The 138,203-nt window shown below is 40.6% G+C and overlaps 2 protein-coding genes, 1 long non-coding RNA gene and 1 pseudogene across 3 annotated transcripts in view; 3 read left to right on the forward strand and 1 right to left on the reverse strand.

Moving 5' to 3' along the window:
* MEX3C (mex-3 RNA binding family member C) overlaps positions 1-14,691 on the forward strand; it is a 19,769-nt gene extending 5,078 nt beyond the window's left edge. Inside the window, exon 2 of the mRNA XM_090285487.1 lies at positions 11,669-14,691. Within this exon, the coding sequence (XP_090141613.1) occupies positions 11,669-12,891 (1,223 nt within the window). The 3' untranslated portion in view covers positions 12,892-14,691. The remainder of the gene's footprint in view (positions 1-11,668) is intronic.
* Positions 14,692-26,402: 11,711 nt separating this feature from the next.
* On the forward strand, positions 26,403-28,799 carry LOC150002547 (uncharacterized). Its single transcript, XR_016512624.1, has 3 exons — positions 26,403-26,929; positions 27,285-27,465; positions 28,781-28,799. It is a non-coding gene; the product is annotated as an uncharacterized LOC150002547 (long non-coding RNA).
* Positions 28,800-61,115: 32,316 nt separating this feature from the next.
* On the reverse strand, positions 61,116-113,529 carry SMAD4 (SMAD family member 4). The gene is made up of 12 exons (XM_090285488.1): positions 113,135-113,529; positions 94,585-94,952; positions 93,269-93,443; positions 92,808-92,837; positions 88,262-88,474; positions 85,254-85,373; positions 85,043-85,159; positions 83,574-83,624; positions 71,670-71,853; positions 69,624-69,792; positions 64,199-64,337; positions 61,116-62,748 (listed from the first exon to the last, which is right to left on the reverse strand). Exons 2-12 carry the CDS (start codon positions 94,831-94,833, stop codon positions 62,537-62,539), a joined length of 1,659 nt encoding a protein of 552 aa, XP_090141614.1. The 5' UTR covers positions 94,834-94,952; positions 113,135-113,529; the 3' UTR covers positions 61,116-62,536.
* On the forward strand, positions 113,148-113,850 carry LOC150002549 (uncharacterized; annotated as a pseudogene).
* Positions 113,851-138,203: the final 24,353 nt, after the last annotated feature.

The raw sequence follows: 138,203 nt of genomic DNA on the forward strand, positions 1-138,203 counted from the left end.
AATCCTCCATCAGGGCATATGCCTGGGTTTGGGTTCTGTCCTAGTCAGATGCATGCAGGAGGCAGCCAACTGAGGTTTCTTTCCCTGTTTCCCTTGCTTCCCTTCTTTCTGGAATCAATAAAAGAAAAAAAACTTTTTTAATAAAAGGGTAACGCTAAAGCACAATTTTCTTTTGTGGAGGTGGAGGAAGGGGGATTGTTGACCTCTCTATGCCAGGTATGTTAAATGTTTTACTGGTGCCATTTAACCCTGCTGGGCAGCAATCTCCCATTTTGCAAATGGAAAAACTGAAGTCCTGAAAGGTAACTTGCTCAAATGATGGTACTTGGATTTGACCAGTGTGTTCGACATCAGAGATAAAGGTCTCACTCAGCAATGCTGCCTCAGTACTGAAGCATCTTACTCCAAAAGATCGATAATATTTTGGGTCAATTTCTGACATAATCATGAGTTGGTGATACTATATATTTAGTATGCATAACTTAAAATATCACTATCCAAATTAATAAAATTTTGATACCTCTACTAAGAAGGCAGAGTTATTCTAATATTCTAGATCTGTGTCTAAAAATTGACTCTTTATAGTTCAAAAAGTTGATTCGTGTGTATATACACACTAGCTTTAAAAATTAAATATTATAACATTCTAGGCTTTTAAATTTAGCTCCATTGGGAAAGATTCAATTATAATTGTTTTTGCAATAATTGTGGGGAGTCTATTGCCTTAATAGACTGGTTAATCAAGGGTGTATTACATACCTCCAGTTACCAACAACCTAAAAATGATCCAGGGAGTCAAGTATTTGAGAACTGTTACTGTTAGAGATTTATATTTAGAAAAATTTTCAACAATATTTATGGGTTGGAGTTCTAGATAGTTCTTTTTACATCTGAAGTTTTCAAAGAAAGGTAGCATTTACTTATAGCATGGTGCTTAATATTTTGTGGATTTGGTTTTGTATGAATTTGATATTTCTACAAATTAAAGAATTTAATAAACAATACAAAAACATTTTAGAATGTATGTTTTAATGTAAAAATACATATTGTGTAAACTACTCCAAATTGCCCTTAACAGTCTACTCAGCTGTGGTATTTTGGAAAGAGCCAGAAATCAGAAGTTAAAATTCCTAAATTCTGATTACTCTGTGCAAATAACTCACTTGTGATCTCTGGGACAAGTCACTTAAACTCTGCAGGCTTCAGATTCCTCTTCTTTAGATGGGTATAATCAAGAGACTGAATGATACACAAATTAATTGATATATGTGAAACTGTAAGTGGATAAGCACCTATTACTTTTGTTAAGTTAAATCTGAAATTAATTTGAACCTCTCTGTTCACCCTTTTGTGGCTTGCTTAGCAGTTTCACCCATTTTATTCTTCTCATGTGATAGAACTAGAACCAACTGGTGTCTGGATGCCTGTTAGATAGATTATACTTCTGTCCAGATAGGCTTAAATTATGCTGTTATAACAAAGAACCCTAACATCTCAATATTAAGACAACAACGGTTTATTTCTTTTCTTTTTTTTTTTTTCTTTTTGAAGATTGTATTTATTTATTTTGGAGGGGGAGAGGGAGGGAAAAAGAGAGGGAGAGAAACATCCGTCAGTTGCCTCTTGCACACCCCCAGCCGAGGGACCTGGCTGGCAACCCAGGCAAGTGTCCTGACCTGGAATTGAGCCAGTGACCTTTCCGCTTTGCGGGAGGATGCCCAACCCGCTGAGCCACACCAGTCAGAGCAACAAAGGTTTGTTTCTTATTCACAAAGGCTCTGCTCATTTTAGTCATTCAGGGACACAGGACAATGGAGCAACCATCATCTCAAGTGTTGGCTGGTCTTCCCCTATGCCAGAGGGATAAAAGACAGTAGCATAGGACATACAGATCTTTAAATGTTAGCTCTGGCAGTATTAATTATCTAATGTGCTCATATTTCATTAATGAGAGCAAGTCATCTGGCCCCCACACCTAAATTCAAGTGGTCAAGAAGTGCATTACAACCATGTGCCCACAGGAGAGCCAGAATATTGGTGAACAGCTTTAATGACTACCACAGTATTTAATCTGTGAGATTGCTACAGGATTTTTTGAAATGTAATTTATGCCACATAGAATTTGTAATTTAAAATTAAACTCAAGATGACCCTGTCGGAGTAGTTCAGTTGGTTAGAACATCATCCTGATACACCAAGGCTTGCAGGCTCAGTCTCCAGTCAGGACACACATAAGAATCAACCAATGAATGCATAAATAAATGGAACAACAAATGTGGCTCTTTCTTCCTTCTCCCCCCCTGCCTCCTTCCCTCCCCCTGCTCTCAAATCAATAAATAAAATAATTTATTTAAAAAACTAAACTCTTAAGTAGAAAAAACAGATAATGTTCAACAGATATTAAAATAGGAAAGCTTAAAAACTTTGTAGTTTAAAAACTCCTTTAGGAAACTAAACAGATTATGGATAATTGATTTTAGATCCCCATGGATGTTTAGGTTAATCCTAAAGCGATGTTTTTACTAAACTGCTTCTTGATGCTTCCTAAATGGTTTATGTATCATAATTTCTGGGTTTACTTTTAACTTTTTCCCATGTTACCATTAGGTATCATATAGGCATTTATAGAGATTAAATCTTGATGTTTAAGCCTTTATAATAACTTTCTAATGTTGTATTACCAAACCCAGCTGTGAGATTGGATTATAAGCAGCCTGATGCTGTTTGAATAACATTTCAAGTTCAAGTCTTTATTTCATGACTGATTTTGAGAATTTTAAGTTAAACACCATAACTAGCACCTCTTTCATACCAGTGTTTGCTATTTTAAGAACACTTTATGTTGGCATGATTTTGTTACCTTTGTTCAGTAAGCAAAAACCATTACTTATTGTATGCAGGAAAGCCTGATTTGACTATAAGTTAAGTTGTATCATGAAATAATAAGATGAGGCCTTAAAATAATAAGATTCTTTTAATGAAAACTGCTGGTGTAGTTGAAGATAAGCAGAAAGTGGTTAGTATTGAGCATGGTTAGTTAGAGGAGAGTAGTGAGGGAATTGTTGCAAACAATTAGAAAATGTCCCCAAAAGGTTACCAGTTAGAAGTATCTGCGCTTTGGACTGACCTTATTACCTTCCCCCTTTCTGTACCACTCTTCCCTCCCCTTTCGCTTATTTCTTGCCTGTCCACCTGTACCATGTAATATACTGCAGGAAAGGACATTGAACTTGGGAGTTAGAAAACTTGGAGACCTGGTTTCAACCATTTGTTGCCTATGACCTTGAACAAATCACTTAACCTTGCTGATTCTCAGTTCTCCCTCTTGTGGGAAAAAAAAAAATCTGTTCCTTCTGCTTACTTTCCCTGGCCCCTCCCTCGCCCCCGCATTTGTTGTGAGGATCAAGTTTGAGAAGACATTGTGATCACTATACAATTATATGTGAGGTGTGAGGTAAGATTTATAATTTGTTTTTCTACTAGATTTGTACTCTGAGCAGATGCTAGTTGAAACCAAAAATTGTCATTCAGTAAGTTTTTCCCCTGGTATACCACTAAATAAATGGCGTACATTATATTTTTTAAAGTTTACAATGTCTTCAAATTTATTTAAAATTATCTTTTGAAATGTAAATGATAAAGAGCTAAACTAGTCTGGAAGAGAATTACTTTGCAAGTGAATTTGATGCATTATATGGTACTCAAACAGGTGTTTTCTAAAGTTTCTATTAACACCCCCTAAAAGGCATAAACCTAATTTTAAAGCCCCCAGTTAGGAAAATTGTTCTGCCTTTCATCTCTAATTTATACCCTCTTCTGGTTGTTGCAGCTTTAGTGAAAGGCAAAATATGAACTTTTTAAAAAAAGAAACTATTTCAAGATGCTTGTCTAAACTAAAGAGGTGAAATAAAGGGGATTTTACATTTAGTTTAACCTCTATTTTAAAAAATACTTTGTACATACAAGTAATTCTCCACTCATAGTCAACTAGGTAAATAAGACAGGTTGAGAGAATGGTATATTTAGGAGTCATTAGTTAATAACTTTAGGCAATTCTGAGTTTCAGTTTTCTCTCATCTATAAAATGAGATTAAACTAGATTATCCCTTATAGTTCTTATATTTGTCCACAAAGAGTTCCTAAAATCCTGCAGAAGTATCAGGTTTTAAATTACCATTAACTGACTTCAACATATCTCCTCCCAATTCTGTAAGGTTTATGATGTCTTACATGCTTTTCACAATATAAATGTTTTATCTTTAGGAGCTATATTCTTTAAATGTTTTTAACTTCCTATAGAAAGAGGAGGTGACTTGATCAAAAAATATAAGCATTGGGAAGGACCTTAAGATTGAATGACCTAACATTGAAACCATGAGTAACTGGTGATAGATTTGAACCCAGTCCTGCAGATAATCAGTTTTGTACTCCTTACATTGTTTTCTTTAAACTGGACCTTGGAAGATTCATATGTGGTAGTGTGGCAATAAAAGTCATTCCTATGTTTGATTATTTGAGAGTTCACACATGCAGTCTCATCTTTTCCAAATGGCCATGTTGTTACTCAGATGTGAGGGGGTGGGGACTGGTAGGAAGGTGTTCCAGGTTATGTAGGAAAATATCTGAGCAGAGATAGGAGAGGAGGAGGGCATGTGCAGAGGATGGGACAGTCTGGGAGAAGGTAGGTTATGGCCACTTAATGGGAAGAAGGGAGGTGGGGATTAATATTAGGCCAAGGAGTTTCACTCGCCCTCCTCATTTATAATAACATGTGTGTGTACACTGATTTCCTAATAGGATTCTTTCCCCTTCAAAACAAAACTGCTTGAGGGGAATCTTTTAAGAAAGGTATACCCCCAAGGATGACCCAAAGTGAAAATGCATAAGACATTTTTGGTGTTTGTTTTGTAAGAGTTTTCGCTTTCTTCAATCCCTTTTATACCAGATGTGGCAAAAGTGGTTTTATAGTAGTGAGTACACAAAACACAGTTTATTCTCATATTATTATTTAGTAATTATTGTATTATTTTCCATACAAACAACTAAACCCACTTTGCCCCATCATGTAATAATATATATAGCTAATTTATGAAATGAAGGAAAAATTCAATGAATTTAACTTCTGGAAAACGATACTCTGTCAAAAATCAGCAACACTTCATACAACATTTGGGACTTCTTTCTTTAAAAAAATAAATTCTATGCACCTACAAGATAGACTTGAAACCCTTGTCTGACATTGAAAATGTTCACCTCCCCACTGAACCTTTTACCCTCCAGTCACTTGAAGCTCCCGTAATACCGAGCCAGGGTAGGTCCTAACTGCCATCTTGTATTTTTGATTCCCTGCTTTGGCTCTTGAAGCTCCTTTTGCTTCTTCCCACCTTTCTTCAAGCCTAAGTTCAAATGCCTTTGTAACCTTCCATTTACTGTAAGCAATAAAGTCATCTTTTCTAAGCTTCCAGTCTACTTTCTTTAAAACAATTATATCAGTGTTGCTTATGTAACTGTTTCCTCCTGATTATGAGCGTATCACTTTGAATTAGCACCTGCACCTTCCTAGGGAATTGAATATTTGAATAGGTAAGCTTAAGCAGTAGGCTGCTTCATGCACACCCCCACTGGGGACCCGGCCGGCAACCCAGGCATGGGCCCTTATTGGGACGGATCCATTTTCTCACAATTAGTGAATGTTCTTGGACTGGAGAAGGAGTTGTTTGGCTAGGAACACCTAGGTAGAGCCCTTAGGACAAGCAGAGGCCAGTTTTTACTGACTAGTGCACCTCCTACCAAGTTTTTACTCAACTCTCGACATAATCTATCTTTGTCAACATGATGACGTATGTATTTCTTTTCTACCTATATCTTGATTTTTAGCTCCATCCCATCACCCTATTCCAATGTCTATAATCCCCAAACTTTTTCTGACCCCGTACGTCTCGCCGCTGCCCCGGGTTAGGGTTTAAATCTCATGAGCTGAATACATGGAAGAAAGGGAAAAAAATAACTGAAGGGAAAGGAAAATGGTAATGTAGTAGGCAGAACAAATCCCCTTCTCCCAAAGATGCCAACTACCTAGTCCTCCAGAAACAGAATGTTTATGTGGAGTATGGACCTTGAGATCCGGAGGACATTTGAGATCATCTGGGTGGGCCCGGTGTAATTACATGACTTGAAAAGCAGAAACCCTTTCCCAACGGAGTCAGAGATGTGAGAAGAGGAGAGATTGGAGCATGAGAGCCTCTATTGCTGGCTCTGAAGATTGGGGGGGTGGGGCACAAGTCAAGGAATGCGGGTGGCCTCTAGAAGCTGGAAATGGCCCTCAGCTGACAGCGGAGAAGTGGGGGTTCAGTCCTATAACTGTAAAGAACTAAATTCTGCCAATCACCTGAAGGAGCAAGAAAATAGGTCTCCTGACGCTTCCAGCAAAAAAGGAGCACAGCCCTGCTAACACCTTGATTTTTAGCCTTGTTGTGCCCATGTCAGACTTCTAACCTACAGAATTGTAAACTAAAAAATTTGGTATGTTAAAGCCACTGTGTATGGTAATTTGTTTAGGCAGCATGAGAAAACTAAAGCAGGTTATGAGCAAAATTAAAGAACAGGAAAAGATTCTGGATTGAAGACTCCATTTTCCATCTAGCTCTCAGCTCCTAGTGGCCACCTGCAGTTCCAGTCCCGGCTGTGAACATAGGCAGTTCACCACATGGACTGTTGCTTTCTTCTAGGCTAGCCAGCTAGACTGCTGAGACCAGCTGGAGCAAACCTTAAAGGACTCATGGTTAGGTCAGGCCCACCCGGGCAATCTGGGCAATCTTCCTATTTTAAGGAGAATTGATTTAGACTGTAATTACATCTACATTGCAGACTGTAATTCTATATCTGGTTCCTGTGTTATAAGTACATTGTTCCACATGCTAAATGGATTTAAAAAGTGGCCTTAAAGATGATATAGAGCAATGGTTTTAAACATTCCTAATGCCGCAACCCTTTAATACAGTTCCTCACGTTGTGGTGACCCCCAACCATAAAATTATTTTCGTTACTACTTCATAACTGTAATTTTGCTACTCTTATGAATCGTAATGTAAATATCTGATATGCAGGATGTATTTTCGTTGGAAATTGAACATAGTTAAAGCATAGTGATTAATCACAAAAACAATATGTAATTATATATGTGTTTTCCGGTGGTCTTACGCAACCCCTGTGAAAGGGTCGTTCGACCCCCAAAGTGGTCACAACTCACAGGTTGAGAACCGCTGATACAGAGTTTTACACTTTTCTCATTGTGACCCCCCCATCCCCAATCAAAAGAACATTTTACATTGAAGCCCATTGTACATATATTTTACTGAAATGTTTGTAACACGTTGAGTTCTCGTTTTGGGTTTTTTTGTTTTTTAATGCTGATTTCAACCCATTAAGTTGATATTGCAAACCCACCATAGTGTGAAAAACACCAAAGATACCATCCTTTCAATTCTTCCTTTCAACTCCTCTCCCAGCAACTGAGGACCTCTCCTCTTAATTGCTGAGGCAGCTGGTGGAAGAGCCTCTTTACACTGGAGAAGCTGTTCCAGGGAGTGAGAGGACCAGAATTCTGGCTGCAGCTAAAGGGTTGTAACGTGAAACACAGCCTTAGCCACAGAGATCTAGAAAGGAGAAATGGGTAAATTGGAGACTTTATTTGGGGAATTTACTTCCAAATCAAAATAAAATTACAACTCTGAAAGCTGATGCCATTCTGGTTCTTAACCTCTACACAGGCTGGTATACATTTTGCCATATGTTTGTTTTATTTGTAGTTGTAAGAAAATAATTGTTAGTCCTTACATCTTAAGAAATAAAAAGCCTTGTTCAGCTTTGAGGATATGAAATCATTTACACTGCTGTTTATACAACTTAACCTCAGTACTAGCCAAAAGTCTTGTTGATAATGCTAAGTCTAAAAAAAGTAACATTTCTTAGTATTTAATTTTTTTAATTGGTCTAATTTAACCATATTTCTTTGAAAAACAGATGCATTTGTATGGCTCAAAGTTTTTCAAAAAATAGTATACTCGGAAAATTTTCTCCCCTCTTACCCTGTCGCATAAGTCATCCAGTTTTATGACTTACATATTCCATTTATGTAGCTGTACAGCCTCACACTGCTGTAAACCATAAAGGAGGGACATAACGCAAAGGTCATTTTGTACCTGTGCAAGTATTTCTACAGAATCAATTCTTACAAGTGGAATTATAGGGGCGAAAGGATACCTGGAGTTGTAATTTTGATCGTGCAGCTAAATATGAGGTTTTTTTTTACCCCTTCCTTCCTAGCACTGTTTTTGATATTTGACAGTGTTACAGGTGAAAAACAGTACCTCAGTTCACATGAAAATTGGAATTTTTATGTTCAGAGCCATTTATATATTTTTCTGTGAGCTGTTTCTTTTACCTGTTTTTCTATTGGGTTTTGGTGTTTTCATATGTAGGGTGGAGTATGTGTAAAGGCAGTCTAATTTTATCAATACTTTTCTAGCTTCTGAGTGTTGTACCATTGTGAGATTAGATATTGTTTTATGATTTTTCTAGTATCCTTGAATTTTCAAATACAAACTCAATCTAAAGTACCCAAAAGCTTTTTATCTTCACCTGAAACTTAATAAAACATTTTTTCTCCTGTCATTTGTGTCACTTATTTAGAACTCTGCCTATTCAAATTGTCCCCAACTTTAGAATGCACATATATTCCAGAAATCATGTGCTGGATGTTTGGAACTTAGAATACATATGTTCCTGTAGAAACAATATTATGATTAATGAGGTTTTCTTATAGTCTTAAACTGAGTTTAGGGTGTCATGTTGAAACTGTCTTATAATATTTAGGAGAGAGAATAAATAGTTCTGATTTTGTTCCCAGTAGCTTTTAAAAGGAGTTATTTGCTATCTTCCTGTTACCACTTTACCCTGATCTGCAAAACCTAAGCACATGTCCCTTATGGGTAGTGTAAGGCCTGTCTTACTCCTCCATCTCAAAAGTAGTCCACGGTCAAAACGTTTGTTGAGTGTATGATGTGAACTGTTATCAGCTACACGTTCACATCACCCCTTTCAGAATTTCTTGGACATCTTTCCATCAGTCACATGTTGGCTAATGGAAAGTGGTCTCAGTGCCTGGCCCCAAGCATCACCTACTGTACTGAGATAAGTAGATACGGAAATTTTATTGCTCTGGTCTTCCAATTGACTTGATACAGTGTTTTCTTATACTCAAAAGTAGCGTTATCAATTTAATCTTCTGGTAGTTCATTATAGATGTAAACTTATAGCAGTACTCTTTATTTATAAAAACAAAAAACAAAAAAAAAAAAAACCACCTTCTGTTTTACAGTAGCATATATTTGACGGATTGTAGTCATTTCTTCATAGCCTCCAGATTACCCCCTCCCCTTGGCTCTTGTAACCTCATCCAGGTACTGCAGTAAGTGCTTTCCTTGCAGTTTTGGTTTTGGCCATTTTCCCTCTGTAGTCTTTTCAAATGAATATAGCCTTCAGGTTAGAATAAACCTGACTCTCTAAAAGTGTTTTCATGATAGGTACCTAGCATCCAGCAGTGAGAAAGCAGCCATTTATAAGTTCTACAGTTTGTTGGAAAGAGGAACAGGATCTTCATTTGTGGTTGAGATCTAAAAGTCCCATGGTGGGTTGAATATGCTCTAATTGAAGGCAGAATAATAAACTCCTTTTGAAAAAGTTGGATTAGCAGTATGGGGCCAGAATATGAAAGTCTTGAAAAGCCCAGCAAAAAATGCTTAGCTACAAAGCAGTATTTATAAGAAAGACCCGATATTGTTATATTGAAAAACAGTGATCTTTGTTTCAACAAATGTTGTATGGCCACCCCATGACATATACCTAGAGTCAAACCACTCAGTGCTTTGGGAATGCCTTGGAAGGGCAGACAAACCACTCTGAAGGGAGAGGAAGCCGCTTAGAGGATGAGGCATCTAAACTAAAATCTTAAGGGCTAACAGGAGTTAAGCAGTCAGAACTGGGAAGTAAAGAGGCAAGGACAGAGGAACATTCCAGTCATGGAAGCAAGGGAGCATGGATAGGAGTTTAATAAGAGGGTGCACACTGCAGAGTTTAAGAAGTGAAGAATGGGAAAAAAGATAAAGCCAGAGAGAGGTACTCAGGTACCAGGTAAAGAGGGGCTTTGTGTGCCATATTTACCTTAAGGTAAAGGGGAGCCATTAAAGCATGCAAAGAAGTGATCATGTAATCTGCTTAGAGAAAGCATCATTTGACTAAAGGGAACAGAGACTGGATTTAAGTGAGGCTAGACTGGAGGCGAGGAGACCTGTTGGGGAAGAACTATTGCAAGTTAGAAATGATGTATATAAAGACTTAGCTTTAGTACATTATCAATATTTTGGGGTGGCGGAAGAAGGGAGAGTTTAAGAAGAAAGACCTGCTCAGATTGTGATGAGCATCTTCAACATCTAACTTCTTTATTTGGAGGAACACGGAATAGCATGATATATTCATGAGAATAAGCTATCCTGGTAAGCTTTATATTAGGATCTTTGAAAACTATATGCTGTGGCGGTATATTTGACATTTTAGGTTATAGTCTGAAGCCCTCTACTCTTACACAGTTGGCACTGGTATGGGTGATTACTCCAAAAAAAGTATTAGAGAATCATATGTAGTTAGGTATATTGTCTTAGATGCTTTATTTTAACTTAAATATACTTAAGAGTTGTCCATCTTCAGTAAAACCACATCCAGTGCCCGTATACCATACAATTTCCAGTGTTTCTTTTGAATTTAGCCAGAATTTTACAGTGAGTGCAAAGTCTTTCTGTGTTGCTTTCTTTTACCCTGGGCTTTTACAGTTGTCTCACCTATGCGTAGTTTAGCGGCATCGTTTTTTCCCTTTCAGATACTCATCTTTGTTGAAATTTTACAAAATAATCAACTTAATTTTCATCCAAATATAATGTTTTGTATTCATATTTCGCTGATTCATGTAAAAGCTCGTTTAGTTCACACAAGAGTACTATTAGCATAAATAGATGAGGATAAACACAGCTGGTTCTTAGTGAGCTTAAAATTCAACTGATGGGAGCGCCAGACATGAGCACTTTGCTGTGGTCATCAGTTGAATTTTACAAGGAAAGAGCAGTGTTAAAATTATAAGACAGTTAAGTGGAAGTTAGTTAAAGAACATCGATCATATGGTGTAGTTGTGTGAAGTTTTGAGGTTCTTAGACTAACAAAAAGGTGGTAGATTTTTAAGTCAGTAGGTTTAACCCTGGCTGTGCCACTTACTAGCTGTGAGAACTTGAACAAGTTATACAATTTTCCTGCACTTAGTTTTCCTTTGCAGTAAAAGGAATATAATAGTCTAGTTCTTAAGGTTATTGTGTAGATTAAATGAGACAATCATATTAAATGTCTGGCTTGTACATTAATGGTTTTTTTTTTTGCTACCAGTACCCTGCAGGGTAGTAAATTACTTAAGTTTTGAAGGTCAGACCACTCGTGGTGTAGCCTGCCTGTATAGCGTACTCTAGCTGCCCAGAAGCAGAGGTTTAAAAGGAACACTTTGTGATTTGTCTTTATCAATATTGTTGAAGCAGATGTTGATTCTTATGACGTATTTTCTTTCTAACAGGCTGTAAAATTAAAGCACTGAGAGCCAAGACAAACACGTACATCAAGACACCTGTTCGTGGTGAAGAGCCCATTTTTGTCGTCACTGGACGGAAGGAAGATGTCGCCATGGCCAAAAGAGAAATCCTCTCAGCTGCAGAGCACTTCTCCATGATTCGTGCATCTCGAAACAAAAACGGCCCTGCCCTGGGTGGGTTGTCAAGTCCTAATCTGCCCGGCCAGACCACCGTTCAAGTGAGGGTCCCATATCGTGTGGTAGGATTAGTAGTTGGACCTAAAGGAGCAACTATTAAAAGAATTCAGCAGCAGACCCACACATACATAGTAACTCCAAGCAGAGATAAGGAGCCTGTCTTTGAAGTGACAGGGATGCCTGAAAATGTTGACCGAGCACGAGAAGAAATAGAAATGCATATTGCCATGCGCACAGGAAACTATATCGAGCTCAATGAAGAGAATGATTTCCATTACAACGGTACTGATGTGAGCTTTGAAAGTGGCACTCTTAGCTCTGCGTGGCTCTCCTCCAACCCAGTTCCTCCTAGCCGTGCGAGAATGATATCCAATTATCGAAATGATAGTTCCAGTTCTCTGGGAAGTGGTTCCACAGATTCCTACTTCGGAAGCAATAGGCTGGCTGATTTTAGCCCAACAAGCCCATTTAGCACAGGAAACTTTTGGTTTGGAGATACACTACCATCTGTAGGCTCAGATGATCTTGCAGTTGATTCTCCTGCCTTTGACTCGTTACCAACATCCGCGCAAACTATCTGGACTCCATTTGAACCAGTTAACCCACTCTCTGGCTTTGGGAGTGACCCTTCTGGTAACATGAAGACTCAGCGCAGAGGAAGTCAGCCATCTACTCCTCGTCTGTCTCCTACATTTCCTGAGAGCATTGAACACCCACTTGCTCGGAGAGTTAGGAGCGACCCACCTAGTACAGGCAACCACGTTGGCCTTCCAATATACATCCCTGCTTTTTCTAATGGTACCAATAGTTACTCCTCTTCCAATGGTGGTTCCACCTCTAGCTCACCGCCAGAATCAAGACGAAAGCATGACTGTGTGATTTGCTTTGAGAATGAAGTTATTGCTGCCCTAGTTCCATGTGGCCACAACCTCTTCTGCATGGAATGTGCCAACAAGATCTGTGAAAAAAGAACGCCATCATGTCCAGTTTGCCAGACAGCTGTTACTCAGGCAATCCAGATTCACTCTTAACTATATATATATACATAAATACTATATCTCTATATGGACACGTAAAGGCATGGGTATAAAGGTACCCCCAGTAAACTTCCTAATGAATTCTTATGACTGTTATCAGGCTATATTGGGATTAGGCTAAAGTTGTTTAGTAAACTTATAAAAGGCTGCTATGGTAACACTAAACCTAAGTGGTCTCTTGTGTATTAGTTTGGTTTGAATTATTAATATTATCCTGTAGACCCAGAGACATAGCTTGTATAAGAATTGCAGAAGTTGAAGTTGAACTCAATTGAGTGAAGATAATCATAGGTTGTGTGAGCCTATGAGAAAAGCGTGTACATCTAAGATTTCAAAACAATGGGTCCCAAAGCCTAACCACATTAAGAGTTTATGGAGGGTACTTGGCATTACAGATGATTCAGACACTTCCAGGGCTGCCTTCTTTTACACTGCCAGTTTTGACAAAACAGGTTTGTTTGTTTTTTATTTTACAACAATTTATGCCTAATTCTGCAGGATTACAAGTAACTTTTTAATGCATTGTGAATTACTGGTAATAATAGGGCTGATGGCAGTTTACTCAATCACTGGTTATAATTTGGGACAAAAACTGCTACATTGACCTTCATCTCGCCCAGCTGGTATGATCAGTGGATCAGGAATGCAATTGTGTCGATTGTGAATTCCTACCCATTGCCTCCCTCAGTGAAATGTGGAAAAGGCCATCTGGGTTTTCCCATTTCGGAAGGGCTTTGGGATTCACCTATATTGGCTCATAATTGAAGATGTGAACATTCCAGTCATTAGTCTGATCAAGCTATTGATTACTTTTTAGACTAGATCAAAATGTGAAACATTTTATGTTCAATCCATATTTGTCTTGCACATTATAAATATATTTTTATTTTTTAGTAACTTAGGGAAAGGGGAGGGAGAGAGGGATACTAATGCCCTTAGCATAATTCACAAAAGCAGCTGTGATGACCTCCAATCAGTTTACTTCATTTCAAAACTATTTCCAATCACAAGGAAAGATTTAAGATACACTTTTACATTTCACTTGTGGATGTCTATGACTTCATCCTCAGTATGTTCCCAAATCTATGCTGGCATTGACAGGACAAAACATTATACTGGTGGGTTTTTCTACTAATTATTTTTTGAAAAGTTATTTTCCCAATACAAAAGAGCTTTTTTTCCTCAGTATAACAAAAATTGAAATCCTATGTGTATTGAATAGTAAATAGACAAATTTTATTTTTTATTTCCACTTGAAGAGTTACATTTCGTATAAAAGTTTACAAATAACGGTTTTTATTTTGATTTTTTTCAGTATAAAAAATTGCCTTGATGGCATATTATGATGTAATGCTAATTGCTTGTAGGATAGTTAAATGTCAGTATTGAAACCTAATCTGTAGCTGCCGTCGTGTAGATATGAACGAAGGTTCACCAAGCATGTATTTTGTATCTTGTTGCATTGTACACTGCAACTAATAAGCCAAGGAATTGACATATATATTAGGTGCGTGTACTGTTTCTAAAACCACAAACTAAGAATGATAAATTATCAATACAGTTTAGTATTTGCTAATTTTACTACACTCTTTTGTTATGTATATGTAGGGAAGTCATAGGGATTATAAATTCAATTTGAGTAAAGTTTAAAACCATATATTTTATGATAAAGGGCCTTTAACTTAAGATGGCCAAAGCACTGATATTATATATTTGCTGTAAAGAGAATTATAAGAGTTTTATTTTTCTGATATTAAAAGTTACTTAATAAAGACTTGTTTCCATTAACTTAAATGTATTCTCATTGGTGTTTTTCATGTAATGATTAGTTTTAAACTGGAAGGTACCTATATCCAGAATTGAATCTTTCCTTTTATTTTCTTCTACAAAGTTCCCCCTTTAGCTACCTGTGTTCTTGTGAGTTTTTTTTAGTGAGTTGTTAGTGTTCAATGTGTCACTTACGTTCCTATGCAGATTTAGCCTCTTCTTTAAATGGTGTTACGTTATATAGTAAAATTAGAGATTTAGCTAGTTCTAGACTTTTTATTTGCACGTTTGTGTAGTTGACCACAAATAATCACTATTCATTATAAAGAAAATAGAAAATGACTTTACATATACAGGTTATGTTAACTAAAACCCTGAATTCAACTTAGACTCTAGTCTCTTTCCTTTGTTGAAATTTTTTGTCTTAACAAATATATAAAAAAATTTTTTCTAATAAGAAGGTACATGTACAGGGTGGGCTAGAGTAGGATTAAAGTTGTCAACATGGAAAAATAGAGGGGTGAGCAAAATTAGGTTTACGGTTCGTATGGAAAAAAACATGCAGGTTATGATTATTGCAATAGCTTTATTAACTGTTTCATGTACTCACAACTGTAAACCTACTTTTGCCACTCCTGTATTTAATTTGCTCTAAGTATCATCTAAAAGGTTTTATTGTTGACAAAAATAATACTCCATTGATGGAATTGATTTGATGAAGCTAGTTGGAGTAAATTGTTGCTATTTGTTAACAAGCAAGAATAAAGATATTTCTAAAATTGTTCTAAAGAAACGGAAATTCTACTCATTCTTAATACTTAGAGGTATTTATTACACACCCATAGTAGGTCTTTTTATTGTTGTTTTGGATAGATTCTTAGGCTGTGCTAGAAGACTGGAGTATATAGATTTGATTATGGGCAAGATTATTGCCTTAGAATTATTCTGCTAATTTAGGATTAGCCTCCAAAAGTATGAAAGTTAAATTATTTGGGTGTGTTACAGTATTTATACAATTCCAGCATAAATGACCAATAAATATGTGAATTTCTTAACTTTTACCCAATATAAGGTCAAGATCTTCCAGAGGACCTTGAAACTACTTTGAAGGCTTTCTTTGTTAGAGGAAGCCAAAACTTCATCTAACACTAATATTAGCCAAGATAAGCACTTAGCAAATTCTAAGTCTGGATCTGCCTTTCCTCTTGTGCCTGAGTTAATTTTCTTGCTTATGGAAGTATTTAAGGGAGATGGGCTCCAGGAGCCCTGTGGACCTGCGTATCCAGGGAATCAAAGCCCCACACTGGATAATCTGCAATGTGAATAATCAAAAATTAGGCAAACCTATTGAGTTGACAATATTCCATTTTTACAACCTTGAAGAATAGACACTAACCTGAAAACATTTGGTTTGGCTAGCAGCTTAATTGTGATATGTAATGATACTAATTCTTTCTATAAAAGATTTTAACAGAGGAATCCCTTGGCAAAATTAAGTTTTTAGAAAGTAAAGAAGGCTAGATAGAATAATTAGGGTTAGGAAATTGGTACAGGTATGTTATTACACTTCAAATTATTATTAATGAATCTGTAAAACACTGGTTCTCAATCTGCTACCTATTCCCCCACCCCCCCTCAAATTTCTACTTGTCTCATTCCAAAACTATAAATAGTGAGGGTTAGGAATGTTTATGATATATCATGAACATTTCTTTCATGTTAGTATACTTCCATAACATAATTTAGTGGTTGCAATAATTCTGTTTTATAGCTATTTCACACCTTAACCATTTTCTATTAGTGATTTAAGTAACTGGGGTCTACTAGCACTGATGAAATAGGGAGGGACATTGAGAAACCTTATAAGGAGATTCCATTTAATAAAGATTAGGAATAGCTGTTCTCTTTCAACAGTTACACCTTCCTACTTGAGTATCTTGGAGCAATTATTTCCATTGTCTTCAACTGACTGTGAAGTACAGCACATACTGTAATTGAAAATTAGGAAAAGATGTTACATTGTCCTGCCATTTGGGATAGTCTGTGCTGCCTCTGTATTAGTGTATATCTGCTTTAACATTTTGAAGGTGGCACTTGCACACCAGTGTAAGAGAACTCCTTCCCAGGGAGGAGGTGGGTTAGATACTTGACATAGTCAACGGCTCATTGGCCAACTCATTGCTGGGGATTGGAAGGCAAAGAGGCAAACGGCTGAAGAGGAACTGGGCCCTCCAGGTATTTTTTGGAAGTCTGGGAGGGGGTGGAGGGAGGAGAAGTTTGTAACCTGATTCCCAAATGGGTTCCTGCTGCTTCAGTATTTAAAATTATAAATATGCAATCTGTAAGAGTGTGCTTAAGTACCTTTTAAAATTTGCAATCTTTGTGAGAGTGCACTTAAGTACTTTATGTCTTAAAAAGGAGCTGTGATATACACCACAAACTGAAAAGAACTGGCTTAGTAGTAAGGTGGTTAGTTTAAGAAGACAGTGAGGACCAAGATGATATAAATCTTAGTTCAGAGCCTATCAGCATTCCAACGTTGACCCAAAGCCTCTAGCACTTTATGTATAATTTACTGCACATATTAATATTGAACATCAAAATGGGAAAAGTCAGTGTCACCATCTTAAGGGCTATACAAAAAAACCCTCAAAGTATAGAGACAACCTACCTATGCCCCAGAGACAGATGGAGGTTCTGTTAAATTACAATGGTCTTGGATAACAATAGCCTCTATTCAAAATGAAAATTGGGGGAGGTGGAGTTAAAAATGTGATCCTAGAACTATAAGAATGCATTATTTAAAACTGGAAAATAAATTGTAGGTATTTCTATTTTAAATCACCAAGGCTTGTATGTATTCCCTGACATTTCCCAAGATTAAAAGCAAACAATGGAACTTTTGACATCTATTCCTGCAATTTCAGGGGAGTTACCAAGCCTTATAACAGGAGACTTGAATGGAGTAGTGGTTTCAAATCTTCTTGAGTCATAGATGTAAACTACTGAAGTATGGAAACTAGGTATTGTCCTTTAAAGATAAATCTGAAACTATAGAGCTAAGACTTCAAAAAGGATTGAGGGAGTGCTAAACATTTGTCAATTACCTAGATTTAAAGTATTTGAGGTTCACTATTAGGTGACATTGAAAAGAATATGATAATAGAATTAACAAATAGCTGCACCTGCTATTGTTAAGAAATTATTATTAAGTGCTGTTTGTTAAATAAAATTTCCTGAAAAGAGGACCAAAACCACAGGAAAACAAGGGATTGGCTAGTTAATTTCTTCCACGTTTCTGGAATTTACAAGAACTTAATGGAAATAAAAAAATATTGTGTATGTGTGAAAATAATTGCGTATCTAAAAGCAGCTCTTAAACAGTCTACTACAGTTAAGGACTCCCCCCCCCCCACACACACCCGTATCTAGTGATTGACAAAAACCAAGGATGGACTATAAATGGCTCTTGGTTGTGTTTGGATTAAATAAGCAATTTTCCTTTGTTCTGTACATTAAAGAATTTTTACATGGGAACTTTGCTCATTTTTAAAGTCAACCTATGATACTGCTCGCGATGTTTCATTTTGATTCCAGACACTCATTTATAGGCCAAATTTGTCTTTTCTGTACATGGATGAAGGTTCTCAGAACTCATATTCTGAGAAGCCACCATCTCATGTTTTCTCCTCTCAAGCAGGTAATTCCTATGACTTTTTTTTCTTTTTCCAAAAATAATCTTCATTTCAAAGATAGTATTTGTGGTCAAGGATTACAGAAATGGTTTTTTTTTTACTTTCTTTACTAGTAGACAAGCATTCCCTTGACCTATTCCATTTCCTCAACCTTGTTCATGAACTTCCCCTACCTTTTTAAAACTTTCCCCAGGAATACCATCCTGCTTTTTCTACCACCACCCTTAGGTAATAAATCCTTCCCAGTAAAGATGGAATCAGTTGAACTTCAAATCTGTATCTCAGGTCTTTAAAGTCAAGTAGAGCACTGAAGAGGAAGTGAGTGTGTCATCTTTAACAGTACATCTGACTTTCCTGTTATTTCCCATGCTTTTCCTGGTCAGTTCTGCGAAGTGCTCCTGGCCTAGGCCTAGAAAGTTTATTTTCCAGCTTTGGATTCTTATTTCAATTCAAGTTCCTTTCATTTCTGGCTTCAATAGAGGGCATCTAATCCTATATTTTGCAGATTATGTACCTTGAGTCTTACTTTCCTTATCTGTAAAATGGAAATAAAACCTGTGAGGACTACATGACAGTCAAGTAAGATTGAGACCTAAAGATGCTGTGAAATAAATAACTTGCTTTCCTAGGTAGCGTCCCTCTTGTTCTGGTTCTTTTTTAAAACCCAGCATGACCCTAAGAAACTTACTGAAGTACTACTGAAGAGCAATGTGAAGTAAAAAGCCTTTGGGTTTTAGAATGCATCTCTAGTTGGGTGGCCCAGTTAGTACAAAGTGAACTCAGGTGCATAATCTTATTTAATCTTGACCACAGCCCTGGGAGTGTAGGGACTCTTATGTCCATTTTGCTGAGGGTGGGTGGGGGGGCAGTTTTAAGAGTTTAAGTAACTGACTTAAGGTAACAGTAAAAATCCCAAAATCTAAAAGCATTTTTGGGACGATTCATAGACTATGTCTCATTAGTTGCTTACAACTGAGATGTGGGTATTTTTCATTTAACTCTGTGGTTCTGGAATTCCTGGGCATGTCCATCAAAAGATGTCTGTAGCACTTCTTAATACAATAGGGTTAATTGTATTTTCAAACTATCATTTAAAAACAACTGTCATAACCAGGAAGGACTTGGGCTAGATTAAGGAACCAGTTCGTGTTTAAAAATTGACTTGTGGACTCACACTGAGCTCTGAAGTGCCTGGCCAAGCAAATGAAATGTCAAAATTGGCCAAAACTGATCAAATCAGGATTTTTAGGGGTTATGTTTTTCACCTTTGAGGCCATAGCATGAGCAGATAAGATACTGGCCCATCCAGTTAACTCTGTTGACTTTCTGAGGAATAAGTCTTTCCAGAATCATGGAACTTCCCTTTACTTAATGGTTATAATCTTCTAGTGTATAGTTTGCCTTATTACTAGAAAGAAAATAATAAATGGGAGATGTCATCTATTTCACTGGACCACATTTCAGTCTCCAGCCACTTTCCTATCCTGAATCTCTAATTTATACTGTTTTCACATCTTCCCCCCAAAAGCTGTTTAAATCAGTGCACTGACCTATGAAGTCTTGGCATTCTGAGGTCACAGTTCCAACGTGTGCTGTGCTGGGGGTGAGGAGTTCCTACACCACCAACTAGCAATTCTCGGACATAAGCAGGGTGTCCAAAAGTTCACCTCAATTCCGACACTACTGTTAAAACAACTTAAATTCCATGGCTGAAAGTCGTAAAGGAAAGGGTTTATTGGATCATGGCTGGGGGGCGGGGTAGACCGAGTCCTGGGCATGAAGTCTAAACCACCAACAGCAGTGCCAAGTGGTAAAGTCAACATGCCCGCTGTCCTGGAGGTGGCAAGCATTTTTACACATCAAGTAGGGGGCGCAGGACGGAAGTTCTGCATGAATTCCCATTAGCTGTAGACAAAGGGAGACGACGAAGCAGGCCCATAATTCTGGGAAAGGGGCCGACTCCCTAAGAAGTCTGCTCTTTTGGATCGGTGGTGGACAGCAGTCTGGAAAACTCGTGTATAAACAAAAAGTGGAGGTTCCTGGGGTCTGATGGCACCTAGCTATTAGATAGTTGGAGAAATAGCCACCTGGAAATTAATTCAAAGTTCCAACATATGCTCAGGAATGTGAGCAGCCTTGTTAGCTCGCCCGCAGCAGTTTATTATTTAACAGGCTGACTGTTCTGTCTCACGCTTCAGCCCACTGTAATTTAATTTAGAGCATCTCAGAAATTTTCTCTGGTTACTCTGTGCCTGGTGACAGCATCAGATCCCGCAGGTTAAGGGCTCAGTCCTCCTGCCCCCTCTCCCACCCTAGGTGCCGGTTGCAAGCCCACATTCACCTGGCTGTAAACCAGGTTCCCATGCCCTCCGCCGCAGGTTGGGTTAATTTGCTAGAGTGGCTCACAGAACTCAGGAAACATTTTACTTACCAGATCAGTGCCTTATTACAAAAGGATGTAACAGGAACAGACAGATGGAAGAGGTGCATGGGGCAAGGTGTCGGGGAGGGCACACAGCGTCCCTGCCCTCTCCATGCACATCACTCCCATCTCCCGTGTCCACCAGCCGGAAGCCCTGCACCCTGTCCTCTTGGGTTTTACGGAGGCTTCATTACATGGTCACGATTCATTAAATACCTGGCCGTTGGAGATTGATTCAAGCTCCAGTGCCCATTCTTAGGTGAGGTCCAAAAGTCACGTCATTAACCAAACAAGAGACACCTTTGTCACTTAACACTTAGGAATCGGATGCCCAGGCTCCTCACCCCTGCCCTTGAGCACTTACATTTTAATCGAGATGCCAATCAGGATTCCTGAATCTGAGGCCCCCTTCTTTACAAAGCTGTCTCTTGCACTTGCCGGGGACTCTAGAGATCTCTCTTCCGCCAAACCCCAGACCACTGCGCCCCAGGGGATGGCTTGGTAGCTCACCAGGCCTCCAGCTGCTGCACTAGCCACCTGGGAATGTACTTGGTGAAAGGTACTGTGTTTGTAGAACAATAAAGAACTAACCTGCCTAAGAACTCATGTTCTGGGTGCTGAGATTGTATTTGAGGACGGCACCTTTCTGGAAAGTCTCGTTTTTCAGTGGTTCTCCCATTTGACCTTAGTTTCCTGAAGGAACCAGAGACCTTCAGAAGCGTCACCTCCAGGCCTCAGGGGAAGTTGAGGAATGCTGTCTTACTTTACAGGGCTTTGAAAGACCTCCCTTGGTCCTCTTCCAGGTGTGTCCACACTGTGCAGCGCCAAAGCCATTGGGGGCTACCCCTGGTGGACTTCATCCTCCAGGGCTTGATGTTAGCACTGGCTTGGTCCAGCAAAGCTCCAGGTGGGTTTGTCACTCTGTCACTCAGATCTTGAGGAATGTCGTCTACAAGGGGACCACAACCCACATAAGACCTTTCCACCTCCTACTGTGAGTTTTGAAGAACAAACACCCTTGAGCCAGAGCTGCTTGATCTTGCCCGAACATTCAAAACACCTGGGAGCAACTTTGGACGTGCTGGTGCTGGATCTCCCCTTTTGGGAGGAGGTGCAGGTGAGGGTGTTAAGCTCTTCAAAGCCAGGCTTGTAGTTAGCTAAGCTGCAAATTTCTTTAAAGCCTGTGTTTCAGTTTGATCAGTGAACATTTTGCATTTTCTGAGCAACATCTTTACTTGATATTGAGATATCTTAAACAACTTGAGTCCCTGTATAACCTTCTAAGAGTAAAACCAATGCTCCTGGAAGGTGTTTATCATGTCACGTACCCCTGGTGTGATTGCTTCTGTCTGAGGCAGGTGGAAGCCATATCTTGAGAAACCCTTCCAGCTCTCACCATGTGTGAAGCTTTGTCGTAAGAGGAAATCCTCCAACTTACGACAGTTGATGATTTTCCCTGGGCTTCTGGGAACCCCTTTCTCATTTGAATTGGTGCGTGTATTTCCCCAGGGTCAGGTTCAAGGGCTTCATAGGCTGCGTAGTTGCATTTGCTTCTAAACACAAGTAAAAGATACAAAAAGCTCTGTGCTTGGGTGACATTCTATTTTGACCAGGAAAGAGGGCGCAGATGGGCTGGGGGTGGGGGAGGGGACCTTGACAGTACATCAGAGGATACTGAGGCCCAAGACGGGGAGAATATCCTCCTCCACCCTCCAGGGTCCTCAGACTTTTGGGGCCTCTGGCACTGTCACTAAGTGCCCCACTTTCTTGTTATTCCTTCATTCCCAGAAGAGCTCCTTATATTATTGTATTTGACCAGTCCCGTGAGACAAAGCAGTTACCCAGTTCTGCAGATGAGGTGGGAAATGAGGTTGCCAGGACTGGACTCGAGGAGGCTCTGATGGCAGGATAAGGGCTGGGGAGCTGAGCCTGCTCGGCCACTCAGTTGCAACAGCCTCCCAGTGCCAACCTGCTTAAAGCTCTCTGAGCTCACAGCTTTTATTGCCTGTGGTAAAGTCAAGTCCCTTGGGTGTGAAATATTTCATTCATAAATACTACCTGTCTGTCCCGTGGTGTTCACAGTAATCAGACTCGTTTACGTATTTTACACACCGTCCTACTATCTGCAAGGCCAGCCTGGTTCACTTAGCAGGTATGGAGCAGCGTGGGGCCTCTCTGATGGTGGACCTGATCCCACATCTCTGCCTCCCCTGCCCCTGTCCCCACAGCACACCCTGGAGGCCTTATGAGGAGCCTCATCCTGACTGATAAATCAGCATGATTCTTCCGAATGGCATCATTCAGAACTGGGATGCAGGCCAGCAGAGTATCCAGCTTCCAAACTGAAGCCATGCAGGGCGCTGGGCCTGTGGAGGTGTCATCACGCAGAGCATCAGCAAGAGTTTAGAGTGGGGTCCATGTGCCGTTGCAGGAAGGGGAGGGGACTGGGAGAGGAACAAATGTACAAATTCTGAGACTGACCAGGGGGAGACAGCAGAGATAAGGGTGACCTTCTGCCCAGCAGGCCAGCTCCTTGACTGGAGGACCAATAAAGAGGCAGCATGGCTCCAAAAGATTTCCGGCCCGGGATGGGGGTTCTGGTAAAGGGCAAGGTGATGACCAGTCCCAGCTGCAGCCCTTTCGGCCAGGGACAGTTGGACCTGGCCAGGCAGAGGGATGGGGCTCCGGGGTGGCAGCTGAAAACTCAGCCAGGATGAATCCTCTGGAAGCGCCTCCAGCCCCTGCTGTTGCCAGGCCTGTCCTGCTACCCAGCCACCCTTTTTTGGTCCCTCCCACTAACGTTTGTCAGCTGGGCCCAGCCTTCAGCCTGGGGAAACCCACACATAAAAAGGACTCTGTCCTCATCTAGCAGGGCCCTCCTTCGCACTCAGATCTCCCCTAGTGTTTAGGAAACAGGACTTCAGTGTGTCCTTCTAATGCTGATTGAATTCCTTCCATTTGGGCAGCTTCGTGTGCCCGTGGCACAAATGACAAAAGGAACAGGGAGGGTTTAAAATAGCACACAACTGGCCAATTTGCACTGCCAGCAGGGCTAGCTATTATAAACAAAAAAATCCAGGTGATGCAATTTGTTGCAAGTGTCTTTGGCACAGGCTGGGGTGTGGCTTTGCACTTTTAAGAGCACATGTTGGGTTAGTGGAATGGAAATAAACACCAAGTGAGAGTTCAGTTGCAGGCTCCGGGACCATTGCAGGGTGGGGTTGCAATTCAGACTGCTCTGCTTTGATGTCCAAATAAAATGCGGTTGTCATCCATCCATGGCCTCAGGCCCCCGCAGGTGACCTGTGGTCATCAGCTGCTGTTGAAATCAGCTATTTCTAGGAACCGGAAATGGAGGCTGCCGTAAAAGGAAGCCGCTTCTTGGGGTTGCTCTTGAAAGCATGTATGTTAGTGCCCAGGAATGACTGCTACAGGCCAATCTCCTGCTTGCAAATAAATACTTTACAGAGACTTTTGAGAGAGCTGACGTCGTGAATACAGAGCATTTATTTACAGAGGAAGTTTTAATCACTGTATTAGTTCCTACACCTGTTACAACAAACTGAGCACAGCCAGCTGTCCTGGGACAAGGATTCTGTGTTGTCTACTAGTTTTACTCAGTAGCCTGTGAGTAACTCAGCGTTGTGCCTCAGCAGAATGACAGATGCACCACTCAGGGGTGACTTGGGAATGACTAAAATGTCACAGAAATGCCAAGGATCTTGACCTGGGGTGAGAATAGGGTCACTACCCCTACAGACACCTTTGTTTTCCTTGCTGTGAAAGGAAGAAATGGGCTTTATCGGGACGCTCTAGACTTGGCTCACTTTTGCATTTAAGACCCTTTAGCTCTTAAGGCATTTCACACTGTCTTCCTGTTGAAGGTCAGGAGGTAAGGAAAGCACCAGGACTTAAAAAAGCCTTTTTGCTCTAAGTCACATAATTATTAGTTAGTTGAAGCTGGAATTAGAAACGCCAATCTTCTGTTTTGCGTCCTGCTACTTCCTTGTTACCTGGCTCTAATATTCCCCACACCCTTCTCCCTGGAAAGTTAGGGCCCTAGGAAGCCATCTGTCATCGAATGATACCTAAATTCCACCATTAGAGCTTCCTCTCTTTTGCTTAAGACATGAGTGTGAATTAAAGTGTAAATTCTCCTAGAAGGAAGGCTTCTCGAAGCCAGGGGTCAGCAAACTTTCTGCAAAGGGCCAGGTAACGGCTGAGGTTTTGCAGGCACACCCGATCGGTACCGCAACCGCGCCGCTGCGGATGTAGCACGAGAGCAGCTGAAGACCACGTAACAAGTGAACAAACTACTATTCTTGGGCACTGACATTTAAATTTCATGTGACTTTCACGTCACCAAATATTATGCCTCTTTTGAGAGGAATTTCACACCATTTAGAAGTGTGAAACTCGTTCTAGCTCGGGTCACACAGAAACAAGGGCCAGGCCTTTGCTGTAAAGTGTCCTCCATCGGTGACTGTGCTTTGGGGGTAACGGCTCTGATGAAAGGATTCAGTGGGGAACCTGGGTGAGCAGAAGACCACCCAGGGCCCACGCAGGGAGGTGGGGGATGCAGACAGCCGCGGCCATCTGCCGTGTGGCCCCTGCTGTCACGGCACAGTCCCCTAGATGCCACTGGATTGTGTGTGCAGCCGCTGCCTCTGGGGCACCTGCTGGAGCTGTACAGACCTTACAGGAGCTGTGGCTTTGACCCTGGCGTCCCCCAGCTGCGGGGGAGCCAGCTGTCTCCTGTCTGGCTCACAGCTGCACCAATACTCAGCTCCTTTTCCTCTCCCCACATCCAGCCGTGGGGATCCTTGTCTCACCAAGGAGGCTGGAAGGTCAGATGGCTCCATGTTGCTGTTACATTTGAGGGATTTCATTAGGGCTTCCTTGTTTTTAAGATGTGAAAGCCTGTTAGAGGAGGTGGCCACCCTTTAGCTGCCCCTTTGATCTGCCACGTGGTAGACATTGGGTATAAGATGCTGTGGACCTGATGAAAGCACTTCCTCTTATTGTCTCATTTGGTTTTCCTGAGCAGGGGGAATAAGGAGATGTAATTATCACCATTTTGCAGATGGAAAAACTGAGGCTCAGAGCACGAAAATGACTTTCCCAAGGCACAGAAGGGGAACAGGGCTTGTATCCAGTTCTGTCTCCAAAGGCCTGACTCTGAAGCTTTCAGCACACCAGGAGGACTCAGGGGATAGATGTGCGCAGAAGAAAGGGCCTCTGCCGGACCAAGCAATCTGCTCTCCCCCTGCCCCCCGAGAGAGAAGGAGGGCTGGGCCCGCCCCTCCAGCTCAGCCTCCCTTCTGTCTCACTGTGGGCCCTTAGGCCTGGCAGCAACTCTGACTCCTCTGCTGCTTTGTCTGGGGTGGAAATAGGCTTCGATCCACTGGCAGTGCCAGCTGCCTGCCCCCTCTCCCCATGCCTAGCAGCACAGTCCCTAGGGAGGCCCACCAGAGAACCCCAAGGCCCTTCTGCTTGAAGGCTTTTATCTCTATTTGTTCTCAGATATTCATTAGCTTATTGTCTGACATGCAGTCAGCCCTCAATATTTGTTGCACGGAGGAATGAGTGAGTTCTCTTATCTGCAGACGCCCCAGGAGCGCCTGGACAAGATTCTCCAAGTTTAGCTTCAGCGGAGGAACCCACAGGCGGTTTTGGAATTTTGTCAAATTGGATCGGCATGCAGTAAGACTACCCGGGACCGTGCAGTGGGCACTTGGCTCATGTTCGCTTCATTCTCATGACCGGGCACAGTCAGCTCCTCGTCACCCCAGTTTACAGAACAAGGAACTGAGATAAGTGGTGGGGCCAGGATTTGGACCCATCTCAGACTCCATAGCCCTTTCTGGGCTCTTAGTCATGGCGGTGAGGGAGGCACCGTAACTGTAAAGACAAAGCTTGAGCCCAGTAGCAGGAGTGCTGAGGAAGGAGGGAGTCCAGGCCCCCCACGCCTGCCCCGCCCGGTCCGCCCCAGACACAGGCTGCACTGGGGGCCAGGCAGGGACTGCTCACAACTCCTTCCCCTCTCCCACCAGCCGCTGGCCACCCTGGGGCTGGAATCCCATTTGTCACTGGGAGCTGACGGAGACAGGTGCAGAAAACCGAGCCTGCAGTAGGTCTTCCCTCAGAAGTAAGCGGCCTGCATGTACAGGCATGTGATTGGGGTGCGATAGAAGGACCCCTGACTTTCTACTGCTCGGCCTGTGCTGGAGATCCCATTGAAACTTACATCCCTTGAGGTGTCACAACGTCTGACTTTCAAGTGTCCATAATCATGCATTTAAAAAAAGAAAAAAAGTGGATGTGAATATTGCAGGAGGGAGCTGCAGAGCAGAGGGGCCCCCATTCTGTGCTGACCTGAGACCTCTGTATTGGGCCTTTGCCACCAGATGTGAGGTGCTGGACTCAGCCTCCCGTCCCGGCCCTAGATGATGATGTGCAGGGGACAGAGGAGCAGTGTGTGACCCATTCCCCACTGTTCACAGCTTCCTCCTTGCAGGACACTTCAGCTCCTCCAGGCTTACGTACCCGCCACTTCACTGAGCCCAGCTGCTGAGACCCGCCTTCTGAGAAGGCAGCAAGACCATGAGAAATGCACGTTTTCTTTCCTGTGACATGCGATTTCCTGCTGCACTTGTGCTATTGAAGATACGAGGTCTACAGCGGGTGAGTGTCTACACAGGGAATCCATCGGGTCTCTCTGCCCCCAAAGCCTGAGCTTCCCAGTCCTGTGTCCGCAGGGAGGGCCCGTAGGGGGACCAAAAGCCCCTCCTCCTCCCAGCCACCCCTGCCCCATTCCTTAGCATTCTTTCTTATTCCTCCCTTCCTAGAGGTGATTGCAAAGCCAGGCCTAAGACTCAGGAATCCAGCTCTGAAGGGCAACTTCCAGGCAATGTGGCAGGCTGGGTCCCAGGTGTCCTTGGTCTTCAGGGGACCCTTGTCTTCACTGAGATGGAGGTGGAGACAGCAGCCTGCTTCCCCTTGAGCTGTGGTCATTTCTATAGAATGGCAGTCTGGTCCCCCATCCAGCAGTGTCATCCGGGAACCTGTGAGAAGTGCCAGTTGTCACATCCCATCCCAGACCTCCTGAAACAGAAACCTTGGGTCTGGGTCCAGTGACCTGTGTGTTAACACAACCCTCGGTGATCCCGAGGCATCTGAGTTTGAGAACCCACCACCCCACGCCCCCCCGTACTCAAGTTTCTGCGTTGCCCACCCCGACCAGGCTGTTCACACAGCCACACACAGTCAGCTATTTATTTTATTTTATAAAGTATATCTATATACTATTATTATACTATGTACAATGTAAAACACCCAAAAAAGATTTAAAAGGACGAGGTTGACCATATTTTTTAATGTCTCGTTACCCTTTTGTAGCACAATACACCCTTCAGCATGAGTGATTACAGATGTGAAGTCGGATTTTATTTAGCCTTCTGGATCATTTCCATTTTGGCCACTCTTGGTCAGATCTTTATTTTTAATTTTTAAAATTTATTTATTTTTAATTGCTGTTCGTATATATATTTTAAGCACTGCTGCTTCCACCGCGTAGGGTGGCTGACCACGGGCCCACGCCAGGCACGGAGCAGCGGCCAAGCAGCGAGCGGTGTGCATGTTAGCGTTACCTCTGACCCAAGTTTCCCCACCCACAGTGTTTTAAAGCCACGCCTTCTTTTTGTGACCCTTTACTTAAAAAAAAAAAAAAGAAAGTAATAGAATCTGTCGGTTCCCTCCAGTGGGTACCCGTCCGCCCTCAGGCCGCCCTCCCGCGCGACAGTCTAGGGTGCTGAGTGTGTCAGCGGTCACCACGAATAATGGTGTGCGGCTCTCGCCCTCATTTTTGAAGTAAGACATTAAATAGATGGACTGTTATTTCCTTTCCTCGGCCCCATGGATCGCCCCCACCCTCTGGGGTGTGCGTACCCCACTTTGGAGACCCCTGCCAGGCTGAACGCAGTTTTCCTCCTCCCGAAAGCTCCATGGAGACCCCTAAAAGAGCAGCCGTCAAGAGGATCTGCCAGGAGCTGCGCGGTCCATCGGAGGAAGACTCAGCATGGATGGGTCTCGGGGACCAGCACGGGCCCCTTCCCGCTGGGACAGGCCCTCCCTGAGGTTCACACTCGGGAGTGCGGAGCCTCTCAGAGGCCAGTCTGGCAGGCCCAGCGGCTGGACAGCACCAGCCCCAGCGTCCCAGGGCAGGCCTCGGGGCGGGGGTTTCCTGGGGCGCGGGCCCAGCTGACAGCCAAAAGCAGGGGCAAGGCAGGGAGGGGCTGCTGCTTCACCAGCTTCATTGTGGCATTTCTGAAATCTCATTTCCTGTCACAACTCCGAGAGGCAGGTGTTTCTGTTTTTAAACGTCTGCCGTTGCTATTCCGGTCGTGTGAGTCGCTAGTTTTTTCCAAGGACTGAACTATTTTTTCCTCTGCTGGAGGCACAGTTAGCAGCTAGTCCACCCCAGCCAGGATCAGCTGGGTGGCAGAGGCCCCTCCCACGGGCAGCCCGGCCCAGAGACTGGGGACACTCCCCAGACAGCTGGGGCCCTGGGGGAGCAGGGAGCGTTCTCTCGGGCAGTTAAACAGTCTCTGTGTTTTGGTTGCATTGCACAAGTAAAGTGCACCTGGCCCCACCCAGGAAAAGCAAAACAACCAGGCAGGTCCCTGCACCCTCAGTGGGACCTTGGCCCACAGGGCAATAAGAGAAACTGGAGGTAAATTTGGGGCAGGGAGAGCTTCTCACGTGAAAGCCAGAACCTCAAATCCAGGAATCCTAAAACTGGGGTAACCAAACACCCTGAGAAGCACCAAATTCAAGGGTTCTGTGACCCCTCTATGAGAATTTTAATCTTCACTTGAACAAAAATCTCGGAAGTTTATTTAAACATGTTCCACATCATATAGATCATTTCATAACTGTTTCTAGAGATTTCAGCACTAATAGTGTTAATTTTTCAAAGAAATGGAGGAGAAGCTTTTCTTCATGGGCCTCATGGTGTTCTTCACACGTGGAATGCTGGCAGTTTTTCCAGTGGAGGAAAGTCGTGGAAGACACGTGTCATTGCGCCTCACCAGGCGGTGTCAAGGAGCGTGTTATTCCGTGTGGGGCTTCAGAAAAACAGCGTGCAGGTCACATTAAAGTAAGTGTCAGATTTTTATTTTTTAAGTCACTGTTTAAATAAATAAACTTACACAATGTTATATGTCAATCATATCTCAGTTTTTAAAAATCATTGTTAAATGTGCTAACTTGAGTTTCAGTGTTTTGCAGGGACTTTTTGTATTTTATTTGTACACTGGTTTCAGTTTTAGACTTCTGTAAACACTATTAAGAATAAACAGTTTAAATCATTTTGTTTTCCTACTTATTTAAGTAATAAGATAAGCAAAATAATTTAAGTCAGCCCTGGGGGATCATAAAATTTTGGGATTCTTTTCTAAAAATCATCACTTTGGTGTTTGAATCAGATATCTAGAAAGATCTAGAATGAGGGTTTCTGCTGGGAGAATTATGGAACAGTCTTTCAGGGTTTAGGGCCAGCAAAGAGAAAGTGTTTATCACTTGACACTTACCAGGAGCTAAGTTAAAGCAGATTGTTTATTCCCGACATCATTACTTGTGCCTGAAATCTTAGTTTCTAGCACTTTGTGGTAAGCAAAAAATGAACTTCATGTATGTGCTGTTGCCTGCTGAACCAAGTGAAATGTCAGTCTCCCAGGGAGCAGCTGCAGGCAGGTGAGGTCATTGCCATGCTGCAGGGGGTCTGGTGGGGGGGCAGCGCCTCGCCTGCTCCCGCCTCCTCTCTGGGTGACTGAAACTCTGAGCACTCAGTGGCCTCCCTCACGGGGGTGGGGGGGGTGTTGTCATGGCGGGCAGGACAAGGGCCACAGCTGGGTCTGGGTTGTTTCTGAGACTTTCCAAGAGCCCCACTGTCTACAGGAGCAAAACAAGAAACACAGCCGTGAAAGAGGCTTAGAGTTGGAAATGGTGAGTGCATGCCAGTCATGAGCAAGCCTATGACGTGGCAAGGTGTCCCCGCTCCCTGCAGTGTGGGGACGCCACCCAGGAGCAGCTGTTCAACAGCCCTTCCAGTGCTTCCAGCAGAGCGGGGAACTCTGGGACAGAAACCCCAGAGATCTGGGCTCTCTGCCTTTTGAGACAGAAAACGTGTTATAATCCTCTCATTTGGAAGGGGTTGTTTGTTAAAGGAAGATAAAATAAGGGTGGTTCACAGGCCCGGACACAAATGGAGCAAACGGAGCACTGGGAAATCATTTTCCGAAGCCAGGTGCCTCAGGACCAGGTGGAGTAATGGGGTAGAGAGAGGGTGGGGGTCAGGGAGGGCGGTTCTTACCATCACCTCCATGCCAGTTCACAGGATTTGACCCCCCACCCCCACGCCAAGTCCATATGTTTGCTAGGCTAGCAAAAATAAAGTCTACAGACTTGGGGACTTAAACAACAGGAATTTATTTTCTCACAGTTTTGGAGGCTAGAGGTCCAAGTTCGAAGTGGCTTGTTTCTCCTGAGGCCTCTCTCCTTAATTTGCAGGGGGCTGTATTCTTGTTTTGCCCTCAAATAGCCTTTTCTCTGTGCATATGGATCTCTGGTCTCTCTCTCCTCTTATAAGGACTCCAATCCTATTAGATTAGGGACCAGCCAGATGACCTCATTTAATCTTAATTACCTCTTTAAAGACCTTGTCTTCAATACAGTCATATTCTGAGGGGGATGTTAGGGATTAGAACTTCAACATATGAATTTTAGGGGGACACAATTCAGTCCCTAACACCAAGAATATAGCATTGTGCGGGTGTGGGAGGTCCAGACCCAAGCTGTGTCCTGGCCAATGAAGGTCATGCAGAGCCCCCACCTGCCATGCCAGCTTCATTCACATTCACAGGACCAGGAAGCAACCCCGGGAATGGCCGGTGCATCACCTTTGTTTCGGCCTCAGGCAAGGATGGGCTGACTCTGACCGCTGGCCCAGACTCTTGTCTTTGAACTACAGGCTGTTGAACCAGCACTGAGCACTTGCTGTATTCATCTCTGGGAATGGGGAACAAAGAAGCTATTTTTGTATTGACTGTAGAGGCCAGGTAGGCCCCAGTGACACTGGGTCCCAGGCACTGATCCAGTATCTGCTCAGGACAACACGGGTCACCTCAGGTGTCCTTTTGGATTATGTTTACTCAGACAGCTAAGCAATATGTGCAACTCCCAGGACTGGCTGACACATACCCCCGCCCCCGGTACAACATCACATGCTGGGCCTGTGAGTCAGCTTTCCCAGACACCGAAGATGCTGAAGAGCCACGGGCTTTCAACTCTGTTAGCAGCGTTACCTGCCTCTATACCTGCTCCTTTTGTAGAGTATAATTAATAGTACCAGACTTCCACTTCCATGGATGGCAGAACAGGTAAATCACACCAATGGTTTTTATCAAGAACAATTGGAACAGCTGGACCAAATATAAAAATTATTGAAGGCATCAGAGAGCTAACATAAGAATAAAAAATTACTGGGCCAAGATCTGATAGAGCGCAGAAACTTGGGTGGATAAGGCAGGTGTGCAGAGCCTAGGCGCATTTGCTGATTACACAGAGCGCAGCTGAGAGAATGAAAACGGCTCACGAAAGCTTCATACAACAATAGCATGTACATCAGGAGTAAACAGAATTAGAGTTTTCCTAAGGTACTCATATTATCTAAGGAGATGTGAGAGTACTCATTCCTTTTAGAATTTGATAGCTCAAAAAAGTATTGTGATACCCATGTCTGACCACTAAAATGATATGTTTATTAAAATGTCATTGCCAAACTAAGAAAGGAAAAGATGAAATAATTTAAAAATTAGTTAAAAAGATTAAAAAAAAAAAAAAAAAGGAAACAGACTAATTGGGACAAAAAGAGCAAATAATAACATTTAGTCCCAAGTGAATCAATAATTGTATTAAATATAAATGAATTAAATGCTCCAATTAAAAGATAAAGACTGTCTGATGGTAAATATAAAGCCCAATTATAAACTGCTTACAGGAGGCATACCTAAAATAAAAGCTACAGAAAGGTTAAAAGTTAAAAAAAGGAAAAAGATACAAGAACCAAAAACCTTAAGAAAGTTGAGTTAGCCATATTAATATCAGAAAAACAGAATTGAAAGCAAGAAGCATTTTTAGAGGTAGAGAGTTATTTTATAATAATAAGAGGTTTAATTGACCAGAAAGAGCTAGCAAATCTAAATGTGTGTGTGCACAATAAAATAGCCTCAAAAATGTAGAAAGCGAAATGTTGACAGCCAAAGGAAAAAAACGGGCAACTCCGTAACTATAGTTAGGAGAGAGTAATGCATTTCTTCCAGAAACTTTGGGGAAAACCAACAAAACTTCTGAAAGGAATTGAAAGGTCACACCACTTAACTGGAGAAATTGACCACAATACCGATGCCAAGACATATTCTAGTAAAATACAGAACTTTAAAAATAAAAAGGAGAAAAATCCTTTGAACATCCAGACAAAAAGTAACTTATAAGGAAAAGAAAAGTCAATCCCTGAAAAACATCTTTATAGCAACACTTTATGCCGGAAGGAAATGGGTCAGATATTTAAGATACTCAAAGAAAGGAAATAAGACCCAAGGACTTTGATCTAACCAAACTGGCTTTTGAATATAAATATGATAGAAAACAACATGCAAAAATTTAGGAAATATTGATTCTATAGCCCTGGCTTAGGAAAGAATAAAGTTTAGACAACCCAAATGACAATTCTGTGTGTATGTGTGTGTTTGTGCATCTGCGTGCGTACGCGCGTGCATCATGCACCATTTCCCACAAAAAGAAGCCAGTGGTACTTCAAGGAGAAATGTCTGGGACAAGAATGGTACAAGACAGAGTCTCTTGTCATAGGGGATGGAAAAGAAGCTATCAAAGACACAGGAGTCCAGTAGAACTTACGCTGGCCAGATATGGGACAATTTAAGTAGCAAGGATAATTACTGAAATGGATGAAACACAGCAACCAGATTCTGTTTGCTGTGCATGAGTAATATACATACATGTAATTTTTTCTTTTTTTTAATCCGCACACAAGCAGACAAATGAGTACCCCCCAGATCTGAGGGGCTCAAACAGAAACCCTCTCCCAGACCCCAGGTAGCTTTTATTTTTCCACCTGCAGTGTTTTTGTTTGTTTTATAATATACTGAGTTGATTCAAAGGGCTTAGAGTCCAGCTTGGGGAGATAGGTATTTGTAAATTAAATTCTAAGAATTCCTGGCAAATGAACGTGCTCACTGACAGATCCATCTTAAAGGCCTCACAGGTGGCAGGAGTTGAGGACGGAGGGGTGTGTTTCTCAGAGCTGGAGTGGAAAGACTTTGGGCTCATAACAAAAAATGGGGTGGGGGGTGGTTTCCATCTTGGCTCTGCGTGACCTTGGAGAGGACCGTGCCACCTTTCTGAGTCCTCATCAAAAGCCTCAAAGGCTTGCACGGAAGCTCTGTCAACAGAAAATCTGATAGGCTCCTTGGTTGCGACAGCTTGGTTTCCATGAAGGCTGGTGGTGGCAGAGGAGGGGACAGAGGCCAAGGAGACAGAGCAAAGGGGAAGGAGAAAAGCCACAGAGCAGGGGCAGGCATGGCTTCTGCGCTCTCAGAAGGGGCCAGCTGAACGGGGCCTAGGTGATGCTGTGCCTGACAAGCTGTGCCCCCGCTCCACCCCACCCGTCGGCCCACTTCAGCCTTCGCCAGCCTTCAGGAAGGGGGCAGCAGTGGCTTCTATGTCCGCGTGCTGGGTCTCAGTTCTCCAATGACAGTTCACGTTTAATTATTCCTAACTCACCATGCAGCCTGGCAGGGGCTCCATACTGAAATCTGGGCCAGAAGCCTGCTTTTCCAGCCTTACATTTGCACGGCCCGATGAGTCCAGCTATAATGCTGCCCTTGCTTCCCAAGGTGAGTGACTAAAGGGTCTTGTTTGCTCGTCAGCAAGAAGGCCTGGGAGAACGAAGGGAAGGGTATGCATGACAAAGAATGACAGGCACTGGGCTTGAAAGACATCCTGAAGACACACAGGTGGTGGCTCCAAAACCCCATCGGCTTCGCATCTTTTCCCTTTCCTTCTTTTTAATTAGAAAATTCAATTTTGAATTTATGGGTTTGTTTTCTTTTTAAAATAATTTATTTATTTGTTTATTTATTTTTAGAGAGAGGGGAAAGGAAAAAGAGAGGGAGAGAAACATCACTGTGTGGTTGCCTCTCACTCGTGCCCCCAACTGGGGACCTGACGTGCAACCTAGTCATGTGCCCTGACTGGGAATCGAACCAGTGACACTGGCTTGCAGGCAGACGCTCAGTCCACTGAGCCACAGCAGCCAGGGAATTTATGGGGTTTTTAATTCACTGATTTTAGAGCGAGAGGGAGAGAGAAACATCAACTTATTGTTCCACCTATTTATGCATTCATTGGTTGATTCTTGTGTGTGCCCTGACCGGGGATCAAACCTGCGACATTGGTGTATCAGAACGATGCTCTAACCAGCTGAGCTACCCGGCCAGGGTGAATTTATCGTTTGAGTCCTGGATGAGCTGCCAAGCAATGGATCAGGACACCATGATAAACTTCTGTGTCCTAATCTCTATCATGGGCCTAAAATGCCTGCTACTATGTTACGGAGAGAGAGAAGCAAAATCGTATAAAGAAAGCACTTTGTAATCTCAAGTGTTCGACATTATCAGTCCATTTCTTCAGATAGTCCCTGCAGGACCACTGAAGAAAGGACTTGCTAATCAAATAAAGGGCGGGGGCACCTGGATAGAGGTTTGGCCCTGAAAACTTCTCTCCTACACTTCAAAAGAACATTTGACCTCCTCGCAAATTATTCATAATTATTCTCCCAGGCCACCTGAGAGGCCCTGCTGGGCAAGGGCCACACCTCACCACGCGCCTAATGGAGTGTCATGTAGCTGCACAGCCTTAGAAATGTGACGCTGCTGGGCTTTTGCGGGACCTCAGCTGGGAACCGCACCCCAGAGCCTTCTATGAGTCAGGCATTTTTTGATTTGTATCAATGAGCCTCGTTTGCTGGAAGCCAGATCAAACAGTGGTTGCTGGGCTGAGTCTGGTCACAACACACTGACTGTGTGTCCTTGAGCAAGTCACTCAGCAGCCACTGCAGCAAGCCTCATCTTCTAGTCTGTGCAGCCGGGAACTGATAACCCCCCCTCCCAGAGTGGCTGTGAGGATTAAGTAGTTAACACAAAGCATTGAACTATACCTAGCATGCAGGGAGTCTTCCAAAAGTATTAGCTAATTCACTCAATTTCTTTTTTAAAGTGTACTTTTTTAGTTCTTGAAATATTTCTGTTTTTATTTATTTACTTAGTTTTTCTATTACAGTTGCCCCATTTCCCCCCGTTACTCTCCCCTGTCCCACCCCCCCGACCCCCCTTCTCCCACAGTCTCGGAATTGAAAAGTCAAAGCTATAACTGAAAGGCATGTTGCTCAGAGAGGTGGAGCTGCCCACGGAGGCCTCCTTTGTGAGCTTCAGTACCGGGTATGGCCTCAACACGGGTGATGGCTTTTCTCTCCTGAGAAGCTTCCAGACCTGAGAAAGGGGGCCGTCAGACGCCCAGTGGCCCAGGACTTGGGCTTGAAGGAAGGGCAAGTTCACCCACCCACGCAGCTGGAGCTGCCCTCAGCAGGCCAGCGAGGCCCCTTTCGCACGTACTGGTCTCTGTACACACGTTTATAAACATTACACCAAGCGTCCCATGGCACTTCATGCAGAAGCGGGGGGGGGCGGACGGGCGGTGGGGGGGTGCCGTGCCCCAGCCCCCCTGCCCCAGGTGTGACTCAGTGTTCCAGATTATTTATGAGAGACCATGAGTTCGTTTCAAAGTGTCACAGGATCCTTGGGGACTCATGGCCCCTACTGTGCTCAATATCTTCACAGGCATTGTCCTGCTCTGAGGTTTTCTGCACTTCGGAAATATCCACCTGGATGTCCCGGAGAGCTACTGTGTTGCCAAAGCAACCAAAAAAGTCAGGGAGCCCCAAGCCTGCTGGGGTGAGCACTGGGGAGCCTCAGCCCACAGGCACATCCCCTGGGATGGAGAAGGTGATGGTTGTCGGATGAGACAGTGGAAATTTGACCACCCAGGAAAAATAACTGGACCAGGGCATGTTGTGGAGTGTGTTCGGAAAATAATTTTACAATTTTTGCCCATAATTTACCCACTGAAATCTGGTCAGGGGTGGCTAGCTCTGAGCCCACCCAGAGGGAATCTCTGGCAGGTTCTGTGCCTCTCCTGGTCACTCCTCTAGGTCACTGTTTAAAAACTTTTATTATGGAAATTTTTACACATGACCAAAACTAAAGAAAATGGTGTCATAGACCCCAGTGTAGCCAAGCACCCAGCTTCAACAGTTCCCCAGCTCCGCTTATTGTATTAGGTCCCACCTCTCCCCAGACACACGTTCTTTGTTTTTGCGGAACTGTTATAAAGCAAATGCTCTGATTACTTTTAGAAACAAAAATAGCCTTAGTTTAGTCATGAAGAAGCCCAGCCCAGTGAAATAATCCAGGACTTGCAAACTCCAAGTGAAAGCTTGCTCTCCGCCCCACCCCCATCCCCGCCCCCCCATTCCCACCCCGGGCTGCTGCAGGCTGGGAGCTTGCCTTTCGGTAGGGGGTTCTGGCGGGCATCTTCTCTCTTCCCTACCCCAGTTTCTCCTCCTCCTCCAGCTCACAGCTGCCCCTGGCCCCTTCAGGGTTGGGGTAAGGGACAGGGGCGGTGTTCCCCTGGGCTCTCACAGGCTACAGGCAGGGCTCAGCTACAAGCCCCAGAGCGGGCGCCTCAGCTCTGCCCGCAGGGCTTGCCCGCTCAGCACTGTCCCCAGAGTGGATGGACGGAAGGTGGAAACTGACACCGGTCGGATGACCCGGGTCAGACAGCAGTGCCTGCGGGGTAAACTGAACATGGTGTGGCCGCCCCTCACGGGGAGGACATTATTTCAGCAGGAAGGAAAGGCGGGATTCTCATTCCCCTGTAGGTGACCTAGCATGTCACTTGGGAAGCTGGGGGGCTCTTGTCACTTCTTTACTTGGAGCTGCACTCTCTGGCATGATAGCCACCAACCACGTGCGGCTACTGAGCTGGAAGATGTGCTGTGTGAAATACACACTGGGTTTCCAATGATGTAAAATATCTCAGTAGTTTTTATATCGATGACCTGTTTGTTGAACTGATGTTTTTAGTTTTGCATTACATTGAGTGTATTATTAAAATTAATTTTACCTATCTCTTTTTAAGTTTTTCATGTGGTTGCTAGGAAATTTTAAGTGATGTCTGAAGCTAGCATCGTATTTCTGGTGGACTTAGAGACTCAGCTAAAACCATGAGTGGAATTGCTGCATTTTAATACATGTTACAAAAGTCCCTCCTCCCCCCGAAAGTTGGTCCTAGAGCCAATGAAGGTTTGATGGGGGTGAGTGTCTAGTTGGACCCCTTCATTTCACAGGTGATGAAGCTGAGGCCCAGAGAGAAGTGACTGGCTTGGCTTAGGGTCCCCAAGTGTCACTGTAGAGCAGGGAAGCTATTTCAGATTGCTCCTTTGAAACAGTGCAAAAGATGAGGCAAACTTCCAGAAAACCCTTCCTAGACTCAGGCCTCAGAAGGACGTCTGTCTGCGTCTGCTAGCTGAGTGACAGCTGGGAGGGGGGAGGGCGCGTGGCCGGCCCTCTCCCGCAGCTGGCGGCAAGCGCTGGGCCGCCGCCAGCAGCCAGCACAGGCCCTGAAGAGGTCTGGCTGTGAGGTCAGCGCCCTGGCCGCCCGGGGCCGAGATCTGGCCCTCAGATCTGTTTTGATTGGCCTGTGACATTTTATAATTTTTTTAATCATTTGCCAACATTTCAACATTAGGAAATGGCAATAAAAATACTGGTTCTTACTTCTGAAAAATTGGATCTGGCCACACTGGGCTTGTTTTCCTGCCTGGCAACAGCCCGCTGCCACCCCACAGCTGTGCCCCTTTCCGTGTGGCATCAGACCCCGGGGTTCCCCACAGCCTCGCCCCACCCATGGTTTCCCTCCCAGAGCCCCGGGGTGGTACACTTGTAATCAACTTGATCTTGGAGGTAAGAGGAAAGTGAAGTGGTTCCCATACCCCTGTCTCTGTCAAAGGCGAAGAAATGAAAGCTAAGGGGGTTTCATGTTTCAGAGGGAAAAACAGTATTTTTTACCCGGCTGCTCCCCCCGTTTGCATCAGCTCCCGCGACAAGAGAGAAGGTGGACATTTTACTCTTCCCATGAGGAAATGGAGACACTGAGAGGCCACCAACCACTGAATACAAGGAGCTGGCTCTGGAGTGGGGACCCCGAGGCCTGGGATGTCCTGAGGTCTGGGGCTTCTTTCCAGCTAACATTCCACGGCCAGGTCACCAGGATTTATTGGCCAGGGCTGTGGGTGCTTCCGCCCCAGGGACAGATCCTGTATCCCTGGGAGGCAAAACCTGACGCAGACACAGGGAGGCTGCGTGGCTTCTCCCAAGGGCCGCATCCAGGCACATAAAGGAGACCCCGCGGGCAGGAAACAATCAAGAGGGCAGTCACCGCGGGCTAGACGGTCAGCTTGTCATTTCTGCTACTTTCCCAGCTATCAGGCCATCCTCTGTCCCTGGTGGCACCCTCCCCTCGGGGCCCTGGAACCCAGTCTTCTCTCCCAGGACATGTGGAGCTGGCCACACCCAGACACCTCCAGCTTTCATTGATAGGTTACCTCTCCCATGCCCCCAACTGGGGACCTGGCCTGCAACCCAGGCATGTGCCCTGACTGGGAATCAAATCAGTGACCCCTTGGTTCATAGGCTGGTGCTTAGTCCACTGAGCCACACCAGCCAGGGCTCCAGCTTTCAGAAGTGAAGTCCCAGACAAGGCCTGCCTGTTGGGGTTGGCACCCTGACTGGAAGGGGGCAGCCCCCAGCGCCAGAGACCCCTCTCCGCTCTGCCACTGAAGGGCATGGAAGGTTTTATTTGTCCCCTGGGACCTATGGGGTATTTATTCCTTGTAGCCAAATGAGCAGGCAGGAGAGGGCAGGGTGCCTGGGGAAAGGTGGGGAGAGGAGGGTTGGGGAGGGAATTAGGCTTTAGTTATAGAAAAGGTGGCTTCATATTGTTAAAGATTAGTCTAGCCTGGCTTCCAGCAAGATGGCAGACATGGCTAACCTCTCTGTACCACCACATCAAAATTATAACTAAAATATAGAACCATGACTGCAGAATTCAAGAAACCGTATCCACCCAGACTGGAATGAGGAGCACACACCAGGCCCCCTAGCCCAGGGTTCCAGTGCCAGGAAGATAAGTCCCCACAACTTATGGTTGCAAAAACCAGCAGAGATTGAATCAGTCAAAGAAACTGCCAGAGCCCCAAGCAGTTCCTCTTCAAGAACCCACACATGGACTCACCTACTCAGACTCACTCCCTCTGAGCTCCAGCACCGGGGTAGCAGCTTGAAAGGCACCAGTGGCCTACAGGGAGAAACTGAAGGGTCTGGCATCAAGGCGAGCAGAGGCCACTGTTCCTTTGCTAAACCCTGTCCAACAAAGCCAATAAGCTGATGCCATATCTGAGATTCCATCAACCTGGCTAACACTGTGTGACCCACCTTGGAGTTCCCCAGAGACTCTGCCCCATCCAACTTACGGACCCACCCAAGCTGCTTTTCCATATGAGTGGCTGGTCTTGGCTCACGCTGCACAACTCCCTAAATCCTCTCAAACAAGCAACAGCTGGCCTCAGTGAGCTTCAGGCCCGGCACTACCAGCAGCCAGCCTAGATTCGCAGCTTGGCTTCACCTGGGAATCTCCAAGCCCAGCACAAGTAGCAGCCATCTCAGATGCTTTATAGCTCAGGCAGGGTGCTCTGGGCAAAATACAGGTGGGGGCTGACCTTGGCCTGCAGCACCCCGGAAACCCCAGGGCCAGCGCACCCAGTAGATAGCTGCAGACCACATCAGAGCACCCTGCCACCTTCCTGCCCCTGCACAGTTGACCCTCCACAGAGGACGGAGTTTGGTCTGTGACTGCAGCCAGTCCTTACCGCTGACTGGCCTGGGTAAATTCACCTGTGTCCGAAAAGCACCCCAGACTTTCTAGCTTCCTGGTTACATAAGCAATTGCCTTTTTTTTTTTTTTTTTCCCCTTTGCTTAACCTACTTGAGGTTGGATTATCTGTCCTTGGCACCTGACTTATGCACACACAGACCATGGTGCCCTTACCCAGGTGGTGTGCTATGGTAAGACCCAGACTTCCAGGAATTCGGTGGAAATAGCCCTTCCTTTGCTGCAGCTGGCAAAGGAGGAACTGGTCAGGTGGTGGGCACGAGGCCCAGGCTGGAGCATCTGCTCAGTACTGGCGGGCACAGCGGCTCTCCAGGCTGTGTCTTCACCTGTAAAAGAATGGTTAGCCGGGCCTGGGCTGGTGTGGCTTAGTTGGTTGGAGCCTTGTACTGTAAACTGTTCAACTCCTGATCAGGACACATGCCTAGTTTGTGGGTTCAGTCCCCGGTCAGGGAGCATGCAAGTGAGAGGCAACTGATCGATGTTTCTCAGGTGAGGATTAAAAAAAAAAAAAGGTTAGGTGGAATGTATCCATGGGCCCGTCCTGTTTGTCTCCCTTAATTCACAGAGCATTCGCTACAGGTGAGGCACTTTGCTGAGTGATTCATATACATTAATCATTTAATAATCCCTTTAACAGCCCTGTGAGGTACACCATCCCCGTTCTCCAGATGAGGAGGATTAGGCATGTGGGTGAAGGCCAAGCTCCTAAATGGAAGAGCGGGGATTAGATTCGAGCCATGTAGCCTTGAGGTTCTTGCTGATGACATCACCGGGCCCCTCGCCTCTGTCTGCAAACAGTCCATCTGTAAGAAGTTCTGCATCTAACCTGAATCATTCTTTTTCTTCCTTTCTATAGTTTTTTTTTTTTTTTTCCTCTTTCCCGGACTTAATCATCAAAGCCTTTTCAGACTTCCCTCAAAAGTATTAGGTTCTGTTATTTTAAACATTTTCTTTTCTCTCTCACGTCCCCCTTCATGTACTGATAATTCTAAACTGGGCATGCAGCGGTGGCTGGGGGAGGGCTTTGTTCTGGGGACCAGGTCAGGCAAAGCCCTGTGACACCTTATAGACAGTGTTCCCAAACACCAAGTAAAAGGGCTCCGGGACCAGGAGGCACTGGGTGGGGCCCAAAGCTGGAACCTGCTGGGGACACTTCTTACTGAAGAATCGGGGGCCTGTCCCTGGTTTGTGAACGTGATGCACTGATCTGTTCACCTTCCCAACAGCCCATAATGTGCTTCTCACTCCCCACCATCGCCACCACCACTGTTTCATAGATGAGAAAACCTGCCCTGATATTTTAGCTGATAAACGGTGTTGCTGCCATTTACATTCAGGCCTGACTTCAAAGTTCACGTTCTTTCTCTTACATCATTAAAAAGTGTTTTTTAAACACCTCCTAGTGTATGACACTGTATTGTTTGTGGCTGTCATGGAGGATGGGGACTGGCCCCACATAGGGGCAGCGTCTTGCTTGGGAAAGAAGCTGAAGTCAACATGTGGGTGAGGACCATGCTGGGCAGTGCACAAAGAGACCCCAGCCACCAGAACAGCAGCCTGAGACAGGGTACCGGTGACCAGGAGCTGGCAATTGAATTGGGGGACCTGACTCTCCTGTAACTATAGCCTTGAAGGCCCCTGTACCCTGCATTCTCAAGCAGAAATGTCCCCCTACAGCCATGTGCAGACCCAAAGGAGCAGTGCCACACCTGAGGCAGCAGCTGATGGTCGTTTGAGCTCTAACTGCAAAGGCAGCCCTTAAACAGGGTGGACACCACCACTTGCCATCCTCTAGCTGCTCCAGGGGTCTTCCCCCCTCAGGAAAGTGTCTGATGAATTCATTGGTGGGGGGCCATTGATGCCCTTTCTGTGGAACTAGGGCTCTGAGCCTGGAAGGAAGTTCCCCAGGGGGACGAGGAGAGCTTCCCTGGAAATTTTCTAAATTCAGAGCATGGCAAAAACCACTGCTTACCAGCCCCTCCCAACACCACCTCCACCACGTCGTTCCCGCACCACAGCTGCCTGCACCGTCCTCTATGGAGGGGGCCCTCATGAGCTGCCAGACAGGATGGTAACTCTACTAGTGCCCCCTCCGGTGTCGTGTCTAGCGGCCAAGCTGCCCCTTGACTACATGACGAGGCTCTCTCACTGAGGACTAAGCTGGTGTTTCCATCAGCCGGTGGGAAGCATTCCTTCCAGGGCGGTGTCATTGCCCTCTCTCCCCATCGGGGGGCGCAGTAAGCATGTTCTCTCCCAGACTTAATCATCTCTTTAGAAGCCATTTCCTCTAGTTTGTCCAGCAATTTTTCTAACCCTCTGGTCCCACTGCAGCATATAAAAAAAAATTTTTTTTCCTGGTGTTACTTACACTCTGCTACTTACTCACCACGAAATGTCCTGCTTATTTCAGTTAAATAACTTATGAGTGACGTGATGGGGCGGGGGGTGGGGGTGGCGATCTTCCTTTTTGATTCTTTGAGTCCATTCACATAAGACATTTTCCTTCCAAACTGTTGAAATTTCAGGCAACTGAGTCTCAGAGAGAGTTAAGGTGTCTGTGCCTCACTTTCGTTATCTGTAAAACAGTGAGCATAAATATTCCCTTGTAAAGTTTTTGAGAGGATTAGACGAATGCCTGTCATATAGTAAGTGCTCACTAAAAGATAACTTGTTTTCATGCCTCCTGGGCCCGGCTCTAGAGTTTCCTCTTTGGCCTGGAGCGCCCCCTGCTGGGAGGGACTTCCCCCAGCCTTTCACCCACAGGGACTCTTAGGAGAGCTGAGACTGGGGGGTGGGTAACAACTTTCCTACCAGATGCTCTGAAAGCCAAGCCACCTAGTATTAACCGGAGGCCTCTGGCCCCTCTGAGCCCTCTTGGGCCCCAAGAGGGGAAGGGGCTCAGAAGTTCTTCAAACTTCCAGGTTAGACAGTGCCCATTGAGCGGAACTCAGACTCGGCCACCTTCCTGATTCTGGGCAAGCAAGGGCCTAGCTTAGTGTCACTACAAGACCTAGGCTCTTGTGAACTAAAATGGCAGTTGTCTACCTCCAAGGAGTCCTTGCAACATCGAATTACATAAAGATGCTTAATAGAGTGAAATCGAGGTGTCAGAAGCATCAGTGCTAGCTCCGTTCCCAGCCCACCCCCACCCCCGCCCCCGGTGGCAGCAGGTGGGCCGGCCCGCATGCCTGTAGGCGGCGGCCAGTACACTCTGCGCAGACCTTCGCCATCGGGCTTTGTTTCCTCTAGGCGAGCGACTCGAGGCTGGGACCCGGTGTGGGCCATCTCAGCAGGACCAGGTCTAATTCAGGAGGTCCTGGCGGAGGAAGGGAGGAAGAGGAATCTGCAAAAGGCAGACGCTCCCGCTGCCTTCGCGGGACAATGGCGACCCCTGGTGGTCATCGCAGGAAGTGGAAAGCCAGCAGCGGCGCCTCGCGGCTCCTCTCCCGCTTCCCTAGACGCGCCTTCTCCTTCCTTCGGTCCCCTCCTGGCCAATGCCCGCGCCCGGTCCCTCAGCAGTGCCCTGCTCTGGGGCCTCTGTCCTCTTCCAGCTCGCCCCACCGCCATGCACCCAGGCCCCTCCGACCCTCCTGGGGACAAACCCGGCCCAGACCACCGGCCAGCTAAATGCCCAGGACTCGCCACACCCCTTTAACTCCAGTCTCCCTGCAGGATACCTGCCCACTTCTGCCGGCCGCAGTTCCGTGGGAATTGAGAGCCGGTGCTAAACAAGAGCCTCCCCAGGAGACAGGGACATCCTCTGGCCCATGCAGTCAGCTGGCAAAGGGTTTGCTTACCCTGTACCTGAAATCCAGCTGCCGGTGCCCCAGATATGCCGGGAACTGGGGGTGGGGGGGGCATGCATGAATGAGGAAAAGAGGTCACCTGCGCCCAAATGAGGATGAGAAACAGGCCCCCTCCCCTGAGCACATCGATAGCCAGGCCCACGCGTTTCAACGGTAAGGGGCATCCCCCAAACACTGGTTTTCCATTAAGCGTCTGATGATAATGGCTAAGCTTTATTAACCTCCTCCTATACACCCAGGCACATTGTTAAGTACTTCACATGCATTTTTCTCAATGTATCCTCACAGCAAACCTAAGATGTTAAGTGTGCCTGTCAATGTTTTACAGATAAAGAAACTGAAGCTTAAAGAAGTTCTAGATGTCGCAGGTGCAACAAAGAAGAGAAACTTCCAGTCTGACAATGCCAAGACTCCCGAACCCCGACACACAGGCCCCCACGTGCTGTCAGCTACTGACTCAGGTAACTGAGATGACCGTACACAGATTACTTGTGCTTCCACCATCAGTGGAAGATTTCAGCTTCCCCCTTCCTGTCTGAGTCCTGCTGGCTGCTTCTCAATGTGCGGAGGAAAGCTGCCTCCAGGCGCCCTGGAGGGGCCCAGCAAAGCCCTCCTGCCCTAGCTCTGTCTGCCCTGGGAGATTCCACAGACTCACCCTCATCCCACCATGTGCCCCTCAGCAATCATCCTTCCAGACTGAGGCTCCAGTTCCCAAAGGGTTTGCTCCTGTAAGAACAGTGCGACCTGGCCTGGACACAAACTGCCTTCTTAGAGAATCCAGCCTGCCAGGGCCCGTAGTCACCCCTTCCACTCCTCATGGGCTGCCGCCCCCTTACCCTGCAGAGTGGGGCCCCCAGCACAGAGCCCAGTGCAGTGCATACACATTTAAATAATGAATGAACAAATAAACAAATGTATTCACTTCCTAGAGCTGCCGTAACAAAGCACCACAAATGAAGTGGCTGAAAACAATAGAAACGTACTCTCTCATAGTTATGGAGGCCAGAAGTCCAATATCAAGGTGTGCGAGGGCCAGGCTCCCTCTGAAACCTGCAGGGAGGATCTTTCCTTGCCCCTTGCAGTTTTTGCTGGTAGCTGGCCATCTTGGCGCTCCTTGGCTTATAGATGCATCCCTTCAGTCTCTGCTCAGTCTGCGCAGGACCCTCTCCCTGGGTGTCAGCCTGTGTCTCTTCTCCTCTTCTTACGAGGACATCAGTCATATTGCATTAGGTCCACCCTAGGGACCTCATCTTAACTTGGTCGCCTCTGCGACCTTGTTTCTAAGGAACGTCACATTCACAGGTATCGGGGGTTAGGATTTCAACATACCATTTTTGGAGGACACAGTTCAACCCATGATTGTCTAGGGCAATTTGCTGGGGGTCTTACTATCAGCTGAAACTAAGGCTCCCAAGGCTTGGCTTGTCATTACAAGCAAAAGGTTGGCCACATTTAGGAAGCAGTGGCTCCTTCCACACTGTAAGGATGTTCTTGTGTCACCCTTGACTCCTCTCCCTTTTGATGAGCCCACCAGGGTTGCTTTTGTGGTCATGGTAATAGCTGTGTTTACTCCAGGCATAAGTGCCTATTTCTCCCTCTCCCTCTTTCATGTTAGGTGTTAAAATGGAACATTAACTTGGAATATAGTCTTCCCCTCTGGGCAATGACAAGAAGCATTCTAACATCAAAGTAAGTTAAACTGACCTCACAGTGTTACTGAAGTCCAAAGTCCTCTATGTGGTCCTTAAGCTTCATTATAGTCTAGCCCCAACTCTCCTTTCCTGCTGCTGCTCCTTCATTTACAGCCTCTTGGGGCTCTGTGACCACAGCTGCTTGCCCTTCTCAGAAATGCCCCATGGACTTTCACATCCATGCCTTTGCTGTGTCATTCCTGGAACTCCCTTCCCATAGTCAGCTCTTCCTGTTGAAAGTCTCCCCTGTCTTCAAGGCCAAGTTCAAAGGCCACCTCCTCCAGGAAGTCTTCCATCTTTTTCCTCAGAAGGCTAGTGGTCTTAGTTGGCCTTCATTTAAGACACTGATGACATGCTGCTTTGATCTTAAGTAAATTTATGTCTTTCCTCTACTCCTGCTAAGCAGTAACAGAGCGAAGTCTAGAGACCACTTTATGTAAGGAACAGCGGAGGTTGCTGGAAATGTTTACTTGGAAAAGAGAAGACTTCCAGAGAGTCATGTGTCCCCTGCTTCTTTCAACTGGTAAGGTTCTACCAGACTATAAGTACCTTGTGGAAAATATACCTGGGCTTCTTTGAGGTCCTTTACCCACGCATACCTGTGCGCACACACACACACACACACACACACACACACACACACACCACCTGTGCCCAGCACAGAGCAGTGCTGAATTAGAACATCCTATCCAATGTAAAAGGTCTCTCTTTTGTACCCCTTTCACGTAGTTGGGTAAGCAGAATTCTAAAACGCCCTCAAGACTTCCTGCATCCCATGTATATGTGCCCTGAATACTCCCCAGGACTGTAAAGTAGTGAAGTAGATGATTTCATTCCTGTGATTAGGTTATGTCATATGTCAGGATATAAATAGCAAAAACAATAAATGAAAATATGATAAATTTGACTTAATCAAAAATTTTAAAAGGCTCTTTAAAAGATACTGTTAAAAACATGAAAAGGCAAGCCACAGATTAAGAGAAAATATTCACCATACATGTATCTGATATAGATCTTTGTATAGAATATAGGCAAATAATTCCATTTTTTAACGGCAAAAAACTTAGACTCACAAAAAATATATATGTAAATGGCCAATAAGCATATGGAAAGATGCTCAAATCATTAATCATCAAAAAATGAAAACTAAAACTACAATGAGACACCACTACATATTCACTAGCACGGGGAAAATTAAAGACTCACAATACCAAGTGTTGATGAGGATGTGGAGCAACTGAAATTTTCATACTTTTTTGTAGGGAAGTAAAATGATGCAACCACTTTGGAAAAGAGTTTGGTACTTTCTTAAAATGTTCAGCATACAAGCAATCAATTTCACTCTTAGGTATTTACCCAAGAGAAATGAAAATAGATACCCATCCAAAGACATGCAGTAAATGTTCATAGCAGCCTTATGGCATAATAGTGAAAAACAACCTTGACATTTTACCAAAATATTCAGTTTCTGACATTCTTCAGTGCCTCCAGGTAGGCTGATTCAATAAATAACCAATTAAGTTAAAAACCAGAAATAGGACAAATGAGTGCACCATCTATTATTTTGTGGATCATCCTGGGTGATATTTTAGTTGAGTCATGCCCCAATCCCAAGCTGGAAACAACCTACTAACTACATATGACAAGTACCATGTAGGCACTACAGAAAATGCAAACTAGCTCAGGTCACGGTCTTGCCTTAGCATCTGAGCCTCCTAGTGGCAAGGAAATTCTGCCTTCCAAGGCAGAGCCCACCCCGCACTACAGGGGCAGAACACACCCAATATCTGCTTTCCCAGCCTTTCTTGCAGCCAAGGATGTGGACACATGATCTAGGCTTGCTAATCATGTGTCTACTTGATGCAGACTTTGCTTTGCAGGCCACTGAAAGAAGACCTGGGGACAGTGACGAATCCGTGGTGACAGTGATGAATCCATGGCAAGAATGGCTGGGCCAGGGCCATTACCTCCAGGTTCCAGAGGCGGCAGCAACGTCAGGGCCCAGCGTGGCTGGTGGCAAAGCGCGCTGCTGTCAGAGCCCAGCAGACCAGTCCTGGAATGTGCTCGGGCAGTGCCTGGCTCTGTGGACTCCAGCCCACATCTCCTGCTCTAGCTGAGAGTCTAAAGACTAAGTCGGATTCTTTTAATAAATTCCTTTTATGCGTGAAATCACCAAGTGGGTTTCTTTGCTTCCTAGATAAACCATGTCCTTAAGGAATTCCGCTCCAGATAAGATGCAGACACAGACTCCCTGAAACAAGAGAGAACAAAAAGGTCCCATTACACAAGTGTTAAACTGGGTGGAATAAGCTAGAAGCTCAAAAGCAGGAGGGATCACTCAGCAGTCCAGGATTTTCAGGAGAGGCTCAGCATGGAAGAGCCAGTACGGGAGCAGGAAGGGGGTGGCGCCCCCGCTCCAGGGCCACGTGACCTGCGGGCCCAAGAACCCCTGGGCCTCAGAATTTGCTCACAGTCCAGAAGAACAGAGCAGGGTAGCCCTGTCTCTTCAGAGCCAGAGCTGGCGGGGAGCAGGGAGCTGCCGTGCAGGGGTAGGAGCGCAGCACTGTGATGAGCTGGGGCTCATTCACGAGCACTTCCAGTGTGAGCGGGTCAATCTGCTGATTACATCCTGATGGGGAAACCAGCCCAGAGAAGCAAGTTCTTTCTGGGTGTGTCTTTCCTGGAGGTCAGCCTCATGGGAAAGCAGCAGAGAGCAGAGAGGGACACGGCTCATTGCCAGCCCTCCAATGCACACATCGGATGGAGCCCCTCACATACAGCCATGGGCTAGATGTCAGGGGTGGGACCCCGAGTGTGAGGGGGAGACTGGGCTCGCCCAACAACAGCCCACTGTCACAGACAGGTGAGGAGGAGTCCTGAAGAGCCCTGCAGGCCGCTGCACAGCCCACGTGGGTTTTCCGGGACTCTATCCTGTGGGAACACCAAAGAGGACAGCAACGGTCATAAGTGTCCCAGACGTGCCTTCGCGCCGTGTTTCTCTGATCTGAGCTGCCCTCACGCTCTGCCTGATGTGGCAGGTGTGGCAGGTGTGGTGGCAGTCCTGTAGGTTTTTCTCAATTAAAGGGTCCCCCGGGCCCCGGCAGCACTGGACACCAAACCCACATGATATTTGTACAGAGTCGTTCCTGCCACCACTGTTCTAGTTCTGAAGATGTGGAGTTAGTTGGTGGGTATTCATTTGATTATTACACTCCATATCTGATAGCTTAGGCTCATTCGTTTTTATTTATAAAATATTATATGGTACTGTTTTATTTTAATTAAACGTAGCTCCTCCAGCTCCTACTGCCTGTCCTGACTCCTGGTTGTAGAGACAGGGTTAAGGGGCCCCACCAGGCTACTCAGATTCCTAGCTGATGATGCCAGCTGTCACTGCAGCAGGCCTGGCAGGATGGACCCTTGTCCCTCCTCAACCCAAGTCCTTGTCCCATCAGCTGACTGCTTGTGGAGTCGTGTGGCCACCTGACATTATTTAAATCCCATCTGCACCACCTGTTCCGTTTCTCTTTGAGGAATGCCTTCAGCTTGGCCCACTTCTCTAGGTCATCACCGGCAACTCACTAAGGGGTCACATCCCCCACCTCCCACCTTCTCCAGCTGGTCCCAAGGAAGCCATCCTCAAGAATCTTATCACTTACAGGGAAGAGACGTCCGTGATGGCAGCCGTGAGGTCAGCCTTGTCCATGTGGCAGCGGAGAGGCAGAGGGCCACCCTCTGTGATGTGACTGACCACAAAGAAGGGGGTTTTAGCATTCTGCAGCAGAGCGTGGGGCCAGAATAAGAGCCACAAAGAAAAATAAGCCAATTAAAATATTAAGGCAATGAATTTCGGGGGGGGAAAAGCGAGAAACAAAACAAAAAGGTTAAACAGGAAATAAAATGTACACAAAGTGGCTCAGCTGTGAATAGTGAATTAATCAAAAGTCATGGCTTAATTCCATTGATGAATGAGAATTAATGGCGGTAGAGATGATGTAAGACCCCTAAATCCTCGTTTTTCAAAGTAGGAAGTCCACGGCTGTCTAAAAAAAATTTTTAATAAAAAAAATACCAGCATTATGCTATTTAGAAAAACAGAGGTAAACCCAGAAAACAGGGCTAAGAAACAAGAATGGGAGTGGGGGCGGAGGGAGAGAGGAACACTGTCTTTCATTAGAAGCCCCGTAGTAATGACTTTTTAAAAGGGAAGCTTTTTGAGATTAGGGTCACGTGCAGTTATAAGAAACGATACAGAGACATCCCCAGGAGTGACATCTCGCTAAGCTGTGGTGCAATAATGCCACACCAGGTTGTCCACATTCACGAAGTCAAGAGACACATTTCTGTCCGTGCGGGACTCCTGTTTTCCTTTTGCGTTCGCTCCATCACCTCACACCCTGGCTCCTCCTCAGCCCCCGGCAACCACAGATCTGTTCTCCAGCTCTGTAATTTTGTCATTTCAAGGGTGTTCTATAATTGAAATAATTTGTCATCTTTTGGAATTGTCTCTTTTCACTCAGCAGTGTACTCTGGAGACTCCTCAGGTGGCTGCCTGTATCAGTCACATGTTCCTTTTGATTGCTGAGTAGTATTCCATGATGTGGATATATCACCATAAAAAAAATCCGCATTGTTTCCAGTTTTTAGCTATTACAAATAAAGCTGCTATGAACATTCAAATACAGGGTTTTGTGTGAACATTAAGTTTTCAGTTCTCTTGGGATAGATGCCCAGGAGTGCGATTGGTGGGCTAGGTAGTAGTTGCATGCTTTTGTTTGTTTTTTAAGAAACTACCCAAGTGTTTTCCAGAATGGCTGTACCATTTTACACTCCTCGCCACCAGCAATGTATGAAAGGTCCGTGTTCCCCGCAACCTCACTAGCATATGATGTTGTCTCTATTTTTTATTTTACCCATTCTGATAGGTAGATAGTGATATCTCATTGTGTTTCTATTTAAAAATTATTTTTTAGCCCTGGCTGGTGTGGCTCAGTGGATTGAGTGCCAGCCTGTGAACCAAAGGGTCGCTGGTTCAATTCCCAGTCTGGGCACATGCCTGGGTTGTGGGTCAGGTCCCCAGTTGCAGGTGTGCAAGAGGCAACCATACATTGATGTTTCTCTCCCTCTCTTTCTCCCTCCCTTCTCCTCTCTCTAAAAAGAAATAGTCTTTTTTTTTTTAAGTTAACTTTTTTTTGGAGAGGGGGGCGGAAAGAGTGGGATAGAAACATCGGTGTGAGAGAGAAACAAGGGTTGGCTGCCTTCTGTAGGCTGGTGATGTACTTATTTGCCATCAGTATATTCTCTCCAGTGAAATATCTCTTCATGTCTTTTGTCCATTTTGCAATTGGTTTGTTTTTTATTATTGAGTTTCAAGAATTCTTTAAATATTTTAGATAATATTCCTTATTAGATATGTGACTTGAAAACATGTTCTCCCAGTCTGCAACTTTATTTCATCCTTTTAACAGGGTCTTTCGCAGAGCAAATGTTTTTAGTTTTTATGAAATCCAATTTATCAACTTTACCATTTATTGATTATGTTTTTTTTTGTGTCAAGTCTAAGAACTTCTTGCTTAATCTTAGATCCTGAGGACTTTTTTTCTAAAAGTCTTATGTCTTAGGTTTTATCTGTAAGCCTGTGACTCATTTTTTGTTAGTGTTTGTATCTTTTGTCTATGGGTGTCCAGTTTCCCCATTCCATTTGCTGAAAACCTATCTTTCCTCCATTGAATTGCTTTTGCACCTTTGTCAAAAGTCAGTTGTGCATTTTTCTGTGGGTCTACTGGGCTCTCTGTTCTGTTCCATTGATCTGTGTGTCTCTCCCTCTAATACCACACAGTCTTGATTACTGTAGCTATATAATATCTTAAATTTGGGTAGATTCTTCCTACTTTATTCTTCTTTATAAAAATTGTCTTAGCTATTCTAGTGGGACTTTCCACATACATTTTAGAATAATCTTGTCTTATCCATAAGAACATCTTCCTGGGACTTTGATGGTAATTGCATTAAACCTATGTATCAGTCAGGAGAGAATTGACAGCTGTATGTTGAGTATTCCAATCCATGAGCACAAGGCATGTTTCTCCATTTATTTAATCTTTATTTCATCAATATTTTTAGTTTTAAGCATACAGGTCCTATACTTGTTTTGTTAGATTTATACCGGTTTCTTTTTTAAGTGATTATTAATAGTATTGCACTTCCAGTGTCTACATGTTCATTGCTTACAATAAAACTACAATAGTCTTTGTATGTAAATCTTGTATTCAATGATCTCACTGAACTCACTTATTAGTTCTAGAAGTGTATTTAAACATACATTCCTTGGGATTTTCTATGTAGACAAACATGTCACCTGCAAATAGACTCATTTCTTCCTTTTCCAATCTGCATGCTTTTTTATTTCCTTTTCTTGCATTATTACTTCCAGTGCTGCTGTGTTGAGTAAGAATAGTGAGAGCAGACATCCTTGACTTGTTCTCAATCTTACGTGGAAAACACTTAATTTTTCCCCATTAAGTACAATGCTGGCTGTAGGGTTTTCCCCATTTTTCTGAGTTTTATCATGCATGGTTATCGGATTTTGTCATATGCTTTATCTGTTCTGTGTCAACTGCTCTGATTAAACATTTTTCTTTAGTCTGCTAAAATGGTTAGGATGATTTTCAAATATTGAATCAGCTTGGCATTCCTAGAATAAACCCTACTTAGTCATGGTGTATAATGTTTTTCTGTGTTGCTGAATTTTGTTTGGTAATATTTCAAGGAATTTTATGTTAAAATGTTGGGTCTTTTTTTTTTTTTTCTTTTTTGTTATTGCCTTTGGTTTCTTACCGGGTTGAGTACTTCATAAAATAAACTGAGAAGTATTCTTTTCTTTTTTCTGGAGAAGATTGTGGTAGTTGGTATTAATTCTTGTTTGGTAGAATCTCTGGTGAAACCACCTGGGACTAAAGATTTCCTTTGTGGAATTTTTAAATTAATTGAATTTCCTTAATAGCTATAGTGCTATTCAAATAGTCTACTTCATATTGGATGAACTGTGGTCTTCTTTCAACAATTAGCCAACCTTATCTAACTTGTCAAATTTATGTGTGTAAATATATAGCATTCTCTTATTCTTTTTATGGTTACTGTCTGTAGTGATACTATTTCATTCTCCACATTGGTAATGTGTGTCTTCTCTTCTTTGGTTAGAAGATCAATTTTACTGATCTTCCCAAAGAACCAGCTGTTTCATTGATTTTCTCTTATGCTTTTGTTTTGATTTTATGGATTTCTGCTCCAACTTTATTTCCTTTCCTCCTCTTTCTTTGGGTTTCTCTAGGTGTTTGAAGCGAAAGCTTACAGTATTGGTTTGAGATTTTCCTTTTATTCAAATGTTTACAATTAATGCTGTTAAGTTTCTCTTTCAGCACTTCATTTAGTATCCCACAAATGTTGGTATATTTTATTTTCATTTCTCATTCAGTTTAGTGTACTTTTAAGTTTCCACTGAGACTTGACTCGTGAATTATTTAGAAATATGTTGTTTAGTTTCTAAGTATTTGGAGATTCTTCTGTTACCTACCACTGATTTCTGGTTTCATTCTACTGTGGAGAATAATCTGTATGATTTCAATTCTTTTAAATATATTGAGTTTTAGATCAATTCAGGGTAATGTCTATCTTGGAATGTACATTGTGTTTGAACTGAAAAGCATATGTATTTTGCTGTTACTGGATGTCTTGTTCTATAAATATCAATTAGATGTATTGGTTGATGTATTGCTGAGTTTAAAAAGGTGTGAGGTCCCCAACTACAATTGTGATTTCTCCACTCAGTTCTATCATTTTTTATCATATTTTGCTGTTGTTTGGTGTGTACACTTTTAGAATTATTATACCTTCTTGATGCACTGAACTTTTAATCATTTTTATTAAGTCTCTCTCTGTCTCTGGCAATTGTCTTTGATCTGTAATCTACTTTATCTGATATTAACATATCCACTCCTGATTTTCTTTACCTTATATTTTTCCATACTTTTTCTTTCAGCTTGTCTATATTGTTTGAAGTGAGTTTCTTGAAGATAGTATACAGTTGAGTCATGTTATTTAAGCCATTCTGTCATATTGGTATATTTAGGCCATTTACATTTAATGTAATTATTGACATGTTAGAGCTTAAGTCTGTCAAATTTTCTCTTGTTTTTTGCTTGGTTTTTCTCATGTTTTATTATGTGCTACTTGAATATCTTTTAGAATTCCATTTTGATTTATCTATAGTATTTGAGTTTACTTCTTTGTATATCTTTTTCAGTAGTTTTAAGTATTTCCTCTATGTATATTTAGAATCACCTTAGGCAGTGTTACCATTTTTGCTTCAACTATGAAACATAATTTAGAAAACTCAAGATGGGAAGGAAAGTCTATTGTACATACCCATATTTTTGCTTATCATGCTTCAAATTTCTTCTGATGGTCCAACTTTTCTTTTATAATTTCATTTCTATTTAGAGGACTTCCTGTGACCTTTTTTTAGAGCAGGTCTGCTTGTGACAAGATCTCTGGTCTCTCTGAACCTATCTTGTCTATCTGAAACCAATTGGTGGCCCAACAATACCACATCAACATATAGAAGTGGATGCCACCCCCAAAGTAGAACCAGAACTAGAAGAATTATTCTTTTACAACAAAGAGAGCTGAGGGTCAAGGGCCCTCCAACCTACCACAGTGAGAATATGGGGACGGTACAGTCTAAAGGGGAGTTGGGAATGTCCTAACTTTTGAGGTTGCTATTAGCAGGAGTTGTGATGAGGCAGGAGATGGAACAAAGTACAAAGAATCAAGGGTCAAAGCAGAGGGCAGAGAGAATACATACAAAAACACATACAACTGCCCTTTTTCCTGAAGTGCTCCACAAAGCTATGGCTTTTCCCCAAGAGAATGCCAATCTACCACCCTCTTCAAGTTTTAGCCTAAAAATACTGTAAACTTTAGGTGAGAACGGGTCTCTCAGCCTCATAAACATGTCTGGACATCACGCTTGCAAGATCAGAAAGAAGGTATTAATTTGGTCATGCCTTTTTATAAGCCATCGCCATAGATTCCCCTACCTGACACACACCTCTCCACGTTGACCCTGATTTCATACAAGAGGCAGCTGGGGGAAAATAAATTCCATTAATCCTTAGATGGGCAATGACAGGGCGTCCAATTTCCAATTTCTGTCTCTCCTTTAAGCATTTTGGTTCTCACAATCCCCTAGCACCTCCATCTCCTCCAGCCACCGTGACTCCATTCCCTCCTTTTGTAAACGAGAAAAGAATGGGGACTGTTTTCCCATGGTCGTGTTTTGAAATGCCCTATTTCCCACTGCAAGGGTCATACATCAATGAAGGAAAATATTCTTCTCAAGTTTGAGAATTCTCTTAAGTGATTAGGAACTCTTTCCAGGTCCAAAACATCCACAATCTTAAGAAAAAGAATGAGCACATAATGATTTAATTGGCTTTCTCTTTTAATCAAAAACATACTTTGTTACAGAGTTCTCAGGAAAGGTTCAATTATTTTTTAGCCACAGACTTCAACCAGGAGAAAGTATACAGAAAGCCACAAAGGAACTACCGGAACTTTAGCTGGCCAGTTTCCCCAAAAGCAGAAGCTAAGTGTGGCTCTTCTCTGAGGTTTTATTGTAGCTGCAGTCCTCTGAGCTGGGGGGAGGACACAGAGTTGGGAAAGACCACCACCCAATCTGACCCAACCCCCAGTCTCTTCCTCCACATCATTCTGCAGCCCACCAAAGTTTCATCATCAACAAGCATTCGCACGTTTCCCGTAAATCACGTCCAAGGCATTGGCCAGAACCCAATACCTGGAGAAAGTTTGCCAACTTCATGTTTAGCCTTTTAACCAATCCAAGCGCACGAGTCCTTCTATCAATGACAAGCAGCCATAGCAACAGCAGCTGGTTACAGCCTGTCCTCTCCAGCTACCAGGACTCCCCAGCCCACCCCCCAACCTAACCCCAATGAAGGCTCTCAAGGTCCTTGTAAAAACCAAGTTCATTAATTACACTCATCCAAAGACAGGCTGGAAGAGAACTCCAAAAGAAATGCTCCAGCCCAAAGTCTTCTAATCAAATCGAAAAAAAAAAGAGCCAAGAGTAAAGTGAATAATCATCCACTATATATTTTGAGTTATATAAACCATTTTCATTGATACAGCTCAAAGGAATTTCCCTTTGTTGATTATAGAAGAGTTAAGAAACCAAAGACCCAAAGTAATGACCTCTCATATCATCAGGCATTTACAGTAAGTTTTCAGTCCATTTTAGTTGAACAAAAGAAATGATGGTGTCACACACATGCCAACCCAAGAGTCAGAAGGTCCTGACTCAAAAAAGGCCTTTAATACACCTTCAGTAGAGATGATGGGAAAATAAAATGAAGGCTTTTCCCCCTCTTATATCTTTTTTTTTTTTTTTTTTTTTTTTTTTTTAGTGTTTATTTCAGCCCCCAAGGTGGTGCTAGGCCTTTGGTTTAAGTCTTAAGAACATATTATGTAACTTCTTGTCCACAGGAGAATAGTACTAAAATCTCAAGCCTAGTCTCATTTGAACATGTGGAAATAAGTAAAAAAGCCCCCTCAAACAGCAAAGGTAAGGAAGAAATCAATAACTGCTGCAAGGTAGGCAAGGTCACTTAAATTTCAGAGCTGGAAAAACTCATCTAGTCCAACCCCCTCATTTTACAGATGAGGCAACTGAGGCCTAGAGAAGGTAGGCATTTACAATGATTTGCCCAAGATCATACATCAAATTAGTGGCAGAGCACAAGCCAGAGAGTATAAATGTCTGGTCCCAGACCAAAGTCCCTAGTTCCAGGCTGAATAAGAGCACTGGCTCTGAGACCTACTGAGAAAGCATCTTAAATAAACTGAAGACTATCCATACATCAATATAGAGAAATGATTGTCTTCACCAGAGTTTTCTCGTCAGTCCTTCCTACAGTTTAAAAAAAAAAAAAAAAAAAAAAGGTTCATTCATTCACTCAACTCTGATGTTAAAATCCCTGAATACAGCAATTACTTTAGCTACTCCTTGGGGTAGGATATCAAACCCTCCATTCTCATAAAGGCACCTACAGGTAAAAAATAATCTGTAGAGGAGGAGGACCAGAACACAGGGCTCAAAAGGAGACACCCAAACAAAACAAAAGTGATCCTCTTGCCCTGGCCAGGTGGCTCAGTTGCTTGGAGCACCGTCTTATGCACCAAAAGGTTGCCGGTTCAATCCCCAGTTGAGGGACGTACATGAGGCAACTGATGGACATTTCACCTCACATCGATGTTTCTCTCTCTCCCTTCTTCTCTAAAATCAAACATATCCTTAGGTGAGGATGAAAAAAATGATCCCCTCATTTTCCAAGGTTTGTTTTTGTTTTTGTGGTTGTTTTGCTTTTTGCGGGTGTTCTCTAGACAAGAGTATTGCCTCTGGCTATTGATACCTAATTTAGTAACCCTTGTAACCCCAATTTTTATGTGAGCAGCATTCAAGTGGAAGCAATGAAATCTTTTAAAATCTTGCAAAGGGAGAAAATATGAATATGACTCACCTCTCTCTGCCGCAACTACCTGAAACTGAGCAAGAATCAGGAAGCACTCTAAGCAGACAAATGCCAAAGCACTGAAGTCTCTTTCAATACATTACAGGAAAGTTTCCTGGGCCCTGTCCCAGTTTGCCCTTATATTCAAAGACAGTATTAGTAAGTTTGGTTATCTGGTTTCCTTACCCAAGCAGCTGGAAAAAATGAATCAGAAATGAAAGAAGAACCGACTAATGGGAGGTATACTAACAACACACAGGAAGTGGTCACTGTCAGAAAGGGAGAAGATGGGGGTTGCTGGAAGGTTAAAAAACTAAACATTCAAAACCACAGCAGACTGCAATCATTTAGTAAAAGCAAACAGTCCTACCTGTCTTAAGTCACCCCTGAAGTTGAGGAAGAAACCTAGGCACACACACACACATAAATCCAGTACGTTCTCTGACATACACATTAAATAACACCATCAAAGAAATGGCTAAGATAAAAAAGTTTTACTGCTTAAATAAGGCAAGTCTGGATTATGTGAAAAATTCCAATCCACAATGATACAAAATAAACAACCGAATACCACTGGGACAAGTGCTAGGGACAAGGCTGGGCCTGAAGATGCTATGAATTAGGCCACTAACTTTTTACATCTTTCCTGATATGTCTTTAGAAAGAAGAAATGATCTAGCTGTCAGGGAAAATAAAAAAGGAGGCGGGGAGGCTTGCAGAAAAAAATTCTCATGGCCTATTTTTTATAATCTGGCAAAGGAGGATTTAGGCAATTATTTACAGATAACCATCTCCAAGAAGATGGGTTCTGTCTTTGGAAGAAAAAAGATGGATGAGACCTGACGAGGGGCGGTGAACACACAATACAGTGTACAGATGACGTGTTGTAAACTTGTGCACCTGAAACCTGTATGATTTTGTTAACCAGTGTCACCCCAATACATTTTATAAAAGGGGGGGAACAAGAAGGAAAAAGAATGCATTTCTTCATTCTATTATCAGCTAGTCTCTGCCAAGCCCCATCTACAAGAGTTGTTAACTGACCTAACAGGTAATTGCTTTCATACACACATTTACCTCAGTGATCTAAATTCACCATTTTCTCAATTTGCTATCATTAAACAAAACGCCAGTAAATGACTTAATGATAAAAGGAGAAAACTATAAAAACTATGAACAAAAAGGATTCTGCCCTACTCAAAATAAAACTGCTTCTTCCAAAAATACTCCCCAAAAGGATCTGAACTAATCTGATGTTGCATAACAGATAATGAGTAACGACTATTAACCAGTTACCACTAAACCAGGAACAGATACCTGTCACCATATATTCATTAACCTCCACAGACAGTGAGGAGAACCTTGGAAATATAAAACTTCCCTTCTCCAGATGGGCACAATCAAAAAGATAACTGCAATGAACTTTTAAGATAATATATTTATCATCTGGAAGACAGGACATTATATTTTGCCTTCAAAATTTGTAACAAGTAACTCCCTTTACACCACACCCTTCCACACAAAAATGGATTTTTAACACAGCTAATATGTGTCCAGTTTACTTGGATATTTCAAGTCTGGTTATCCTGAAGCCAGACCACCCAACTTGTAAACCAACAATGTTCACAGGAAGAATGGGAAAGGCAGCCTATTCAGCGGTTCAGTCAGTACAAATGAGCCATGCTTTTGGAGAAACAAGGTTAGATGGCAGTGATGTGTCGTCATTATCCCCGTATACCAGGTGCAGGTCACTTTAAGAAATGAGATGGACTACATCCCACAAAAGAATCTACTTCCTGGAAAAAAAGGCCACACTATTAAGGATTCCCTCTGATTATGCACGAAAGGCACTGGACAAAGGTGCAACAGGCCCCATCATGGATTATAAAGGTACATGCTTGGCTCATCTCTCACTCAGCTTTCACTGAAATCCAACATTTTTAAAGTCTCTGAGATACAACTAGCTGAGAAAACTCACCCAGAACCATATGCTCATAATAGTCAGATTCTGAGAATTGCAGAAACTATTCTACCCTTAAAGTAGCCATAAAATTTTAAACCTAGTGACTCTAGTCTTACTTGTTAAAGATGACTGTCTACATGTAAGAAATGGAAATACCATCTAACAACTAAGCTCTCAGCAATAACTGATCACAACATACTAGATGGTTTCTCAAAAGCATGTATGTGACTACATCCAGGTACAAATATAAAACAATTAATAACTAGAAGCACTTCTATGTACTTTGATGGCTCTTAGGAGAAAGTAACCAAGACAGATGCCTTGGCCTTGAGGACACACTTCCTAGCAAATATTTTCCACCTATCTTCCCCAGATGGTAACCCACATTTCTTTTTCATTAAACACGAAAACCGTCGTTGAAGTAGAAAAGGAGGCAATAGATTACAAAAGCATGCTTATGGTTCTAATCAAATAATCTGGATATTAAAAATCTGTCATTCAAAAAAAAAATCTGTCATTCTAACAGTCTCCTCTCAGTCCTACTCTTCATTCACAGTAAAATGGACCTAAAGTCAAAAATTTCTACAGAACAAAGATATCTTCTCTAAAATCTGCCAATAAAACTTAAATCATCAAACTTTAACAATTGAAATGAGGTCTTTAACAAAAGTATTTGTAAGTACTTAAGAATACATATAGGTTGGCAGATAAGTTATTTTAAAAACAAAAGCCATGTAGCTTGGATCAAGATCTATGTTTAAATCACAGCAATAAGCAAACTTAGTGGCATCTAGGGTGGCTGTAAGAAGACCTTCTGAGCAAGAAGTTGAAGACTTGTTCATCTAGGTCGACATGGGATGACTATCATGCTTAAGTGCTTCTCAAACAGGTAACACACCTGAGAATCTCATTATGCGTAGGCCCTCCAAGCAAAAAGTAAAAGCACCTGAACGATAATCCTTGATTTTATTTCACACTCTTTATCCTGCAGACAGCCTATTTATCTTATAGAGAATCAGGCCTGTTTTTACTACAGTAAAATAAGAGTTCAAAAAATAAGCAACTCTACACTTGATACACATCACATACACGGGGAAGTCCAGGTAGAGTGTGAGGGAAAAACCAAAGCTGCAGTCCTGGCTGTTGCCTGTCATTTACTAGAAGGTATCTCGCCACGGGTTGGACTCAAAAGTGCAAAAGAAAAAACTTAAAAATCAAACCTAGAATTCAACTCAGTATGTTGAGATTTGGTTTTATTTATGCTACTAGCTAAGTAAAAAGCATACATATTGTGTCTGTGGTACAGTCAATACATTTGCAACTTTTCTACTTAAATTCTCTATACAAAGTCACTGCCAATTGATATGATCATTGATGGGCAAAGGGCTTAGAATAACCAAAAGGTATAAAAAGTTTGCAGTCTTGCCCCAAGATACAAAAACTGAATTTTAAACAATGTCATAACATACATGATTTAAACAGTATATGAAAAAAAAGTCACACATCAAATCAAGTACAAAAATATCCAAACTACCTATTATGAACTGTAATGTTTCCATTATTCTGCACAGTATTCACCATAGAATTTAGCAGTTTCCAAAATACTCATTTAGTTTAAGCATTGCCACCTTTGCAGAACGGTGAGATGTTAGGTGGAGTGACACTGCTTTTAGTGTTTTTAAAAATACAAACCCTTTCCCTATGAATTAATGAAGGAAAGAAATTCCTCTTCTAGCTTCTTAGTAACCAACCCTGTGGCTAGAAATATAGAAGAATACATCTACTATTTAACAGGGCAAAAGTTATACTACTCAATAAATAGTTATCCAACAGGGACAACAAGTATAATTTTAAATGATAGTTCTTTGTCTGATCATTTTAAGGAATTCTCAGTATACAGAGAGATTAGTGTTTTGCCTTGGTGAAAATAAAATTGAAGTCACAAGACAATCTGAATTGAACTCATCTTCACTAGTTTAACTTGCAAAAAGTTATTTTGGATAAAAGATTATAATACATTATTACCTTATTTTTAAACACAGAGTAAAGTTGCTCTTGGTAAAATTAACTCACCCACATGGCACAATATCTTGGAGTAAAAGATGCTCAACAGTAACAACTCACACACAAAATAACAGGTGAGTTAACTTTGAGAACTTCTCTGCCTTTAAAATCAGCAATATTGAATTTATTCTGTAGAATAACACACATACCAATGTTCTGCATATAAAAGGGTCTAAGACATTTTAAAGGGATAAATTTTCCAGCACTGGAATGATTCCTTCATACATAACTGGTGAAGATATAATAAGAATGTATTTTTCCTGATCTTCAAGCTCTGAGCCATGCCTGAAAAGTTCTAAATAGAAAAAAAAAAAAAAAAAAAAAGGTTTTAATCCAGTTTCTGTCTGCTAGGAGCAAGGCAGCAAACATACTTTTTTCAACCCTTTATGAAAACATAAAGCAGAACAAAAGTGAAATATGTCTTCAGGTTATAAACAGGATGTATCTGTAGTCCACCATCCTGACAATGAAAGTTACAGGCCCCGAAGGTAGAAGACCTCAGTCTAAAGGCTGTGGGTCAGCAATCGGCATGGTGTGAAGCACTTCATCCAGGAGCTGGAGAGCCCGGTGTAGGTGAATCTCAATCCAGCAAGGCGTTTCTTTGATGCTCTGTCGGGGGTAATCTGGTCCCCAGCCTTTCACAAAACTCATCCTAAGTATGCATAAGCGACGAAGGTCATCAACACCGATTCCAGCAGCAGCTGACAAACCTAACAAAAAAGATTTGAAAGACATCAGGGGGACAGGCTGATCTCTTCCCATTCTCCCTACACATTACATTAATAACGTGAACGGCTTTCTTTATTTCACTCTTCCCAGCTTTTAATTCTCTGTCAAAGTGCCAAGAAGTAAGTATAGATCTAAACTTTATCAAAAGGGACTGAAAACTTTTGGTTAAGACAATTTACACTCCATATGGGTCATCTAGCAACCACCAATTATAAAGTAAATTACTATGATCTACCAACACCCCACCAATTTTTCCATTTAGAAGTGGAGGTGAAGGGATAAGAAACAAGTTGTTTTTAAGAGGTAGTCTATGTCCACAGAATGGTTCTTAGAATCTTCCTGACTGTGTCAATACCTAGTTCAGAATAAGACATGACGAATAATGAGAGCAGTAAGTCCTGGTTCCATAAAAACCTCTTGGATGACCCCGACAATGTCTCTCAATTTCACAATGTAACAGATAATATGCAATTACTCAATAAGGGCAGTAGATGAGAACGAGAAATTTAGTTATTTCTGGATTCTTTAGTAAAAGCACGTTTATAACATCAAAACTAGCAAATTAACGGTTTAGATGCCCGAATTTAAAAAAAATTAAATTATTTAAATGAATATGCCTTATCTACCTCTAAACTGTAAACTCCTGAACATCAGTCACAATGGGGACCGCATCTAATTTTCCAGTCAGAACATACAGTCATGTCGTCAATCTGCATTCATCAATACTACAATGAAACTAATGGGAGGAATTTGCATGTACTGTAGAGAAACCTGCAGGGCCACTGCAGTTTTCTTAGCCAGTGTGATTTGCTTACCACACTGAAGAGGTTAAGAACAGGGGTTGAATGAATCACTAGTTATGCCTTCAGACGTGGAAGATGGGTGCCACGTGTTTCCATCATAAAAGTCTATAGTCAGGAGTTTAACTCTGCAGTAAAAAATTCCCCATCAGTGTGAAACCTGGCACACAGTTCAATTTTACCCTAAAATTAAAAAAAAGTCTACAAGTTATCAAAATACCACCCTCACTTAAGTTTTCCCTGCATACTTAGCATACTTAAAAAAAAATTGGAGGTGCCTAATTCTGAAACTGAAATATGCTTTCCTACTAGAATAAAGCCAAGCATGTCAGTGATAACAACCCACCCTGGCTGGTGAGGCAGGAATTAAAAGCATCAACAAAAAAATGGGAGATGACCAATAATATAACAATAACCCCTTTTCTTCTTTATCCCATACTCCCTTTTTGACACAAAAAGAACGAAAACAGGGTCCAAGACAAAGGGCAAATATTACAAAAGAACAGCTGTTTACAAATTTTAAAATGTCACTATCCCAGTAAAGAGCACTTTAAGTTCTATTATTGCTTAAAGTAACTAGTCAAACGAGTGAACCAAGATAAAACAGCGACAGAAGTGAAAGCGTACTTACTGATGGCGGGCGCTATCCCACCCACTGATCCGGGGCCGGGGATGTTTCCTGCTACGGCTGCGGCCTGGGCAGCGGCTGCAGCTTGTGCAGTGGCCGCCTGCTGCTGCATCTGACGATGACATTGACGCAAATCAAAGACCTTTTAAAAAAAGAAGTGTAAGTTTAATGCTGTGAGCCCACCTGAAGAGATTCCATACATCAATAGTCAACGCACAATTTATTTATAACTAACAGCTTCATTGAGCTCTCAAAAGAAAAAGATTAATTATAATCATCTTAAATTTTTATGTATACTGGAATTGGTAGGTAGGAACGGTGGCCAAGAGGCACCCTTCACCATCAGGATAGCTGTGGTGGCCACATGCCTCTGTATCCTTTATCTGCTTCAGTGTGGGTCAGCGTTACTGTCCCTGTGAAAAACGACCCATTTGTGTAAAATAAACAGAGTAGAAATCACCTCCACTCTTTCAAAACAAAATGCTTTGAGTTTTCTTTAGGCTGAATGGATGACCTTGGTCATATGGCCAACTGCTTTTCTTTATCATTAAGGCTATTTGGAGGAGTGTAATAAATGCCATTGTCACTATATAAGAAAACGTCTGCATTTTTAAGAGATGTATACTTCACCACACAGAAGTAAAATAACATGCAATCTAGGACTTGTTTCAAACTATGTAAGAAACAAAGAAAATGCATTCAAACTCAATCTTAAAAAGAAAAATATGAAGAAAAAAGGGCAGATCAAGCAATGTAAAATCTCAACGAACCTCAGTGATGGGTAATGGTATTTCATTAAATTAGTTTCTATTTTTCTGTATGTTTAAGAATGCTAATCATTTTTTAAAAAGCTTAAGCTTTGAATACTATCACTAATACCTGCTAATTACATGGGTTGTTTATTAACTTCTCTGGAACCTCAATTTAATATCTATAAAATGGGAATGCTAAGCGTACGTGATTTCTCAAAAGAAACTCTGCAGGCAAGAAGGGACTGGCATGAAATATTCAAAGTAATGAAAAGGAAAAACCTACAGCCACGATTACTCTATCCAGCAAAGCTGTCATTCAGAATAGAAGGGAAAGTGCTTCCAGGACAAAGTAAAACTGCAGGAGTTCATCAGATCCAAACCACTGTTATATGAAATGTTAAAGGGACTTGTTTAGGAGAAAGAGGATCAAAACTATGAACATTAAAATGAAAACTGTATCACAACAACCACCAACAGAAGCTAGGGAATTGAAACAAAGGCAGACTAAGTAGGCAACGAGAGTGGAAAAAGAACTATAGGTATGGGGAACATATCGGGGGAGGTCAGCAGGAAAAGGAAAGTGGGGAAAGGGAGAGAGATGGTACAGGAATTAAGAAGCACAGTAGGAGGGAGTGGAGTAGACAGGAAGATGTTGTGAAGAACTATATGCACAACCAATGGGCATGGACTAAGGCGGGGGGACAACGGAAGGGGGGGTCACTAAGTGGAGGGGAACAAAGGAAAAAGAAATTGGGAAAACTGTAACAGCATAATCAATAAAGCATAATTTTTTTAAAATGTAGGGCTTCCGGTCAGGATGGTGGCATAGGTAACTCGGTACTTTCCTCCTTGCACAACCACACCAAAATTACCACTAAAGTACAGAACAACCATCATTCAGAACCTCTAGAAATAGAATTGAATGGAAGCCCTTCACCTACAGAATTAAAGAAGAAAGAAATCACATCAAGACTGGTAGGAGGGGTGGAGATGCTGAACAGGCTGGTCCCACACCCATGTGTGGCAGATAAACAACAGGAACAAGGGTCACAGCCCCACAATGCCAGAAAGAGAAGTCCCCATAACTTCTGGTTGTAAAAACCAGTGGGGATTTAGGCTGAGGAAGACAGAAACTTCTAGAGTCCCAGGCAGCTCCGCTTAAAAAGCCTGTGCATGGACTTATTCAAACTCTTTCTCCGAGGTAAAGCATGAAGGCAGCAGCTGGAAAGGCACCAGACATAAGGGGAGGAACTGAAGTGTCAGCATCAGGGCGAGAGCTGGGGGGCAGCTTTATCCCAGACAGAAGTGCCAGCAGAGGTCACTGTTCCCTTGATGAGCTCTACCCCCACAGAGCCAGCAGGTGGACACCACATCTGAGACTCCATCAATCTGGCTCTGACTGTGTGTTCCACCCAAATTTTGGGGACAACATGTTTCCAGTGGCTTTTCCATATGAATGGTCTGTCTTGGCTCATGCTTCAGATTTTCCTAAATTCTCTCACGCAAGAAGCATCTGGCCCCAGGGAGCCCTGTGTATCTCACAGCTTGGCCTTACCTGGGCACCTCCAACCCAGCACAAGTAGCAGTCATCTGCACATCACTTTGTAGCTTACGCTGGGTGGCCCAGGTAGAACATAGGTGGTGACTGACCTTGGCCTGCACTTCTCGGGAGGCTGCGGAGCCAGCACACCCAGTGGACAGCCTTAGACCATATCGGAGCACCACTATCCAACCATCTCCACAAGTGACACACTCAAGCAGTGAATTCAGGAGGCACCAGAGCCCTGCTGAAGTAAGTCCTGCTCTGTGGAGTGGGCCCCCATTGAACTGACACTCCATGCTGGTCAGAGGTTCGTGGTCAGTGGTCACAGCCAGTCCTTGTAGCTGATCGGCCTGGGTAAATCCCTCCCACTGACATGCCAACAATAATCAAGGCTCAACTACAAGAGGAGGGTGTACACAGCCTACACGATGGGTGCACCTTGAGTACCCACCCTGCATGTGTTATGGGGGAGGCTGTGCCACTGGACCCTACAGGACACCTATTACATTAGGCCATACTACCAAGCCTGGCAGACATAGCAGGTCTACTTAATACATAGAAACAAACATAGGGAGGCTGCCAAAATGAGGAGACAAAGAAACATGGCCCAAATGAAAGAAAAAGAACTAAATAAAGTGGAAGCAAGCAAGCTACTGGATGCAGAGTTCAAAACACTGGTTATAAGGATACTCAATGAACTTAGTGAGAACTTCAACAGCATAAAAAAAGAACCAGTCAGAAATGAAGGATATAGTAATTGAAATAAAGAATAATTTACAGGGTATCAACAGTAGCAGTGGATAAAGCCAAGAATCAATCAGTGACTGGAATACAAAGAAGTAAAAGCACCCTATCAGAATAGCAAGAAGGAAAAAGAATCCAAAGAAATGAGGATAGTGTAAGCAGCCTCTGTGACAAGTTCAAGTGTACCAATGTTCACATCATGGGGGTGCTGGAAGAAGAGGAGGAAGAACAAGAAATTGAAAACCTATTTGAAGAAATAATGACTGAAAACTTCCCTAATATGCTGAAGGAAATAGACATATAAATCCAGGAAATATAGAATTCCAAACAAGATGAACCCAGAGAGGCCCACACCAAGATATATTATAAATAAAATGCCAAACGTTAAAGACAAAGAGAATCTTAAAAGCAGTAAGAGAAAAGCAATTAGTTACCTACAAGGGAGCTCCTATAAGACTGTGAGCTGATTTCTCAAAAGAAACTTTGTAGGCCAGAAGGAATTGGCAAAAAATATTCAAAGTCATGAAAGCAGGGACCTGCAACCAAGATTACTCTATACAGGAAAGTTATCATTTAGAATCAAAGGACAGATAAAGAGATTCCCAGATAATAAAAAGCTAAAGGAAGTCAACACCACCAAACCAGTATTATATAAGATGCTAAAGGGCCTTCTTTAAGAGCAAAACTATGAACAATATAATGGCAATAAATATACATCAACAATTGAATCTAAAAAACAAAATATGGAGAACAGAAACAGAATCATAGATACAGAGAATGTTTTGATGGTTACCAGATGGGAGGGGGGTTGTGGGAATGAGTGGAAAAGATGAAGACATTAAGAAGTACAAATTGGTAGTTGAAGAATAATCACTGGGATGTCAAGTACAGCATAGAAAATATAGTCAGTAATAGTCTAATAATTATGTATGGTGTCAGCTGGGTGCAAGATACATCAGGATGATCACTTATTAAGTTATGTAATGTCTAATCACTAGGGTGTAAACCTGAAACTGATATAATAAAAAATGATTTAAAAAATATACAAATATCCACAGCATTTTAACAAAAATGGGATCATATTCTGTGTATTGTTTATAACCACCTTTTCCACACCATGATAGCCTACCAATAAATATAATTTAATATTTTATTGTTCTACTCTATATTATTGTTTCAACAGCTCAAAACTATAAATGGTCCTCTACTGTCAAAACTTTTATCAGGCAATTACTGTTCATTTGTTAGGTGTGATAAATAACATTGTGATTGCTTTTTAGAAATATTTATAAACTGGTGATTCATACTTCAGTATATTTTTATGACAGAATTAATATAATGCTTGAAATTGCCTTTAATTACTACAGGAAAAAAACAGAGGGAGAAAGAAACACGTTCGAGATTGGTAAAATGCTGACAATTGTTAAAAGCTGGATGATGGGTATATGGGAATTTATTATATTCTTCAGACTTGATATATTTGAAAATTTCATTTTTAAAAAGATCCCTGCCTGGAATGAGTGGCTCAGTAGGTTGGACATCATCCCACAAAGCAAAAGGTTGACAGTTTGATTCCCAGTCAGGGTGCATGCTGAGCTGCAGGTTCGAACCCCAATCAGGGAACAAGAGGCAACTGATCGATGTTTCTTTTACTTTCTATTTCCCTTCCTTCCCCTTTCTCTAAAAATAAAATAAATAAAATCTTAAACAAGATTCCTATATCCTTTAACTGACCTGTAGTGACTGAAAATGAGATATTGGATTTGTTGTTTTGAAGTAATCAAGTAAATCCATTTTTTAGACACTGTTGGCTATATTATCTGAATGCTAAGCAATTTCCTGGGAATAAGTGATGATGAAATTGTTAATTCCACTAATTTACCATAGCCAATAATAAAGATGCTTAGGAAGATTGTGAAAACGCTGATATTAAGAATACATTTAGGCTATCTAATTACAACTGTATTTCTCTTTTAAACAGTGTGACATAAAGTTAAAATTAGTTGAATATGTAATAATTAATACAAAATACCTTAGACTTAACTTGAAAAATGTTATAGTAAATAGACAAATTTTTAATACACAAAATAAGAACCTTAAAAACAAAGGAATATGTTTGGTGGTTTCACTCAATATTTTCAAAAACCTAGGTATTACTCTAAAACAGTTAACAAATTTGCTAATAAAATAACAGGGCATGAACACAACCACAAAACTAAATAACTAGTCATGTCAACAAATGCCCCTAGGACATACGTTTTATAGACAAACAATTTCTGAGATTTAATATGTTAAAAGACATTTTTCTACTCTCCCCACCTCGATCTCAATTCTTTAAACAACAAATAGTTTTCCAAGTCTAAAATATTTAAGTAAAACTTCCACTAACCTTTATATATGCACTTGGGTAGATCTTATGAACAGCATCTCCAGGTGCACGCCCAGCTTCTCTGTCTAAGTAGTAACTCTGTACAAAGACTGCATGGTCACTAAGGCACCTGACCCAAACATCACCTTCACCTTTACATTCCAACTGCACACCTTTGCCTATGTGCAACCTTAGGGAAAAAAAGGAAAATTACATTTTATTTGATAAGTATTTTTTTAAATGTATTAGTTCAGATTATAGGAGGGGAGGACCCAAAAAAAAACGGATTTATAAAAAACTGTGTATTTATTCTTACATGGTTAAATGTCAGTCACCTTCAAGGTCCTCTCTCCATTTCACACAATACACCGATTGAGAGGTTTTTTTTTCTACTGCTCAAACCAGTTTTGAACTCATCAATTTGGATGCCTTTTAGTGATTCTGCCGTTTTTTCTCTCACCTCTTCCACAATGGCAAAATGTTTCCCTTTGAGGACTTTTTTTCACCAGGGGAAACAAAGAAAAGTTGCTTGGGGAGAGATCAAGTGAATAGGAAGGGTGGGGCATGGGGGTCATGTCTTTTTTTATCAAAACCTGCTGAACACTCAGCACAGTGTGGGCAGGTGCACTCATAAGTCACCCATCACGTAACGGGCCAACAGGTTTGGAGTCTTCAGAAAAACTTCACTGAAGCCAAATGCAGCCTCTCACAATGCCAGCTGGTACACTGACACAGATGGGTTACTATAACATTCACCTAGTGGCGGAAGCCTGTACCATAACGGGTCCGTCCTGCAGAAGATAATGCTGGATTTTTTTTGGTCTCGCCTCCCCAATTACTATGTGTCAGGAATGTTTAACATAAATTCTTACTGAACCCTCACAATTCAATGAGCTAAATATTATTATTCCCATCCTATAAATGACGGAACTAAGGTTTATAGGTACACTGTCCAAACTGATAGCCATGAGATAAAAGCGGCTACTTAAATTAATTAAAAATAATTTTAAAATTCAGTTAACCACATAACCATATTTTAAGTGCTCAATAGCTATATGTGGCTAGTAGGCACTGTACTGGACAACACATATATAAACCATTTCCTTCATCACAGAAAATTCTTTTAGATAGCACTGGCTTAAGAGAGTAGGTAATTTGCCAAAGATACAGCTTTGATAGAGAGTTGAGATTACAAGTGCCTAAAATTGTGTATGTTTTCCTATAATATATCATCTTAAGCATTTACATTTGATTATATAAACTTTTTATTAACATTTTAATGACAAAAAAGAAAACTTATCAAAACTTACTTAACCATTTTTTAAATATTTTCCAACATTATAAATAACACCTGCAGAAACATGACTTCATTTATTTCAACAGATGTGTAAAAATACGAGAGGAAATAAAAAAATTGGTTTTTAATTGGATTACAAAAGGTCTTGTTACTATTCAAACACAAAAACCCCATTTACACATACACAATCTTCAAGATGTGGCATATATACACAATGAAATATTATACAGCAATAAAAAAAGAACAAAATCTTGTCAGGCAGAGAAAGACAAATACCAAATGGTTTCACTTATATGTGGAACCAAAAAACAAAACAAAACAAAAACAGACTCAAAGAAACAGACCAAAATGATGGTTATCATAAGGGAGGGGTTGGGGAGAACAGGTGAAAAGATGAAGGGGAATTTAGTTAATAATATTGTGATAAGTATACACAGTGATAGATGTCTGATTATTAGAATTAGGGTGATCACATTGTATGATATAAAAATGTCAAATCACTGTCTTGTACACCTGAAACTAATATAACCAATATAAGACTGTATACCAACTATATGTAAATAAGAAAATAAATTTTAAAAAGACCACCTTTTATATTTTAAATGACAAACATCTACAATTCAAGTGGAATGCTTACTGATTCTGAATTTTCAAGAGTACCTTTGTTTTTTTCCTATTCGAACACTTATATAATCTACATTGAGAAATATAACTTTGAATAAAAGACATTGTACTGTGTTCAACTTTTAAAATAACTCTACAATCAATACCTTGCTCTCTCTATGGCTTCTGTCCTGTGGACATTGGAGAGTTGGCCCAAGCAAAAGCGATCTCCTCCAGAAGGGTCCACGTATCCATCAACAGTAACAATAGGGCAGCTTGAAGGAACCTTAAATGTCTCTCCTACTTGAACGTCCATTTCAAAGTAAGCAATGGAACACCAGTACTCAGGAGCTACAGGGGACAAATGAGAGCGAACATCACTCTGTAAGACAAAACTTTTCCGACAAGAAAGGATGAAGGGACAGGAGAGGCATCTGAAAAGCACCCAAAAGAATTTGATTAAAATTAAAAAACACATTTAAAAAGTAGGCATTTTCATGTTTTTCATTTTTTCAGCTCAGCTCCTAGCATTCTTGAAATTCAAGAATCATTTTTAAAATCTGGAATTTGGTTCTTACCTCAAAGGACCCAATGAACTGAGAATTTAAAGTAATAAGAACCTAAAATATGTGCAGTCACATGAAATATTTGTCTGAACTTTTATTTTTTAAAAAACACACTGGCTCAAGATATATCCTGGGAGGAATTTTTGAAAACATCAATCCATGTCGTATTTTTCTAGTTCCCTAATTGAAAGTAAGGTCATAAGCTATTCTGCCATTCATTAAGACTAGAGTCAAGGTTAATTATCTCCAACTATATAGCTGCTATGAGTAGGAATTCTCAATTGTCTCTTGGGTGAAAGGTCATTTGTTCCATCTCTTAGTGAAGTCAATTCATATCAACTACAATTTTTTCTTTGAGGATATATTTAGTGTATTCATTTGAACAACAATAAATTATTTAAAGTAATTTTACATGGGCAAAAAACGAGGCACTACTTGGTTTGGTTTGTAAAGTTTTCTGCTGATATACGAATTGCTTATCTGCATCTCAATGTGCCATTATGAACCCTGACTAGAGTAGAATTTGAAGCAATAAAACTTTTGACAATCTGAAAGGATAGTTAGAATAACCAAAAAAATAGATCTTCTCAAACACCCCCCAAAATCTTAACATGCAGTATAACTGATGCTTAAAATGCATTTAAAAAAATCCTTGTAAAGTCTATGTATCTAATTGATTTCAAAATATTGTCAAGGCTGAAAGTATTTTCCAATGAAGAATTAATTAAATAAATCATGAAGACTGAGTGATGTAAAAACTTAAAATTTCAAATGTTTTATCAGAGATCAAATCAACTAATCATGAATACATTACTTTAAATATTTTTAAATTATCAGTAGAACATGAAAACTAGTGGTATACTAAACTACCCTAATGAAAAAGCCAGTTCTGAAATATTTATGAAGTTATTCTTATGATAAAATTCTTTATTAAAGACATCACATTATGCTATGAACAAGAAACTTCAGCAAACAATGGGCACATGTGCTGTTGAAGCTAAAATTAAAGAGGTTGTCTAAGACAAGATATTAATTATCCAATGTTTTGGCAGCAAAAAACAGTAATAGCACTTAAAAAAGGTCTTTATACAATCAGTCCAAAAAGTAAATTTTGTTGCAAATAATGCCCCTGAAGTCATGAATGTTTACAATGCTGAGTTAAAAATGAGGTGCAAGTATATGCATTTCCTTGTTCACACTTAAGAACACTATCCAGAAGTAAAGTTTCATGGTGAGCAACCTTTTTCCATGAAAGTCAATTGGGTGGTGGAGGGGAGAAGTTGTATAATCTTGTTTAAACAAAAATATGTCATTTTATCATCATGAACTACAATATCTGCACCTGTACGTAAGAAACCTTATTTTATTATTTTCCAGTCACCAAGGGTTTGTTTCCATAATGTTTCGGACACCATGCGACAATGATGGTTAAATAAAGCTACCTCTCTGAATACATTTAAAATGAGCTGACCTGCTAGCACAAGGATGAAGAGTTTTAAGAGACTTGAGGATTAAAAAAGCTGGTATCAGAGTTGTACCACAAACCAGGGAAAGTAGGCGGAAAGGGGTTACTACCTGTGAGGACAGGGAGGGCCCAAAGGTAATCTAAGTGATTTCCAGAGAACCTGGCACTGTTGAGATACAAAATACCATGTGAAAAACTTTTCTATTCCATTCTCAATTTGCAAACCAGAGAAGAGGGAACATCCTTATTTTTAAAACAGGAGCAAGTAATATGAATTTATTAAGTTCATTAAGCCTTTCTGGATCTCTCTTTGCTCTTTTGCTCCAAGAACCAAATACCACAAAAGTGACAAGCCTGCAGCTTCTCAAAACTAACATCAACAGCAGGATGAAATTAGTTCAGAGAGAGTTTTCTTAATGCTCTAATTCATTTTAAAGGTAGTGGGATTGTTAATGTGCTTGCTGACAGCTGATATTTTTAGTTTCTTGTTCCCAAATTAGTTTAGCTGGTCTCGTGAAGCCTATATTAGGTGCTCATCACTGCCCAGAAAAAGGGTTTAAAAGACTGAGTTAACAATACAAAACTTTGAAACTTTTTTTTACAATATAAGAATGTACCTAAATATGTTTTGTAATAAGGAACCATATTATAAAGTACAGTTTTATCAAATAAATGTTCTTTAATTATAATGGAAAATTAATGTCTCCAAGGCATTACCTTTCATTTCTGAAATAAAAGTTATTCAAGGAAAAAATTTTTAATTTTCCCAAGATTTTTAAAAGTTAAAACTCTAGATAAAGCACCTAAGAGACTCATTATAAATTATTCTTTTTATTATTTAGATCTCAATGAGATGTAGAGTGAGACTCTTTTATGAACACATAGAGGAACCCTATTAAATGGTGACTAGCTCCAATGTATTAGAACACAACCAGAATCTGGAAATTTGTGTACTTTGAATCCACTTTTGAATTACCAAAACAACCTCTAAGACACTGAGGAAACTCTTCAATTTGCAATCAATATTTAATTTGATGACTATATCTCAACCTTAAGAAGCAAAAACAATTTGGATGCCTTTCATTTCTTCTTGTCTGATTGCTGTGGGTAGGACTTCCATTACTATGTTGAATAAGAGGTGGAAGTGGACATCCCTGTCTTGTTCCCAACTTAAGGGGAACTCTTATAGTTTGTCACATATGGTCTTTATTATGTTTCGGTAATCCCATTTTGCTGAGTTTGTATCATAAATGGGTGCTGGATTTTATCAAATGCTTTTCCTGATTCTAATGATATGATCATGTGGTTTTTATCCTTCATTTTGTTTATGTGGTGAATCACACTTAACTGATTTGCACATGTTGTACCAACCTTGAATTCCTGGAATAAATCCCACTTGATTATAGTGTATGATCTCTTTTTGATGCATTGCTGTATTCGGTTTCCTAATATTTTGCTAAGGATTTTAGCATCTATGTTCATCAGGGATATTGGCCTATAATGTTCTTTCTTTGTAGCATCTTTATCACAGGTTTTGGAATTAGAATAATGCTGGCCTTGTAAAATGAGTTTGGGGGGCCTTCCCTCCTCTTGAATTTTATGAAATAATTAGAGAAAGAGAGATGTTAGTTCTTTTCCAAATGTTTGTTAAAATTCACCTGTGAAGCCATCTGGTCCAGGGCTTTTGTTTGTTGGGAGTTCTTTAATTACTGCTTTAATTTTACTAGGTGTAATATAATATGTCTATTCAGATTCTGATTCTTCTTGATTTGGTTTTGGAAGATTGTATGTTTCTAGGAATTTATCCATTTCGTCCAGGTTGTCCAGTTTGTTGGCATGTAATTGTTCATAGTATTTTCTTACAATCCTTTGTATTTCTTTGGTGTCAGTTGTTATTTCTCCTCTTTCATTTCTGATTTTATCTATTTGGGTCCTTCCTCTTTTTTTCTTGATGAGTCTAAAGGTTTGTCAATCTTGTTTATCTTTTCAAAGAACCAGCTCTTGGATTCATTGATCTTTTGTAGATTCTATTTCATTTATTTCTGCTCTGATCTTTATTATTTCCTTCCTTCTACTCTCTTTGGGCTTTGTTTGTTGTTCTTTTTCAAGTTCCTTTAAGTGTGAAGTTAAGATTGTTTATTTGAGCTTTTTCTTGTTTTTTTTGAGATAGGCCTGTAATGCTATGCATTTCCGTCTTAGGATTGCTTTCTCAGTGTCCCCTAGATTTTGGATTGTTGCGTCCTCATTTTCATTTGTTTTTAGGTATCTTTTGATTTCTTCCTTGATCTCATTGTTGATCCATTCATTGTTTAATAACATGCTATTTAGCTTCCATGCCTCTGTGTGTTTTTCAGTGTCCTTCTTGTGATTGATTCTAGTTTCATAGCTTTGTGGTAAGGGAAGATGTTTGGTATGATTTCGATCTTAAATTTGTTGAGACTTGCTTTGTGTCCAAGCATATCGTCTACCCTAAAAAATGTTCCATGTGCACTTTAAAAGTATATATATTCTGCTGTTTGGGGTAAGATACTAATTAAATCCATTTGCTCTAGTGTGTCGTTTAAGGCCACTGTCTCCTTGTTGATTATCTGTCTGGATGATCTATCCACTGAAGTCAACAGAGTATTAAAATCCCCAACTACGATTGTATTTCTGTTGATCTCTCCCTATGTCCATCAAGACCTGACTCACATATTTAGCTGCTCCAATGTTGGGTATGTAAATGCTTACCAGTGTTATATCGTCTTGTTGGATTGTTCCCTTTATTATTATGTAGTCTCCTTTGTCTCTTACTATAGCCTTTATTTTAAAGTCTACTTTGTCAGATGTAAGTACTGCTACCCCATACTTCTTTTTCCCTTTGCATTTGCATGAAAATATCTTTATTCATCCCTTTACCTTTGATCTGTGTATATCTTTCGACCTGAGATAGGTCTCTTGGAGGCAGCATACATATGGGTCTTGTTTTCTTATCCATTCAGCTACCCTATGTTTCTTGGTTGGAGCATTTAAGCCACTTACAAGCATCTAACTTGGAAAAGCATCCAAATTGAAAAGGAAGAAGTAAAACTGTTGTTATTTGCAGATGACATGATATTCTACATAGAGAACCCAAAGATTCCACCAAGAAACTACTAGAACTAATACATGAATTCAGCAAAGTAGCAGGATACAAAATTAATATCCAGAAATCAGTCGCATTTTTTTATTCCAATAATAAACTAACAGAAAGGGAAATTAAGAAAACAATCCCATTCACAATTGCTACAAAAAGAATAAGCTACCTATGAATAAACCTAACCAAGGATGTAAAAGACTTGTACTTTGAAATTGTACCACGCTGAAGAAAGAAAAAGAAGAAGATACAAATAAGTGGATGCACATACCATGGTTAGGAAGAATATCATTAAAATGTCCATACTACCCAAAGCAATCTGTGGATGCAACACAATTCCTGTCAAGATTCCAATGATGTATTTCATAGAACAAGAACAAATAGTTCAAAAATTTATATGGAACCACAAAAGGCCCTGCATAGCAACAGCAATCCTGAGAAAGAAGAACAAAGTTGGATGAATCACACTACCTAATATCAAACTATACTATAAGGCCCCAATAATCAAAACAGCATGGTACTGGCATAAAAATAAACATATAGATCAATGGAACAGAATAGAAAGTCCAGAAATAAACCCATAACCTTTACAGTCAATTAACTTTCAACAGAGGAAGCAAGCATATACAATGGGCTAAAAATAGTTTATTCAATAAATGGTGTTGGGAAAATTGGGCAGATACTTGCAGAAAAATGAAACCAGAGCACCTTCTTACACCACACGCAAGAATTCAAAATGGATCAAAGACTTAAATGTTAGATCCAAAATCATAAAAATCATAGAAGAAAACATAGGCAGCGAAATCTTGGACCCTGCTCATAGCAATATTTTATCAGATATATCGCCCCAGGCAAGGAAAACAAAGGAAAAAATAAACAAGTGGGACTAAAATCAAACTAAAAAGGTTTTGTACAGTAAAGGAAATCATCAACGAAATAAAAAGACAACCCACAGAATGGGAGAATATACTCACCAATACATCTATAAGGAATTAATATTCAAATTTATAAAGAACTTAAAAGACTCAACACCAAAAAAAAAAAAAAAAACCCAATTAAAAAAATGGGTAAAGGACCTGAATAGACAGATATTTCTTTAAAGAGGACATACAGATGGCCAACAGACATATGAAGATGTTCAACATCACTAATCATCAGAGAAATGCAAATTAAAACCATAATGAGATATCATCTCATACCTGTCAGAATGGCTATCACCAATAAAGCAACAAACAACAAGTGCTGGCAAGGATGTAGAGAAAGGGGAACCCTTTTGCACTGTTGGTGGGAATGTAGATTGGTGCACTGTGGAAAGCAGTATGGAGATACCTCAAAAAATTAAAAATGGGTCTGCCTTTTGACCCAGTGATCCCACTTTTGGGAATATATCTGAAGGAACCCAAAACACAAATAATTCAAAAGAACAGAAGCACCCCTGTGTTCACTGCAGTGTTATTTACAATCACCAAGATACGGAAGCAGCCCAAGTGTCCATCAATAGATGAGTGGATAAAATAACTATGAGACATTTACACCATGGAATACTACTCGGCTGTAAAAAAAGATGATGGACCTGGAGAACATTATGCTGAGTGAAACAAGCCAGTCAGAGAAAGTCAGAGAAAGACAAATACCGTATGATTTCACTCACATGTGGAATCTAATGAACAAATGGAACTAACAAGGAAAATGGGGACAGACTCATAGATGGAGAGCAGGATAGTAACTGGGTGGGTGGGGGTGGTATGAGAAGATGGAGGGATTGAGCAGAAAGGAAAAAGGACTCATGGACACGACAACAGTGCAATGACTGGTGGGGCGCAAAATGGTATAAGGGGACTAAATGGTAATGGAAAAAATATATAATATATAATAAAGATTAAATTTTTTTAAATGAAGCAAAAATAGAATCCATAAAAAAGAAATGAAATGGCGACCTTTTCCAAAAATATTTTTTCAACTTATTTATTAAAGTCAAAGCACAGAAATCACCAAGTATATGGCCTGTCTGAAATCTTTAATATCAAGGTAATGACTAATACTAATTATTTCCATAGTCTGCGATTTATATTACCTATTTTTCCTAAGACATTTATGCAACTATCTTTAAAAATAATTTCCCAAAATAGATTCACTACATATTATTGATGATTTTTAATTATTTAAAATATTTTAAATATTAGAGCTGTATGCTTATTTCCTGTCTAAATGATCCTCAGTCTGCAGTAGAATATTTTAGCATTTCTTAATTAGACCTTAAGGGGCTGCATTAACCATAATACAAATATTTCATTTTGTTTTCTTTTCTATCTATTCATGAAATGCAACAGCAGCTACGTAAACTAATAACTGTAATTTAGTTGGGTTAGACAGTACTAGAGAACAGGGGACACACAAGGTCAGGAAAGGCTTCCCAACAATGGTTCACTTGAGCTGGATCTTAAGTGTTCACCATGTTCAGTAGATGAAGGAAGCACGGTACTGGCATCAAGAGGGCCCCAGTGATTCTCAATTCCTGCTACTCATCTTTGTGTAATCCCCTCCCTACAACATAGAATCTGATGGAACTGATGTGACTTTTGAGACTGTCTTAAAAGACACCAAGGCTCTCACTTTCTCTTGATGACTCACTCTGACAGAAGCTAGCTGTCATGTGAAGACATTCAAAAAGCTCTACAGGTGTCTACAAACTGCTGTTTCCTGCCAACCATAATGCGAACTTGCCAGGTACATTGATTGGTAAACCACCCTGAGAGTGAATACTCTAGCCCCAGAAAGGCCTTCAGATGGTAGCAGCCCAAGCCGACAATTTAACTGCAACGTCATGAGATTCTGCGCCAGAGCAAACCAGCCGAGCCACTCCCAGATCCCTGACCCACAGAATGAAGTAAGATAAACTGTAGTCGTTTCAATCTGTTAAATTTAGGGAGTAATTTGTTGCAGAATAAGAGATTTAATTTGATGAATATGTAGAGCACAAGACCCATAAGGAGGACATGTGCAAAAAAATAAAAAAAAAACAGCAGAGGGATGACACAGCCGAGCAAGCCTAGGTTCGGAGCTCAGGATGCTTAAAGCATAAAGAGATGAAGCTAGCAAAGTACACACAGACCAGGATCACTTTTTTTGCATGTAGGTAACGAATTTGGACTTTATCCTATGGCCAAGCAATAAGTAGGAAAATCAATGCCAGATCTTTAGCAGAGAAATAACAACTAGATCCTGATTTTAAAATAAATACTGAGGATAGCAGAGATTAAATGGTGGAGAGAACGGCAATATGACTGGAAGGTCTCTCAATAAGGAGATCAGTTAGAATATTCTTTTAACAGTACAAGAGGAAAAAATAATAGTAGTGAGATAAAACTGCTCCTAGGCCCATTAGTATTCATAGCCAAAGAGTTCACAGCCAGCTGGGTTCCAACGAGCTGACTCCATTAAAGTTATATGTGCAAAGCTGATACCCTCCCACAACCACTTGGACAGAGACCTTCCAAGATCATCCTCACCATTAAGTCATTTCCTATTCAATTTTAATGCCCATGCAGGGTGCTACTGATGCATATCCTCATGGCTAGTCTATGCTATTCCCTAACCACCAGAAGCTCTTAGGCCTCAACATCAGTTCTACCCTAAGAAGAATGAAGTAAATCTATCATAAGGCCAAAAGCAATTGCAGAATCTAAAACTGAGTCCAACTAACTAGCTAAATGCCACCACTCCCAACCCCACTCCACTATTCCAACCAGGGTAGGTCTTTCTTCGGAGCCCTGATTACCCCTGTTCCTGCAGATCACCTTCCCCTAAGCCTTATTAAGACTGAGAACTACCCATCACCCCGTCAAGCTGCCAGAGGCCACTATGGCTCTCAATGATGCTGCCTCGAAGCCAGCAAAAAGTCTCATTCTTAAGGTTCTAGATTGTCCCCTCTTAGCACAATGTAGTTATTCACAAACAAAATTAAGATTCTGATACAATGGTTTCAATTATATAATTTCAAACACAAATAAAACCAAATTACTAAACTAACTTGTTTAAGGATGCAGTCATCATTTTGAAAGAGCAGAAAATATCCGTAAAAAGCAGGATAGCAGTTATCTCTGGGGAAAGGAGAGGAAAAGTTTTTGACTGAGACAAAATGCATGAGGTAGGAAGGTTTCAGGGGGTGCTGCAATGATTTAATTTTCAATTTGGATGGTGTACAATACGGGTGTTGGCTTTAATGTTATTCATTAGACTGTATGTATACCTATTTTATGTACTTTCCTGTGTATTACATTTCTCAATAAAAATGTTTATAGAAAGACCCCTTTACCCACAAAAATGTTTACAAAAGATATGCAAATAACATGGAGGCTAATTTAACTAGTAAATGTATACAGTACTCCCTCAGTTATCGCAGGTATTATGTTCCAGACCCTCCAGTGAAGTAGGAACCTTACATTGATTCTACACTCTTAAACCTACGTGACTTTAACAACATACGTATGCAGTACCACAAAATCCCATGATATAGCAAAAAATCCACGATAATTAAATATAATATATTTAAAAATCCCTGTATATGTATATTTAAAAAATGCTTCTGCCCCATCAAAATTTTTCTCCTAATCAAAAAAAATATCACTTGCCACCTAAATCAGCAAAATTTATTAATCTATCACCATTTACTGCTAGTGAGCATAGTAAAAGTGGTTTTCATACTCTAATGTGACCACTATAATTTGGTCTTCTGATCCAGAAATTCTTTCAACCTCTTAAAGTATAAGAGTTACAAGCATAAGGATGTTACCCTCAATGTTTTGTTTAACAACCAGAAGAAAAAAATGGAACCAGCATAAATAATAACAAAACACTGTTTAAGAAAATTATGTAATTGAAAGCTTATGTGAAAAATAATGAAGGAAAACTTCCCAAAAATAACAAAGGAAATAGACGTACAAGTCCAGGAAGCACAGAGAGTCCCAAACAAGCTAGATCCAAATAGGACCACACCAAGACACATCATAATTAAAATGCTAAAGGTTCAAGATAAAGAAGAATCTTAAAAGCAGCAATGGGAAAGCAAAGAGTTACCTACAAAGGGGTGTCTCAAAAGACACTTTGCAGGCAAGAAGGGACTGGCAAGAAGTATTCAATGTAATGAAAAGCAAAGACCTACAACCAAGATTACTCTATTCAGCAAAGCTATCATTTAGAATGGAAGGGCAGATGAAGTGCTTTCTAGACAAGGTAAAGCTTAAGGAACTCATCATCACCAAACTATTATTATATGAAATGTCAAAGGGACTTACTTAAGAAAAAGAAGATCAACACTATGGACATTAAAATGACAACAAACTCACGACTCTCAACAACTGAATGTAAAAAATAAAAACAAAATCCAACTCAGCAAACCAGAACAAGAACAGAATCACAGGTATGGGGATCATTTGGAGGGTTATCAGTTGGGAGGGGAAAGGGGAGAAATGGGGAAATGGTGGAGGGATTAAGAAGCATAATTGGTTGGTACAAAATACACAGGAGGAAGTTAAGAATAATATAGGAAAGGGTGAAGCCAAAGACCCATGGACATGGACTAAGAGGGGTGAGACTGCTAGAGGGAAGGGGGGATACTGAGCGGAGGGGAGCAAAGAGAAAAAAAATTGAAACTATTATAACAACACAATCAATAAAATATACTTTAAAAAGAAGAAAATTATGTAGATCTATTTAAGGAACTGTAAGTTATCTTTTAAGTTGCTCATATGGTTACTTTAGTTCTATTTATTTTTTAATCTTTATTGGAAACATATACTAAAATATTTACATATAAAACAAATATATAGGATTTCCTCCAAAATAATAGGTGAGGGTATGAATGAACGTAGGTGAGGTGCCCTGGCTGGTGTGGCTCAGTTGGTTAAGAGCATCATCCCTTAACCAAAAGGGTGCAGGTTAAATCCCTGCATGGGCGCATATGGAAGGAAACCAATTCATGCTTCTCTCTCACATCAGTGTTTCTCTTTCTCCCTTCCCTTCTCTCTAAAAGCAATGAAGAAATTTCCTCAGGTGAGGATTTAAAAAAAAACACAAAACACCTTAGGGATCTTTGTCATAGAGAACATTTAAGAAAAAAATAAAAGTAGGTAAGGGTATGAATGAAAAAAAATTTTCCATTCGTTGTTAATAATTAAAACTGAGGGATGAGTACAGTGAGGGAGAGATCTCCCATACCAATCTGGTATTTGGTGTATGTTTAAAATTCTTTATAATAAAACATTTTTTTGATTTAGGGTGAAAAGGTGATGAGTTGATATCATATATTTGTATCTTTTTATAATAAAAACAGACATGAAGGGATAGAGGGAAGGAAAACAAATCAAAATCCTGTTTATGTTAAGAAGCCTTCAGTACTTTATTTCTAAACTTTGTTTTATTACTTCTATTGTTTAAGAAGTTACATTCAAACTATGAATTGAGAGAATCTACTTAGCTATTTACTCCTCTAAGCATAATTTAATCAGTTTCTAATTAGCAAGAGATTCCTGAACCTGTCATCTAAGACAGATATGTGATTTTTCTTTTCAGCATCTACTTCAGAACCTTACCTAGGTTTTTAAGCTACAATTTTACACCGGTTCTATTTTGAAATGTAGTTTTCTTTTACTGCATATTTATGTATTCATTGCTAAAACCAGCATTTTGGTACTTTATATTTTAACTGAAGATAATTCTTGTCTTTTCTTTCAGAGACAGTTAAAAAGAATCAAATATAAACAGTTTATGTGTGACTACACTGGTTACTCATACATTATTAATTAATTCCATGAGAACTGTACTTACCTAAACATTAAGTTACTCTGTAATTATATTAAAACCTATGTATGTGTTTCTATTGCCATAAGAAAATCTAAATAGGGTATCCATTTGGAAATACACTTACCAGGATGATTGGAAATGGGAGGCTGGAATGCAAGCTCATTGTGAACTGGCCCTAAAGAAAAGACATAAAGATCCCAATTTTATTTATTAAAAGTTCACCAATGCTAAAATTTTTAATAAACCTTAAATATAACTACCATACCTTAGGAGTTGTTTGGATCAAGCTTATGCAATGTTTAAGAATTTAAAAGCTTTGTTTAGATTACTTCATAATTATAATAAGCAAATACTCCTGAATTACTTTTGTAGATACTTAATAGCTAACATTTTAGTGCTATGTGCCAAGTGCTGTTAAGCAAATTACAATAGGTGTACATGCAAAATTTAATGCAAATTACAAATATTCATGTAACATATAACATAGTATAATTTATAATGTAATATATAATAAATCAAATCATTAGATCCATTCTAAAATCAAGTTTATGGCTTATTAAATTAAGGATATTTCCATAATGGAACAGTAGCTAACATAATTGAGAGATTATTAAGTTAAGACACTGTGCTGAACATCTCACATGAATGATTACATTTACTTCTTACAACACTGAGGTGGATATTACTATTATTACCCTTAAGGCTTAGAGAGATTAAATAACTTGCCAATGGTCACACAGCCAGTTAAGGGCCCAAATTCAGCACCCTTAACCACTATGCTGGCCCAGGCAGCCATTAAAAATTATATTCTCTTAAGACATGGAAAAATAGTAACACAACTGAAAAAAAAAACAGGATTAACAATATACACAGTATGATCTCCTCCTCCCCCCAAAGTTATATATACCCATTTCTATGACTGGAAGGAAAACATGACAAAGTATTAGAAGTGGATCTCTCTGAGTCGTAGAAGTCTGGGTAATTTGTATTTTCTTATTTATAGTTTTCTATATTTTCCAGGTTTCTTTGGTACTATTAATCTTAGAGGAAAAAAACAATACATACGAAGGTTTTATACTCTTGATTTTACTGTGCCAAATGAAGACTGTTTCTACTGTGCCTGAAATTACAAACTACGGTTAATCAGCAGGGTTCCCTTCCCAATCAAGCCTGCACAGAGTAATGATGGATTCAACATCTGAGTGTCTATGGTATCCTAAACACTACAGTGAGGGAAACCTTGAGCTCTTGACACTCAAGGGGTTTCTGTCAACTTAGGGTGGGTATACATATACACATGAGATCTAACAACACATACAAACAAACAAATGAATGGAAATCAATGTGGTGTTAATGATATATCAGCAAGAGAAAAATAAATGTATTCAGTTAACAATGCTCCTCTAAAACAAAGGTATGACAACATAATTATAAAAAATAAATAATACTGTTTATAAAAATAGTGAAAAAACACTAATCATTTAATAAAACTAAATTGTAAGATGAATAAAAGATGTAAATAAATTTTTTAATGGAAAAAAAAAACCAAAGTCCTCAAAAGAAAAAGCCCTTACAACAAAAACAAGAGCTTACAGTAATGTCCGGGATGGGGCGGCATAGGCGGGTGGTGCTGAAGATGGCCGTTTTGGTGGTGAGGCAAATTAGGTGTGTATGGTGCGGTCCTACTTCCAGTCCAGGTGGTAGTGCTGTCTAAAAATTAAGGCCCACATGGATTAATTTGCTTTTATAAAGTCTGCCTATTTGTTCTCAACTACTTAAAAGATTTTAAAAAGCATGTACATACTATGATGGTACGTAGCTGGCTGCCCAGTAAATCCATTCTGCTGCTGTCCTGGCTGAGGCCCTGAAGCTATCTGCAACAATCCTTCACTATGGCTGCCTGCCAGTATACTGGGAGGCTGACCTAGAGGAACAAGAAGACATTAATATGGTACATTTATAGATGCAATCCTATGGTTTTATACAGTAAATGAAGGACTAAATTATATCTGAGAGTCACTATAAAAATGGGCAAAAAGTGGAACTCATTAAAGGCCTATCAAATAAAAAATCCTTGAGTCCACTATAAAGGCAAACCTTAACTTGGAGGAGTTCAAAACTATTCTATCTTATGTAATGTCTAGCTAATTTCAGTGGCCTATTTCTTCACAATATTCTTCAAATGCCAGCAAAATCCCTATCATCGTAACTTCTTCAGAAGCATATCAGCTCAGCCCAGGCCACTCTATCCAGCTCTGGACCCTTCTGATTAGGACTCCAAACGTCCAGGCTTAAGAAAATATTAAAACTGGAAAGTTCATTATTATCAGCTGATACTAGTAATATAGAATGCTAGGGTTTGATAAAACAAAAGAAAAGCAGGCAAATATTTTAAATGGAATGTGATGGGTAAGGTGAGTAAATTAAAAAAAAAAAAAATTTCAAGCTCCACTGTCCAATCATAGCATTTGCTAGTAGAGAAAAAAACAAACAAAAAACTATCAGACGATCAGTCTACTTTGAAATTTTTTCATGCGCTTTTAAAAATCAAGAATCACCTCTTACCAAGAACATTTCCAATAATTTATAGGAAATTAGTTGCCCTCTCTATATGTAATAAACTTCCTCTGGCTTCTATTCAATTCCAAACCATTCTATGATATTGCTTACTGGTCTGCATTTTTAAGGCCTTTTTTGGGGGGGGAGGGTGAAAAAACTTGATTTCTTCAAGCAAGCATTAATTAAGTCAATTGTTCATCTCATTTGGAAAGCACTGACATTTCATAATTATTATTTCTCACTGGCATCACCTCCATTTTTTCTCATCTAAATGGGAACATAATCAGAGAGAAGGGCATAAATGACCACTGCTCAAAGTATCAAGGAAAAGGAACATTTTCTCCTTTCTACAAATCACATTTCCCTAAGGCTAAGACTGTAAAATTAAAAGCTACAGAGAATATTTCAATACTCTTCAAATTATTTATTTTTAAAGACAATGCCTTTAGTAATCTCATTCCCCCCAAAATTTTTGTAAGGTATCTTATGATTTTAATTTACAGATATTTAGAAAGAAACTCTGAAGACACACAGGTGCCATGAACATAAACTGTAAAGGAGCACACTGCAGTTATCTGTACTGAATATCTCCATTACACAATTCCAAGTACATAAGATGCAATTAAACAAAACAACTAAATCAGCTCATGTAAAAGTCTCCCAATTCCTCTATTTTAATCCAGTTTTTCTTTTAGTTTATCAATACGCTTTTTGAGATCTAATGCAAAAACACATTTGCAACAAATTCTAAAATCTAAAAATATTATTCAATTGTGAAAATATATCCAAAAGATATCAAGACAAAAGTATTTGCATTTCATTCATGCCACTTTTTCTAGTCTTCATAGCCCCAGGGCACAGGACAGTTAAAATGAAGTCAACTTTGCAGGCATTAACAAAGGCATGCAGACTCAACCTACAGATGATATCAACAGAGGTTAAGTGATTGTGCTCCAGCACTAATAATCTATATTGTAAGGTACCTTCTTTTATTCTCCATCACTACCCACTCTCTTTGTCAGCTATATTCCCAAGTTGGTAAACAAAGGGTAGAAAGATAACAGAAGCACCAAGTGGTTAAGGGTCCAGGTTCTAAAGTATGAGCTTAACAATATGACCACTTCGAATATCTAAGAATATTCTTACATATTTTCACAAAGAGGTTATGAGAGTCTATTTGATGAGACTGTCATCTCATGTAGCAAATCCAAAAGATAATTCTTCAAAGAGGTAAACTGAATTGAGGGGGAACGTTGGAATGCTTTACTAAAAAAAGTTATATAAACCAGTCCTCCATTTATTCTAAAGATCAAGTTTATATTGAATCTGAGCTGGTATTAAAGTAAACAGAATAATGTTCCCTGTGTTAGCAATTAATAAAGTATCAATTCAGATCTATCAACATCTAGTGCTGATGTGGGCTTAGATACAATCTTCTTAGCAACCAGGTGCAAATAACACCATATACGTGCCAAGACCCCTGCTCAGTGATTAATTTTAAAAAGCTACTCCAAGCAGCAAACTGTCCAACCTTTGGTGACTGTGAAAGTAAATAAAAGTACTAACAGAACCAAGTCATTAATGTCTTGATCAGGCCCCCCAAAAAGCTGAACCTAATAGCCCTGTGGCAGGGAAGGTGGCACCTCTATTATGGAAAAAACCTTTTTGAAATGAACCTATTTGAAAACAACATAGTCAGATACATAGAATCAACTTTATTTTGAAACTGACTACAATAGTTAATGTTTATCTTGAGGGATACTAAAGTTATAAACAAGTTTGTCAAGATCCCTTCTTCTAAGTTTGCTCATAGGAGACTGAGATGACTATTATGAAGTAATATTCTGCTAATCAAAATAAAAACATTGATTAAAGGAAAGCTTGCAATTCCACTAACACAGATTTTTGTAAACATGTTGGTTTAAAACTACTTAACTACTTAACTATTTCTCTAAAATGTATCTGAAAGCTCAAGAGGCTTTTCACTTCTGTGTATAATAGTAAAGTACAAATTAGACCATTAATTTAAATTAATACTATAATCAAAGTCATTAAATTCCAAGTAACTATACATCAACATAAAAAACCATTTTTTCCAGGACCAATCCAAAAACCTATTTATACTTGTTTACCAATGAAAGATACCACAGTACTTCCAATTTTCACTTACTTGGAGTTTCCAAGTGACTATATACAAATATTCAATGATTAGGGAAATTCAATTTGCTGACTACATCTGATTCTACCACTCACTTGTGGAAGCCACAGGAATGTTGGGAAAGTTGGTGGTGCTGGCAGCATTAGGCTCAGATGGAGCTAACAGTGCTGGGGTGCTGTATGTCTCCGTCGATGCACGATTACTTGGTGGATGCTGAATGGTTTGAATAGAATGCCCTTCAGTGGATAACGATGGCTGTCCCTCAAAGTCATGAACATATTCATCCTTCACCAACATACTTGGTGGAGCTATACAGAAAAAATAAACATTTAAAAATCTTATAAGCTTCTCTTCCCAGGAAAAATCTTGTAAGCAATATAACAAACAACACCTAAGATCAACTATAGCATAAAAAACAGAATTTCTTCATAATATTTTAAAACCATATTACTTTATCAGCAAAAGCTATTTATTTAGAGGTAGTGGCACCATATATATTTTAAAATCAATTTGAATGACTCCTTGAAATTTGAACGTAGACTATATTCCAACAACCTCCAGCAATGGTCCTGAAGAGGTATTCCTTAGTTTCTTGATTAAGCTAGAAATAATAATCACCTTAAATATATAACATGAGGTAGACAAAAATCAAATGGCTGAGAAAAATATTTATCCAGATGAGAAGACCGAATTGAGACTGAATACTTAAATCTATCTTTTTGTTAATTTCACACACTGCAGAAGTATGAGTGGGATCTGATAGCTATCCAATTCCAGGATCTAGAATTATTAAGTAACATAGTCTTTGAAACTGAAGTATACTGAATTTCCCGAAAGGGTCAAGAACCAAACAGAAAAATCCTAAATGTGAAGTCAAACTGCAATTTCCTTCTAGAAACACAACCCACATAATGATGGCTGGTAAGTATGTGACATGAAAAAACTTAATAATCAACATCTTTCACCTATGTGGTTACACATTAATAAGCAAAGATAGACTGTAGCTGATATAACACCTTTCCTTGAACAAAGGCAATATACGCCTTTTTCCTTGTGAGGAAAAAAGAACACTGAACTGTACTTATAATGTTAATTGTTATCTACCCAGAATCTCTATACATATTTGTTTTGGGACTACTGTTTTGGGATTTGCTTTTTATTTTTAGCAAAATACTGTTTACTGCTTCTGAACTAACACTACCACAGAATTTTACAATCTATTGAACTCTACTAGGTTCTCTTCTTAGAGTAGTTAATTAATAGTCCACAAAGATATTCTCTTTTCCATTAAGAATCAGCATATTGAGCTCTTTATTTTTCCCTACATCAATCTCTGGGAAAATCCTACAGACAAATACCAATTATTTGTGTGGCCATTTTTTTCATTAAATTGAGACTATTTCAATGCAGTAAGAATACACCATTGTTCAAATGTCTATGTACAATCTTTTAAAGGCTCTTTATGAATCAAAAGTCATAAAGGAAGACATTTTTTAGACTTATAAATTTCACTCCCTAGTTTCTCTTTAGAAAATTCTGTAAAAACAGATAACCAAGGGGATGCCTAACACATCATTCTGTATCAGCCAAAACAACAACAACAACAAAAACCCTAAACACAACCACTCATCACTAATGTTGGCCAAATTACAAAAACACAAAGGAAAAATCATTTGGGGCATAAAGTGGGTATGGCTATATTTATTTAATCTGCTTTTTAAATTACACTCTTCAACAAAGTTCTGTGATTTTCTTCATATATATCCTGGTGTCTCTATTTAATTCCTGGACATTTTAGGGTTTTTTCCTGTTACACTGACCAGGATTTTTTTTTACCAAGATATTGTTATTACTAATACATAAGGAGAAAGCTACTGATTTGAGGATATAGCTGGTTAAACTGATACTCACTGCTTCTGCTTTCCTATTGACTCTTCAGCTTAATGTGCAATCATAACAACTGAATTCTGCTTTTAAAAAAAGTATGCCTCAAAACTTTTTCTTGCCTAATATGTTGGCTAAACTTTCCCAAATGTAAGTTTGAGACTTCTACCAGTCTACATGTCTCTAAATTAAACAACTTAAAACATATGTTTCTTAGTAAAACTGATACATCACAAGATAGATGTATGCTATATATTTTTGCTGAGAAAAAGATTACAAAACACTACTGTACCCTATGATCATATGCATGTTTAAAAAATCATATACTGTAAGTTAAAAAGCAAGGTCCAGACAAGTGTACAATATTCTTTTTGTGTAATAAAGGAGAGAAATAGTACATGTATTTTTGCATAAAGACACCCTGCAAGGAAACACCACAAACTAAGAAAAGTGATTACCTGAGGTGGGGGGTGAGGGGGTAATGGGGGTAGGGGTGGGAGCACTTCTTTTCAATGTATACCTTTTTTATAGTGTTTTGATTTATGGACCATTCATTGCCTATTCAAAAAAATAAAATTAAAAAAACATATAGTATATGTTTTAAAAGTCTAGAGAAACAGACACCAAACTTTTAAGTATTTCTCTTTATGAACGAGCACTCAACAAATTTATTCGCTAAAAAAATATTTATTGAGCACCTATGTTCCAGGTACTGTTCTAGCACTTGGGATACACCAATAAACAAAAGAAAGATCTCTACCCTCATGGAGCTTACAGCATTCTATAATATTTTTCTATTGTTTAAATATCTAATGGTGAGCAAACATTATTCCAGCTCCTCCTAGCTGTCCAATCTTCGGTAAGTTCCTTGACCTCTCCAGACACCGGTCTCTTCATCCTTGATAAAGTATGGATAATGCCACCTACCATTAGGGGTATTATGAGAATGATGACATGATAATTGTAAATCATTTACTCAGTACCTGATACAAAATGAGTACTTAAGTGTTAACTACTATGATTTAACCATATTTTTAGAGCAGTCATACATGTATAATTATTGTAGAACGTTCAATGAGGGGTAAGGAATGCATAGGACACAGAAAAGCTGAAGCCGCTGGGCTCATCCTAGGTCTGTACTCTGTATTACCACCAGCAGGTAGGCCACGTACTTGTCTGATGGTACTGTCGCTGTAGTCTTATTTACCTTTTCTTTTCCCCACTAGACTCCGCGCTCCCTAAGTGAAGAAAACATACCTTATTTATCCTATTGTCCCTGGAACCTAACACAGTACCAGACAATACAGGCTCATTAAATATTTGTTAAAATGAATACACAGGTCGATTGGGTCATAGAAAGTTTCATAAAAGAGATGAGACAGGTTGGAAATGACTACCCCACAATCCTAACTCAAAAGTGACGAATTAACCCATTTTATTAACTTTTAGTTACCTTATCTTGTTTTATGTCTTTGACCATATCTAGAAGGAGCTGTGAAAAACACCTACTGTTTTCTGAGGAAATAAGCCTTTAAAGCCAGCCTTTCCATAACCACCAGTCAGGGGGATCTACAAGGCTGGAGAGAGCCCTTGAGCCACTAACCAGGCTATTAAACCCACACAATCCCATCAATAACAGGTACTCAATTCCAGCAGTATTTTAGAATAGAGAAGTGTAATGAGTCTTCAGAACTGGATCCACTCACAACCACCACCCTAGGAAGATTCTGATCTAGTTACCACAACAGTCTCCCAACCCCTAACAACCCCTGAGCTACATGCTTTACTTCTCCAAAAACATGGATTGAAAATGGTGAAGATGGGAAGTGACACGGTATCAATATCTGTGGTGAACGGGCTTTAACCAGTCTTAAAGCTGCTCTTCCCAGACTACCACAACAGCACCCGTTACCAACCCTTGTTGTCAGAAACCTACTAACCACTAACAAGTACCAAAAGGCACTAGAGTCTTCTTCTATTACTAGTGACATGAAAGAAAAGTGGATAAAAACAAGTAGACTTTCATGCTCTTCTTAAATTTTCAGATATTTCTGAGCCACTAATTTCCCTCCAGAAAAACAGCATACCTTTCTAAGATGACAGCGGTTCTGTTAGTTTCTCTACAAATTAATTAGTTCTTACAGAATTTTGAGTTTATTAACATGTTCTAAGTAACAGCTAGTTTTAACAGATCTGTGTTCTTTTAAAAATAGGATTAGATTCTCTGTGATTGCATATACTCTAAAGTGCCCTTGTTTTGTTTACTCAAAACATAAAAAGACTGAAAAGAAACATATTCAGTTTTATGTCATTCTTAAAATTACCTATCATTCATAAAAATGTTAGGCTGAAATGAAGAAAGCTTAGAATATTGGTATTTTAAAAAGATGTTATACATGATTCCAAATTACCAAACATTACAGGCATTTATACCCATTTAACCCAGCTCTGTGAGGTTTTCTTCCAAAATAACCAGTTTTAATCAATTAAAAAAAATTCTTCCTTTGTGTGATGTTCTCCAGTCTTATTTTTAGACTACTTTAGCTCATAAACAGCAGTTCAAATCCCAAGAGCCAACAGCTTATTTAAACAGTTTTAAATGCTGATGCATACACACACATTCCCAAATCTACATTTCCAAAGCAGTAAGTTTTTCTTGTAAATGTTAATAGTAGCCACACAATTTCTAAGTAAATAAAAAAATAGAAGCAAAAGAATAAAAGAAAACAAGAGAAAGTTACAAGAAACATTACCTACCATTACTCTGCAGTGTCAATCCTGAGAGATCTTAATTTTTAAAGGGGAAAAGAAAATAAAACATTAATCATTATCATGGAAATATTTCCCATTATATTTAAAATTATACAATGTAAATATAAGCTACAGGAAAAGCTTCATGAGCTATTTTAATTCAAGGATAGTAGTATAAATGCTATCTGACAATACATGAAGTACTTAATACTATTATGTTTTCCATCCTATTTTTCAAAAATATTCTAAATGGGCAAAATAGCAACTATTTGGTTTCAGCAGTCAAACTACAAGTTTCTTCCAAATTTGAAATTTAAGTATTTTTATTTCATTAAAAATGTTTGATTCTTTAACTTTAGTTGAAGTCCTGGGCCTCCTCCAAATTTGTAACTGAACCTATAAAAATTAAAACACCATTGAGATCTTTTCCCTTTGTGCTTCTAAGGATAAGGGCAAAGTCTACTTACCAATTCCAGGTGATACAACTCGTTCATAGTGATATGGATTCACACAGACACTATCACATTTTAAGTCAAACGCATACTGACAATATTTAACATGTTTTAGTTCATTTTTATGAAGATCAGGCCACCTCCAGAGACGGGCATAGATCACATGAGGAAATCCTTTCCGACCTGCCACCTAGGAAAAACAAACAACCACTTATTGAGCATCAGTTATACATCACATTAACAAGGCACTTTATACATGTTCTCATTTAATCCTTACAATCCTACAAAGTCAGTATAATCCTCATTTCATGAGAAAACTAAAGCTCAAAATAACTCACTTGGCCATGGTCACAATGCAGTGAGCTTAGGTATGATTTCAAGGCTCAGGTTTTAAAATTGCAAAAAAGTGAGTTTGCTGTAGAAATTATGCCTAAAATCTAGAAATAAAAATTTTAAATTAATGATTTAAGATTTATTTTAAAAGATTATGCACAGGAGACATGTAGTTCTAAGTGAAAAATGTAACTACTCAAAATGAAAGGTAAACAACATTTGTAAAATATAAGCTTTTCAGCTGAAGTTTTAAAGATATGCTTAAATCCTAGATTGCTTTTTATATAAAAGTACCAAACATGCAATATCAGAATTCTAAATTATACAAGAACCAAGTATAACTTGGGATTTTTAAATATAATATCAAAAAGGGTGTGTGTGTGTGTATTTTCTTATTTTATTTTTTGAGGGGTTTTTTTTTTTTTTTTTTTGTTTTGTTTTGTTTTGGTGCCCTTACTGGGAATTGAACAAGCAACTTTTCGGTTCAAAGGCTGGTACTCAATCCACTGAACCACACCAGCCAGAGCTATATTATTCTTTTTAACAAGATTTTATTTATTTACTTTTAGAGAGAGGGGAAGAGAAGGAGAAAGAGAGGGAGAGAAACATCACTGTGCGAGGGATACATTGATCAGTTGCCTGCCGCACAACCCCCACTGGGGACCTGGCCTGTAACCCAGGCACGTGCCCTGACTGGGAATTGATTCGCAGGCTGGCGCTCAATCCACTGAGCCACACCAGCCAGAACTATTTTTAGGTTCCAAATGTTCCACATTTGACTTTTTGGTCAGAAATTAACAATTTTTAAAATATATCTTTATTATATGGAATACACAGTCCTCCATATATTCCCATAATGTGTATTGGTACAGGATGTACAATATCTAAAGAGAGGGAGTAAGAATTAAATTTTCCCAAAGAAACTTAAGAGGAAACAAAATTTTTTTTTTAAGTCTACCACTACAGAAGATATAAGAAAATTCTAGTACAAGACTAACCTGAAGCCTTCCATCCAATGTTCTCTGTATGGTAACACATTTGCTAGGATGAGCTCCATTTGTAGTAATGGCTGTTATTAAAGAATCCAATTCATCTTTTTTCTCCTTTAGCTTCTTTACCAAACTTTCAATTGCTCTTTTTGCAAATGTTTCACTCTCTCCACCTTGTCTATGGCACATCAAACTATGTACAATGCTCAGACAGGCATCATTACTTGTTGGTGTATTCGTAATAGACATATTGTCCATTTGTTAAATTTATTTCTTTTAAATCAATTTCCAAGAGCAATTCTGATCTTTTTAAGGAAGTGAAAAATACTGGCTAATGTTGCAAGGAAAACTGCTGGATATGTGGTATTCAGGATAATCTAAAACAAAAACAAAAACAAAAAAACCAGATATTAGAATACATTTTACAAAGTAGATTCAGTTACTTGGGAAAAGATGGAACTGCTCCAGTTAAAGACTCAATGTACATAATTAAAATTTGGTGCTTAGATTTTTAAATGACTCAATTAAAATGTTGCTGTTTTCGATATTCCAAAAATATTAAAGTAAGCCTTCTTGTTATTATAGGGGCATGCTAAAGCAAGTCATCAATAAGTTTTTTTTTTTTAAGATTTTATATAAATTATTTTTAAGAAAGAGAGGGGAGAAACAGATCGGCTCGCAACCCAGGCACGTGCCCTGATGGGGAATCGAATCAGCGACCTTTCAGTTCGCAGGCCACAACAGCCAGGGTTTAATACATTGAGCCACACCGGCCATTGCTCAGTCAAGTCTTACTGACTGTATTAGTCACCCTAAAGTAAATCTTAGAACTTTAAAAGAAAATATTTATGAAGACCAGCACTTTAAAAAATTCTTGATCATCTAGTTAAACCTAATAGTCTATCACTGACACACATGAAAATTTCAATATCACCCAGTATCAAATGCTGTTTATTAGTTAACACCATTTTTGTTAAAAGAGACTACTGACAACAACAACAAAATAACAATTTTTAAATGAGCAAAGGGTTCTAATACTCATTACTACAAAGAATTGCCATCAAGCACATGAAAAATGCTCAGCATCATTAGTCATCAGGGAACTGCAAATCAAAATCACAAGAAGATACCACTCCACACTCACTAGATTGGCTAAATCAAAAGGATATAGAGAAAAACAAATACCCTATGATTTCACTTATATGTGGAATTTAATGAAAAAATATAGAAACAAACTCATAAATACAGAAAACAGATTGATAGCTGTAAAGAGGGCACAGGGATTAGGGATCTGGGTGAAAAAGATGAAAGAATTAAGCAAAAAGAGAAAAAACTTACAGACAGACAACAGCATGGTGATTACCAGAGCAAAAGTGGGGTGTGGGGAAGGAAAAGAGGGTAAAGGGGTGACAAATGGTGATGGAAGGAGACTTAACTTTGGGTGGCAAACACACAATTCAGGTGATGTATACACTTGAAATCTATATAATTTTATTAACCAATGTCACCCCAATAAATTCAATATAAAAATCTTGAAAAAGGATATACAATAAGTACTGGCAAAGGAGTAAAGAAAATGAAAACCCTCATACATTGCTAGTGGGGTTGCAAAATGGTGAAGCCATTTTTGGAAAGTCATCTGACAATTCCTCAAAATGTTAAACACAGAATTACCACATGATCCAGCAATTCTACCCAAGATTACTGAAAACCTATGTCCACAGAAAAACCTATACCTCAATGTTCACAGCAGTATCATTCATATTGCCCCAAAGTAAATACAACCCAAAGTCCATCAACTGACAAATGTATAAATGAGTACATCCATACAATGTAATATTATTTACTCATAAAAAGGAATAAGCACTGATACATGCTACAACATGGATGAACCTGGAAAAACATGCTAAGTGAAAGAAGCCAGTCACAAAAGATCACATATTATATAATCCCATTAATATGATATATCCAGAATAGGCAAATCCATACAAACAAGAAGCAGATTAGTGGTTGCTAAAGGCTAGGGGAAAGAGGAATGAGAAGTGACTGCTAATGGGTATGGAGTTTCTTTTGGGGGTAAAGAAAATGTTATGAAATTGATTGTAGTGATATTTGCAACTAAACTTTAAAAGGGTGAATTTTATTGTATTGGAATTATATCTCAATAAGGTTATTATTATTTTTAAAAAGACCACTGAATTCCTCAAAAGATTTTACATGTAAGAGCAACAGGATAAATTATTATCAAAACAAATTAAAATATAGAAAAACAATATTAATGAAGAATCCATTCAATATGTACAAAACACTTAAAGTAACTTATCTGACATCGAGATGCCACATGGAATAAGAAAAGGCCATCAGTTTAAGAATAAGTGGCATAAAGCAGGAGTGGAGACTGTACTTTGCATGCTGGGTGGTTTTTGTTTGTTGATGTTGTTCCATTCTATGCTTATTTTGCTTTTATTATTATTATTTTTTTAATTGTATTTATTTTTAGAAAAAGGGGAGGGAGGGAGAAAGAGAGGGAGAGAAACATCAATGTGTGGTTGCCTCTCACTCGCCCCCAACTGGGGACCTGGCCAGCAACTCAGGCACATGACCTGACTGGGAATGGAACCTGCGACCCTTTTGTTCACAGGCCGGTGCTCAAGCAACTGAGCCACACCATCCAGGACTCATTTTCTTTTGCTATTTACTTGAATTTTTAAAAATCTGGTAACTCATCATTCTATACCAAAACCTGTTCCTCTTCCAATGACCTTTATTTTTAATTAATTCCATTCAATTGCCCAACACTGGAAAGCTTGGTAAATCATCTTTGACCCACCTCTCTCTCACTACAGCCACATTTTCTCACAAAGTTACATGATTCTCTACCTTAGTCAGTTCTATCACTTTCTTCCTTTCTATTCTCCCTGACACTGTTGCAATTTGGGGCACCCTTAGAATTTATAGCACTTGGTATTTAACACGTGTTCCCCATTATTGTTATCTGTTTCACGTAAATGCCTGTCTCCTCAGCTAATTGTAAGCCCCATGCAGAAAAGAAACAGTTTTTGTTAAATCTTTAAATACTTAGCACGTGCATACATTCAGTAAATACACGTTTTAATGTACACTTTCCAGATAACCAAAGATTATCTATGTAGTGGGGAGGGAGGCAGTCAGAAACTGGATTAGACTCCTAGCCTTCACATTAAGTACTTGGACAATTTAAGTTACTTAAACTCTCTGAATATGGATTAAAAGAAGAGTACATAGAGCTCAAATGAGAAAATCTATAGTATAAAGTGCCTAGCACATAAGGTTCAGTAAAAAGCAGCTATTATCTGAATACTAAAATGTTTATTTTAATTGTTTTTCAAAAAGATATTAAAACACATTATGTATTTTTCTGCACTTTCTCCTATTAAAACTTGTCAAAGAAATTTTAGGAGGGCAAGGGCTGAAGTAAACCACTCATCCAAGGACTCACAACTCATAGGCATATAGGAAAATGAATAACATATGTCAGGTGTAAAGAAAAGTACGAAAAGGGGTACAAGTGCGGGCTCATCTAAATGGGGAGTCGCCACGCCCTGCCAGTGGAAGTGACATTACAGAATGCTAGTCCACTGCTGCCAGATCTTCAATGCGCATTTGTATGTGAAATCTCATTTTTAGGTACTGGCAATTTATTTGTGGGGAAAAGAGAGCAAAGAAGCAGCAGAGAGAGAAACCACTGTGTATGCCAAACAAAACATACCTTCAATTCAAATCCTGCCCAAGAGTACCACCAGTTTGAAATCTCTGAATGTCAAGTCGTAACAAATTTTAATTTCTATACTAAAAGCTCTAGGGGACAGAAATTGTACTTGTATTACTCATCATTATACACCCCATTCCTAGGACGTGTAAGTGCTTCTTATTACCAAATGGATGCATTTCTATATGTGCTTTCAAATTCTTTCTCATGCTATTTCTTTTGCATAAAACACTCAGTCCCATTTTATTCACTTGGTAAGTCCTAGCCATCCTTCAAGTGCCATTTAAATGTTTCATTTTTTTCCAAGACCATTCCCTACACACTATCTCCTCTCCCCCTAAACCTGGAGGAGAATTACTTCCCTGGTCTGTTTACTGTGTGTTCCCTGTATATTATTTGATTCCTCCCCCAAATTTAAAATACACCCCAATTAAAACGACACATTATTTATTATCTGATTATGTATTTGTCTCACACTCTGTTGCCACAAATCTAGAAGTTCAAGAACACAGCAACACTTTCTCAAAAATTCCCAGGCAAACATTTGTGGATTGACTATAGCTTTTTATCCTGTGGCACTTCCTTGCAACAACTTTTGAAGAGTGCAAATACTTTGCTGTTGAACTCATTTTTGATATTATATTCCAAAAGACTTGTACCAATTTATTATGTAACTATAGTGTGAGTATAACTATTTCACCGTAATCTCAGCATCAGATGTTATCATTTCTAAAATTTCAGTTATCTTTGGGCCCAATGGTATCTCGAAAACTGTTTAATTGCACACGTCTTTGAAAACTAATGAAAAATATACTTGCTTTCGTAAACAGAGCTTTTTCATGTGTTCGTCTTTGCTGTGTTCCTATGACCACAAGTGCCTAAAAAATATTTAGAAGTTCCTTGTATAAGAATTAATTATCAACAGGGGTGTACAGATGTTTTCCTACATTAAATAGCTCTAATTATAATTTTTTTAAAGAGTGGTTAATGACAGTAGACAAGGGCACGAGGCTGGTATAAATAAAATTTTATATTCTAATTAAAGATCTATCACCACGACTGAAGTAAGTTAACATCGCTTTCATCTATAAAATGGGAACAATATATACCCTGTCAACTTTACAGACTTGCTTTGGTAACCAAATGCAACAGTGGACATAAAAGCAATCTGGAACCACAAATTGACCAATCCAACAAATACTGTATCTACTATATGCAAATCAATACACACAAAACAATTAGCACATAATTATAAAGTGTTTTTCAACTCTTACCAAACATCCCAATTTGTAACAATTTACATAACCCCCTTAGCTATATTTAAACAATAACCTATTTGCACATATTTTAAAAATTTTAACAGTACCCTAGTTGTTATATAAAGGAGAAAAAGATTTACTAAATATGTACTTTAATAAAAATGCCCTGGCATATCAACATATTTAGAAAATATAATACAAACAATAGATGCTTGCACTTACATGTAGAATCATCATAAATATGAGAGCTACAAATTCAAACCTTCCAGTAATAGGTGTGTTGTTCGGGCAACTCAAATAGCACAATGGCACTGCAGTCGGTGACATGGATTTTCCAAAATGATGACCTTGTGTTAAAGTTCCAAGCAAAACTATTTCAATTAAGAAACTGAATTATTTCAGTTCTGAAAAAATGAGTACATATTAAACAGAGCTGGGTTCTAGGCTAATTATGTTTCCTCCTACATGAATTTCTGAGGCATTTGAAAGTGTTGTGCAATGCAAGATAATGCTTCAAAATTATAATTCTTCTAAGTTATCTCCACCAAAGCTCCTCCCACTAATTTTCACAACATCCCTTAAGGAGCAGTACTTACTCCCCTGAGAACCACTGATCTAGAAGACACAAATACATTACATTAAGTAACAGATGCTAAAAAAAGGTAGGTGTTATAAAGTGATTTGGGACTATAACTGAGAAAGCACGGAAAGTTCACAGGTAAACTTATCTTAGCATGTATCAGTCAGAATAGGATAGGCTATATTGTAGTGAAAACCATCCTCCAAGGTATCAATAGCTTAAACCACAGGTGTATTTTGTGCATAAACTGGGAATACTGCTCTTAGTCATCTCTCAGGGATTAGGCTAACAAAGACTCCAGTTCTACATATGTCCTTAAATGGCAAAGGAAGAGATAGGATAACTCATGCACTGTCTTTTAAAAGACTGACCATCCCTCTGATCACATTCGATTGGCCAAAGTCATACGGCCATGTCAGTAGTTCTCAACCTGAGCCACTTTGTCCCTCAGGGGATATTTGGCAATGTCTAAAGACATTTTTTGGTTTTCACAACTAGAATGGCAAAGCGGGAGACAGAGCACTCTCGGTATCTAGTGGGTAAAGGCCAGGGCTGCTGCCAAACATCCTACAATGCACAGGACAGCCCCCCACAGCAAAAATGTATCCAGCCCAAAATGTCAGTAGTGCCAAGTTTGAGAAACCCTGGACCATGCCTATTTTCAAGGTGGGGAGGGAGACAGAGAAGTGCAATATTACTATGTGCCAGAAGAGAGCTATCAGATTATTGGTGAAATAGTACCAATGACTACCACATGTAAAAAAGAATTTACCAGGTTAAAGGAAAATCACAAGGAAAAGCAGAGCGATAAAGAGTGCAGATGTTTTGTCTAGAGTAGGTTTATGATAGGAAAGAGAGGGAGAACAGCATTAGATATCCATTGGGAAAACTATAGTGAGAGGATAAAGAATAGCTTTAGAAAGCGAAAGAAAAACTAGTTAATCAGAAGAGTGATAAGGCCTAGATTAGAGGCACGCACAATGAAAACAAAAGGGGAATCAATGTTTTTTTCTAGGCAGAACAGACTAGATTTTAATACAACTAAGCCAAAGGGATGAAAAGAAGGGACAACCAAAAGATGACCCATTTCCTTGATAAGTTAATTGAATGATAACTGAATAAGATTTAAGAGGTCAAGTATGCTGTTTTAAAAAGCTCAGCAGAGAAGCCTGAACATCTCTAATATACAGGTATTAGATAAAGTCACTGTAACAGAACAAACAATCCCACAGTGACAGGGGTAATGGGAGGTACAAAGTCAGTAAAAGGGACAAAGGTTTCTTCTTTTATCTACCTACCTACCTACCTAGCATGTGCTTTCTCTCTAACCTTGTTTTAATCCTAAACTCTAACCTGATGTTGACCACAAGTCTAACAGCAACTCCATGGACTACAAAGCCAGAAAACCAAACTAAAAAGGCTGAGTGCTGGCCTCAAGGGCTCTCATGGCATTCATAAACTTTAGTTAAATGTTGATATGTTCTTATTTCTCACATGTCTGTTTACTTTTGAATTATTGGCTGTATTATATATGAAACAAATATTAAGTATACCTTCTAGAAGTTACAGGTGTTTTGATTAATGATCAATACACTATTAATATGGAGACATTTGAGAAAAGTTAAGTTAATTTTTAAAAGCCTGACCTCGTGAAATATCACTAGGAAGAATTCTAATCACTGGCTCACAAGCAGGGGAAAAGGGTGTACAGGTGTAGCTGAACAGCCTGCAGCCTAGATTCTAAACAGAGGGACATCCAAGAGATGAGGTTCATCACACCGAGGGCAGTTGGAGGAGAACCTCCTAAAACACAAAGGATTATAGACAGGTATTGATAATTATAAAAACCTGACATGGGAATAATATAATCAGAATGCTTTTGTGATAATTTTTAAGATGAAATACAAGGAACAAATTTAGAGATGTACTTGTTTGCCCATAGGTCTTAGATTTAAATGTTATATTACAACGGTATGGTGATTGCCAAAAGGAAAGGGATTGGGGGTAGAGAGAAGAGAATAAAGGGCAATATACAGTGACAGAAGGAGACTTGACTTTGGGTGGTGAACACACAATACAATATACTGATGATATATAACTGTATACCTAAAACCTAATTTTATTACCCAGTCACCCCAATAAATTCAATAAAAATTAAAATACAATAAATAAATGTACTACACCAGCTTCACTTTAAATAATCTTATTTAAAAATTAACATGTTCTTGATAAATCAACAGAGTCCTCTATCTGATATGTTTTTTGTCTGCCAGCATGTATTTCCCCTTCTGTAATAGTAATCTGATTTTATAAGGAGAATCTCCCCACCTGGACAGGTGGAACAATCCCAGCCTGACTAACTAAAGCCACTGCCTGGCCACATTAGTTGTTCCAAAGGTAGGACAAGACCCAAGTCAGGCCAATGACACAGCTCCAGGACTTCTTGATTTCTTCCTTGATGTCATTGTTAACCCATTCGTTATTTAATAGCATGTTATTCATTCTCCATGAGTTTGAATTTTTTCCTTGACGTTGGTTTCCAGTTTCAAGCCATTATGATATGAGAAGATGCTTGATATAATTTCAATTTCCTTGAATTTGTAAAGACTTGTTTTGTGTCCTACCATGTGGTCTAGCTTTGAAAATGTTCCATGTGCATTTGAGAAGAATGTATATTTTGCTTCTTTGTGGTGAAAAGTTCTCTATATATCAACTAAGTCCATTTGATCTAGAGTGTTGTTCATAGCCTCAATATCCTTGGTGTTTCTTTGCTTCGAAGATCTGTCCATTGTTGAAAATGGGGTGTTAAAGTACCCTACTATGAGTGTGTTGCTGCTGAAATCCTTCTTTTAGTCTTCCAAAATTTTCTTTATATATTTGGGTGCTCCTATGTTGGGTGCATATATGTTTAGCAGGGTTATTATCTTCTTGATGGATAGTCCCCTTAAGTATTATAAAATGTCCTTCTTTGTTTCTTTTTATGGCCTTTGCTGTGAAATCTGTTTTGTCTGATATAAGTATGGCTATGCCAGCTTTTTTTTATACCCATTTTCTTGGAATACTTTTCCTTCCCTTCACTTTCAGTCTGTGTAGATCTTTTGTTTTGAGGTGTGTCTCTTGTAGACAGAATATATGTGGGTCATGTTTTCATATCCATTCCGCTACCCTATGTCTTTTGATTGGAGCATTTAATCCACTTACATTTAAGGTTATTATTGACAGGTTTTTATTCATTTCCCTTTGTACCTGTGTTCTTCCTCTCTCTTTTCTTTTTCTTAATGCGTTCCCTTTAGGATCTCTTGCAATGCTGGTTTGGTATTCTTTTAGTCTTCCTTTGTCTGGGAAACTCATTTCATCTTCCATTTTGAAAGAGAGCCTTGCTGGGTAGAGTATTCTTGGTTGTAGGCCTTTGTTTTTCATTGCTTTAAATACTTTTGTCATTCCTTTCTGGCTTGTAGTGTTTCTGTTGAGAAATCAATTGATAGCCTTACTGGAGCTCCCTTGTATGATATTTGCTGTTTTTTTCTTGCTGCCTTTAGGATTCTCTGTCTTTGAATGTTGCCATTTTAATTATGATGTGTCTTGGAGTGGGCCTTCTTAGGTTTAACTTCATTGGGACCCTCTGAGCTTCCTGTACTTGTGAGACGTTCTCTCTCCTCATGTTCGGAAAGTTTTCTGTCATTACTTGTTCAATCAGGTTTTCTATCTGTTGCATCCCTTCTCCTTCTGGTATCCCTATGATATAGATATTATTGCATTTTATGTTGTCCTGCAGTTCTCTTAAACCCTCTTCATTCTTTTTCAGTCTTTTTTCATTTTGTTGCATTGTCTGGGAATTTTTTTCTACATTGTCTTCTAACTCACTGATCTGATCCTCTGCTTCATTTAGCCTGCTTTTGATTGCTTCTACTGTGTTCTTTAGTTTACAAATTGTATTCTTTATTTCTTCCTGGCTCTTATTAAGAGTTTCTAGGTCCTTTTTCATGCTGGTGTAGTTCTCGATAAGTTCCTTATAGCTTCCCTGGAGTTCTTTTTAGTTCCCCTGGAGTTCGTTGTAGTCTTCTTTGAATTTGTTGAGTTCATTGAGCTTCCTCATTACCATTGTTTTGAATTCCATGTCTGATAGTTTGCTTGCCTCTATTTCATCTCTCTCTCTCCCTCTCCTTCTGTGCATTCCTCCTTTCCTTTCAGTGGGTGTTGTTTCTTCGCCTTCCCATTATAGGTGTCTAGTTTTGTTTCTGCTTCTTATATTGATCTGCTTCTGTTTTCTGCCTTTGTGGTGTGACCTTCTGTGGTAGGAACCCTGTGTAATTCAGTGGTGCAGACTCTTGATCTCCTTAACTTGATGCTCTTGGGATGCCCTCTATGCCTTTCATTTGGATCCTAATAGTATTTTCGTTTTGGTGGTTGTTGTGTTGCTCTTTGGTGGGTCTCTCCCTTAAATTAGCTGAGAGTAACTCTGCCCACTTCAGACAGTCACTGAGCTGTCTCCAGCTGATGCCTCTTGGAGGGGAGAAGTCTGCTTAAGAGATTTCTCACATAGCGCTGGGACTGAGTCTATCTTGGGATCTGGTCGGCTCATCCCCCAGCTCTTTCTCCAGAACCAGCACCCAAAGTTTTCCAAAGTTCCTCCAGTTCACTTCACCCTCTTCTGGCTGCAGCCCAGGTCGAGCATGGCAACTGCGCTTTTGTCCTCCAGCCAGCAGAGGGCAGGCATTCCCCTGTGCCAGTAGGCGGGCTGGGGGCGTTCCTCCCTGCCGGTGGGTGGGCGCGGGGGTGGGGTGGGGGGGGTGTTCCTCTGAGCCTGCGGGCAGGCCAGGGGCGTTCCCCTACGCTGGCGGGCGGGCGGGGCCGTTACCCCGCGCCTGGCAAGCAGGCGCTGACCAGCGGCACTCTCCCACGCTGGCTGGCGGACAGAAGGTGTTTCCCCGCCCTGGCTGGGGGCGCCCGGGCCAGTGACGGTCCCCTGCATTCCCCTGCGCCGGCGGGTGGACGGGCCGTGGGTGTTCCACCGCACCAGCAGGCAGGCCTCGTTGACATGAGGGGGCGTTCCCCTGTGCCAGCGGGCTTGGGGCGGTGCCCCGCGCAGGCTCCGGGAGCACGGGCCAGTGACATTTCCCTGCATTCCCCCGCACCAGCGAATAGGCGGGCCGTCGCTGTTCCAGCGCGCCAGCAGGCGGGCTGCGCTGACATTGGGGTGGGGGGGTGGGGGGGCGTTCCCCTATGTTGGCTGGGGGCGCACGGGCCAATGACGTTCCCCTGCATTCCCCTGCGCCGGCAGGTGGGCGGGCCGTGGGTGTTCCACCGCGCCCGCAGCCAGGCCTCACTGACGTGAGGGGGCGTTCCCCCGCGCCAGCGGGCTTGGGGCGGTGCCCCGCGCTTGCTGGGGGCGCACGGGCCGTGGGTGTTCCACCGCGCCCGCAGGCAGGCCTTGCTGACGTGAGGGGGCGGTCCCCTGCGCCGGAGAGCTTGGGCGGTTCCCCCCCCCCCCCCAATGCTGGCTGGTGGGGAGGCAGGGGGCGTTTCCCTGTGCCAGAGGCCTGGCAGGGGCGCTGGGCGGTGGGAGGGAAGGGGGAAGGGGGAGGGAAGGGGGAGGGGGACGAGGATGAGGGGGACAGGAGAGGTAAGGGAAGGGGACGGGAGGGGGACGGGAAGGGGACGGGAAGGGGACGGGAGGGGGACGGGAAGGGGACGGGAAGGGGACGGGAGGGGGTCGGGAAGGGGACGGGAAGGGGTCCGGAAGGGGTCGGGAAGGGGACGGGAAGGGGACGGGAGGGGGACGGGAAGGGGACGGGAGGGGGACGGGAGGGGGAAGGGGATGAGGGGAACGGGAAGGGGACGGGAGGGGGAAGGGGATGAGGGGAACGGGAAGGGGACGGGAGGGGGAAGGGGATGAGGGGAACGGGAAGGGGATGAGGGGGAACGGGAAGGGGATGAGGGGGAACGGGAAGGGGATGAGGGGGAACGGGAAGGGGATGAGGGGGACGGGAAGGGGATGAGGGGGACGGGAGGGGGAAGGGAAAGGGACGGGAGGAGGAGGGGGTTGGCAAGCACGACCCTGCTAGTGGGCTCCTGCGCTCCTCAACGATCTCACCCCGTCCGTCCCTAGCCTTTCTTCCCAGATCGGAAAAAACAATCGACAAATTTAAAACAAAAAACAAAACACAAAAACGAATGCTGCTCCCAGCCTCCCAGAGTCAGACGCCATCTAGCCAACTCCTGGCTCTGACAGCGGGCACCGCCTGGATCTCCACCTCCGACTGCTCTCGGGAGACACACGGGCACTGAAAAAACTTTGTGCTCTGCCAGCCGCTGCCCGGGGAGCCAGGCCCCCCAAAACTCACGCCTCTCCTGTGTCTCCTCCGCGAACCTTACCAGAGAGATCGCTCAGAGGCGGCCTCCTCTGCTGCCAGCAGCACCAAGATGCAACTCCTGCCAATATCGGGAGCAAATGATGGCAGCCTGTCCTCACTCGTCCGCGTCTTCCTCCACTTGTTGTTCCGGTTTTTTACACGTGCATTCATTGGTTGCTTCTGGTATGTGCCCTGCCCCGAGGTCAAACCTGCAACCTTGGCATACCAGAACAATGCTCTAACCTACAGAGCTACCTGGCCAGGGCAATAACTAGTTACTTTAAATAGCCAGTTGTCAACATCTCTGGTCTCAGGTCCACTTATTTACATTCCTAATTATTGAGAATTCCAAACAGTTTTTGTGTGAGTTACATCTATCGACACCTATCATATTAAAAATTAAAACTAAAAGTTTATTAAATAATTTTAAATAATAAACCCATTGTATGTTAATATATATCTTATGAAGAGTAACTATTTTCCAAAACATACAAAGAAGTGATTTGTTCTCCATTTTAGCAAATTTCTTTAATGTCTAGTTTAAGGGAAGAAAGGTGGACTGTCATCTGCTTCTGCATTCAACCTGTTGTGACATGTTGTTTTGGTTAACTATATGAAGAAAATGTGGCCCTGGCCAGTGTGGCTCAGCTGGTTGGCGTGTCATCCCATAAGCTGAAAGGTCACAGGTTCAATTCCCCGCCAGGGCTAACGCCTGGGTTGTGGGTTCAGTCCCTGCTTGGGGACACAACCGATTGATGTGTCTTCTCTGACACTGATGTTTCTCTCCTTCCCTTCCCATCTCTCTAAAATCAATAAGTATGTCCTCAGGTGAGGATTTTTTTAAAAAGCTTATTGCTAAATGAAAAACTAAAAGTAAAAAACACATATAAAAAAATAGTGTGCCTCACAGATAAGTAATTGGAATATTTAATGGCCTTTTAAGATAATGGGTATTCAACTTTTATTCAACACCAAATGCAACAAATGGCAATTTAAAGGTTAGTTGCAATGTGAAATCTGAATCCCTATCAGTTAATTTTTTGGTTGTGTTATATAAAAATCCATTGGTCTATACTGTATTCTGAATGGATCTCCTACCCATGCATGATTTTGTAACATCATGCATTGGTCATTTGAGAAAATATTAGTTTAATGAGTTATACAGATCTTCCAATTGTTAAATCATTTTATATATATTTAATATATATATTTAAATCACATATGTTAATACTACCACTAATCTCTTCACTCATTTTCAAGGAAATACCTCCCAAATATCCACATCTGTGTAACTAAGGTTTATCTACTAGTCATTCCTTTACTTAAAAGTAGTGTCCCATTTAAAAAGCAGCTGCCCTGCCTGGTGTTGCTCAGTAGACTGAATGCAGGCCTACAAACTGAAAGGATGCCAGTTCAATTCCCAGTCGGGGTGCATGTCTGGGTTGTAGGCCAGGACCCCTGATAGGGGCATGTAAGAGGCAATCGATGAGATGTTTCTCTCGTTCTCTTTCTCGCTCCCATCCTCTCTCCTAAAAATAAATAAAATCTTAAAAACAAAACAAACAAAAAACCAGCTAGTTTAACTCTGGCTGAATGGCTCAGTTGGTTGAAGTACGGTCCCGTAAACTGAAATCGACCCTGGCTGGGGCACCTATGAGAGGCGACCAACTGCTGTTTCTCTCACATCAATGAGTGTCTCTGTCTCTGTCTCTCCTGGTTTATCTTACCCTATTAAGCACTACTCTGATGATCCTTCCACCAGATGATTTAATTACAATGACTGTCATCTATTGATATCAAGTGCTCTAGAATTCACTAGTGAATACCACTAATAAATAGCCTTAATTCAGTTTTACATTTAGAATATATTTTGACTTGAAAAAGACATGAATTGCATATACATTCATCTACATTAAGATACAGAAGTCCTACCTTTCTACAAAGACAAACATTTAGTAGCAGTCCTTTTCATCAAATCATAAATAAGATTTGTATTCTAAATATGCAAACTGGGGTTTAATGAATTTTAATTAAATTACTCCAGTGCACCAATGATTGTAAAATAAGGCCTGTATTGATTAAAAAAAAAAAAAAAAAAAAAAACAGGCTAAGTATACTAAAATATCCAATACGAATTCCCATGCCCCCTCTACTCCATCCCCAATTCTGAATCTGTGTGTGTTGGAATGGAGCGTGGGGAGGAAAAAAAGATTTTATTTTATTTTTTAAATAGCTCTTCCAGAGACAGAGATGCAACTGTTCTTAAACTAGCACTTCAGGAAATATAGATGGAAAACTGAAGCTATGAGCATAAGTGACCTCTAAAGAATTACCAACTAGTTGGGCTTGTTAAGCAACTTTCTCAGTGTTTAAGTTAAACCCTGAAAGTAAAAGCTAAATCAGTGTGGCCCTGGCTGGTGTGGCTCAGTGGATTGGGCGTCATCTGGCAAACCAAGGGGTGACCAGGCCCGATTCCTAGTCAGGGCACATGCCTGGGTTTCACGCCAGGTGCCCAGTTAGGGGCATGCGAAAGGTAGCTGATAAAACTTTCTCACATTGGTGTTTCTCTTTCCCTTCCTTTCCCCTCTCTCTAAAATTGAATAAATAAAATCTAAAACAAAAAAAGCTAAGGCAATGCAATTTGCATCTCAGGAACCCAATGAAATGACCAGTTAATTAGTGCCTAGAATGTTCTATCTTTTCCAAAGAAACTATCCCCTATGAAAACCAAGTTCCTATGGGAGTTTACATGCTAATTTTGGCACCTAAACAAAGTCTCTAAAAGGAGCCCAAGTAAGCATTTTAGAGTACTCTAAGAGATCCACATTCTAGTTAGGATAGTGATGATGCTAGTATACCAACCTCTCATCATGGGAAATACAACATCCAAAAAACTTGCTATGAAACAATTCAAACGAATTGAAAATGAAAAGGAAAAAATATGGGAGAGAAGGAGAGATGAAGGGACAGACTTGGAAGCAAAACAAATACGCCAATATCTTCAAGGGACCCACTAAGTTAGATGTGAGATGATTACATTGTGAATATGTGTATCACTGTATTAAAAACTGTAAAGCTGACACAAGTGAAAGTTAAAAAAAAGTTAGAAGACCCTAATAGCTCAACCACTTTGGAACTCTGATCTGGCTATACCCCAAGCCAAATGAATCACTATTTCTGGGGGTGGGATCCAGCCATCAGGGTTTTGTAAAGCTCCCCAATGAATTTCAAAGTGCAGCCATGGTTGAGAACCACTGCCCTAGAAGTCGGGAGAAATTAATTAATTTTAAAAATAAACCCCACACAATTTTAAATTCTCCAGACTGAAAACAAATTTCACTTAAAATGTAAACAATACAGTTCTTGACCTTAAAGGCATTTACAATTACCACCAACTTGAAATTAGGATGCAATAATAGGCTCTGGCCAGGGAGCTCAGTTGGTTAGAGCATCGTCCCAATACGCTAAGGATGTGGGTTCGATCTCTGGTCAGAATACATACACAAAGTACCAATGAATGCATAAATAAGTGGAACAAGTTTATCTCTCTCTCTCTCTCTCTCTCTCTCTCTCTCTCTCAAACCAATAAATAATTTTTAAAAATTTTAAGATGCAATAATAGATACTAGCAATAATCAGCCTCTGGTAGCTTTCTATCCTATCTATGATATAATTTGCAGTAGCAAATAATCACGACTTAAATTATAAGATTCTGATCACCTATTATCCTAGTTTTACAGAGGTAAGCACTGCCCTCATTTTTATCCACTTTCATGGTTAAAATAAATATTCCTGGATACCAATCACACCAGGTAATAGTGTGAAAGTGAAAGAACCCAAAATACCTTGTTCCTGAGAAAGAGAAATTTAGCCCCATTTCCCATCACCAAAATTACAGTTTAGAATTTTTAAAACCCCCAAAATTCTAAATCTGACCCGTTTTCAAGCATGTTTTGGCATATTATGATATAAACAGTATCATACGGAAAGCTATTCAAATGAAAATCTAGACATATTTGTCAACTTTTTAATTTCTTTTTAAAACAATATAATCTTCATTAACTGTCGAGCCAAAAGCTCAAAATTTGACAATTTAACAATGTTGAATTAAATTGTGTGCGCAAACATAACTCCTTTAACTTTCATTTAGTGTAGAAAATAATGAAATCACTGAAACTGATTAGTTTTATACATGATTAAACATAATCTGAGAGTCACCTTTAATCATCACTTAAGCAAAAAAAAGAAAATATTGCCTCACTACACAATCTTTCGGGGGGGGCAGATCTAAACATGTACAATAAATATTGAAATAGCTAATATATTTTTTAAAAAACATTCACTCTAAAATCACTAAGTGAAAATGAAAAAAGTAATGAGCTGGAGAGAACAAAAGAGAACTGAAATAAGTTTAAACATAAGAACAACAATGTTCTCACCAGAAGAGGCAAAATTTTAGGCAAGAATAAATATACACGTTAAATATAATGAACGAAGCAGATCTGTAGGGTTAACTGCTCTAGCAGAAGCCTCAGTAATTCACAGCTCAATTAGGAGAGTGTCTAATGGGGTTACTATAACACCAGCTCTCTCAGGAAAAAACAGCTTTCAATCAGAAAGCCGGAGTGTGACTGAGCAGCATAAATTAGTTTTATACTTGCTCTTTAATGGGGGGAGGGGTCTGGAGGGAAATGCAAAACAAGAGAGAATTCACACACAAATGGAGAAATACCTCCTCTAAAATGTAGTTTAAGAAAGTGAAGCATAGGTTTTTTTACAAAGATTTGCTGCATCCTAGTATAAGCAGAACTGCTTCAAGCAGCGGGGCCATCAGAAAAGGTCAACAATCCATATAGAACTTATCATGAAAAATTTCAAAGCGACTTTCTCAGCACAGATTTTCATTAAACCTGAAACCAATTTGAAGATTTTTTTCCCTAAGCTCAAGATTTAAAATGAAGGCCCTTAGCTGAAGAGAAGTTTCTACTTAGGCACTCCCACTTCAAAGATTAAACTAGATTCAATACCTCTTTAAAGCACCTTTCCCAAAAACCTGGAAAGCAAAGGAAAAGCCTCTTCTCTTAATAGACTTACAAAATGGCATATAAATTTTGTCTAGAAAGCTTTTAGTTTTAACTCCAACAACTTAAACCTACATAATTCATCACCACTTTCAGACCTAAAGATATTCCAAATCTTAAATGCTTGGCCTGCCTGCATTACATTTGTTCTGTAATAAACCCAAATTTAAAAAAAAAAATCGTGACATTACCAAAGAAACATTAATAAGAAATCACACTTTAAAATGTTAATTACAGCAATCATTTACAACTTGACATGTCATGTACTAACTTTCCAAAAAAGTAAATCCTTAACAGAAAAGTTACACGCTAGAACTTCGTATGCTATATTTCAACTGAAATAGATTTAGTCTCTGTACAACATGGCAAAGGCAATTTATAAAATCCACAAAAAAATTGTCCAAATGCAATATTCCAATTCATAGTACTTTATTAAAGTATTTCTGAAAGTACGTATTGTCTATTAAGAAAAGTACTCAACCTACTTTTTAAACGCAAACAATCAAACTGCTACTGAGACTAAAAGGATGCTAATTCTGTCAAAAGACAAAGGTTGCTAAAAATTAGCCAGGACTATATGTCTTTGGAAAGTCAATTCGGAGTAATTAGGTGGATTCCACATTGTCTTTTATTTATTATTCCTAAATAATACCAGCAGTTTCACCTTAAAACTATGGTGCAAAAACTAAAGGCATTAAAAACTTAAATTCAAAATAAATTAGCAAGAACTACATTCGCTTTAAAAACTTACTAGGGAGAGAATAACTATCAACCTTCAATAGCGTTTTTTAAAACCTCTCTATACCGGCAGAGAAACCTTCAAGTTAGCTTAAACACACCCATTTCTTGGAACGTGTCGTCTGGGGTTAGGGATGGAGGCACCGCCCTCCATCCTCCACCGACTTCACACCTGCACTTGGAGTCCTAAGCAGCAAGAGACACGACTCTGCCTTTTATTCGTTATTAGGGGCTGCGGGAGGTATGGCCAGGTGCTGAGATTGATTCCTGCATGCTGCCATCACCCACCAGACTCAAAAAGCAAGTCAACAAATCAAAGCCAGAACATAAACTAGAATGACACAACCAGAAAAAAAAAAAAAAAAAAAGGGACAAAGGAAAGACAAAAATGTGCCCGAGAAAGGAAATGCAGACAAACCACTAACGACTTGCATTTAGGTACCCAAGGCAAAGACTGCAGCCGACCAGGGTGCTCGGCCGGAGCGGACAGTGAAACTACTCAAGAACAACAAAGACGAGCGGCGGCCACAGCGGGAGTCCTTCTCCGAGTTAAACTCCATTGCGCGACAAACTGTGAAGGGAGCTCGGGACCGCAGGAGCAACCCCAGAGCCGAGAGACGCGAGGCACCGCGGCCCGGCCCGGGCAGCGACCACGCTCCCTCTCCGCGGACCGCCGGCCTCTGGCGCGCTCCCTGCCGCTGCCGCCGCCAACACCGCCGGGAGCTCACCCCGGGGCGGGGAAGCCGCAGGAGGGGTGCGCGGGCCCTGCCAGGGGAAGGGGAGGGGACATGGCTTGTTACCTGGGCTTGGGTGATGGCGAGGGGAGTTCGCTCTCCTGCCCCGGCTAGTCTGTGAGGGCACCGGGCACGTCGCTCCCCCGGGGGCCTGGAGCACTCCTCGGCCCCCGCCCCGAGGCGTCCCAGCCAGGCCGCCCTTCCTCGGCACCGCGCCGCTGCCCGCGCGGGCCGGGCCGCCTCGAGCTCCCCGGACGGCCCCGCCGCGGGGGCGCCTCTCTCGCGGGGCGCCCGGTTCCCCTCACCCGCTCCAGCCCCCTGGGCGTCCACGGAGCTGAGGGGAGGGCGGGAAGGGCCTCCGGAAGAGAGCGGGAGGGCGCGAACGCGGGCTCCGCCACCCGAGCCGCTCCGTTACCGCAGCAGCGACGACGACCAGGGCCGAGGTGTTGCTGCCAACTTGTCGAGAGGCCAGTGAGCATGCGCGCGCGGAGACCACATCCGGGTAATTTCAGGGTTTGGCCCTTTTTCCTCCCGCAGTTTTCCTTTCTCCGGGCTGCCCCCGCCTCTCACCCCGGAGTGACGGGAGGGTCGCTCTGCGCAGGCGCCCGCGGAGAAACAGCAGTGGGCGCGGACCCCGAAGTCCCGGTCTTGGGTCCTGCGCTGCCCCACAAGGCCGCTTGGAGAAAATGATCGCAAGAGAAATTGGCATCCCTGTGCAAAATAAGTACCCAAGCAGCGCGGCAGAGCTCGACGTAGAGTGGACAGCCAGTAAGAGTTTATAAATAGCGATCAGGCGGGCCTTGTTTTTGAGGACCTCCGTGGGCACAAAATGTAGACTTTTAACACCTAGCGATTTACCTTGAAAAGAAACTGGCGAGGACTGCGCCTTCCTTGCCTTTCCACCAGCCCTGGATCACTAGATTGAAAGGTGTTTAAATTCGCGAGACTGCCCCTTGAGTTGAAGAGATTCACGGAATAGTCAAGGAATCACACATTTGAGAGCCTGGCTAAGTGTTTCTAAGAGTTAGCGGTTCTTGTTGGAAGAGATTTAGGCAGAATGTCAGTTGGAAGGGACATTTGAGGAGCTACAACACACCTGTTAGGTAGGTAGGTACCTGTTGAGTAGGGAAAGGCGTCAACTCTACTTTTGACTTTATACTTCTTTTATTTGAAATTTTTACTAGAAGCATGCATTTCTTTTATATTTAAAAAGTTCCAGAAAATACATTTTATATACATACTTTTTTTTTTTTTCATCCACCAACCAGAAAATACGCAGTTCTAAAGTAATTTCTTTTCCATCTGGAGGATGTATCTTCTGTTACCGGGTTACTGACCTTTCAGCAGCCCTGCCCAGGCTCTTTCCTGCTGCTCAGGTCCTTGGAGCCGAGACTTTATTTCCTTTCCTTCACTCATTAACAGTCCTTAAATCTTTTATTGACGAGTGTCAACAGGTCTTCTTACTTGGTGTTTAGGACTTTCAATCCCCTTACCAGGCTTCTTAGAAGTTGTCAAAAGCAAATAAGAGAAATCTTATGTTTCCTCTACAAAAATTAGTAATTCAAATTATGTGTATGGTTTTTATGTGTTCAGTCTTCATGTATGTGGTCTTTACATGATGTGTGTCTGTGTATTACATCTGGTGCGTTTTCTGCCTCCGGATGGTATAATTATTGTGTAATATTTTACTGGCCTAAAGATATTAAGTACTTATATAAACGAAGCAGGATCTTATATTCTGGACAAAATATTTAATATTAAAACCAGTTTTAAGTTTGATTAATGTCTTTTAGTGTTATTACCGAAAAACTGTATTGTTTTACAAAAAGTTTATATTATCTTTTGGTTAAGTATGTTTGACAACCTTCCAAAAGTTTAAATTTTAAAAACTGAGAAACGACTTTGAGTTATTCCAGTGGACCCCTGGAATACTTCAAGGATTTGTTCTCTCTCCTTAAAAAAGAGAAGTTTTTAACTAATTAGGCCTATTTAATATGCTCAAAATTACATGGGGAGCTTTGCCAAACAAAAGGATAATAACTACTTTATTTGTATACATATATTTTTATAAAAATAGCTTTTTAGAAATTTCAACCTGCCCCCCGGAGGAACTTGCAAAGATTCAGAATCAAGTTCAAACAGGAAGCTCTCAGGGGTAGCAGGTGTCCTGTCTATGACACCAGGCAAGCCAAGAGTGATAGTTCCCTCTGGGGACATCAGCAGTGGTACACTGGGTATTTGTAACCCACACATTGGGAGTTTATGAATTGTTTCCAATGCTCAATGCACACTTCCAATAAGCCCTGTACAGTGTTTTAAAATCTTGCATACTGTTTGGTCTTTACATATATTAAGATGGTATGTTAAATCTAAAAATATCAGCATTATATTGTTCTTTTATGTCATTGCATAGTAATTATTACTTATCAAGAAATTATCTTGAAATATTATATCTTACACAAAAGCAAAGTTCTTTATCAATTGCATTTTAATCAAATCTACAACTATGTCATTTTAAATTTGATCATTTATAAACAGTTGCTGTTTTACTCTAATGCATTTGTAAATGTATCTTTGGATAGGTTCATGAAAAGGATTCTGACTTACTTTAGATTACAGGTATCAAAGCGGGTCATATCTTTAAAGTAAAGATTTATAAAATCCTAAGAAATAACAGGATTCATGAAAATGTTGGCAGATAACCAAGAAAAACAAAATTGGTTAAATGAACTACAGGTAATTGTTATTCTTATGACTTTGTTCAAAATATTGCTAATTTTAAATCTTTTTATTTTCCTGATATAAGGAAACTTGATTTTTTCCCCTAGAACAATTTGTAAATTATAACCTAATAAGCAATATTGAAACATTTATATTTTTCTCCCTACTTAATCCCTTCAGAACTAAGCAACTCTTAATGAGTGGGTATTATTTTCATGGCAATATGTTTGCACAAACCCATTATGAATCTATTCTCTTTATAATAGCACCAGATTCCAAATGTGATTTTATTAACAAAGTCTTTGTCTGGAATGTCATGATCAAAGGAGCCATGCCTCTAGGTCTCACCAGAAAGCTTTAAAGAATTAGGATTGACTTTTGAAGCCCATAAAAGCCCCCTGGAGAAATGGCCTGATACCTTGCTTTGTCACATGGTTCATGGCAGTCTTTGCAGGTAAGAAACTAAGCTTGCTTTCCTGGAAGATGTCAAGAAAATAATCTAAAGATATTTTGGGATCCTCAAGAACTTGAGGAATCTACCCAAACCTATAGGTATTGCAGGCAAAGCCAGATGGCAACTGTGTGGCTTGGCTTCTGTGCCCTGAAGGGCTGACTGAAGTTCAAGCTGAAGGTTCCTTGTGAAAACTCTAGCAAAGCAGATTTAAAAGAGCCAGCTTAGTGCCATATGTACCAACCACACCCAAGGATGGATGAAGTCTGGGAAATAAATCTCATTTGGCATATCAGCATAAAGCTGCTGACTATTCTATTGAGCTCCCCCTCTAAAACCTCCCCTAAAATTCCTTCCTTTAGAAAACAGATAAAAACCCTTAAGACAAAGGCCCAGTGAGGGCTCTCCCTGGAGTACACCTATGTCTTTCTTCTCTCTTAGGTGTGTCTCTTTTCTCTCCTAAATTCTAAGGGCCCCCATAAGACTTAAAACCAGCGGAGCAGGGGGCAGCAACAGCTTTTCCTGGGCTAACTCCCTGAACCTGTCTCCAAGGCATCCTTTCTCTGACTTTTCAGTGAACTGACAGCAGCCCTGCCTTGGCTCACTCCTGTCACTGTGACTTTCACTTCTCAGTGGATTCACAGAGCCCAGAGTGGCTTCCTTCTTTCCTTTAATATTGGTAGAGAGCCAAAGCAGAGCCCTGCCTAGGCTCTCTCCTGTTGCTTCTTCTACCTAAAGCCCTTCCTTGGTTTTACTGTCCCCAGATTTAATGAACATACTCTCAAAATCACCTGGACTCGTGTTGTGAACCCTTTCCTATACAAAGTCAAGAACCGATACATTACCAGCCGGCCCTAGGCAGACCCACTCAGGGCCTGGTCCTTTTGCAGTAACAAGATCATGTCACTCCTGTGCTTAAATCCCTGCAATAACCCCTCATTTCACTCAGAGTAAAAGTCTATGTCCTTAACAATAGTCTGTAAGGTTCTACAAGATCTCTACCACCACCCCGCCCTGATCATTAGTTTTCCTGGATGACTCTGCTGAAGCTCTACTGTCCTCCTTTGTTGACCCTAGAAGATACCGGTCATGTTGCCCAGTTAGGCCTTTGCATTTCCCCTAGATATCTGCATTACCTACTCTCTCACTCTACTTTTATCAGATGTCACCTTCTCAATGAGGCCCATCCAGACCTTGTTAAAATTACAACCCACTATGTCCCAGATCCTCCTTACCCTGCTTCTATCTTTTCCCATAGTTCTTCTCATATACCCTATAATTTACCTGTGTGTTATGTTTATAGCTTATTGTCTACAACCATCTCTAGAATGTAAGCTCCATGAGTGCAGGGATTTATCTGTAGTGTTTACTACTGTATCCCAAGTGCCTAGAGTAGCTATTGACACAAATATTTGTTGAATGAAGAAGGCATGCATGCTTCTATCCATAAAAATAAAAACTAGGAAAAGAATTGACTCTGAATCCTATTTAATTCCAACAAAAAAATATTCTAAGCTTTAATTTTAATAGTTTATCAAAATTTGTAATATATTATGTTGTTTAAGTCAGTTAGGTATTCAAAATTGTATCAATAATAAAGTCAAGCTGAGTTTTTTTAATTTTTAGAAAATTTTTGTTGGAAATATGATAGTCTGATCAATAAAACTTTCCAGCTAAAGGGGCAAGATGGGGGGGGGTGATGTAAAATATTATTTAAAGAAAAGCTTGTTCATGTATTTTTAAAAATAGAAGATAGATGCATTATGATATTTAGATTCCATTGGATACACTTAAAAAATGATGTAACAACCTTGTTTTAAAATGCCAATACTTATAATGTGCCAGAAATAACAAGCTTTGCCATTATTTAAAACTAAGATGAAATGTTCTAAATCTGACCTTTGAAAGTGCAAGAAGAAACATAGTTTCTCCAATTTCTCTGAAGAGGTAAGCAAGCAAGAAATTTGGAAAACCAGTCCCAAAGCCCTCCACGGTGGAGCTAAGATACCACCTTTCCTGAAACCTCTCCAGGATAAACATCTCAATTCCTTTGTCATCCACCTCTGACCTGGGCAAGTAAAGGCTCCAAAGCTTGCTATTCCTTTTGCTTTCTTTGATGGCTCCACCTCCTGTGAATCAAAGCTTCCCAAGAGCGAGGACAATACAGAGCTTTCACCTTTTCATCCCAGAGATGAAGACAGAGCTCTCTCACCTCCAGCATCATCCGCCTAGGAAGGAACTGAATAATATATTAACATAGAAATAACAGCAATTGACAGTTCCAGGCACGTGTAAGCATCATGACATTTTAGAGTCAACCCAATGTTTTAAAAATAATACAAGTTGCCCTTGAGAATCACTTAGCATTGATTCACCTGCATATGGTAAGTGTTTCCCACATTCCTAAAAGTACTCTAGTAAACTCATCTCCTTGGGCATACAGCATAGGAGGTTATGTTTGACTGTGGCTGATGTGCATTTGACTATCAAGGGATTTGTTCTTTTGGCTTCAGAGGAGCCCAAAGACTTGCTGAGGAAGAGAGAAGATGGGTGGAGCCAATGCTCCATTTCATTTATTTATTAATTTTTGAAAAAGCTATAATAGCTGCTATCCATGCCAGATCCAGCAAGGGCCGCAAGGGCAGCTGTGGACAGAATCCCAAGGAGGGAAAGGGGTGGAGGCCGGCAGGAAGGCATTAGGTGGGTGGGGAAGGGAAATCACAGCCCACCTTTGTCTGGCATCAGTGCTCTATTAACAGGGGCCAGAGATGGCTGAAAGTGAGGGACGGGGCGTACAAGACCCCTTTTCAGCCCCAACTATACAAGGAACATTTTACTTAATACTTACTGGGTGCCAAGTACTAAGGATTTCAGAGACGAATCTATGATAGCTCATGCCCTTGAGTAGCTGCTAGTCTAATGGAGGAAGAATGAAGTGTTCATCAAAAATTCTGATAATGTGGGAAAAGGAGGAGTTTAACCTTGCCTGAGGGAATTCAGGAGACTTCACAAGAAAGTAGACGTTGAGCTGGATCTTGAGGTAAAATAGGAGTTTGCCAGTAGAAAAGGATTCAGCGGGGACTTTCAACGCAGAGAAAACAGTCCAGAGATATGAGTTGCTGGTGTGTTCATGAAGTGGTAAATATATATATATATATATATATATATATATATATATATATATATATATATAGCCATAGTTATATTTACCATATGTTAATGTGAAACTAAACATAAAGTACCTCTTACTTCCGGCCAAGATGGAGGCGTAAACAGACAGGCTGCATCTCCCTCTACAACTAAAAAGGAATACAACTATCTCAAAACTAGAGACAACCAGAAGTTCCAGAAAATCAAACTTCATGAAAGTCCAACAAAGATATAAAGAAGAAATATTCATCCAGACAGGTAGGAGGGGTGGAGCCAGGGTAGAGAGGACGCAGTGTGATGGTGGCAGTGGCAGCAGCAGGCCAGCAGAAAGCACAGTTACACATTTTTAAAAGTCAGGAGGGACACCTGGGGAGTGTTCCCAGCTCCTCACCAGACCGCACAGCTCACTGTCCCAGCACCAGGGAAAATCAAGCCTCATTGCTTCTGACTGTGCAAACCAGTGGGGGTTGGGGCAGAGGCAGAAACTGCCAGTCTGTCAGCAGAGTCTGCTTGTTTAAAGGGCCCCCACAGTCCTAGAACATCCACAGACCCAACCACTCTGGGAATGACAACCAGGGCAACAGCTAGAGAGGCACCAGTCCCATATGGAAGTGGGAGAAGTACCTGGAAAAGGGGTGAGTGCTGGGCAAGCGGCACTGTTCCCTCTCAGACTCCTCCCCCATATACAGCGCCACAATGTGGTGAAATGGGTTGCCCTGTACTGACGAATCCCTAAGGCTCTGTTCTTTACAACATAACAGGAGCGACAGCTCTACCTAAGACACAGAGGCAAACAAACACAGGAGCCTGTCAAGATGAGGAGACAGAGAAGTATGGCCCAAAAGGGGAAGAGATCAAGGTTCCAGTGGGAGAACTAAGCAACGAGGAGATAGCCAACCTAACAGACGAAGAATTCCAAACACTGGTGATAAAGATGCTCACAGGCTTGACAGATATGCTTGAGTACGGCAAACACATAAGAGTAGAAGTGAAGGCTATGCTAAGTGAGACGAAGGAAAATCCACACAAAACCAATGGCGAAGGGAAGAAAATCGGGGTTCAAATCAATGTTTTGGAACATAAGGAAGAAAAAAACAGTCAACCAGTACAGAATGAGGAAACAAGAATTGAAAAAAATGAGGAGCGGCTTGGGAGCTTCTGGAACAACTTTAAACGTGTCAACATCTGAATCACAGGGGTGCCAAAAGGAGAAGAGGAAGAGCAAGAAATTGAAAACTTATGTGAAAAAATAATGAAGGAAAACTTCCCAAATTTTGCGAAGGAAATAGACATACAAGTCCAGGAAGCACGGAGAGTTCCAGGCTAGCTGGACCCAGAGGGGACCAGACCAAGACACATCATGATTAAAATGCCGAAGGTGAAAGATAAAGAGAAAATCTTAAAAGCAGCAAGAGAGAAGCGGAGAGTTGCCTACAAAGGGGTTCCTATAAGACTATCAGCTAATTTCTCAAAAGACACTTTGCAGGCAAGAAGGGACTGGCAAGCAATATTCAATGTGATGAAAAGCAAGGACCTACAACCAAGACTACTCTATCCAGCAAAGCTATCATTTAGAACGGAAGGGCAGATGAAGTGCTTCCCAGACAAGGTAAAGCTAAAAGAGTTCATCATCAGCAAGCCATTATTATATGAAACGTCAAAGGGACTTATTTAAGAAAAAGATCAAAACTATGAACACTAAAATGACAACAAACTCACAACTCTCAACGACTGAATCTAAAAAATAAAAACAAAATCCAACTCAGCAAACCAGAATAGGAACAGAATCATAGGTATGGGGATCTTTGGAGGGTTATCAGCTGGGAGGGAGAAGGGGGAGAAATGGGGAAATGGTGCAGGGATTAAGAAGCATAATCAGTTGGTACAAAATAGACATAGGGAAGTTAAGAATAATATAGGAAAGGGTGAAACCAAAGAACTTATATGCACGACCCATGGACATGAACTAAGGGGGGTGGGATTGCTGGAGGGAAGGGGGGTACTCGGTAGAGGGGAGCAAATGGGAAAAAAACTGGAACTACTGTAACAACATAATCAATAAAATCTACTTAAAAAAACATAAAACACCTCTTATAAGAGGTTACGCATTACAATATTCCCTCACTTATCACAGGTATTATGTTCTAGACACCCCCCCGCCCGCCACGCGATAGGTGAAAATCCGTGAAGTAGGAAACTTACATTTACTTTAGTATTTATATATATATTAAGGCTTTATAAACCCTTCCCACACAGTTATAAACGGTTCCCAGTCCCTTATTAACCTTTCCCACTCCCTTATTAACCTTTTCCACACTTTTATAAACACTACTTATGTTCTTAAACATATTCCACACTCTTAAACCTATGTAACTTTAACAACATACGTATACAGTACTGCAAAATCCTGCAATATAGCGAAAAATCCGTGATAAATAATTAAATATAATATATTTAAAAATCCCGCGATACAGTGAGGCCGTGATAAGTTAACAGCGATATAGAGAGGGACTACTGTATAGCATTGTTTACTATAAGAGATTGTTGGAAATAATTCAAATGTTTACCAAAAAGAAATTGGATAAGTTAATTATGGCACATCCTTATAATGGAACACTATGAAACTATAAAATAGAGTGAAATGTTTTGCTGTAACTATGTGGACAAATTTTTTTTTTAATTATTTATTTGTTTGTTTTTTATTTTATTTTTAGAGAGAGAGGAAAGGAGAAAGAGAGGGAGAGAAACATCACTGTGTGGTTGCCTCTCACTCGTGCCTCCAACTGGGGAACTGACGTGCAACCTAGTCATGTGCCCTGACTGGGAATCAAACCCGAGACACTTGGCTCACAGCCCGATGCTCAATCCACTGAGCCACAGCAGCCAGGGCCTGAACAAATCTTAAAGGTTTACTGCCAAATGTCAAAGCAAGGTCCAGAACAATGTGTATGTTATGCTATATTTTCTTTTAAAGAGGAGGAAATATATGTATAACAACTATAGTTATATGGGGTGGAGTGGAAGCTGGGCAGATGGGGGATGAGCAGGAGGAAATTTTTTACTGTATAATTTCTTTTATTTTTGAACCAAATAAATGTATTACCTATTCAAAAATTAAATTGAAACTTAATTCAAACTTGAAATCCAAAGTGACTAGAATATATCTTTATATTCTTCTCCTTTAAGATTCAGTGCACCTCTAGGATCTCAGATGTTTGTCAGGGTGGGGTGTCCTTTCTGCTCCCAGACTAGGCAGTGAGTTCTCTCAGCATAGAGATTCTCCTTCCTCACTTTCTCTGGATGCCTAACATGGGTCTTACACACAGCAAGTGTCAGAGAATGCTTGTTGAATGAATAATGCATGGAGGAGGGAGGAGGGAGATGAGGCTGGGGAGATAGATTTGGGGCCCAACTATGAAGGAGGATATGCTGATGATTTGAACTCCACTGAGGGATAGATATGTTTGTTTGCTTTTTACAGTTTTATTGAGCTATAATTTATATTCATAAACTTTTTAAAACAGAGACTTAGATGCATTGGGGTAAACGTATACATCATGCAACCAGCACCACAATCAAGTTTTAGAACATGTCTATCACTCCAAAAAGTGCCCTGTGCCCCTTTGCAGTCAGTCCCCACCCCCACACCCCGGGCCTCAGGAAGCCACTGGCATGCTTCCTATCACTAAGGGTTTTGTTTTTTAGAACTCATGGAAAACAATAATGGAATCTTACCGTATGAAGTTTGTGTGTGTGTGTTTTTTTAAAAAATCTGGATTCTTTCACTCAAGCATGATGCTTTTGAGATCCAAAATGTTATTGTGTGTATCAGTAGTTAGTTCCTTTTTATTATTGTTCAGTAGCGTTCCATTGTGTCTATATGCAAATCCATAGAAACAAAGCAGATTAGTGGTTGTCAGGGGAGAGGAGAAAGGGGACTTGGGAGATATGGGGTTTCTTTTGGGGGTGATGGGAATGTTCTAGAATTAGATCGCACTGATGGTTGTACAACATTGTGAATATACTGAAATACACTGAACTGTTAAAATCGTTAAAACTCATAGAAACAGTGATTGTTGCCAGAAGCTGGAGGGTTGGGGAAATGGGGAGATGTTGGTCCAAGGGTACATACAGACTTCCTTATAAGATGAATAAGTTCTAGGTATCTAATATATAGCACGGTGACTATAGTCAACAATACGGTACTATACATTTGAAAGTTGCTAGGAGAATAGATGTTAAATCTTTTCACCATAAAAGAAATAGTAATTTTATGAGATGATGGATGTGTTAACTGAATACTGGTAATCATTTTGCATTATATACATGTATCAAATCTTCACATTGTATACCTTAAACTGACACAATGTTATATCAATATCTCAATAAAACTGCGGGGATATAAAATAATTAAAATGGTGAATTTTATGTTATGTAAATTTTATCTTAAAAATGTACATTTTAGGTAAGCATCATTAGCACACTTGAAGGCAGACTGACTTGGTTCAGGTCCCCATTTCCCTCCTTCCTAGCTATGAGACGTTGGACCAATTACTCCAAGTCTCAGTTTCTTCATCTGTGAAATGGGGGTGAAATACAGCCTATGTCACAGAGCTGTAGGGAGGACTCAGTGAGATAATGCATGTAAAGCACTTAGCATGTTACTGACAAGCATCCAATCAGTGTTAGCTCCTTTTTAATCTCCCTGCACCTGCCATATGTCAAGTCTATTACATGTCTTAGCTTATTTGATTCAACATGAAGCAGGAATTATTTTCAGTCTATAGGAGGTGAAAATAAACAATCAAGAGAGGAAGAATAACTTGTCCCAATATTGAGGGACTTCTTTTTTTTTTAATTTTTATTTCTTTATTTTTAGACAGAGAGGAAGAGAGAGAGAGAAACATTGATGTGCCAGAGCTACATTAATAAATCAGTTGCCTCTCACTCACCCCCAACTGGGGACATGACCCGACCCCAGGCCTGTTCCCTTATTGGGAATCGAACCAGCAACCCTTCAGTTCACAGGCTGGCACTGAAATCCACTGAGCCACACCAGCCAGGCCAGAGGAACTTTCTATAAAATCTATATCTTTAAAAAATGTCAATGTCCTGAAAGACACAGAAAGACTGGAGAACTATTCCAGATTGAAGGAATTTCAACAAATATGACAACTGAATGCTATGCACGATCCTAAATCAGGTATGGAAAAACTTGCTCTAAAGGCCATTATTGGGACCACTGACAAAATTGGAATGTGGACAATAGATTAGATAATAGTATTGAATCAATGTTCGATTTCCTGAGGGCCAAGACTAGGGCACAGCAAGTAAGGCCCCTAGTGTGCAAATGTAAGGAAGCCCTCAAAGGGCCACTCCCTCCCCATCAGGCCTTGCGTGCCTTCTGCTGGTGTCCTGCTGATAAAAGAGAATGTCCTTAATCTTAGGAAGTATGCATTGAAGTATTAAAAGAAAAGCAAACCAACGTATGCAACTAACTCTCTAATAGTTCAGGAGTAATAATAATACATAGGTAGAGAGAGAGAATGTTAATAATTGGTGAAGCTGGGTAAAAGGTGTATAGAAATTCTTTGAATTATTCTTGCAAGTCTTCCATAAAATTGAATGTAAAAAAATTTAAGTCACTTGTCAATGAGATGATGTTCCCTTAGGAGCAGAGCTGGAATTCAAACTCTCCTTTGTCTGCAGCCGTCTGCACAGTGCTTGGTGTGGAGCTGCCCTGCCCCCCAATAGCTACAACCTGAGGCCAGGGTCTGGGAGAGCCTCCTGCCTCCCAGCCTCAGGAAGGAAGTGGCCCAGGTGCATTAGAGCAGTGTTTCTCCAACTTGAACCTCTTGGGGGCTTGTTAAAAAGCAGATTCTGATTCTGTGGATCTGAGGTGGGGCTGGAGACTCCATTTCTCACAAGCTCCCAGAGGAGGTGGATATTGCTGGTCGCTGGATAGGAGTCCCAGAGACAAGGCCCTAGACTCTAGGGCCCAGATCTCTAGGACTGAAAAGTTAAAATTTGGGGGGAAAGGAATAATGGAGAAGAACACTAAATGACTTAGAAGACAGTCCACAGTTGTGATTCTACATACCTCAAATGCTTTTCAATGGGATGTTCAGCTTTGTTCTTTCAAACATCCTTTCATTTAATAAACATGCAGAGTGAGCCTATTAGGTGCCGTACTGTAGACTGAGGAACTGAATGGTGATGAACATTAACTGAAAGTTATTATTTACCCAGTCTTTCTCTTACCCCAGGAGACTCTTCATCTACACAGTTTTTATTCCAACAAGTGAACTTGGCATCTGACAGTCTCACACAGTGTCACAGGTACAAGAGAGAACATTGCAGGCAGGGAGTGCTGGAAATGACGATTTCATCAAAAGCAAATAACACAAAACATTTTTAAAAACATAGAGTTGGTGTTTGTACGGTGACATCGTTTTACTTATGAAGAATGTTATAATGAATATTTATGTGAAGGGTTTTTAGCTTTTGACTCCAAAGGGGAAAATATCTTACCATAAAATCACCAAAATCTTTTCTTATTTTTGAAAACATTTTTCTTGGGAGACCTTGAGGAAAATAACTCACTTGACCTTGAACCAAATTACAGTCACTATTTTTTTTTTTAAAGATTCAAGGATAATCAAGTGCCACCTTTTCAAGATGAGAATGAGGTATCTGAAGGAGAAGGATGCTGTGAGCATCGGAGCAGCACACAGCTCACATCTCAGGACCCAGCGATGCGAAGAAAAAGACAAGCTTGTTCCAAGCCTCAGCTTTTTCAGGCCCGGTCCTCCAAGAAAATGTGGCAGGCACAGCCCTCCCTTCTCTGAGGCCCCAGGACACTTGCAGCTCTGAGATTTTTCTTTCCCTTTCTCCCAGTGGCTGCTGCTTCTGCCTCTTCCCCTTCCCTTTCCCTGGCTGACTTTCACTTCCCTGGCATCTCTGACAAACTGCCCCCAGCTGTGGCCTTTTCATTCTCCCCATACGTCCTGCACTTCCTGCCCTCGGTGCTCCCTCCTGCCTGTGACCACAGCTTGCAGCCTTCGCTGCTTGCTCTACACAACAACCCAGTGGAGAAACCTGCAGGATCTGCTCCTGACACGTGCTGGGGCCACAGCCCTTTCTGTGGCCGGGCGAGCCTCCTCCAACACTTGGGTACCTGGACATCGCTGCATGCACATTTAATCAGCAAGGAAATGAGGACTCAGCATCTGGGCCACAGGGCCCTGTTTGTCTTGGTCTCTCCTCTGGTGGTAGGGGCAGCTCTTTCCCTCTCTTTTCCATTTTAGCACTCCTGGTTTTCAGGTCAGTTCCTACCTGGTTTAACACTAATTCTAAGAAAAATGCCGTGGCTCAGAAGCCCCTCTCCGGCCCAGACACCCAGCTGCCCTCCCTAGCACACGGATAACTGGAAGTTCCTGTGAACTTGCCTGAGGCCACACAGATTACTTACAATTCTGGAAAGACAGGGAGAGAAACATCAATGTGTGAGATAAACATCGATGTGCAAGTCACATGCCTGCAACCCGGGACGTGGCTGGCAACCCAGGCATGTGCCCTGACCAGGAATTGAACCGGCAACCTTTTGGTTCCCAGATCGGTGCTCAATCCACTGAGCCACACCAGCCAATGGGGGAACAGTTCTTAATTGGAGGGTTTGACTCAAAGGCCCAGGAACGCAGGCTTACACTGTCCTCCCCTATGCCCTGCCTCCATCATCCTCCGCCCCCCACCCCAGGGCAAATTGGAGCTGATTCTTCAGCCAAGGAAAAGGCCATGGTGGACAGTCATGCCCAGGGCCGAGGTTTGCCCTCCCTCCTTACTGCACCTTTCCAAATCCCTCTCATTCCATCCATGAGGCTCGTCCTTGATTTCCTACTGTCTTGTGTGCTGAACATCCTACTTCATCAGAAGACAGTAGCACAGAGGTGGAGATTGAGGGGTCAAAGGGACAAGAGTTAAACTCTGGCTCTCTCACCGTGTGCTTCTGGGTGAGTTACTGAACCTTTCTCAGCTTTAGTTACTTCATCTGTAAAAGTAGCTATCATCACATTTGTTTAAATTTTTCCCCCTAAGGGTTAAATGAAAATTCTATTATCTAACAAAAAATTTGAGTATTTATTGTTTGCCAGGCACTGCTCTAGATGGAGGTATAGTAGTGTATGAGCCAAATGCCTTGTCCTTAAAGGGCTTACATTCTAGTGGGTGATACAGACAATAAACACAGAACCAAACGAATAATAAAACATCAAACAGTAATAACTGCTATTTTTAAAAAGACCAAAGAGAGTGATTAGATTTGAAAAGGGGGTGGAATACTATTTTATAGGCGTACTCAGGAAGGCTGTCGGAGGAGGTGATATTTGAGTAGGGACCTTTATTCAAACCTGGGACTGTGGGATTGTGACTATTTCACTTCTCGAGATTAAAAATGTGAATTGTTTTTCATAAATCAATTTATTTAACATCCATATATTATAATGAGTTAGGAATTCTGCACAGGCTCCTATACAGACTAGCATCAAATTTGGAACATCAGAGAGGATATCACTATATGCAAATGGTTGAAGATTCAAAGTATGGACACACATAACAATGTAAATAGATGCTACAAGTTTCTGCAAAACATGTCTAAAAATGGTCGTCAGCAGATGCTTCTAAACTCTCTCTGGATTACAGCTTTCGAACAAAACAAAATCCCAATGTATTTGGACCAGAGATCTCTAAAACCTCCTGCACCCCCGCAGCTGTCTTTATTTAGTACTAAATTTAGAGCAGATGGAGAAACCAGTGAGCAAGACAATGCCTGCATCTGCTAATAAATTAATACTGCTGAGCCAAGCAAGTAGAAAAATCCAGCATGGTCTCTACATGCTAACTGAGTTACAAAGAAGGCAGGGGGTCTCTTGCTTTTGTAGAGCTTACAATCTATACAATTTAGACATAATACTGTTTGTTAACATTTATTGAGAACTTACTCTGTGCAAAGCACTATTCTAAGTGTTTTACTCCTATCAGCTCATTTAATCTTCCCAAAAATCCTGTGAAATAAATATTGTTGTATTATTCAGTTTACAGAGGAGGACACTGAATCTCAAAGAGATTAAGTGACTTTGCCCAAGGTCACCTAGCTAGTGACAAAGCTGGGGTTCTAAAGCCCCTGCTCTTAACCACCATGCTAAAGTGCTCTTCTAGAAAGACACAGATAGGAATAGACTGTCCCTATGACTTCATTTTATATTTCCCATGGATTCTTTATTATATTTTAGAAGTACACCTATCCCTCTTAGAATGTACTACGGTCTGTATCACAGTACTTAAGCTGAGTCTAGCATAAAGTAGGTGCTCAACTGGTATTTATTGATTTGATCATGAGCAATATTATTATGGATACCTAGGTTGCTTGGAACATGAACTCGTCTTAAGAACTTAAGGAAGCTGACCAATGCCATGAGAGATGCGTCAGAGCCTTGACTCTGCCAAGTCCCGGGCCCTTTACATACAAGCATGTTCACATAGCATTGCAGGTCATGTGTTTTCCCTCCTCATCTCTCTCTGGAGGCTGGAAGCAACTTGAGGTTAACTATAGTGTCCAAGTCATCACTGCATCCTCCGGGACCAGTCCAGGGCCTGAGGGAATATTCAATTGTGAGCGACAGGAACCCAGCTGGCTTTTGTTACAGCAGAAAGCCATGTGTTGCAGGGTGCTGGGGGACCTTGTGGGTGGAAGGAAGAGAAAAAAGCAGAGGGAGTCCAGAGGCTGAACCCAGGGTCCATGCTGCTGGGCTGCCTTTCTTTCAATCCAGTTCTGCCTCTGCCTGGGGAAAACACGTGTCCAGAACCCTTAATTCACAGACTCCTAGCTGAAGCATGTGACACAAAGTCAAGAGGCTACTCCCTCTCCCCCAGCTCCACTGAGAAGGGTCTTGAGGAAGTTTCAGGTGGGCCAGGTTTAGGCCATGCACTCACCTCTCCCATTGTCCAAGCTTGGAGTGTGCACTTCTCCCTGTGGTCTGGGAGGTGGGCTACCAAGCAGGAGCTGGGTGAGAGACTGAGGAGAGGGTGGCATGGGGGCGTGCCAGGTAGTCAGAAACCATCGCTACCACACACCTAGTACGTCAGAAATATTGACGATTGAGGATATAGGCTGGGATGAGTAATGAATTATTTCTTTAAAGAACTGATTCCATGTTAAAAAATGGTAGGACTTCCCTGTCCATCAGTTTCTAGTCATTCATTAACTCAACAAATAGTTTTTGAGTGTCTATCAAGGGTCAGGCACTGTTCTAGGGGCTGGATAGTCCTGTCAGAAACAAAACAAAGTCCTTGTCCTAAACTTTCCACCCTGGAGGAGGGAGACAGATAATCAACACATGAACGGGTGAATATTATGCATACTCTATCAGCTGGTGTAATAAGTGTTATGGAGACAATTAAAACCATGGTAAAGAGAATGGGAAGTGCAGGAGAGGGGGCTGCGGATTTTATAAGATGGTCAGGACAGGCTACTCTGATGACATTTGAGAAAAGACCTGAAGGAAATGAGAGGGTGAGCTCTGACTAGCTAGGGATGGAATGTTTCAAGCTCCAGGAATAGTAAGCGGAAAAGCCCTCCGGTGGGCGCATGCTTGGCATGAGGAACAGCAAGGAAGCCGAAAGAGTGGGGAGAGGAGGTCAGAGCAGAGGAATTTACCCAGAAGCCAATGGCATTTGCCTGGACCGCTGTCCTTGAGGGAAATAGTGAGTGTTGTACAGAGTCCTAGGTAGAGTGGTAGAACCAGTCTGAAATCTGCAAGTATTTCTATGTAAGCATACCTGGAAAATTACCCAGAAAGACATCAAAAGAGTTTTCTGCTTCGAGTCTCACAAGTCCAAAACTAAGGCTTTAGAAGGGTTGGGCTCTTATCTGGAAGCTCTGAGGAAGAATATGCTTCTCTCCTATTTTTGGCAGAATGAAGTTTCTGGCAGTTGTAGGACTGAAGTACCTACTTTCTAGCTAGCTGTTGTCCGGGCACCCCTATCAGTCACTAGAAGCCACTCTCAGGACCCTTTCCATCTTCAAAGCCAGCAATGGACTGTCAACTTTTTTTCATGCTTTAAACCTTTCTAATTTACCCCTCTTCTACTGGCAGAGAAAATGCTCTGCTTTCAAACCGCACCCCTTATTGGGTCAGGTCCACCCAGATAGTTTCCCTATCTTAAGGTCAACTGACTTGGCACTTTAATTATATTTGGGAAATCCATTCACAGCAGTGCCTAGTGCTTGACTGAATAATCAGAAAATAAGAATCTTTAGAATTCTGTCTATAGTTTTTCATCAAAAATATTCTCACTTCCCCCCAGCTTTATTGAGATATAATTAAAATATAACTTTAAAATGTTGTCAATTTCTCATTGATATATGCATATAACCCAAATCACAACTGAATAGTTGATTATTTTCACACTGAGAACATACCTATACAACCCCCACCTAGATTAAGACTTTTAAGGGTTTTTAAAAATGTATTCCTAAAGCAGACAGCCTCTAAGATGCCTCCTGGTATTTATGCCCGTGTGTAATTCCTTTCCCTTGAGTGTGAGCTGGACTTACCGATTCACTTCTAATGAATAAAATATGGAAGAAGCAATGGGATGGCACTTTCAAGGTTAAATTACAAAAAGACTGTGGCTTCTGTTTTGAGTGCTACTTTCTCCTCCTTGTCCTGTGGGAACCCAGCTGCCATGTCATGAGGCAGCCCCAAGGAGAGGCCCATGTGGCCAGGGACCAAGGTCTGCCAACAATTACATGAAAAAGCATGAAAGAGGGTACCCTCAGTTGAGGCTTTAGATGAACTCAAGCTCTAGCTGGCAGCTTGACCAAAACCTCAGGAGAGACCCAGAGCCAGAATCACCCAGCTAAGCTGTGTCCAGAGTCCTGACCTAACAAAGCTATGAGATAATAAATCACAATATTTTGTGGTAATTTGTTATGCAGCAACAGGTAACTGTTGTGAAATCCTAGATCCACATCCTTTCTCAGCTATAGGTCTACTACTCTGTGATTTGCCTATTCACTCTTATGATAGTATCTTTTATGAATAGAATTTCCTAATTTTAATGTCCAATTTAACTGTCTTTTTCCTTTATTGTTAGTGCTTGTATTCTGTTTAAGAAATCTTCCCTTATCCCAAATCAAGGACTTTTTCTGTATTCTCCTTACATTTAAATATAAAGTCCATCTGAAGTTGATTTTGTGTATTAAGGTAGGAATCAAGGTAATTATTTTTCATTATGGACATCTGATTGACCCTCCATTTATTGAAAAGACAATCCTTTCCCTATTGCATACGAAATTCATATTTGTCATGAATAAAATGCTATATATGTGTGGGGTTTTTTCCTGAACTTTATTCTACTCCATTGTGTCTTCCTTACAACAATATCACATTGTCTTAGTGACTGCAGCTCTACAGTAAATCTTGGTATCTGGTACTGAAGTCTTCTAATTTCGTTCTTCTTTCAAGATTTTCCTGGCTATTCTCGGCCCTTTGCATGTCCATGTAAACTTTAGAAACAGCTTATCGATTTCCTCATATATAGCCACATAAAACCCTGCAGAGCTGTTGACTGGGGCTGAAATTGAAACCACAGATAAATTTAGAAATAAATGACATATTTCCAATGTAAATCTTCCAAACTTATTAACATGGTGTACTGGTCTGTGTATTTGAGTCTTATGTAATATATGTTAATATTTTATAGTTTTCAGTAGGGAGGTTTTATATATTTTTCTTTAGACTTATTCCTAAATTTTTGATGGTTTCAATGCTCCTGTAAATGCTGTCATTTAAAAATTTTCAATCTGTCTGTTGTTGGAATATAGAAACAAAATTAATTTTGTTTATTCTAATTGAATATCCAGCAACCTTGTCTAAATTCACTTGTTAATTGTAACAGGTTGTCTGCTTATGCTTTTGGACTTTCTATGTACATAATCATATAATCTGCTAACAATGACAGTTTTATACCCTTCTTTAAAATCCTTATACCTTTCATTACTTTTTCTTTCCTTATCAGAGTGGCTAGGACATCCCAAGCAATGTTGTATAGAAGTGGTACTCAGTGGGCATCCTAGTCTGTTTCTCATGCTAGGGGGAAAGCTTTCAATATTTTATTACTAAATATGTGTAATATTTACTGTATTTGCTGTACATTTTTCGCAGATAATATTTATCAGATTAAGGACATTCCCTCCTTTTTTTTTTTTTTTTTTTTTTTTTTTTAAGAGAGGGAGAGAAATATCAATGTGTGCTTGCCTCTTGCATACCCCGAACTGGGAACCAGGCCCACAACCAAGGCATGCAACCCAACTGGGAACCAAACCAGCAACCTTTTGGTTCACAGGCCAGTGCTCAATCCATTGATCAACACCAGCCAGGGCTCCCTCTTATTTAAAAAAAAAATGTATTGATTGATTTTTAGAGAGAGAGAGAAAGAGAAACACTGATATGTTGTTCCATTTATTTATGCTTAATTGGTTGATTCTTGTATGTGTCCTGACTGGGGATCAAACCCACAACCTTGGTGTACTGGGATGATATTCTAACTAACTGAGCTATCCAGCCCAGCAAGGGCCCTCCTGTTGTTAATATGCCAAGAGTTCTTAAAATGGAGTAATAACTTTCATCAAAAAAGTACCTATAAAGATCATTTTACCACTTTTCCCCTATTAATTTTGTTAATGTGGCAAATAATATTGATTTTCAAATGTTAAACAAAACTTCCATTCCTGGAATAAATTCCCTTCACCAAGATGTCTTACTCTTTATACATTACTAGATTCAATTAGCTAATTATTTTCTTTAGCGTTTTTATAAGAGAAATTAATCTGTAATTTTCCTTTCTTTTAACATCCTTAAGTTTTGGCATCAAGATTATGCTGACCTCATAAAATCAGTTGGAAAGTGTTCCCTGTTTTTCTATTTTCTGGAAGAGTTTGTGGAATAAAGGTATATTTCTTCCTTAATTGTTTAGAATGAGTCACTAGCAAAACCATCGGGCCTGGAGATGGTTTGTTTTTGTTTTTAGAAGAGTTTTAATGCAAATTCACTTTCTCTAATAAATCGAAAATCTGAATAGTCATCAATTTTTTTCTTATGTCAACTCTGGCAAATTGTGTGTGTTTTTTTAAGAAAGTTGTTTTAGTAATTTCATCTAAAATTAAAGTTACTTATAGTATCCTCTTTTAAACTTATTAGTATTTATAAGATATGTAGCAATCTCTCCTTTTTCATTCTTAATACAGGTATATTGTAAATAATCTATCATTGGACTGACAGATGAATAGATAAATAAAACATGGTATATCCATACAATGGAATATTTGGCTATAAAAAGGAATGAAATACTAGTATTAGGTACAACTTGGATACATCTTAAAAACATTATGGGAAGTGAGAGAAGGAAGTCACAATATGTGGATATTGTATGATTCAATTTATATGAAATACCCAGAAGAGACAAATATATAGAGACAGAAAGTAAATTGGTGGTGAAAGTAGATCAGTGGTAGAAAACAGCTCAGGGCTGGGGAGCTTGGGAGGAAAGTGGGAGTGATAGCCCAAGGGGTTTCTTTGGGGGGAGTAATGAAAATATTCTAAAATTAAGAGTAGTGATGATTGCCCAACTCTGTGAAAATGTGAAAACCCATTGAATTGTTTGGTATGTGAATTATATCTCAATAAAGATTTGAAAAAGATCTGTCATTGGACAGATGAGATACTCCTCGATTTGGATTTGATTAGATCCTCCTTCAATTTTGTTCAAAGCAACAAATTGGAGACTACACAACTTGCAAAAGAATTTATCTAATCGTTCATATTCCAACCCCAATGCCAATATTTCAATTATCCCCTTCCTTGGTATCCCACATGTTTGTCATCCTGGAGCATTGTGCAATGGAACCAGCAAGCCACTTTGACTATACTCATTCTCAGGAAGATCAATTTTAGGAAATACTGCATATGAAAGTATGCAGTTTGCTTCTCCCCACGGGAGAAGACCACTGCAGTAGCTTATCCTGCCTTCCAGTAAAGGCGTTTGGGGGAGGAAATCGATCGTGTCCCAGTACCCACTGGCTGGATGAAGGTGTTCTGTGGCAGGGCCCTTGGTAAGCCAGTGAGGATCAGTGTTTGGTTTGCTTACCCAGACATGGGTATGTCTGCAAGGTCAACTCCAGTCCAGGATGTCTGACAGAGATGTGGTCTCATATGGACAAGCCTATGATCTCTGGAAGGCACAATAATGTAGACAAAATAACCTCGGTTTCATTTTGGTGGCACTGAATTAAATGTTGCTTAGCTCTCTGCTTGAGACTGCCTGAACACTTTCTGGAAGTTACAGAGGGATTTATTAGCTGGGAAACTTGATTCCTCGCCTTTCCCCTTTTACTTTTTTTGTGGGCGAATTTAATCTCTGTACCTGCCAAGTCTGCTGGGTATATAATTAGCATGCTGACATCTGAGCAACAGTGTTTCTCTGCTAGCTTTATTTAGGAGTGGAAATTTTCTTTTTTCCTTTGGATAAACGTAAGTACTTTCCTCAACTTCCTTGTTATCCTGGATATGACAGCTTTTAAATCCTTGGAATATGTCCTCAAGGACACAGAAATATCTGTGTCCACATGTCATCTGGAGCTACTCTGTCCTTTAAGATACATATGAAAGTGGCTTAAGCCTTCTCCCCAATCCCCCCATTCTGTGGGTTACTTAAAGATAAATGCCCTCCTTTCCTTTTTCTAAAAATTCCTGGGAGACTTAAGTCTCGTGGTCGCCTCTGACTCCAGCTCCCGAGCACTGAGTTATAAACTGTCTCACGCACTCGTACTCCTGCTGACCCTCTTCCCAGGTCCACCCAGTCAGGGAATTGAGCACTTGTTCTTGTTTGGTGGTATTCAGGGTTGGGAAGGGCTCCCCAAATGCTGTGAGTCCAGCTGACCTCAAAGACAGTTTGGGGGAAATAGAGGGATTTACTTCAAAAACAGTGTAGCCACCATAAAATCAGTATCAGATTCTCCCGCCATTCCCCTACCCCGTATGGGGCTCCAGCCTCCTGCACGGGGCTTGGCCATACTTTGGCTCTGATGTCCCCATGCACAGCCAAAGCCAACATCCCCGTTTCTGAGGCAGATAAACTCCTTTTCCAGCTCTTTCCCCGATTCTAGGTAACTGTCCTCAGATCTTAGGACACCAAGTTAAGCTTTAGAATTAGTATTTATAAGACTTTGCCTCATTAAGGTCACAGATAACCAATCTCCTTCTCCCCAGTTTTTGTTCAGAGGGTGGGGATTTTTGTTTGTTTTTAATATTAATAGGGAAAAAAATCCCTAGGAGAACGAGGTATTGTATCTTAATGAAGGATGTCAAGGAAAATTGAGCCAGTCACCACTACTTACTGAGTGCCTAGTATCTGCCACGCACTGAGCTAGGAGCTACGGCACCAAGGGAAACCAAATAAGATAGTTCTGTTCTTGTGAAGCTTACAGTTCAAGTGGGAAAGAGAAAGAGAAATCAAATAATCACACAAGCAAAATGAAAACATAAAATGACAAGCACCAGGAAGGCAGGCCGCAGGTACTGTGAGGAGAATATCCCACCTAGAGGGCAAGTCCGGGAGGGCTTCCACAAGGATAGGACTGCAGAGCTGTGACCACAGGGCCCGGTGAGGGCTAACTTCGGGGAGCAAAGGGAGCCGTCCATGCCAAGACTCCATCAACAGAAACCTCTGACGAAAGCCTAAGAGGAGGCCCACGCGGCTGGGGCTGCAGAAAGCAGTGGCACTGTGCGGGAAGATTAGGCTGGAAAGGCTGGGTAAGGCCAGGCCGTTAAACAGCTTCAAGGGGAGGTGGGGGTGGGCGCTAGGCTCAGCTTTTACCTTTTGAAAAAACTGGACACCAGCAATTAAGATGATTATTAGAGTAGCAGTGTCTTACGTATGTGTGTGTGTGTGTGTGTGTGTGTGTGTGTTGTAATTTTTACGCTAATATAAACACACATAAGTAGTTCATAACATCGAATGGTGCCGGTACTATCAGGTTTATAAAAAAGTCCTCATATCCCTCTCACTAAGAATCCCTTCCTCCACTCTTAACTATTCATCTGGTATTTATTACCCACCCCCCTTAACGTAATATGCTTAAAGTGCTATTCATTTTTCAGTTTTAAATATTGTTTACTTCTTACTATGGAAGAAAAGAATTTCTTGATCTTACCCCAGGTCCTGCCCCACCTCTCCCTTAATTCTGTTCTTACCCTGCCAAGAGCAAACATTTGAAGCATTACCAGCATTTCCTTTTTATTCTTCCTATATAAGAAAAAAAATACACTCTGACTCATTCATTACCTGAAAAAATCCATCAATCCATAAGGTCAGAACCAGTACATTTCACTATAAATTTATACCTTTATGAAGACAAAATTACCTTTCACTGTACATCTGTCATGAATATATTTGTAGCAGTAAGAATTTTTACCCCTTTAAATAAAAACTACTAAATTTTTAATCTGGCCTAAGAATATTCAACACAGTCATAGCTGAAAGACATAATAAAGTTACTTGTCCTAGGAGGCAAAAATAGTCTTTATAAGACAAATGTCTTAGAAGAGACATGTATGAAAGCTCATTAATTGATGATACTCCAGATCATCTATTGATAGAGTAACGCAACAGACCTCTCTCACGCTGCTGCAGAGCAGGAGCTAGAAACTAGGGGAGATCTCTTTCTACTTATACATCCTTGTCCACCTATAAACTACTTAGAGTAATACTGACATCCATTTCAGTTTGAGGACCACTGGATCAGAAGTAGTAGTTCTCTGGGTGGTGGAATTATGAGTAATTGTCTTCCTTTTTGAATCTTTAAAAAAAAATTTTCTACTGAGCATATGCTACTTTTATGATTAAAAGCTCATTAAAAGTATCTTAATGAGGCATGAGTATGAGAAAACAGAACCTGTTTTGGGTCTATTGAGGTGAGTATAAACACCTTTTGAGAACTGGAAAGGGCATATTTTTAAAAAATCTAATATAAGCAAGTACTTGTGGATTCCTGACCATTAAAAGTCAGTTTATGACAAAGAAAATACTCTACTAAGTGTAGATTTGAAATTCATTACCTCAATAAATAGAAATATAATAATTTTGAGAAGTATTAAGGAACAGAACTTCTCAGTGTTCCAAGATGCTCCTTGGCAAAAGAGGATTCAGTGATGGAATAAATTTCAGCATAATACATATTCTAATCCTCTCTTAGTGTCATACAACCATAAACAGATTATAGGCTCTGGGAAGTTCAATATAAGCTTCATTCTTAATCCTAGCTCCACAAGTTCTTAGAGTTTAACCTACCATTAAGAACAAATTCTAGGCCAGAAGAGTCCAAGAAAAAATTCTCAATTATGGATGCCCTACACTTGATCCAACAGATCAATTCATTCCCAAGTTCCCGTGGTCTCTGGGGGCTTAGCCCACGTACATTAATGGAGCTTGATTCCAAGAGCACAGCTCAAATAAGCTCCCAAACATGCTCAGAACAGCAAAACTGAGCACCAGGCTACACGAATAGAACTTCTGCAGGAACTGTATATTTACTGTTATTTACTTACCTGTCTCTTCTGCCGAGACCGTGAGCCTAGAATTTTGTCTTATCTTCATTTACCTACCTCCAACACAGTAAAGCCTGGCACTTAGTTGGTACTCAGTAAATGGGGCACCACCAAACCAGGTAATTAAATTTTTTTTGACAAATACAGTAAC

Source organism: Furipterus horrens, unplaced genomic scaffold (genome assembly GCF_987537825.1).
Source record: "Furipterus horrens unplaced genomic scaffold, mFurHor1.1.pri manual_scaffold_8, whole genome shotgun sequence".
In the NCBI taxonomy this organism is placed as follows: domain Eukaryota; kingdom Metazoa; phylum Chordata; class Mammalia; order Chiroptera; family Furipteridae; genus Furipterus; species Furipterus horrens.

What these genes read in the sequence shown, in the direction of transcription:
- SMAD4 (XM_090285488.1), bottom strand. Translation starts at nt 94,833, where the DNA reads ATGGACAATATGTCTATTACGAATACACCAACAAGTAATGATGCCTGT. An exon ending in GCCAGCTACGTACCATCATA is followed by an intron (nt 85,160 to 85,253) that starts GTATGTACATGC and finishes CTTAATTTTTAG; the next exon opens with ACAGCACTACCACCTGGACT. An exon ending in ACCCAAGTGCATATATAAAG is followed by an intron (nt 64,338 to 69,623) that starts GTTAGTGGAAGT and finishes TTTTTTTAAAAG; the next exon opens with GTCTTTGATTTGCGTCAATG.